Source organism: Trichosurus vulpecula, chromosome 1 (genome assembly GCF_011100635.1).
Source record: "Trichosurus vulpecula isolate mTriVul1 chromosome 1, mTriVul1.pri, whole genome shotgun sequence".
NCBI lineage: Eukaryota > Metazoa > Chordata > Mammalia > Diprotodontia > Phalangeridae > Trichosurus > Trichosurus vulpecula.
In genome coordinates this window covers 81,043,028-81,184,981 of record NC_050573.1, presented here as the reverse complement: position 1 = coordinate 81,184,981, position 141,954 = coordinate 81,043,028, and the positions used below count along the sequence as shown (strand labels likewise).

General features: G+C 49.5%; 1 protein-coding gene across 2 annotated transcripts; it reads left to right on the top strand.

The window, feature by feature from the left end:
- The first annotated feature begins 21,758 nt into the window (after positions 1-21,758).
- PLEC (plectin) lies at positions 21,759-134,177 on the top strand. Of its 2 annotated transcripts, XM_036753484.1 has the most exons (35): positions 21,759-21,916; positions 23,502-23,700; positions 87,164-87,225; positions 87,920-88,009; positions 88,775-88,810; positions 90,718-90,795; positions 91,286-91,378; positions 93,587-93,753; positions 96,794-96,909; positions 97,014-97,120; positions 97,243-97,362; positions 98,812-98,907; positions 100,962-101,089; positions 101,472-101,565; positions 101,995-102,149; positions 104,026-104,329; positions 104,434-104,511; positions 104,608-104,769; positions 104,958-105,062; positions 105,494-105,589; positions 106,207-106,332; positions 111,160-111,312; positions 111,503-111,657; positions 114,068-114,194; positions 114,518-114,701; positions 114,785-114,942; positions 115,630-115,808; positions 115,929-116,067; positions 116,508-116,864; positions 117,102-117,185; positions 118,476-118,580; positions 119,157-119,255; positions 121,001-124,381; positions 125,030-132,611; positions 133,546-134,177. In XM_036753484.1, the coding sequence occupies exons 2-34, from the start codon at positions 23,508-23,510 to the stop codon at positions 131,333-131,335; spliced, it is 13,833 nt and encodes a 4,610-aa protein (XP_036609379.1). In that variant the 5' UTR covers positions 21,759-21,916; positions 23,502-23,507; the 3' UTR covers positions 131,336-132,611; positions 133,546-134,177. The 2 variants fall into 2 exon arrangements, with proteins under 2 accessions (XP_036609379.1, XP_036609390.1); XM_036753495.1 differs by lacking the exons at positions 21,759-21,916; positions 23,502-23,700; positions 88,775-88,810 and adding exons at positions 66,719-66,796; positions 87,601-87,615.
- The last annotated feature ends 7,777 nt before the right edge of the window (positions 134,178-141,954 follow it).

The following is a 141,954-nucleotide window of genomic DNA, read 5'->3' as shown; positions in this document are numbered from 1 at the left end:
ATTCAATTCTTCAACCTTCTCACTTCCCATGACCTATTCCTCTGCCACACCTCATCCACACACAAAGATGGTCATACCCTCAATCTTTCCATCACCCACAAATATACTACTTCTATTTTTTTGAGAATTCTGAAATCTCCTTATCTGAATATAATCTATTGACCTTCTACCTCCCCCTCTGCCTTCCCACACCAAACCCTACTCTTCATCCACACTGCAACTACCAATCCCTTGACCCCTGAGTTCTCTCTGAGGCCATCTTCCCTGCACTAGCCACTCTCTCCTCCTTTCCCCATCTTAACTCCTTGGCAGATCAGTTCAACTCTACACTGTCTTCTTTTTTTTGAGTACCTGGTCCTCTTATCATATTGCTGGTTGGGTAGCCCCACCACCCGCAATCTTCATTCCTATAATACGCTTGGGGAGAAAATTATGAAACCATTCTGACTAGGTCCATTATAAATTTATGTTATATAACCTCAACTGGACTGTCACTGCTGCTAGGCAATCCTTCTATACGTTCCTTATGAGCTCATCATCCTACTCTACACGGCAGCTCTTCTAAACCTTTTCATCCCTCCTCAAACCTCCCATGGCTCTCCCCACCCTCTCAGTTGAGAACCTTGCCTCATATTTTATAGAAAAAAGAGGCCATTCACTATGAGCTCCTTCTTACCCACTCTTCCTTGTCTATTATTCATATGTTCTCTGCCACTATTTCTTCCTTTGCCCCTCTCTCACATTATGAGGTCGCTTTACTTCTTACCAAGGCCCAAACCTCTATCTACATAAGCAATCTCATTTCATCTTGTTTCCTCCAACAGATTGCCCCATCTGTTACCCCACTGTTGTGTTTCTTAAATCTCTCTATGTCTACTGGTTCCTTCCCTATTAACTACAAACATGCCTATGTTTCCCCCATCCTTAGGAGTCCCTCACATGATCCTTCAATCCATGATGACGATTACCATGATATTATATATCACTTCTGCTCTTTGTAGCCAAATGCCTTGAAAAGACTATCTATAACAGGTGCCTCCACTTCCTTTCCATTTACTTCCTTCTTAACACTCCAGTCTGACTTCCAACCTTGTCACAAACTTGTCTCCAAAGTTACCAGTGATCTCCGAATTGTCAAATCCAATGGCCCTTTCTCAGTCTTCACTCTTCTTGATTTCTCTGTAGCCTTTGACAATTTTGATCACCCTCTTTTCCTTGATGCTCTCTTCTCTATAGGTTTACAAGACATCACTCTCATCTGTTCTCCTACCTATCATACTACTCCTTCTGAAGCTTCTTTACTGGATCCTCATCCAAGTCACACCCTCTAACTGTAGGTGTCCCTCAGGGTTCTGTCCCAGGTTCTCTTCTCAGATCTACCTATCCTGCTCTAACCTCTCTGCTGACCTCAAATCTTGTATTTCCAATTACCTTTCAGACAGCTTGAAATGCACGTCCAAAAGACATCTTAAACTCAACAAGTACAAAACTGAACTCATTATCTTTTCTTTTAGACCCTCTTCTAACTTTCCTATTATTATTGAGGACAACACCATCCTCCCAGTGCCTCGGTCTCAAAACCTAGGTGTAATCTTCAACTCTTCGCTATTTCTCTCCCCCACCGCCATTTCCAGTCTATTGCCAAGGCTTGTCAATTTCACCTTTTCAACATCTCTCCAACATGCCCCATTCTCTCTTCTGATACTGCCACCACACTGGTGCAGGCTTTCATCACCTCATATGTGGACTACAAAAATAGCCTCTTGGTGGTTCTAACTGCCTCAAGTCTTTCCCCACTCCACTCCATCCTCCATTCAGCCAACAAAGTGATTTTCCTAAAGCATGGGTCCAACTATGTCACCACCCTGCTCCATCCCATACCCTGTATGAATCATGCTTATTGACTTGACAACTTATTTTACTTGGAAGCTCAGATTTTGGCTGGATGTTTTCAGTTTGATTATTTCATGAGGTTATTGGTATAGTCTCTATTTTAGTTTGGCCTTCTGAATCAGAGATCTGGCCAGTTTTCTTTTATGGTTTCTTGGTGTGGTATCTAGTTTTTCTGTTTGGTCATGGTTTTCACGAAATCTGGTGATTCTTACATGATCTCTCCTCGATCTGTTTTCTAAGTTACTTGATAGCTTACATTCTCTTCTGTTTTTTCAATCTTTTGACTTTGTTTTGATATTTCTTGTTGCCTCATAGGTTCATTTAGTTTTCATTGCTTCTTTCAATTTTAAAGGAATTCTAATACTTGAGTGAAAATTTCCGCCTTATATTCTAAGCTATTTATTCTCCTTCTGGTGTTTTCCTTCATAGCTCTTATTTAAAGTTTAATTTCATTTTTAATCTTTTGCTTAGTTTCTTCCAGCCATTCTGACAGTCCTTGTGACCTGATCATTTTTCCCTTTAAATCTTTGCTTGTACTTGTTGTATAGTTAACTCTTTTCCTCCGGATTTACCTCTGTAGTTTTTCATAACCTATACTATTTATTCATCATGTTTTCTTCTGTCTATATCTATATATATATGTATATTTATTTATATATATAAATATATATATATATATATATATATATATATTTTCCCTGGTGCAGCTGCTTTCCCAGGACTCCTAGGCTTTGGGACTGTTTATAGAGGCTTAGGTGGGCTTGTAACTCCTCTCCCAGGATCCACTGACTTTCAAAAACCCCTTTCTTCCTTTCTAGGCTGGGTGGTGGAGCTTATTTCTGTTTCTTTTTGGTTTGTTGGGAAGGAGGCGAGTGGGAGAGCTGGATCATCTAATGTTTCATATTGTCATAGGGTTGAGGGTGGGCAGTTGGTAGAGGGTGGTAATGAGGAAGAAGATGTTTGGATTCTTTTCTCTCTGTCTGCTAGCTACTCAGTCTGGTTTGAAAGGTGGGAGTAGGAGGGCCTCAAGTGGTTTCTGGCTGGTTGGATCAGGGAGCCAGAAGGGAGGAAAGGCAATCAGCTTCAGCCTCCAATGGTTCCTGGTAGGATAGGTTGGGGAGCCAGAAGAGAGGGAAGGTGTTCACCCCAACCTCTGGCAGTAACTTGTTCTGTGAGATTCTATCAATTTGAGCCTATTTCCCCAAGGGATTTCTGGTAACATCAACCGCTAGAAGGTGTCAGGGTATTGAGATGATTTTTCATGTTCAGAAAGATAAAGGGAATAACTGAAAGTATTAGATCAGTGAGAGGCTGCTGGTCTAAAATTGTGAATTGATAATTGATAATTGCCATTTCTATAGAGCCTTTCATACACACACACACACACACACACACACACACACACACACAAAGTCGTTACTAATCAAAGAGTTAGAACTATCCCCAAGAAAATAGAAAATAAAATGCTAATCACCTGGCCTCATCCAAAGAACTATCATGAGGACATGTGGACATGGAGACATGGGTTCAGGGTATTCCTGAGGAAATTATAAGAGGGTCTAATAAATGATTTTCTCTAATAGATACCATCTTCACAGTCATACAATTCCATCAACCAATCAAGCAAGAAGCACTTATTAAGAACCTACTATGTACCAGATGCATTGCTAGATATATGAAATGAAACAGTCCCTGCCTTAAAGGAACTTACATTCTATAGGGGGAGACAACGTGTATACTTGTTAAGTGTAATGAGCTCCACTTTTAATGGGGCTCATGTGTAGTAATGATAGTCCTGAATATAATAATGGTCCCTATCTGCAAGATCTGATAGGGAACTAAGTTGAGTTCTAGAAATCCTTCTGAGCTTCAATAATCCAAAGTCAAATAGCTTACATATCTGTTAGCAGCAGCTGCCCTGTCTCAGTCCTCACCCTTAATGAAATCTTTCTGTGGCTCACATTTGCTTTAAGAGTTTCTCTTACTAAGTCTAAGAGATAATTTTATATGTGTGTATGAGGGGTGGTGTGTGTGTGTGTGTGTGTGTGTGTGTGTGTGTGTGAGAGAGAGAGAGAGAGAGAGAGACAGAGAGAGAGAGAGAGACAGAGAGACAGAGAGAGAGAGAGAGAGACAGAGAGAGAGAGAGACAGAGAGAGAGAGAGAGACAGATTCATCCTCCCACCCTCTACTTGCACAGCCAGGCTTGGTCCCCTCAGAATGTCTACTAAGCCTCCCCTCAGAGTTCTAGGGAAGCCTTAGTGGTTGAGGGGAGGGAGGTATGTTTTTTCTAGTATGATAAATCACAAACCCCCACCAATGTGATTCTCCCAATGTTTATCAGTTGGCATCGATTAGTTAGCCATGAATTTGCTTAATGAGCTAATGAGTTAGCTTAATGAACTAATTAATTCTAGTTAATTTAATTAGAAAGGAATATTTACTAAGGTGGCATTGTAAGAATAGTTTGGGATACACTTCCACACAATTGTATACAATGTATATGGGAAAGTGGGCTCAAACTTAGAGTAGTAACAGGATAACTCACAACTATTGAAAGTCATTTTGTTGGAAATAATTTTTTCTCACCTTTGTGGGGCCCTTATTATATTCCCCTTAAGCATGATATAGCTTTCTTTGGGGTTCCTCTATAGAGTCCTGAAAATGCCATTCTTCCAAAGCCATTCCCCAATTGATAAATGATCAAAATATATCAATAGTTTTCAGATGAAGTAATCAAAGCCATCTGTATGAAAAAATATGAAAAAATACTCTAACTCACAATTGATTGGAGAAATGCAAATTGAACTAATTCTGAGGTCCTACGTCATACCTATTAGATTGGCTAATAGGATGGAAAAGGAAAATGACAAATGTTGGAGGAGATGTGGGGAAAATGAGACATTAATGCATTGCTGATGGATTGTGAACTGATTCAACCATTCTGTAGAGAAATTTGGAACTATGCCCAAAGGGCTATAAAACCACGCATACCCTTTAACCTAGCAATACCACTACTAGGTCTGTATCTCATAAGAGATAAAAAAAAATGAAAAGGATTTATATGTACAGAATATTTATAGCAGTTCTTTTCTGGTGGAAAGAATTGGAAATTGAGGGGATGCTCATCAGTTGGGGAATGGCTGAACAAATTGTGGTATGTGATTATGAGGGAATACTATTGTGCTATAAGAAATGATCATCTAGCTGTGTGACCTTGGGCAAGTCGCTTAACCCCAATTGCCCTGCCTTCCCCCCTCAAAAAAAAAACTATCAGCAGTATGCTCTCAGAAAAACTTACATGAACCGATGAAAGAGAAATGTACTGGGTACAAAGTAACAGCAGTACTGTAAGATGGTCAGCTGTGAATGGCTTAGCTGTTCTCAGCAATACAATGATCCAAGACAACTCTGAAGGACTTAAGAAGAAAAATGCTCTCCATCCCCAGAGAAAGAACCGATGGTCTCTGAATACAGATTTAAGCCTACTCTTTTTATTTTATTTTTCTTGAGGTTGTGGTTTTATTTTTTTTTGGTCTATGTTTTCTTTCACAACATGACTAATATGGAAATGTTTTACATGACTACATATGCATAACCCATGTCAAATTGCTTGCCTTCTCAAGGAGTGGGGTGGGGAGGGAGGAAAGGAGAGAATTTGGAATTCAAAGTTTTAAAAACGAATGTTAAAAATTGTTTTTGCATGTAACCGGGAAAAATAAAATACTAAAGAATTGGTTAAAAAAAAAAAGAAAAAGAAATGCCATTCTTTAATGTGTCTGGTTTGTTCTCAGGTCCCAGTGCACCTGGTCAGTTGTTTCAGGGACAGTGTTAGGACACCAATGAGAAATTCAATCCTCAGACCTTTCAAAGTTCTGAAGATCTTCCTCTGATCCAAGTGTAGGGAGGAAACAGACTTTTCTCCTCTCCCTTCCCTCAAGGGGAAAGGAGGTTCATTCAGGAGGTTGGTTGAAACTTCTCTCCTGGCTCACTATTGGAACACCTGATTCAGAATTAGTTTGTTTTATCCAAAACCCACAGGGCAAGACTGATTTTCCTTAACAAATCTCAACACAAATCCTATGTTGCATCAATTCATTTAATTCATGCATGGAAGTACTGCACTCCTCTCCAATCTAATTAACTAGATTGTTCAAACTGAGTTGTAATGCCTTTGAGTCATTTTTTCAGTGGATGTCTAGGGGTGGTTCATACCTAGTTCATACTACTGAATGATTGATTTAATAGAGAAGTCCTGGCCCTTTGTAATTATTGATGTGTGGGTATGGAACACTGTTCCTACACATGTACTCTTCTGTGGGGACAGAGGACCTTCACCCCACCCCTGGTTTCTGTTGAGGGGGGACATTGTCTCCCATCTCTTAAAGAAGAAGCCTTTTCTCATTCTCACCTTAAGCCACTGTTATCAAACATACCAGTCAGGATTTTAGTGGTCTCCAGCTCTCCTTTTTATCAATGGGAATAAATTTATAAGCAACAAAAATAGTCAATAATTGGGGAACAGTTTCATTAGGATGCCAGCCACCTGTACTGCCTAAGTTAGAAAACAGAATAAGCTTCTCCCTGATTTTAACACCTTCTCTCTCCAAGATGGAGGACAGCCAAGAAGTGAATAGTTAGATAAGTAACAGAAGGCGGATCCCCCTCCAGGAATGAAAGAAGGGAAAAAGAAGGTGTCAAGGATTCAGTGTGTAGGTGACTCACCAGGCTACTCCATAATTAGATGCTTCTATTGCTGCTACTTACAGCTCCTGATTGCCATCATCCGCAATAGCAACCCACAAAAGTCCCAAGGAGAAGAGAAAGGGGAAGGTGCCCAAGGACAGGGTGCCTTCCTCTGACCCCCCGCACCCTGATCTGGCCCTGCTCCTTCTCATGGCTCAGCAAGGAGGATTCTCTGTGTCCTTTTTCTTCCCAGAGCCATCATCTTCCAATCCCAAATTTAAAATATCCTGGGTCCTGTGAATTCTATGTAAAAATCTGGTAGGTTGTCATGGTTACTTCAGGTATTCTGAATCTCCTTTGCAACGCTCCATGAAGTCGCCAGGTGGGAGGGGCTGCGTTTATAGATATGCATCAGTGACCACTCCAGTCCTCACAACTCTGATATCTTAATGGGGTCATGAGGTATCTAGTCTCTGCCATTGGTGCAAACCCCCACTAATTGGGTTCTCCCAGTTTTTTAAAAGCTGCCCAGCACCCTCGTTCCACTTAATCCCTTAACAGTCAGATTAGCTTTTACAAAGAAATATTCATTTCAATCCCAATCTGGTACATCACCTCTGTCTCTGTTGCAGAGGGAAGGGCATTAGGTTCACAATTTAACCCAATTCCCATATAGCATAGCCCTAAAAAGTTCCAGTTCCAAAGCCCTCCTGGCTTGTGTCCTGTCACTCTGATTCCTCAGGGCTTCTGTGATGGACTGGCAGCAACATCTGGCCCAGGGTTCCTGGCTCCAAGGTCATCATGGCTTAAGCACCTAGGTCTGGGACTCTACTGTCTGTGTGTAGAACTGAAAAGGACAAACCAAACTACCCCAAATGCTAACTAAGCCTGATTCTCAAGGCCACAAAGCCTAAAGGGTGTGTATGTATGTGGCCGGGGGTGGGGGGCGAGACAGACAGACAGACAGACAGACAGGCAGAGAGAGACAGAGACAGAGAGAGAGCGCCCTGGTTTGGTAGATTTAAAGATGAACCAGTTCTGGTTATGCAGCCAATAAGAAAAGGCTGCTTTTACCCATGTGGTAGGAGAACACAGAATGTCTTCTCTGAGAAGCAGGTCCTAGCATTTTCCCCATGTGGGTGCTTCCATAATAGGTGATCTAGGCATGCACAAAGCCACATTCCAGATACATGTAACAAGGTGTGGGGGTGGGGAGGGGGACTGGCCACTGAGAGCCCAGATCCTATAAGTATATGCAGTGTGCTTGGCCTATACAATTCCCCCACGTGGCCAATGTTAACTGGTTAAAGGGAACTGGGTGCTAGTCACTGTGGACTGAGAGTGGAAGGAACACACTGAGAATAGTATTAGAAAATTAGAAAAGAGACACCTGAAGCCCACAGGGTACCTCTAGAACACAAAAGGGAAAATGTAATATATTGGATTCAGGGAGCGAGGGGCCAGAGCATACTAATTACATACAGATGGGTTATGATCCACACTGATGGAAGGAATAATCACATTTATGAGTTCACATTTGAATACTGTGAACGTTTAGAAAGAAAAGCATCACTTTAAGAGCTAGTCATGCCAGACTAACCTCATTTCAATATCTGATAGGAAACACAGACTGGTAGAACAAGAGAAATATTTCAGACAGTTGTATACTTAGTTTTCTGCAAAATATACTACAGAATCTTTTGGGTTAACAAATAGAGACATGATCTAGATGATAGTTCATTCAGGTGGATTTAGAAATGTTTATTAAGGCAGCAGACTCCGTTTCCCACCCCTATCCCACCCCCCAACACATAGAGACAATATTTTGTGAAACTAAGACAAGTAGCTGAGATTGCTACTCAAAGTGCTAAAGCTATGAGTACCACTAGGTGGTGATCTAAGCTCTAGTCGAATCAACTCACTTCCCTTGAGCCTAACCTAGCAATCTCCCCTCCAGACTTCCCCTCCTAATGCTTTTACTCCTGGGTTAAGATTTAGGGGCAAATAAATTATATTTGTTACTATATTTATTCATAATTTGCTTGATTATTTTAGTTCTTATTCCACTTAGATCCTACTGTCTTACTTTCCCTATTCAATGTGTAACCCATGTGACCTAAAGATTTGCTCACTCTCATTAAATGGAATCTTTATTGCATTGAAAACAACTGTAGTAATGTGGGTTTTAAATGCCCAAGCAGTGGAACCTCACCACTCCTGGTAAGATTGGTAATTTCAACTCTCCGCCTTCCTGCCCTCTCCCTCTTCCTGTCACCACACAGACAACCACCCTCAAAGGTTGAGTTGGTAGAAGATGCCCCCCTCACCTAAGTATTCCTTTTGGTCTTAAAGATATAGAAGGAGGATAGTATCCCTTAGCTCACCACTAATCTCCCACCATCTGGTTGTTCCTATAAGGATTGCCACTAAAACCCCGGCTGCCAGTTAGATGAAGTCACTGTTGAATTCCTCACGAGCTGGTCAGCTTCCTTCTCATAGTTTCTCCTAGACATGGCAACCACATGGAATCCCCAGAACTCCCAGGAGTCCCAGTCAGTACCAGAGAATGCCCAGAGTACCTGCTGCCAGTTCAAATCCTAGCAGAGCCAAGGAAATAAAGTATGACTTTTGCCCTTAAAAAAAAATCCTCAGTAGTAAATTATCTTGTGCAACTTTTTACTATTTATTGTAATCTCCTGAGGCCATTTGGCCCCACACTTCCCATGTCTTCAGTGCCTCAAGATGTGTAACGCACTGGGGGAAACCAGTACTACGGGAGGCTATTGCTTCACAGGTTACAGTTGAATGACTGAACACAATGAATAGTCATTATGGATTGAAGTCGACTTCATTTAATCTCTCTGAGCCTTAGATTAGTCATCTGTAAAATGGGGGTGATAACTATAATACTCATAGGATTGTTGTGAAGGTCAAAGAAGATAATGTGTGTAAAGAACTTTGCCAACATTATTACTGTTAACAATATTGTCAATACTATCGTCGATGATGATATTTTTAATAATATTAATATTAATATTGTCAGAGCAGCAATGTGGCTTAGTGGATAGACAGCTGGCTTCATTGTCAGGAAGACCTGGGTTCAAGGTAAGCCTCCGACACAGACTGACTGTGTGACCCTCCCTAGTCACCTAACTCCTCATTGTCTGGAGGCAATCCTTTAAAAAGAGCCAAAAGGAGGACAGGTACTGATCTGCATTGGTTGAGGGCATTCCTCCCTGGAAGCTCCTTAGATTGATGAAATTGTAAATATCGTTTTGCTTCTGTTAAGGTGTTTCCGTCATGTCTGACTCTCTGTGACGCCTTTTGGGGGGTTTTCTTAGCAAAGACACCAGAGTGGCCATTTTCTTCTCCAGCTTATTTTACAGATGAGGAACTGAGGCAAACAGGGTTAAGTGACTTACTTGGGGCCACACAGCTAGTGTCTGAAGCCAGATTTGAACTCAGGTCTTCCTGACTCCAGGGAGTTCTATCCAGTGTGCCACCTAGCTGCAATATAAATAAATATATAGGTATATACGCATATGTATATATGCATATGTGTATATATGTAATTTTTATTTAATTAATCAACAAGAATTTGCAAAATACCTATTGTGCTATGTGTTATGGATACAAAAACAAAAATGAGTCAGACCCTGCCCTTAAGGAGCTTATGTTCTATCTAGAGAGACATCACTGTTTATAAAATGAATACCAGGGAATTCTGGAGATGAGGACCCTAGCAGCTGTATGGAATCAGGAAAGGCTTCATGGAGAAGCTCTCACTCGAGCTGAATTGTAAAGGAAGCAAGAGATTCTAAGAGACAGAGGTGAGGAAGAAGTGCATTCCAAGCATGGGGTCAAGGTTGTTAATAATGTTCTTATAATTCAGAAGAATATTGTTACTATTATTATTTTCTAGAATGCATACTTAAATAGATCTGGGTAACTCCTACACAAGGCCTGTCCTTATTTATCATTCTAGCTGTTAGTGCCCTATTCTCAATTACTTTGTATTTACTTTATTTATACCATGTATGAAAGCTGTCTACCTTCAGGGCCTCCACTTCCTCCCCACTCACTCTTCTAAACTCTCTGCAATCTGGCTTCTAAACCTCATGATTCAACGGAAATGGCTCTCTCCCTCAAGTTACCGGTGCTCTCTTAATTACCAAATCTAATGGCTTTTCCCCAATCCTCATCCATCATGACCTGTCTGCAGCATTTGACAGTGTTGGTCATCTTCTCCATTGGGATCCTCTCTAGGTTTTCATGACACTGCACTCCCCTAGTTCTATCTGTGGGACCTTTCCTTTTCAATCTCCTTTCCTGATTCTTCATCCATGTCATGCTCACTGTGGATATGAGCTCCCAAGGCTCTATTCTGGGCCCTCTTCTCTTCTCCCACCATCCTCTTTCACTTGGTGATCTCATCAGCTCCTTGTGGGGATTAAAATTGTGCAAACCATAATAAAAGAGACTGAGGTAGAGTTCTGAGCCGATGGCACTTTATTTAAGGGTCCTTGGTCCCCTCTAATGAAGTGGACCTCAGCTCTTCCTCACGATCTGAGATGACCCTTTCCTCTGGGACCTTGTATTTATAGAGTTTGATACCTAAATATGCAAAAGAGCCATGATAAAATTCAAAATCTCATTTGGTTAACATATGACGCATAAGCTAAAATAAGCAAAAATTATCTGTCAGCAGGGTCATGAGTTGGATAAAGCAAGGAATATCTCCACTGATTAGGTGATGGTCTCCTCCTTTGGTTAGGCAGGAGGAAATGGTACAAGCTATACATACTCTCCAAGGACATGTCGGGAAGGGGCAGGGGGCAGCCCCCCTGCTTTCCGTTCCATGCCACCACCCATGCTTGGTTTGGTCATGGAATTTGAGCAAAACAGGATGGAGATATCTTTGTCAGCATTCCTATGGTTGCGCAAGTGAGCTCCATAGCTGTTAACCAACTAATGAACACTACATTAAAGTTTGAGGTCTATCATAGGGCCCTTCTATTAGAATCTATATTTCTATGTAACTGTTACAAAGTATGGATTAATACATTGCTTATTCTTCCACCTATTATTAGGTGATTTACTAGATATATATTTCTAGATAAATATATTAAAATAATTAGTAACAGTCATTACCCCTAATAAAATCATAATGAAATGAGTTTGAGTAGGGGTCCTCAACAAATCATTTCTCTCACCCATGGGTTCAGTTATCATCTCTATACTGATGACTCTCAGATCTGTGTACCCTAGTTGGTCTCTTGAGCTACAGTCCTGCCTTACCAGTTGCCTTTTTGACATTTCAAACTCAAGACCCCCTAAGCACCTCAAACTCAGCATGTCCCAAACAGAACTAACTATCTTTTGCAAACCTTCCCCTCTTCCAAACTTCCCCATTAGTGTTAAGAACACTAACATCTTCCTATTCCCCCTTGCCAGAAACCTCTTCATCATCCTCAACTGCTCACTCTCACTTATCCGATGTATCTGATCTGTTGATGAATCTTGTCTTTCTACCTTCTCGTCTACATCCCTTTCTCCCCACTCATACAACCACCATCCTAGCTTGGGCCCTCACTACCTCACATCTAGTCTCCTAATTGGTGTCTCTGCCATAAGTCTTTCCCCATTCCAATCCATCCTCCACACAGCTGCCCATGTGATTTTTCTAAAGTATAGTTTTGCTTGTCTTCTCAATGGTGGGGGGAGGGAGAGAATTTGGAACTGGAATTTTTAAAAAATGAATGTTAAAAATAGGGTGGGTTTTTTTTTTACAAGTAAAAATAAAGTATAAATTTGACCATGTCATCCCCTCCCCCCCACCATGCTCAGTGAACTTCAATTACCTTCTGTTACCTCCAGGATCAAATGCAAATTCTTCTGTTTGTCATTTAAAACTCTTAATAACCTGGCCCCTTCCTAAGTTTCTAGTTGTCTCATAGTTACTCCCCCTTGCAGATAATAATCCAGCTACATTGGCCTATCTGCCATTTCTTAAACACAAGACACCACCTCCCATCTGCTTGTCCTTGCATGGCTGCTCCTCATACCTAGAATATTCTGCCCCCTCTCCTCCAGCCTTTCTTCAAGACTTAATTCAAATCCTACCTTCTACCGGTCGGTTCCCCTTCCCCTCCACCAGCTGCTAATGCCTTCCGTTGCAATATTACTTTCCATTTACTCTCTCTACATCTTATGTGTACCTAGTTATTTACATGTCAGCTCCAACCCCGCATTAGAATGTGAGCACCTTGAGAGCAGGGACTGTGTTTTTTTTCTATTCTTTGTGCTTAGCATAGTGTCTCGAACACAGTAAATTTAATAAACACTAGTTGAGTAACCATGAGTGAAAAAGGTGGACTGGTCTTGTAGCATGGGCAAAGAATGAGCGATAGACAGCTTGCCTATGTGTTCCATTGGTGTCCTCTCAATTTCCAAAGAAACTGAGAAAGTTTCCAAGCATGTTGAGTTACCATGAGTCACCCAGACCTGGCAAACAAAGAGGGGTTCAATCAGCATCACTGGAAAGAATATTAATATTGAGAAGATCACAGATCCATTTTTGAGTATATTTGCAGCGACTTATTTGTATATATGATCTTTGCCTCTAGTAGAACATAAGTGCTTTGAAAGCAAGGACTTAGAAAAAAGGGTTGTTTATGCCTTTTGTGTTTATCTCACAGTCTCTTTTAGATATCTTTTTCCTTTGATATGCCTGAGGAGCAACTCACAGAATCCACCTTAGTTTCTCTAGATTGTTCTGGGAACAATCTAAGAAGGTCTCATTAGCTGTGATAGATGTTCTTAGAAACCACTGCAGGAATTCTTGGTTAATGGCATCATCAGGAGTTCAGTAGCCTGTATGTAACACCTATAGTGGTTGTTATGGAAGAGAAATGGAAAGATATGAATGTGTGTTGACTACCAGACCTTGAACAAGAGAATGCAAATGGACCATTACATATGGTTTAAGATGCTCTGGAATGTCTTAGGCAGCCAGTGGTTTCCAGTGTTTGATTTCCATAGTGGATGCTATCGGATTCCTTTCTCCTGAAAGAGGAAGACAAAGAATGGACAGTTTTTATCTACTCAGCTGGATTTTTAGCAATCTGGGGATATGTCTCAAGGTATTTTGGAGGCACTGTGTGTACCTAATTATTTACATGTCAACTCCAAACCGATTCCTTACTCCTCCCCTCATTAAATGTGAGGATCTTGAGAACAAGGACTGTGTTTTTTGCCTTTCTTTATGACTAGCATAATGCCTTATACAAAGTAAGTGGAGGGGAGGGAGAAAATTTGGAACTCAAAACTTTTTAAAATGAAGTTTAAAAATAGTTTTTACATGTAATTGGGGAAAATAAAATACTATCCAAATTAAAAAAAATACTTGTTGACTGACTAGTCACATGCAAATGGCTGATGACAAAGGTAGCAGGAGGCACAAATTATCTGGAAGTGTTAGTATGCCTAAATGACCTCATTGTCTTTGGAAAGAACATGAGGAGAGACTAATGAAAGAATTAGATCAGCTAGAGAAAGCTGGTCTGGAGCTATCAATTGACAAGTGCAGATTTTGCAGAGCTTTCATCAAGTATGTGGGTCACTCACTTAGCATCACAGCAAGGCATGAGCACCAACCCAGAGGAAAGAGACTTGTCTCCTAATTGGCCACATTCAAAGAACCTGTGAGATCTAAGGACTTGGCTAGGGTTTGGTGGCTGTAACCACAATTTTGTAAAGAATCACACTGCTATTGCTAAGCCAACGAATGACAGATTTATGATTCAAAATATCCTGGAGCAAAAGAGCAAAAAAGGTGAACTTGCTCTAAACCCTATGAAACTATTTGGAAATTATTGGATAGATGAATATGAATAACATTTCAAAGACATGGACCAGGGCCAACTTATATGAATCTAAGCAAATCATTTGTGGTGGGGGGGGGGGCGGGGTGGTGGTGAGAGAGAGAGGTGAAGGGCAAGGGAAGAAAGAAGGAGAGAAGGAAGAGGTGGGAGAAAGAAAGAGAAAGAAAGAAAGAGAGAGAGAGACAGAGACAGACAGAGAGACAGAGACAGGGAGACAGAGGGAAATAGAGAGACAGAGAGACAGAGACAGACAGACAGATAGACAGACAGAGTCATCAGAAACTGATTGAATTTGCCAGCAGAGGAATTAGGAACAGAAAATCTCACTGTCCTACATGCAAATGAATTATTGGCTTTGAAGTGGGGTGTCATTGAAAAATTCAAAGATTACACATATGTAGCTAAATTTCAAGTGTGGACTGGTAAGAATCTCCTGACACATTTTGACCAATGCCAAGTTTAATGCTGTTTGCTTGACCATGAGTTCAATACACACTACTAGCCAGATAAAACTAGTGCGGGCACAGATGCTCTACCCCAAAAGGCTACATGATACCAAAGCTATAGTGAAACCAAAAGAAGGAGTAAATGCTATATGTGATACCCAGGTAGCTGGGCCACAATCAATTGGAAGTGCAGCTGAGGGTATGGGAGGGACTTCTACCAGACACCATGCCAGCAGTGCAGGCAAACCCTCTTTGCCTCACTTGTCCATGAATGTCTAGTAGTGAGAGCACTGTGAAAAGTGCTATAAACCAAAAGGCTTAAAAAGCAGTAAAAGACTCAAGTTCCATCCCTCGGAAGGCATCCATCTGTTGAGACAATGACAGAAATTGGAGCTGTGTAATGAAGTGCTGTAACAGACTGTAACTGATCCCACACGTGGTACCAGAAAGTAGTTGATATCACCCAGGGCATGTTGTCCTGTGACTATGGAAGCACAGCACAATAGCTCCGGACACATGGATCAGGAGAGAACCCTAGTGCAGGTAACAAATGAGTCTTGCTAACCCAAGATGGCACAGATGGCACTAAGAAGTGTGATGTCACTAAGAAATGTGCTCAATGTGTTAAAAAAAAAAAGTGTTATCAACTCTTTTTGGATTCTATAAGTACTAGCAAACCTTTGGAACTTATTTGCATTGATTTTTTTTTTAATTTCAGGGAAAAGATAGAAAAAAATATGCCTTATCTTGGTGATGGCTGATTCATTCACCAGGCATGTATAGACATATCTAAGCAGGAACCAGAAAGCTTCCATACATGCTGATATGTACTAGGAGAAATATTTCTCAGGCTGTAGTTTGTCTACCAGGATCTGTTCAGACCCAGGTAGCAATGTTAAGATTGAGCTATCCAAGGAATATTATTTTAGGCAGGCATAGAGATGTCTTGAACTTCACCTAACCATCCCCAAGGAGACCCATAGCTTGAGGAGTTCAACTGCACCTCGATGATTAGGCAAACTGAGACCCAAATAAAAATCTCAGTGGAATCACTGTAGCATTTCTATAGTACACGCATGCAATTCTACCTGGAGTCATTCTACTGGCTTTATATTCTATTCGTTGATATTTGGGCAAGATTTATGCCTACATTTGTGCATCAGCGTCTCTGAGGATGGAGAGGATGCACATACTCATAACCAGTACACTTCTCTCCTATGAGAGAGGCTAAAGGAAGCCTGCCATCTAGATAATATTTATAATGTGCCTTGCAAACCTTAAAGCACTATATAAATGTTGTTGTTGGTACCACCTATCCATGACCTCAGCTCAGAAGAGTTATGACAGAGACAAACAATAGGGCGATATCTAAATGTGCCGTCAAGAACCTTAACAAAGTGAATTTTTGCTAGCAAATGTTACCATTTAGATTACACACAGCTGAACTGTTTTATGAAAAGTTGTTCAAAAGCAGGGCAGTTGCCTGTTTACAGAATAGTTCTGGGAAGAGGGGTGAGGGTGGGAGGGTGTTCTAAAGATGGCTCAGCACAATCACCTCTTGCCCACAGGAGAGTCTGTTGAATTCCTTGCTGAGTAGGAGGAATGAAAAGATGAGCAATTAAGCAAGCCGACTGTGAGGAGACAATCTGAGCCAAATAGACCAGAAGTGAAATTTCAAGTGGAAACATGGTTTACTAAGTACACTGTAAACCAACAATCTTACATTAGGCTGAGGAGGACCTTACTTTGGGGGGACAGGGTAGGGCTAAACCTAGAGATAGTACCTTTCCTATCCAGAACTTCAGCCATAGAGACAACCCCAGGGTATAGACAATCTATAAAACTTAGAAACACCATTCACCAGCCTGGGCCCTCACTAAGTCTGAAAATGCAGAATTATGGATCTGATGGTGATGATAATGATTAGCCTATATCATGATCAATAATAATTTTTATAATTTTACAATAATATAATAAATATACTTTATTTATAATAATAATTATTATTAGTATTTTATGGTGCTTTGAGATTTGCAAAGCAATTTGCATATGTTAATTTATTTGATCCTCACAACAACCATGTGAGGTAGATGCTATTATTAACCCCATTTTACTGATGAGGAAACTGAGACATAGGGTGGAGTGACTTGCCCAGAGTCACACAGCTAGGGATGACTGAGGCAGAATTCGAATTCAGGTCTTCACAATTCCAAGTTTTCTGTTCTATCCACTTCATTATGTAGCTGCCAGCTCAAGTACAGGGACGGAAAGATCTTTCTGCAGGTCACAAAAGATCTGGAACCATCTGACCTTTGACTAACTTATGATGTTGCAGGAGAAAAAGGAGAGATAGTTATGCACATGTAGCCAAGCGATAATACTAATGCTTGCCCATGTGATGTCTGTCTTACATATAATTGCATAGGCTGGTATATGTGGGTTCACGTGTTAATGATTACCTGCTGCTAATAAATTGCACGGCTGTTGGAAATTTGAGATTGAAGGAGGGGAAGCCATCCTGTGGGAGAAGAGATGTCCACAGTCCTTGTGTCAGGATGGTTCAAAGCCCTGATTAGAGAGAGTTTCTGTAATTTTTGTAATTTCTGAGAGTATTTCAGAACATGCCCTCTAGACTGCCTTTGAACCCAGAGATAAGCCTGTAAGTGGAGAAAAGTGCTGTGATTGACCATGTGTATACCTTTTGGTACTACTGTAGGCACCGAGCCTTGCCTGATATTAGATAACTCCCAACACACACATGTACACACACACACACACACACACACACCTACCTTATGTAGGAACACATCCCTCTGTGCCCCTTCACCCTCACCCCCCACAAATAAGCAAAACCAACTGCAGAATTGCATCTGACAGTGCATGCAGCATTCCGACAACAAGGGGCATTTATGAGGAACTTACTATGTGCCAGGTACTGTACTAAACACTGAAGTATTTTTCAAAAAAAGGCAAAAACGGTTCCTGCCCTCATTGTGCTTGCAATCTAATGAGGGGAACAGCATGCAAACAACTATGTACAAACAAGATAAATACAGAATAAATTAGAGGTGATCTCAGAGGGAAGATTTAACGAACATCAAGTCTTCTTGCAGAAAGTGGGGTGCCAGACCTTAGAAACCAGCATATTTTTGTCTTTGTACCAGCACCTAGCACAGTGCTTTGAACATAGTAAGTGCTTAATAAATGCGTGTTGAATGAAGAGGAAGCTTGAAGTAGTAGGTAGAGTGCTTGTCTTTGAGCCAAGAAGGTCTGGGTTCAAATTTTGCTTCTAATGCTTACTAGCTATGTGTTAAGTGATGCAGTGGGTAGAGCACTAGGCCTGGAGTTAGGAAGACCTGAGTTCAAATCCAACTTCAGATACTAGCTGTGTGACCCTGGGTAAGTCACTTAAGCATTATCTGCCTCAGTTTCCTCAATTGTAAAATGGGGACAAAAACAGCACTTACCTCAGGAGGATCAAATGACATAACATTTGTGAAGTACTTAGTGTAGTGCTTAGTGCATAGTAGGTGCTAAATAAAGGCTTATTCCCTTCCTTTCCCACTTTCACCCTCTTTTGGTAATCTACTTAATGTTTATGGGTCTCATGAAATTCTCTAGTGTGATCCCAGCCTCCCCAAATCCCCATCTCCACATTCCCAGTCCCTCTGACCCCAGCCTCCCTCAAATCCTCTTTCCCAGCCTTCTGAAGTCTTCCTCCCCTCTTTCCCAAATCCCCCATCCTTGACCTCCCCAAACAGCTCACCCCAGCTTCTAAGGGCCCCCTATTCCAGTCTCCCTGAAGCCTTATCAACCTCCCTGTTTTGCTAAAATCACAGGTGGTCTGGGATTCCCTCAATAAGAAAGTCTCTAGTGGAGTACCCTAGGGATATATACCCTTGGCCCTACCCTGTTCAATATTCTTCTTCATTGACTTGGATGGAAGTCATTGGTGAATTTGCAAATGACATGAAATGTCCAGGGATAGCTAAGGACAGATGACAGAGTTGGAATTCGAAAAGAACATGCTAGAATGATGAGCCCCATCTAATAAGCTGAAATGTTATAGTGGTAAGTATAAAATTCTACAGTTGGGTTTCTAAAAAATCAACTTCCCAAATAAAAGACAACACAGACATGGCTATACAACTGTTCATTTGAAAATGAGCTGAAAGTTTGATATGAGTCAATAGTGTGATATAGCAACCAAACAAGATTATCCTATCCACTGCTAAAAGGCACAGTGTCTAGAATAAGGGAGGTGGTAGCCCTGCCGTCCTCTGCCCTGCCCAGAGAATACTGGCATGATGTTGTTTTTCAGTTGTGTCTGACTCTTTGTGACCCCATTTGGGGTTTTCTTGGCAGAGATGCTGGAGTGGTTTGCCATTTCCTTCTCCAGCTCATTTTACAGATGAGGAAACTGAGGCCAACAGGGTTAAGTGACTTGCCCAGGGCACACAGCCAGTAAATGTCTTTGAACTTGGGTTCTCCTGACTTCAGGCACTGTGTCTCCGAGCTGCCCCATATTTGGAGTGACTTCTCCACATTTGAGATAGGACTCTGTCATCCAGAGGAGAGGAACCAGGATGGTAAGACCATGTCATAGACTACTGAGGGTGTTTAACCTAGAGAAGTTTAGATTTAGGGGTAATATTTCAGAGCTGTCTTCAAGTATCTGAAGTGTTTTGTGTGGAAAAGAGAGTAGAGTGATTTTGCTTGGCAGACAACTTGGCAAGTTGCAGAGGTAGTTCGCTTGATGCAAGAAAAACCTTCTGAATAAAAAGGCTGTCCAGAAACTCAGGGCTGAGTGTGGCTGGGATGGGAGGCTGTTCCCTCCTAGGGGAGGTCTTCAAGTGGAGGTTGGAGCTCCACAAAGAAGAGTTTTGCTCAGGTATAGGTTGGCTTACATGTCACCTGAGGCCTCTTTGAATTCTTAGAATCTGGGATTCTATGAGATGGATCTGGGGGAGGCTAGGGTGGGGTCCACAGGGAGGTTGATAAGGCTTCAGGGAGACTGGAATAGGGGGCATTTAGAAGCTAGAAGGAACAGTTTGGGGAGGTCAGGGATGGGGGATTTGGGAAGGCGTGGAGCATTTCAGAAGGCTGGGAAAGAGGGTTTGAGGGAGGCTGGGGTCAGAGGAAGCTGGAGGAAGCTGTTGGGACTAGGAATGTGGAGATGGGGATGGGGAGGCTGGGATCACACTTAGAGGTAGCTGGGACCTGAAACTTGGGAAAATTGGAATGGGGGCTCTAGGGAGCTAATTATTAGGGAGGAGGAGGTGGATGCTTTTTTATTCTCACAGAACTCTTTTCATACTGACACTCATGATTTGACCACAAGACGGCAGCAGAGACCAGAGGCCTGGGATTCAGTTCAGGGGATATTGGAGGCTTTCTCCAAGCCCAGCCTAGCCCTTACCTGTCCCCTACAGGGCTCCACCTACACTCCTCCCCTGCTCTAGCTCCCACAATACCCTTCTGCTCTATTTAGGTTTCTCCTCTGAATATATTTGTAATTGAAACATTCTGGGTGCTTCAAATGGATTGTGAGGCCTGCTTTGACATAATTCCCCCCATTTTCCTCTCTCTTTCTCCCCATTTCCTGGATAGGAGCTGGAAACCCATTATGGTGGTTGTAATTCATGAACAGCAGAACAGCTCCTGCTGTTGGGGGTTGGGGAGACTGGGAGGAAATTGTATTATATTGGGTATAATTATAGAGAGTAAAATGTCCCTGGGTATATGAGGGCCTCATAACAATTGCCACTTTCCCTGAATGTCTTTGAGATAACAGGGCACCCCCTAGGACAAGGAAACTCCCACCACCAAAGTCTGGTTGAGTGCTGAGGTGTGATTCTCCTGGTGTTGAGCAACTATGTCAGCCTATGTATACTGGCTGTTGCTGGGTGTGTGTGACTGTGTCAAGCTGTGCTGGTCACTCTGTGGAGGGGGAGAGGTAGGAAAGGGGATGATGCCAGAGTGAATTACTTGAGCTCAGAGAAAGGCTTAGAGCTCTACTGAAGAAGATACAGAAACTACAGAGTCCATCCCCTCCCTTGAGTCCCCTCCTAGGTGCCAGTAGAGTTATTCACCAACTAGGAGAGGGAGAGGGACAGGCAGATTTACTGATACATAGGATAAACCCATCACAGAAACACAGTCTCACTTCCCAGGGACACAGCATCGACACACTCAAGGAGCCACTGTCACAGACACACCTACACCCACACACCCAGGGAGACATTGTCACAGACAGCAGGCACACACCCAAGGAGACACTATCACACCAATTAGGCGCAAGGACACATACCTAGAGATCTACTCCGAAGCCACACAGAGATACACACCCTGGGATAGGCATCACATGCAAAACACACACCAGAGATACACTATCAGAGAGGACACACACAACTTAGTATACAGTGGCTCACACAGACACATACCTGGGGACATGTCACACACAAGGACATAGTGACAAACAGAAACATGACCCAGGAGCTACTGTCACACCAAAGAAACACGGACATGCACTGAGGAATTCAGACAAAGACCCACTGCTACCGAGGCACTCTCACACACAATCGGTGACACCCGGACCTAGTGACAGACGCACACACAGTGACACTTTCACTTCCTGGCACACACAGGCCCTGGCGTGCACACACACGGACAGTCGGGCGCATCCAGACACTGACTCCCCTCAATGATTCCCCCCACCCCCAACACACACATAGTCACAGACACACACCCGCCCCACGCACCCCCAGGGGCGGGGCTCCGGCCTCACACACACCCTGCGCTTCCCACTCCCCCCGCCCTTGCTCCCTGCTCCCTGCTCACCCGCCCCGAGACTGGGGCTGCAGCGCCCGCGCTGAGCAGAGCCGAGACAGACCGGGCCGAGCCCAAGGGCTGAGCCAAGCCGAGCCTAGCCGAGCCGAGCCAAGCCAGCTGAGTCGAGCATCGGCTGCAGCGGCAGCAGCAGCGGTGGCGGCAGAGCCAGCGGCGAGCCAGGTGCGTAGTGCGTCTACTGCAGGAGGCCAGCTGCAGGGGGTGGCAGGGAGGGAAGGGTGTTACAGGGGCTACAGAAGCATCTTTACTAGGGGGTCAGACTGTGAAGAGTTCGGGACCTGGGGGGACCCCTTCCCCTCCTTTGCCTTCTTCCCCTCTTGCTCTAGCCAGCCCAGGAAGGAGGACCCCCACCCCCACCCTGCTCCCTTTCTCCCAGGCCTTGGGGGTACATCCCCCCAACTCCTCCTTTCCCAAGGCCCCAGCCCCACCGATCCCCTCTCCACCTCCCCGACAGTTGTCCTCGTTGTTCCTTTCCCCCTCCCTATCCCCATCCTCGACCAGCTCCGCTACTGCTGCTGCTACCCCTTTCCCACCCTCTTTCTCTCTCTCCCTCCCTCCTTCCCACCCTCCCTCCCTCCCTGGCTGCTGCTCCTGCTCCTCCCAGAGCTGCGGAGACTGCAGGGGCCGGGGGCGGGACAGGGGAGGGGAGGAGGGACCCTCCAACCGACCTGGACTGAGGGGCAGCGCCTGGGGGATCCCTACAGAATCACAAAGTTCCTTCAGGCCTGCCCAGGGCTTGGGGTGGAGACTGGGGGAGGCACAGTCGGACAGTCCCAGATTCTGCCTCCTGTCCCCGTCTCCCCACAAGTGCTGGGGCAGGCAGTCACATAACACCCATTGTGCCTGCAGAGGTGACCCCGCCCCTGGGCTTGAGCCCGGGGTCTCAGACAGAGCTCCATTCACCCCCTTCTTTCCATCCTTCCCCCCTCCTGACAACTACCCCTCCTTTGGGGAGCAAAACAGGCTTTTGCCACAGCCCAGGCAGCATAGCCTAGCTAGTGATGTGTGAATCCATGAGGGTATATGTATAGGTATGTTTGCGTCTATCTGCTTGCATTCCATTGTGTGAGATTGTGTTTGTGAGGATGCGATAGGGTGGACATTGTGGTGGTGTCTGCGTACATGTGCGCATGTAGTGTGTATATGTAGTTGTGTGCCTGTATGTATTTGCAGGTTGGGGGGTGACACCTTCCGGCACGCATTGCACTGAGGGTGTTTGGGGTGTTGGGGGGCAGGGCTTACTGAGAGGGGGTGGGGCTAGGACCTCACGTGGTGATGCCTATGCAGGCTGTGGGGCTCCCACTCCTGCTCAGAGCACTATTTTTAGGACTTTACTGCAGTCAGAGGCTGAGGCTACAGAGCCCCTCTTTCCTCCTTCCCCACCCCCCACCTCCCCACGTCCGGGTGATGGGGCAGGGTAAACTAGTCAATGTCTTGCAGACAGGTCAGTTTACAGCTGAGAGGATTGGTGTTTAGGTAACGGTGTTGGAGAGCAGTGTCGGAGTGTCTGATGAGAGACAAAGGGTAAGTCCGGATGTGTAGGGGTACCTGCCTAGCTGGTGGTAGTAAGGGAAAGGTGAGTAGTCTCTGGGTGAGAGAGTAAGGATAATCATCCATCTGGGAGAAAGTTTGGGGGATTGAGTGTCTAGCTGGGGTTTGGGGGAGAAAGGAGTGGGGATAGGGATGTTTCTAAGTGACGAGATTACTGTTATTCCCTGAATAATCCTTCCCTTCCACGTTTTGGCAGGTGGCCATGTCTGGGGAAGGCCCAGAACCTCGAGGTTCTGGGGATGACAGCTCCAGTGGAGGCAGCAGCTCTCCCAGCCCTGGAGACACTCTGCCCTGGAACCTTGGGAAAACTCAAAGGAGCCGCCGAAGTGGAGGAGGTTCTGCTGGTAATGGTGGTGTCCTGGATCCTGCTGAGCGGGCAGTCATCAGAATCGCAGGTACAGAGAGAGCTGGGGCCATTGTTACATTTCTTGTGTAGAGGCGTCTGTAGTTACGCTATCATTGGTGTTGGTCTAAAGATCATTTCATTACAGTTATATGAGTGTTTGGGGAGGTATGGAGATGTCTTGGGTCACTCATCAGAAGTACTGGGATGTTGGGTTGTCCTATCAGAAATATAAGGGAATCATTTTGTCTTAGACATATGGGTGCCATCACAGTATATGGGGCAATCTGGGAGACGATCTCATCATAGGTTTAGGGGTCCTTGAGGTCATCCCATCACGGTTTTGGGTATATCTGGGGCTGTCCTGTCATAGGTAGTGATGTGAGATGGTAAGAGGGATGATGGCAGGTATCAACCTATCGATTGTAGGTATGGGGCCAGACGGCAGAACAGTTAGGGGAAGTGACATTGTATAGCACAAAGAGTCCTGGATTTTAAATCAGGACACTTAGGTTCAAACCCTAGCTCTGACACTTATTAGCTTTGTGAACCTTGCATCCCTCAGCCTCAGTCTCTCATCTGAAAAATGGGAGTGTTTTGTTATCTGTATAATAGAGGTAACACTTACCTCATTCATTCAATGCAACAAGCATTTATTAAGTGCCTACTGTATGTATACAAGGTTCCATCTCCTAGGCACCCCAAATTGAACATGTTCAAAATGGAACTCATTCTCTTTATCCCCAAACCTATCCCACTTTTCAACACCCCTGTTACTATTGAGTAATGTTACCTATTACCACCATCCTTTAAGTCATCCATGTTTGGATCTTCAGTGTCATCCTTGGTTCCTCACTCTCACTCATCCCCTCTCCATATCCATTCAAATGCCAGATAATGTAATTTCCACATTTACATCTTTCATATGTATTCTCTCCTCTCACTCACATAGAAACTACCCTATTTCAGGCCCTAATCATTTCTCTTTTTTTGTTTTGTTTTGTTTTTTGGAGGGGGGGAAGGCACTGCAATTGGGGTTAAGTGACATGCCCAAGATCACACAGCTAGTGTGTGGAGTGTCTGAGGGCGTATTTGAACTCAGGTTTCCTGACTCCAGGGCCGGTGCTCTACTCACTGCGCCACCTAGGTGCCCCCATCACTTCTCATTTGGACTATTTCAATGGCCTCCTATTTGGACTCCCTGCCTAAGCTTCTTCCTGCTCCAATCCGTTCTCCACACAGTCACCAAAATGATCTTCCTAAAGCACAGGTTTGATCATGTTACTCCCCTGCCCAACAAACTATAGTAGCTCCCTATTGCCTTTAGGAGCAAATATAAAATCCTCTATTTAACATTTACATCTTTTCTCCACCTAGCCCCTTCCTACCAAACCAGTTTGCTTACACATTACTTTCCTCATACTCTGAGATCCAGCCATATTGGCCTACTGTATTTTCTCCACATACAATGATACTCCATGTCTTTGCATTGGCTGTCCCTCATGGGTAGAACGTACCTTCTCCTCACTTCTGCCTCTTGGAATTCCTGCTTTCCTTCAAGACTCAGCTTGGGCACCCCCTTCTATATGACATCTTTCCTGATCCCTCCAGCTGCAAGGGTGCCCCCTCCACATTGAAGTAATTATATATGTGCAGGACTATGTATTCAACACACACACACACACACAGTCCTGTTGATATATCGGATAGAGCACTGGACCTGGGAGTCAGGAAGACCTGAGTTCAAATCCAGCCTTAGACACTTACTAGCTTTGTGAAGCTGGGTAAGTCACTTAACCTCTGTTTGCCTCAATTTCCTCATTTGTAAAATGTGGATAGTAATAGCAACCTACCTTCTAGAGTTATTGTGAGGATCAAATAAGATAACATTTGTAAAAAGCTTTGCAAAATGTAAAGTCCTCTATACCTCTACAACTGTCCCATTAGAACAGAAGCTCCTCGAGAAGAGGCACTGTTGACCTTTCGTCTTTATATCTACCACACAAAGCCCACGACTTTCCACGTACCAATCCATTGCTTATTGATTGAGTGCTAGGGGCTGAGAGATAGGAAGACAAAAACAACAGAACAATGCTGGCCCTGAAGAAGCTTGCATTCTACTTAGGGGGATTCAACATGTTGTTGTCACATCTGATTCTGTGATCCCATTTTGGGGTTCTCTTGGCAAAGATACTGGAGTGGTTTGCCATTTCTTTCTCCAGTTCATTTTACAGATGAGGAAACTGAGGCAGGCATGGTTGAGTGACTTGCCCAGGGTCACACAGCTAATAAGTTTCTGAGGCCAGATTTGAACTCAGGAAGATGAGTCTTTCTGACTTCAGGTCCAGCACTCTATTCACCGTGCCACCTAGGATTCAACATACATACATACATACATATAAATAAATACAAAATACATACAAAGTAAATACAAAGTCATTTCCCAGGAGTAGGAAAAGTATTAACAACTTGGGGGATCAAGGAAAGCCTCCACTTAGGCACTGACACCTGAGCTGAGACTTTGAGGGAGCTAGGGGTTCCAAGAGACAACGCAGGGCCAGGCTCCTGTATGGAAAAGACCTTGGTAAAACTTTCTAGAGAAATGAGGTATTATAATGGTGTGAGTATGTAGGAGGAATAATTAGGGATACTTTTTGAGGGGGTTGGGACCCCAAATTCTTTCATGGGATTTGTGGGGCCATGTTAGGACTTGGGTTTGTGAGCTAGGCACCTTACCAAGGTCAAGGTCTTGGATTTCATTGGTCTAGGAAGGAGTAGGTCACTGAACTGGTATCAGGGGTCATTCAATCAGCAGGTTTACTGGTAAGGGAGAAGAGAAATGGGGAAAACTCTGTCATCTAAGACTAGATTAGGCAGAGATATAGTCTTAGTCTTTACTTAGCTCGGCCCTATTTCCGCAGAGATTTTAGAGCTTGTATAGACAGATTTGGGTCGTGGCTAAGGGAGTGGCGGGGGTCTCACATAGCTGATGAGGATGAATGGCGGGGTGGGGGGTGTCATGAGGGTAGGAGTCAGTAGGGGAAGGACTGCCAGGAAGTCTGGAAGTCCCCAATCTCTCCCCGCCTACTCCCACCCCCTCCAGGGATAAGAGATCTGCTCTTCACCCTTTCCTTTCTGGAACCCAGGAGTCCTGAGTCCCAACGCAGTCATTCCTGGGCAATGGGGCTAAGGAACTGGGAGCAGGGTGGGCAGAATTCTCTGTCTGGGGGCCCAATCGGTGTTAGGGGCCTGGGTCAGCTTGTCCGGTGTCCGGTATCTGCCCCGCCCCCAGGCTCTGCCTCCCTTCCCCCCCCACCCCCAGCTCGTGGGGCATCCTGGGTGCTGGGGGCGGAGCTCGGGGGCGGAATACCCCCCTCCCCTGGTGACACCAAGTCCCCTCCCTCGCTGCCTCAGGCGGCTCCTTTAAGAGACTGAACAGGCTGTTCTAAGGGACAGAGCCGGGCCGGGTTGGGGCCGAGAGGTGCAGGACAGCGAGATCGTCCTCCTCTTCCACCTCGCTTAGTCCCATCCTGCCATGGCGGACTACGGGCTGCCCCCCCAGCCAGAGGAGCAAGACTTCATCCAGGCCTATGAGGAGGTGCGGGAGAGGTATAAAGGTAGGGCTGGACACTCGGACCCCTCCGGACACGCCCTTTCAAACAGTCTGACTACCCTGGCACACTGACCCTCCTGGACCAACTTGACATCCTGACACTTCCAAACGAACTGACCACCCAGACACCCTGACCTTTCTGGACAGCATGACCACCCAGGCATGCTCAACCTTTAGGACAAACTGATCACGCTGACCCTACTGGACTACCTTGATTCCCTGACCCTTCCGGACAGACTGACCACCCTGGCACACTGACCCTCGTGGACCACACGCAGGGTAGACTGAGGAGCTTGGAATTAGCCCTGTACACTAACCCTCAGGGTGGACTGACCACTTGGGCCATACTGAGTGCCCCAACATGCAGACCGCTCAGGACACACTGACCAAATAGGAAGGGTCACCGTCACGGACACACTGACCAGCGGGGACACTCAGAATAGGCCGACCCTCGTGGACAGTAAGCCCTGTCCCCAGACACGGGGACCGTCCTAGACGTGCTTACTGCTTGGCCACACTGATCAGCCTCCTCTGCCTCTCGAAGTTCCCCAGCTCTAACCAAGAAACCGGGAGCCCGGAGCCTGGCCGCCCTGAGCGCCAGGGAAGGGAAAACAGACGACTAGAGAGGGCTTGGTTCCGCGCAGCAGGTCATTCCCATAATAGGACATAGGAACGCTGCAGCAGGCAGGGGGATGGGAAGGGGGTGCAGTCAGGGCGCGGAGAGAGGGGGGGGCGAGTCGGGGTCCGGACCTGGCAGCTAGGACCTCCTGAGGTCCAGACCAGCGACTCGGGCTCGGGGTTTAGTGCTTGTCTTGCCTGTCCAGCCACGGACACGTGGGACACAGGCCGGGGGGCGGGGTCATGGCCGGACCAAGCAGGGAGCTGGGGGAGGGGGTAGCGGGGGCGGCACCTCTTGCTGGAAACTGGGGGAGTTCCGGGACCCTTAGTCTCTTTGAGGGTCGAGGCTGGGGGAACATTGGTGGGAGGAGGGGGGCGGAGGTCTCTGAGCTGTCCAGTTGCCTGCCTGCTTTAGGCCAGCACTCTGGCGGCGCTCCATTCCCCTCCTTCCCTCCCTCCTACTTTCCCACCCTCCGGGTGTGTGCGCGTTGCTCACATAGTTACTGTCTCTGCTCACCTCCCAAACTAGCTCCTGTCCTTCCCGCCCCCGGCCTGGCCCTGCTCAGTACCCCTTGGCCCCCTTCCCCCACTTCGTGATGACTACCCCCGCCTCCCCCGCACCTGCTCCCTCTTTCCATCCCCCCCACCCCCACCCCCGCGCCTTCTCAGGGGCTTAATACATATTTATTGAATTGCGCTGGCTCCACCACCGCGCTTTTTCCTCTCTTCCAGGCCACCACTCACTCTCCAAGAAGCTGGTCCCCCTCCCTGCCCCCCCCAACCCATTGGGGGTTGTCCGATATTCCCTTCCTCTTGACTTCCCCAAATTCTTCACATTTTAGCTTCTTTGCTGTGGTTAAGCCCAATTTCTTAGATCTAGTTCCTTTCCTGAGATAAGGACCCTTGTTTTAATTCAGTTTAGGTCAAAGAGCATTTATTAAGCTCTTAATATGTACAAGGCTTTTTAGGGAACACCTTGACAAAAAGGAAACGAACCCGGATCTTATGGATCCTACATTCTACTAGAATGGATAGATATAGTAGGGTAGAGGGGCAGACCTTGGAATCAGGAAAACCTGGGTTGAATCCTGCCTCTGACACTTAGCTACCTTGACCAAGGGCAAATAACTTAGCTTCTCAGTGCTCCATAAGAGATAAGATCTCAGGTTCAGAGGAACACAGAGTCATAAATCTCAGAGTTCGGAGAGCTCTAGTTGTGGTATCGTCGATAGAGCTCTGGGCTTGCCATCTGGTAGTACCCATTGGCACGAGTTCAAGTCCTGCCTCAGATACATAATGGCTGTGTGACCCTGGATTGGTCACTTAGCCCTGTTTGCCTCAGTTTCCTCATCTGTAAGATGAAAAGGAAAGGGCAAATGAGCTCACAAAGTGTTGGACTGGACTTAACAAAAGAGACCATCTGGTCTGAGTAGTTCCAGACCTAGTCAAGTATATATAGCCCCTTCTAAAGTAAAACAATTTCACAGTTCTCCATATGATTGTAGTATTATTGGTATTTGTTGACTAAGAAAATACATGAGGGAAAGCTACTGTGAATTTAAGTGTGTTACGAAGTGAATTTATGTTATGCATCGCAGCAAGAACATATACAAGAAAGGTAGTTACACATTCAGGTTATTAGGAACAGCAAGGCAGTGCAGTGGCTAGAGTACTAGGCCTGGAGTCAGGAAGACTTGAGTTCAAATACGGCCTCAGATACTCACCAGCTGTGTAGGTGAGATCCCGGGTAAGTCATTTAACCACTGTTTGCCTCAGTTTCCCCCACTATAAAATGGAGGTGATAACAGCACCTCCATCACAGGGTTGTTGTGGGGATGTAATGAGATGGTAAGTACAACCTGCTTAGCACAGTGCTATATAAGTGTTAGCTGTTATTGTTATAGATTTAGTTATAAAAGGTATGTTTATTGTGCTGAATGACTTAACGTCATAGGCCCCTGCAAATCACTCCATCCCCAAAACCCAGAGGACTGGAATCAGTTGATCAAGTTCCAACCCCTCCATTTTTACAAAGGAGGAAACTAAGCCTCAGAAAGGTTCAGAGACTCACCAAGGGCACACAGGTAGTAAGTGGTAGAGGTAGCACTTAAAACGAAGCTTTCTGGAGCTTGTACTGCGTGTTCCCCTGAAACTGCTGTCTCAAATGATCTATTATTAATTGTCCAGCGCAGTGGCCTTTTCTTGCTCATCCTCCTTGACCTTTCTGCTGTGTTTGACTCTGTTGACCACCCCCTCCTTCTAGATGAGCTGTCTTCTCATTCCCTTTTTTTTGAAATGCCACATCCTTCTGGATTTGGCTCCTTCACTGGTTTCTCCCTCTTCTTTCTCCTGCTCCCCCTCAAGTGAAGGCATTCCTGTAAAGCTGAGTGCTTTATCTTCTCTTTTGTAATACTCCCTCAGAGATCTCCCACAGCTTCAACGACCTACCACCTCTCCAGATGACCCTAAATCCGCCTCTCCAGCCTCCAGCTCTCTTCTGAGCCTTGGATATAAATTTCCAACTGCCTGCTGAACATCTCCGCCGGCTCCTCAAACTCAACATGTACCAGACTGAGTCGGTGTCTCTTTTCCTGAATCTACCCCTCTCCCTGACTTCACTGCCATTGTCTGTGACACCACCATTCATCCAGCCTCCCTTATTCCAAACTTCAGAGTTAATTCTAATTTTTTCCTCGCTCTCACCACTCCTATGAAATCAATGACTAAATCCTGCTAATTCCACCATTGCAGCATCTCCCAAGTCTATCCTCTTCTTATCCCCACTCTACACAGGACTTCTGGACCTCTCATTTGGATGATTTACTGATAAGTTTTTTTGCCTCTGCTTTCTGCATTTTCCAATCCGTCTTTCATATGGCCGCTGGACTTAGCATCATATGATTTAGAACTAGCAAGAACTTCAGAGATTTAGTTTACAGAGAAGAGGAAAAAGTGATCCAAGAATGCTAAATGTCTTGCTGAGGCTCAAACTGTCATAGTGGCAAAATGTAGCCCCTTTGACTCCAAATCCCATGCTATTTTCACCGTAGCACTCTGCAACATAAATCTGGTCCAATGACTGTTTCAAAGTCTTCTTTTTCAGTGGGCCCGTAATGTTCAAGCTTTTCTGCCTGGCATTCAAAGCCCTACCTGACCTGATGTCCGTTTCCTTGTCCAAGCTAATCTACTCCGTGTATTCTATTAATTGTCTAGCTAAACCCAACAACTCTTGGTCCTCCTCCCCTGGTCCTCCCCTCTACCCCGAGAGTGTTCCTGCTTCTGCCTTTGTTTGTATGATTCCTTAGACCTGGAATGTCCTCCCCCTCCCCCTCCTTGCCCAGGATTCCAACCCAGCCTTTAAAGGCCATCTCAAGTGCACCTTCTCCTTGAAGTCTTCCCCGAACCTCCCAGTTATAATGATCTTCTTTCGGTGACCCTCCCATAGCCTTCTGCTTGTATCCCTCTGATGTGCTTATCGGGCAGTGTTGTGTCTCATGCCTCTGAATCCCAGCGGGTCATGGACCCTGGCTCACTGAAACTTTGTAACCTTGCCAGTGCTCCACAGAATGTTCTGTACACAGGAGGCATTTAATAAATGTTTGTTGAACTGAATTGAATGGAATTCACAGTTGAGTAAAAGGGTCACAAGATGTGCACTGATGTAAAATCAATGCAGTACAGCAGGGGCAGTGTGGCATAGTGGATAGAGAACTAGGCTTGAACCTCTGCCCAATACTTGATATGGGACCCTGGGCAAATCCTTGGATTTCTCAGGGCCCCAGGAAAACTAGAACTTTATGCTTTAGAGCAGGTCCACCCTGCATTGGTGGAAGCTCTGGACAAAATCACAGGTCTGGATCCCTGCCCCCTCCCTGCAAGGAAAAGGTGCAGTGTAGAGAAGAGAAGGGGCTTAGTGTTTGGGAAGGTTCATTACAGCCTGCTGGATCCTCCCTGGGCCAAGCCTGCCAGCACTAAGATGCTTGTATTCAGCACTGTGTCTCCAAGGTTTTCTGGCTTTGAGAATGATGGTGTTACTGGCAGAACAGAAGGGAGTCAAGGTCCCTGAGTGGCCCCCTGGCTCTTGCCCATGGACAGAAGCATCTCTTGCCCAGCCACTTTATTATCTCCAGCAGCCCCGTGCAGTGCCTGCTTGGGAGGGAGGGGCCTCGTTCCCAGTCCAGCCCTGAGTGCTCCAGGGATTCTCTTCCCCTTCTCCTACTCCAAACCCCAAAGCCTGTGTTTGGTACCTGCCTCTTGGCTCTCCCTGGATGTGCTGACCATTCCCCAATTGGTCCTCAATCAACTGCCCTTCAGGTAAGGCTGGGACTAGTCTCAGATAATGAAGCGTGAATGGCTCCTGGTCCCTGGTCTCCAGGTCATGATGATGATGATGATAAGCATGTGTAGTTCTGCAAAGCACTTTACAAATATTATCTATCCTCACAGAAACCCAGGATGAGAGGGCTATTATTATCCCCATTTTATAGATAAAAAAACTGAGCTGGGGTGATTTGCCCAGGTTCACATAGCTAGGAACCATCTGAGGCTGCCCTTGAACTCAAGTCTCCCAGAATCCAGGCCCCATGCTCTGTCTACTGTGCCAGGACAGACAGTACCAGGCACAGGTAGAACTGGGGGCCTTGGATGAGGCCTCAACTAAACAACAAATCAATGGAAACTTCCCTTGATGTGTCTAGTCAATGAAGCAAGCTTTTATTAAGCACTTACTGTGTGCCAAGCACTGCTCTAGGCACAAAGGTATACAAAATAAAAGTGGACTATTCTAGGAGCTTAAGTCCTCTGGTGGTGGGGAGACAATATGTACATATATAAGTATATGTAAAGCATATACAGAATAAATTCAAAATAATTTTGTGGGGAAGGTAGCTGGGGTAGGGGTAGGAAAGGTGGGGTGGGAGTGGGAGTGGGGGAAGTAGATCATGAAAGACCTTAGGCAGAAGATGGCTTTAAAGGATACTAGGGGGCCCAAGAGAGGGGTGAAGACAGAGTGCATTCCAGAGATGGAGGACAGCTGATTCAAAGACCCCAAGGTCAGAGAGGCAAGCTAAGCTCAGGCCTGTGGAGAGGAAGGCACAAAAGATCAGGACCCTGCTCTGCCTTGCTCCCCCCCCCCCCCACTGCCCTGCCCTCTAGAGTTCACTGTGTAGTTGGGAAATCTCCATTCAGCTCAATTCACTCAGTGCAGTTCAATTCCTCATTATCAAAGGACTTACTTAGTGCCAAAAGGGACCTCAGAGATCATCTTGGCCAAACCCCTTTATTTTCCACATTAGAAAACTGAGCCCCAGAGGCAGGCAGCTACATGGAATGGAGATAGAGTGCCAGTCCTGGAGTCAGAAAGACCTGAGTTCAAATGCAGCCTCAGGCACTTGCTAGCTGTGTAACCCTGGGCGATTAATTATTTAACCTCTCTGCCTCTGTTTCCTTAACTGTAAAATGGGGATAATAGTAGCTTTCATCTAGGCTTGGATAATATTTGTTAAGTGTTTTTAGCACAGCGCCTGGCATGTAGTTTAATAAATGCTTCTTGCTTGTTTCCTTGAGTTAAGGTCAGAGAAGTAGAAGTAGCAGAAAGTGAATTTGCTCTGCAGTCCAGGATTTTTTCCACTCTATTTCATAGCCTGTTCATTTCAGGTACCCACTATACCCAAGGCACTGTGCTTGACACTGGGGATATAAATATAAAATATTCCACAAACCATCCTCAAGGAGGTTACAATCTGAAAGGAAGATAAGACATGGATACAAATAACTATAGGTTTCAAAGTATTAAGTGTATCAAATGAAATAATATTTGTAAAGTGTTTAGCACAGTGCCTGGCACATAGTAGGCTCTTAATAAAGCTTGTTCCCTTCTCCTCCATTTCTACCCCTCCCCTCTTAGAAATTGGCCCAATGAACAGAGTGCTGAATTTAGAGTCAGGAAGATCTCATGCCTTAACTGCTGCCTGACTCAGTTTCCTCATCTGTAAATAATAGCACCTGCTTCTCAGTGTCGTTGTGAAAATCAAATGAACCATTGGTAAGGTGCTGTATAAATGCTAGGTATTATTATTAGACATTTTCTGTTTGACCTTGGTGTTATAGGGAAAGTACTCCGTTTGGAGCCTAGAAAGGGTTTCAAATCTGGATCGGACTTGATTTCTACTGATGTGAGCGTGGGCAGGCCCTTTCTGGCTGGGGAAGGTTGAGCAAATGCATCAGGGAAGAAATAACACCTGGGCTGGAGTCACTTTCTGTATAGGAAGGCAAGATTTTCCCCCTGCAGGAATAAGAAGGAAGCGCATTCCAGTGAATGTCCTGGGGTGGGGAGAGGGTGGTGCTAGGTCACAGATCATAGAGGGAACTCTGGAGTTGGAAGGCACCTTAGTGGTCACACCCCTCCCTCTCATTTTCTAAATGAGGGGACTTGGGCCCAAGGGTAAGTAACATGCCCGGGGTCACCTAGATAGTAAATGACTGAGCCAGAATTTGAACCCAAGGCCTCTGTCTCCAGTACCCTTGACATTCACCTCACTACCAGGGGCCGATGATTGTCTCTAGTCTGGCTGGAAAATAAGGAATATGAAGAAAGTGGCTATAACAATAATAGCTATCATTTATAGTGTGCCAAGCATTGTGCCAAGTGCTTTATAAATACCGTATTATCTCATTTGTTCTCACAATAACACTGTGAGGGAGTTACTATTATTATCTGTGTTTTATAGGTAAGGAAACAGAGGGAAATAGAGGTTAAGTGACTTGCCCAGGGTCCCACAGCTAATAAGTGTCTAAGGCCAGATTTGAGCTCAGCTCTTCCTGATTCCAGGCCTGGCACTCTATCAACTGTGCCATCTCGCTGCTCCTCCCCTTATATAATGAGTGGTGGTAATAGTAGCCATCGCTTTAAACTTGGCCCAACCCTTTACATGTTAATTTGTTTAATCCTTACATCAACCTTGGAAGATAGGTACTAGTGTTATTTCCGACTTTTCGTGATCCCATTTGTAGTTTTCTTGGTAAAGATACTGGGGTCCTTTGCCATTTTCTTCTCCACCTCATTTTACAGATGAGGCAAACAGGGTTAAGTGACTTGCCCAGGGTCACACAGCTAGTAAGCAGGATTTGAATTCAGTTCCTCCTGACTCCAGGCCCAGAGTTCTATCTATTGTGTCACCTAGCTGCTGGTAGGTGCTATTAGTATCCCAATTTTACAGATGAGGAAACTGAGGCTGAGAGATGTTAGGATGGAGCTTGGTGAGACTGCACTAGCAAGTGTCTGAGGCAGGATTTGAATTCAGGTCTTCCTGACTTCAAGCAAAATGCTGTAGCCACTGCAGAAGTATCAGATAAGGCTAGAAGGGTGGTTTTGAGGCAGATTGTAGAATGATTTAAATGCAGGGTTGAGAGGATTGTATTTTATCTACTTTAGGCAAGAGAGAGAGAGAGAGCCTCTGACAGTATCTGAGTAGGTCAATGCGTTAGAATTTGCACACAAGGCAGAATGAAAGGGGAGAGATTTAGAGTTGGCAAGATCAGTTAGGAGGGTGGTTCAAGCCCAAAAAGGGAGAGCTCAGACTAGGTAGATTGTACCAGGAATTGAGAGAAAGGAAAAGAATGATATTTTGGAGGTAGCATCTATAGGACTTGGCTGATAGGCCAAGAAGATGGGGGTGAGGAGAAAGGAAGAATCAAGGGGACTCCAAGTCTTTGAGTCTGAGTGGCTGGACAGATAGCGAAAAGAAAAAAGGAAGCTGGCAGGACATTCAGGTTAAGGGAGGAAGCTGATGAGTTCATTTGGGGGCAGGCTGAAGTTGAGGTGCCTGTAGGACACCTGAGGGAGATACTGAGAAAGCTCTTGGAGATACAGGACAAGAGCTCTGGTGAAGAATCTAGAGCTGGACACATAGACTTTGATTCAATTCTACAAACATTTATTAAGCACCTACTGCATGCAGAGTGCTAGATAAGGTACTGGGAGAGATGCAAGATTAGATACACAAATATGGATAAAAATCATTCAAAATATTACAAGATGAAGTAGATTTCAGAATTGCAAAACTAAATGCTATGTGAAATCCATGGGGAGTCATCAGGGGAGATCAGGAAAGGCTCCATGAAAAAGGAAGTACTTGAATTTGGTTCTATAGAATGGGTAGGAACTTGATGAGTTTAGAGGGCAGGAAGGATGCCTTTTGGATTGTAATGTCCTCAAGGGCAGGGCTTCTGTACCATTTACCTTTGGGTCCCCAGCACCTAGCTCAATGCTCTGCATGTACAGAGTTTTACCAACTGTTGCTGGAACTTGTATTTTGTTGAATTCCAGCCCAGGAAATAGCTTAAAGGTGTGGACATGAGAGAGTGCCAGGCATTGTAAGAGCAACTGAAATTTGTCCATCAATAGCAGGGCTTTGTCTCCTGTTTTGTATCATTGGCTTTTGGGGCAGTCAGTCTAATGAAGCCTGTGGAACCCTTCTCAGAATCATGTTTTTAAATGCATAAAATATATAGGATTACAAAGGAAACCAATTATATCGAAAACATATTTATCTAAAAATGTTTTAGAAACAAGTCCACAGACCCCAGGTTATACACCACTGGTAAAGGAAGTTAGAAGTTAGAATTAGAGTTAGAAAGGATATTGGCTCTGAGATCAGAAAGGAGGATAGGAGTAGTCGCTCATCCCATGATTTCATTGATATAGGGAACTCCTGGGTAAGGAAACTCCCTTTACAAATATGAGACGGCATTTTCTCTGTAGCTTAGAGTCTTAGGGAACTGCCTAGAGCAGTAGTTTTAAACTCAGATGGAAACAGGGGCTACTAAACTGCACATAAAGATCCCTGGGAGCAGCCTGTTGACAGCTTTAAAATGTAATATTATCTATGTTTTATTGTATTTTTACTGATTTTGTTAAATATTTACCAATTACATTTTAATCTGGTTTGGGCAGTCAGTGTTGTTGGTCATATGTAGCCTGTCACTAGTTGAGTAGTTGACACCTCTAACCTAAAGCACTGAGAGACTACATGACTTGCCCAGAACCAGGATGTCAGGGATGGGACTTGAATGCAGGTCTTCCTGGCTCTACATTTGGCTTTCTATATATTATGTTTATAACTCTATTACCTTCTTATGACCCTAGGCAAGTCCCTGGGCCTCAGTTTCCTTATTTGTAAGGTGAGGCTTTGGACTAGATGACCTCTAGGGTTCTTTCTAGCTCTAGACCCAATCATCTTGTAATGGTGTCATTTTAAAGAGGGCCTTGAATGCCAGACAAAGGCATTTGTACCTTTAGAGCATAGGAGGGATGTGACCAAGTCCTTGCATAAAGAAAATTAATCTGACAGGAGGACAAAGAATAGATTTAAGGGAAGAAGACGTCAATAAGGAGGCTATTGCAATAGTCCAGGGACATGGAACCATGGACCTGTCCTACAGTGGTGGCAGCAGAGGTAGAGAGGACACAGGTATAAGAAATGCCCTGGAAGTGGAATAAGCAAGATTTAGTAATGGATGGATTTGATTGGAGAAGTGAGAGAGAAGAGTCAAAATAAAGCCCAAGGTAATAAACTGAGATGGCTGAATGATGCCACCATTGACACTCACATCAAGTCAAAAGGAGAAATTGTTTTAGGGGGAAAGATAATGAATTTGGTTTGAGACATGTTGAATTGGAGGTGATGGCGAGTGGAATGTCCAGGTAGAAATACTCTACAGGGAGTTGGAGATGTGGGTTTGACGTTCCAAAGAGAAGTCAGTACTAGGGGAAAGGCCAGGGAATCATCTGGATTGAGGTGATATTTGGAGCCATGGAAATGTCATGAAGTGTCTGAAATAGAGAGAGAAGAGGGGCAGGCCAAGGAGAAATTCTTGGGGAGTTGTTGCCGTTTCGTCGTTTCAGTTGTGTCCCTATTTGGCATTTTTTTGGCTAAGATAATGGAATGGTTTATCATTTCCTTCTCCAGTTCATTTTACAGATGAGGAAACCGAGGCAAGCAGGATTTAATGACTTGCCCAGGGTCACCCAGCGAGTAAGTGTTTGATGAACTCAGATTTTCTTGCCTCCAGAGCCAGCACTCTATCTACTACGCTACCTAGCTATTCAGTTTTTGGGGAGCTCCCATATTAAAGGATTAGGAAGAGGCCTAGGAGCCAGTGAGGCTGATCAAAGAGGCAGATAGTGACATGGAGGAGTAGCAAAATGGGGCATCTCAGAAGTGCCTGGAAAAGGGAGTACACAGAAAGAAGGGGGTGGTCCAGTGTCCAATCCTGCAAAAAGGTCAAAGAGGAGGATGAGGACTGAAAAAAGGCCACTGGAAAAGTTGAATAACAATAGGAGGCTGTGTATGGCCAGAGCTCAATATTCTGGTTCAGATCAAGATCATTTGATTCCAAATTCATTCTTATGGATCGGACTTGGAGGACCTGAGGGCAGGGCCCCTACATATACCTCCTGTTTTTCCCAAAAGGCAGAAAAAGAGAGACCACAGTATAGCATCGAAGACTTTCAGAGTTATAATGGATGTCAAAGGTCACCTGGTGCCACTAAACTCAGAACAGCATCACGACGTGCACAGCCTTTGCCTGTAAGTGCTCAGTGATAAAGTTCAGTTCCGTTCAAGAGCCCATGCAACACACAGGCCTTTGTCCTTGGATCTTTGTTGTTCAGTCGTGTCCAACTTTTCGTGACCCCATTTGGGGTTTTCTTGGCAGAGATACTACAGTGGTTTTCCATTTCCTTCTCCAGCTCATTTTACAGATGAGGAAACTGAGGCAAACAGGGTTAAGTGACTTGCCCAGGGTCACACAGCTAGGAAGCATCTGAGGCTGGGATTTGAACAGGAGTATTCCTGACTCCAGGCCTGGCAGTCTATCCACTGCATTGCCACCTAGCTGTCCCTTGGATCCTAGGGCTGCAAATATAAAATGAGCCGTGGACTGTCCTCAAGGAGGTTCTGATCAAATAGGAAGATAAAGTATGGATATAATAACTTTAGTACAAGTTAGAATATGTTAGACTCGTTGTGCTTGGCCTTGGAAAGAGGGCAGAGTAGTGAGAAAAGGGACTGCCCTCCAGAAGCAGCCCATACAATGAAAAAAAAGTTTTATTGTTACTTTTCGTTTTTCACATCGGTTGTTCCACATATTCTCTTCCTCTCCCAGCATTGTACTCTCCTTTGTACGCTCCAGTTTTGGAGAGCTTTAATTATTAGGAAGTTTGATTTTATGCTGAACTGAAATTTGCCTCATGTAACTCACACACACCCATTACTCAATAATAATGACAGCGATAAACAAAAGCTCCCTGAAAGGCCAACCCTCAGGCCATATTTTGAGGGTGGGGGAATCAGCAAAGAAAAGGAAGGCCAGTCAGGGTGATGTACTTTGGTGACATTTGGTACATCATCACCACGACCATCATCATCATTTTCCCATACTTAACACTTATTATTGTTATTTATAATTACAGATGAGCCTTCATGCAAATACTTTTAGAGCTAGATTGTTCAGTGGCTAGAGAGCTGGACTTGGCATCAGGAAGACCTGAGTTCAAATCCTGCTGCAGACATTTATTAGCTTTGTGATCCTAGGCAAGTCTCTTAATCTCCTTTAGCCTCAGTCTTCTCATCTATAAAATGGGGGATAATAATTATAACCTACTTCATGTTATGAGGGTGAAATGATATAATATTTGTAAAGCTACTGTGCTACATAAATGCTTGTTCTTATGAATAAAACATAAATACAAATAACTCCAGTTATAAAAACCAGTCATCTTGTTCAGCTGCCAATAGTCCACAGGTCATTAAACATAAAAGAATTTTAGCAGGAGAGGAACTTGTCCCAGGACCAGTTCTCTCTGAACTCTACTGAAAAGATGAGAAAAATGAGATTAAATATAACAGTAGCAATATATTTATATAGGACTTTATGTACATTACCTCAGTACTGCCCTCCAGAGCCACGCGGCCAGCTATAATCCATCTTCCACAGGACAGATCTTGAGAAAGCTGTTGTCTCCTCCCCAGATCTATTCTTTTCCTTCAACGTCTCCAAGTATTCTCTAGGTCTTCATGTATCCTGGTCTCTGGGCTTTTCAACATCCTGGTTGCCATCTTCTGGGTGTGTTTCAGTTTGTAAATGTCCTGGTTTGGGGTTTGTTTTTTTCCTCTCTTTCTATCTCCACTGCTTAGCACAGTGTCTGCCACATAGCAGGTACCTGATAAATGTTTATTGAGTGATTTCCCCAAATGTGATGCCCAGAACAAAACTCCACATGTGGTCTGGTTCCATATAGAAAACAGGACTATCGATCTCCTTCCTTCTGAAAAAAAACACGTTTCTGTTAAAGCAACCTAAGTTTGCCTGCCATATTATGCTTCTGACTTGTTGGGTTTGCTTGTGCAGCATAATTCTCTAAACCTAAGTGAAGGACTTGTTTCCTTTGCCCCAGCCAAAAGACTCCTTCCCCATTGGCCAACCTCCTGGGGATGGGAGTCTCCTTCTTTGTCAAATTAGTTCTTGCCAGAACACACAGTCCATCACCAGCCCCATTTTCCAGCATGGTAAAATCAACTGAAGCTAGTGCTTTGCCACTCTAGCCTTTACTAGCCCATGGTCACGTCCATGGGGCATCAAGGTAAGACCTTTTTGGAAGACATGGGCTAGAAGAGCACAAGATGAGAATGTATAAGTGGGTTATGATCTACACCTTTTGGAGGTGTATTTCTTATCTACAGGGTAATGAATTTCCTGAAGCATCTAAATGAAGGATTTTATATTGCTCCCTTTGTCTCTGTGTTATACTCAGCCTGTAGTTCTGTCTTACTGGGATCTTTTGTTTTACCCACAAAGTCAGCAAGCGTGCCATCTTATTACGTGAGGTAGCTAGGTGGTGCAATAAATAGAGTGCTGGACCTGTAGTAGAAGACTGAGGCAGACTCAAGTTCAAATATGGCCTTAGTCACTTATTAGCTGTGTTAACTCTGGGCAAGTCACTTAATGTCTGTCTACCTTACTTTCTTCAACTGTAAAAGGCACATAATAATAGCACCTATCTCACAGGGTTGTGGTGAGGATTCAAGGGGATAATATTTGTAAAGTGCTTTCTTAGCGCAGCATCTGGCATGTAGGAGCTGCTTAACAAATACTTATTCTCTTCATTTTCCTTCTTTTCTCTTCTCATTTATGCATCCATCTGACTCAATGATGGAAATATTGACCAGGTCATAGCCATAGACAGAGAAGTCCTTAAAAAAATACAAAATCTCCCCATTTTGTCCAGGCTGGAAGTACAGGGGCTACTAATAGACCCTATAACGCTACTAATTGGCATGGAAGTTTTGATTTGCTCCATTTCTGACCAGGACCAGTGCACCCCTTCTTAGGTGACCTGGTGGTCTCTGGCTCCCAAAGGCTCACCAATACTAAGGCGGCTGAACCTTGTGTGGACACTGACTGGCATAGTCTACTGCCCATCAGAAAAACTCTTGAGCTCAAGAGATACACCAGTCTCAGCCTCCCATGGGATTACACCATGCCCAAGGTATTAGAAATATCTTTCCAGGATGACATCAATCCTTTAATCACTGGGCTTTGGGTCCAGCCATTCAACCAGTTCCAAATTTAGCTAACTGTACTACCATCTAGCCTACATCCCTTCATCTTGTCTCCAAGGATATGTCAAGAGACTTTGTTCAAAGTGTTGCAGAAACCCAGTTATAACCATGCCTATAGAAATCTCCCCTGATCTAACTAGCCTAATAATAACCCAGTTTAAAAAGGAAATCAGGTTACTCTAACAAGACTTATCTGTGATAAACCTATGCTGGCTCTTAGTGATCACTGTTTCCCTTTCTAAATGTCGAGAACTATGCCTTCAAGAATATATTCTCTACATTACAATATGGTAAAATAATATTATAAGCATTTCTTAAGCTCGTGTGTGTATGAAAAATGCAGGGAAAAAAACCAAACCAAATGGATGAAGAATGCTTGTTGTCTGGGCTATAATGTGCAGTAGGACTGGTAGTGCATTGAGTTAGTCCAGAGTCAGAGAGTCATAAACATTTATTAAGTGCCTACTATATTCCAGCCACTGTGTTAAGTGCTGGGGACATGAAGAAAGGCAAAAGTCAGTTTTTACCCTTGAAGAGCTTACAATCTAATGGAGGCGGGGTGGGGGAGAACATGCAAATAACAAGTTATATACAAGACGAATAAGAAATAATCAACAGAGGGAAGGCCCTAGAAATAAGAAGGGTTGGGAAAGGCTTCCTGTAGAAGATGGGATTTGAGCTGGGATTTGAAGGAAGTCAGGGAAGGCAAGAGGCAGGGATGAGGAGGGAGAGCATTCCAGACAAGGGGGACAGTCATCTTGAGTTGGGAGATGGAGTGTTTTTCTTTCTTTTTTGAGGACAGCAGGGAGGCAGGTGCCACTGAATCTGGGTATGTAGTAGGTGTAATGGAAATGAGAAGAGCTTTGAATGCCAGATGATTTTATATTTAATTTTATAGGTGATGAGGTGTTTATTGAGTAGAGTGGTGACATGGTCAGATCTGCACTTAAGGTAAAAACTTTTGTTATTTTGGTAAGTGGAAGATGAACTGGAAGGGAAGCTGAACAGGAATAGGGAGAGACTTGTAGGCATCAGATGATGAGAGCCAGCACCAAGGTGGTAGCAGTATTGCAGTAGAGAAGGGAGTGTATTCAAGAGATGTTGCAAAGGGGAAATCAACATGCCTTGGCAGTAGATTGGATATGGGGAGTGATACATGGTGAGGAGTTGAGGATGAGCCTGGGGAACTGGGAGAATCATGGTGCCCTTAACAGTAAGAGAGAAGTTTGGAAGTAGAGGAGGAGATTTTGGGGGAAAGATTATAAGTTCCATCTTGGCTCTATTGAATTTAACGCATCTACTGGACATCCAGTTCAAGATGTCTGAAAGGCAGTCGAAGATGTGAGACTGGAGGTCAGCAGAGAGGTTAGGGCAAGAGAAGTAGATCTGAGAATCGTAAGCATAAAGATGGTAATTGAATCCATGGGAGCAGATGAGATCACCAAGTGAAGGAGTATTGAGGGAGAAGAGAAGATGTCAAATAGTTGAAGATGCAAGACTGGAGGTCAGGAGAGAGCTAGTAAGTAGATTTGAGAACATATATGTCCTAGGGGCACATATAGTTCAGATGGACACTGCATATGTATGATGAGCTGGGCACAGATTTGAAATAGGAGGAAGATAGTGGGTTTTTAACACATTTGAGATACTATGTGGTGCTTTCAGTGATATTCAGCTACCCCTGGCACAAAATACCCTGTGTTTTTCATACCACTATTTTTCTGGTGCTGCTGTATGGCTGTGAATCATAGGAGATATGAATAGATACAAGTTCTTCCGACTATGATATAGGGGGCTTTAGGGGATTATATACAGTGTGATATGGCAACCAAAAGACAATGTAATCTCCGACTGCATTAAGGGAGAAATGGTGCCCAGAATGAAGGAGGTCCACAGATGAAAAAATTGTGGCCAGAGAGGTTGTGACCCACCCATATTTTGCATATGTCTTTCACCAAATTTGATTCAATAAACTGTTATTAAACACTTTCTGTACTAAATGATACAAAAGATAAACAGCTTAGATAAAATAAGCTCCTTGCTTTCATGGTGCTAATAGTCTAACAAGGGACTATTATGCAACACAGATACCTAAAATAGATAGTATTTCATATGTAGTTCTTGGAAGAAGGCAATCCACCAATGTAGTGGGTGGTGGTCTAATCTTCTTCACCACTTCCCTCCCCTCATCTTTTTTTCCTTCGTGGCTCATTTGTCCTCAACTTGACTCCATGATAGGAAGTTGGAGTTTCTCAGAGGGAAAGTGGCTATTATACTAGATATACTCAGGGTCCTAGGGTAACTTCTGTTGCCAACTATTCTTACCAGCACTGTAGCTCATGATCTTCCATTAATAAATCAGACACTAATAATTAACATTAACCAAAACATTGTCTGAAAATGCAAAATAAGCACATAATATTGCACCCATAAATCTGAATCACTTTCTCACATCAATGCACATGATGTGGAGAGAGTAAATATAGACTTAAAGCCCCAAGGATAGTAAGGGAAAAATACAGGGAATAAATGTGGCCAGAACAACTCACAACTCTAGAAATGTAGACTTTGTTATCCTCTTTCTATCTCAGGACAGAAATATATATGTTCCTTGATGAGCATAGCTTCTTTTTGAACAAGTGCTTCCATTACCAACATAAGCTGATTCATGTTCTGCTGAGCTGACACTTCATTAGGCATGGCATTTCAATTGGACAGGTTGCTTTGCTGGGCTACTTTTATGATGCATTGCTTTCAAGCTGTTCTTCTATTTATCTGGGATTGCTATTCCACAGCAACTGTAGTATCCATCACTTCCAGCTTCAGACTTGGAAGATGTCATCAGCTAAAGTAGTGTTATACTCTTTTAGGAAAAGGTAACAACCTTTATCCTTAGATGGGCAAAAGTCTCTACAATTCTGCTTTCCTCCATTTCTTAGCAAAAACTAGGCATTACTACAAGTATCTTGTCTTCTCTCCTCTTCTTCCTTTTAACAACAGCTGGCGGTAGAGAGCAAAGGATGCTCTATAGTCCTTTTCAACACCAGGTAGCAATAGAGAGCTGAGTATAAACTCTCTACTCTTTCTTCTTTTTCTCCTAGTCTTCCTTCTGCCTCCTTTCAGCAGCAAGTGACCAAAGAGAACAAAATATTTCCTCTCCTCTTCTTTTCAGCAGCCAGGAGCAGTTGAGAGAGCAAAGTATATCCTCTCCAGCCTGTCATAAGCAAATCAACAACTGCTGTCTGCAGACCTTCAGCAACTCCTTTCTTTATAACCCTGAGGCAGCCTTATGCCCTAGATAAGTGAACTGTCAACGGTCACCCTCCTTTTACATGATAAGTGAATCAGAACAGTACAAAATAAAGTATTATGTAAGACTTAAGGGGGAAAAGGATTTTATTGATTGGAAGAGATGAGCACTTGGGTAGATAGAAAGTTGTCTTCATGGAATGCATAGTCTAGCAATGGCTCATGTTTCTATAATGCATCAAGGCTTTACAAAGCACTTATATTGTCCCCATTTTACAGACGAAGAAGTTTATATTCAGAATTGGACTTGTCTTACCCTTATTTTGCAGATGAGGAAACTGAGGCTTCTAGAGGTAAAAATCACATAGCTTAGGGTTACATAGCTAGTAAGTGTTGGACCCAGAATTAGTACCCAGATTTCCTAACTCTAAAAAGAAACTCAGTTTTCTTTTTGTTATAACACAGCATCTTTAGTAGGGGGATATGATGCAGAGATAACAATGATACAAAATAAAGATATGTCTTATGGAGTGTGTGGTAAGGATATCAGTGAAGTGAAAAAAAGTGCTATGCGATATTCAAGGGTGAAGGTTGTTACTGATTAAGGAGATCAAGGAAAGCTTCATGGAGGAAGTGGCATTTCAGTTAAGCCTAGAAGGAAAGGGCACATTTCAGTAAGCTGATTGGGAGGGGCTGTGGAGAACGTTCAAGGAAGACATAGGGAATGATACGGAGGCAGGAAGGCACAACTCTAGAGAGTTAGAATGACTACAGATAGGAAGCGGCGGAGCCACACAACAGTCTTAAGACTCCTTCCACTATGCCACTCATCCCCATATCCTGCACACCATCACCCTTTCTTCCAAAAAAATATAGTAGCAGTTCCCTGTGGGGCAATCGAGAAGCCAAGAATGCTACTCCGTCTTCCTTCATTGGGTCGAGGAGAACAAATAATTTTTGAATAATGACTATTGAATGGTTACAGTCCTTACTGTTTTTATGCCCACAAGAGAAAAACCAGTGTAATGGGCTTGAGCATGAGAAGACATGAACTTGGATAAATTATTTTACTCCTTTGCCTCTCAGTTTCCTTATCTGCGAAATGGGGATAATAACGCCTGTCCTGCTTGCCTCCCTGGTGTTATAATGATCAAATGAGAGAATAGAATCCATAGCACTTTGTAAACTTTAAAGTCCTCTATAAACATACAAAGTAAATAGTATTCACTTTTATAAAGTATAGAGAGAGTTCATAGAATCATAGCATCTAAATTTGGAAAGGACCTCAGGAAGCATCTAAGTTTAAACCCCTCATTTTCAGATGGGACATGGAGGCCCAGGGAGATTAAATGATTTGCCCAAGGTTATTGGGGGCATAAGCATCAGAAGTAGGAGGATTTGAATCTGGGTCTTCTGACTCCAGAGTTCATGTTTTTTCCTGTGTTCCTTGCTGTTTTAAACAGGTGTTATTTTTAAAACATGGGGACATCCTTGTGGGTTGCAATGCTTTAGGCTTCTAGGAGGAGGAGGCAATTGAGTTGGGCAGGATTTAGGATTAGGGGTAGGGAACCTGAGGCCTCGAGGCCACATGTGGCCCTCTATGTCCTCAAGTGTGGCCCTCTAGGGCTTCCAGTGCGGCCCTTTGACTGAATTCAGACTTCACAGAACAAATCCCCTTAATAAAAGGATTTGTTCTGTTAAACTTGGACTCAGTCAAAAGGCTGCATCCAAAGACCTAGAAGGTGACAGTTTCCCCACCCCGATAAAAGGTTAAGAGGGACAGAGAGAGAAGGGACTGGGGACTAGGAGGAAACTGGCAACCGTTATAAATTTCTCTTGGGAAAATTTCGAACATCCTGTGTGATAGGGGAAAAAAAGTCAGCCAATAAGCATTTTTAGGCTGACTATGCATCAGGCAAAGTGTTAAGGGGATCAGGATACAAAGAAAGGCAGACACAGTCTTTGTCTCAAGAAGCTTACAGTGTAATGGGGGGGAGGGAGAACGACAATATGTAAATAACTAGGGCACACAAGATATGTATTTATCAAATGGAAAGTAATTGCGGAGGACTCAGCAACTAACTAGTAGCTGGGAGCCTGGGGAAGGCCTCCTGCAGAGGGTGGTGTTTGAGCTGGGTCTTGAAAGAAGCCTGAGCGACCAAGAGGCAGAGGTAAGGAGGAAGAGCATTGCGAGAAAAGCAAAGGACCACCCCCTCCTCCAGAACACTTGATTTCTTGGGGTGTGGGGCAGGTGTCTGTGCCACCTAGTTTTGTGGGGCTTTGGTTACTGCTTCCCTATGCCACAAAATCTGCCCGGACCCGAAATCCAGTCCAAAGGGGTTCCTGAGTAGTTCTAGAGAGGACTAGGGAGGAGTTGGGAGATTGTGAGCGAGGAGAGAGGGACCACAGGACATATAGGGTACTAGGAGATAATGGGCCTCATCCCTCCCTTCTCTGCATTTGGGCCGAGCTATGCAATACTTCTTGGGAGAAAGCTGGTAGTTTGGGGTGGGTAAGGGCTAGTGTATGAGGTGGCAGGAGGGGGACAGTCTGAGGTAATGGACTCCTAGGACGTCTCCGTTCCGCCCCAATCCCCTAGACGTAGAGCATCAAGGGTCAGAGGGGTCTGGGACTTTGGTGGGATGCGGGGTGGGGTGTGAAGGACCAGGAGGGAGCAGGGCTTAGAGCATGCGCCTTGGATTGGCTGCCCGCAAACCAGCCCCCCTCCCCCCTTTCCCGCATTGATCCTCTGAAGCCCCGCCCTCTGCCTGGGGTCCTGGCCTTGACGCCCCGCCCCTCCCCGCTGTTCTCCTCCCCCTGAGGCTGCGGCGCTCGGACTGAGCCCTTGCGGGCTGGTTCCGTGTGGGTGTGCGGGGCTGAGTGGGTGTGCGGCCTCTGCCTGAGCCGAGCCGCCCCCACTGCCCCCTCCCCCCACCCCCCATCCCAGCGGTACCATGGACCCCTCCCGCGCCATCCAGCACGAGATCAGCTCCCTCAAAGGTGCGGGCCAGGGCCGGCGCGGGGCGGGGGGAGACCTGCCATATGGAGGGGGCGAGGAAGGTCTGGGGGAGACCATGGAGGGCGGTGCGGGAGGGAGGAATGAGGGGCGTTTGGGGGGCGCTGACAGATACTATAGGGTGAGAGATCGAGGAGCGGTGGTCTGGGGGGCCTATAGGTCTGGGGAAGACTAAGGGGGACTCTGTGGGACCTAAGGGGCTGGTGGGTTGGGGACTGGACAAGATATTTGCTCTGCCCGCTCTGACAGAGTTCTGAGTGAGCAGACCTGGTCTGGAGGGGGAAATGTGGGTCGGGGCCCCCACGTGGAGCCCTTACTTTTCAGGGGCGGCTCCATTGCGCAGTGACCCCAGGTAACCCCCAGACTCCTCCCCCCCTCTTCTCTGCTCCGCCCCTTTACCAGCGGTGTGCCTGCAGGTAGTCCCTGGGATCGGTTTTTGTGCAGCTGGGGCTCCCCGAGGTTAGGGTGTTACTGCAGAGAAGGAGAACCTCACTTTTGCTGCGGGACGGATTATTTGAGGTCCCAGGCTTCTTTCCTGGGAGACAGGTAGGGAGAGATGCTGCAAAGGCACCCCAGCTGCTCTCCCCTCCCTTGATTAGGAGCTCTTTCCAGTGGTACTTTCTGGTAAGGAGCCTGTGAGAGAAAGAGTAGAGAACATCCTCCCTCTCCACAGGGGATATGAGCTAAGTAGACCTTACTGCAGAGTTGTTACTGTCCCCACCCAGGCAGAGAGGGGGAGGGGATGACTGAGCCCAGTCCGTGTAGGAAAAGAGGTGGAGACGAGGATGTAGGAGTGGTCCCCTGATGGATGGGCAAATGGACTGAGGAAGACTCGCTTTTCTTTTCCTCCCCTCCCCTGGGTCTTCCTTTAGGCCGTAACTGAATTCAGACCCTTTATTCAGCAGCCCTAACATCGCACACAAAATTCTCCCTGCTCCCATCACTATGTAGGAGTTCTGAATGAGAGGGTTGGGGAGAGCTCCTCCCATCTTTTAGTCTTTCAGGGACTCCCCGTGGCTTTGGTGGGGAGGGGTCTCTTTGCTCCACTGCAGCAGGGACTGGAGCCAAGCTTGGCAATCCAATTGTCTGTGGCATATTTTCCTCCTCCTCCCTTCAGGGTGTCTCTCAGCTCAGCCAGGAGACCCTGGTATACTCAAGCTCCTGATTGACCTCCCTTGAAGGAGGGTCCCCAAGGGAATGAGTGCTTGAGGCGCCACTTAGACTGGGGAAGGGCCCCCTATGGGTCACTCTACACAGTGGCTTCTTGTCTGGCTGGGGATGGGGCTAGCTGCCCCATCAGCTTGAGTAAGTCACCCTGGAGACCTGGTTGCCAATCCCTTCTGCCCTCCCTGAGGGTTGGGCAGCCCTATTCATTCTGCTCTGGGTAGGTGGATGTGGGGGCTGGGGTGAGGCCAGGTCTGGCCCAAGGCTGGGGGAGTTTGTGCTGTTGCTGGAGCTGATTCTTGGTCCCAGCTTGAGCCTCCAGAGCTGAGTCAGCAGAGGTGGCTGCTGTCTGCAGTGACCTGGTTTAGGATTGAGGGGAGGAGGGAGAGGGTGGCCTTGGTGCAAGGCTCTCCTCCCTGCCAAGCACCCATGTCATCCCCCTTCCCCTAACCTGAGCTCCCCTGCACCCTAGGAACAAACCCAAGGGACCACAATTTGGAGGAAGGGGCCCAGTTAGATGGGGGTCTCCGAGGTGTTTCCACCCTCTGTCTCCTTAGGCAGTGGTGCTGCTGCCCTCTGCTGCACACTGGAAGCACTGCATCATATCCCAGGTGTGCCAAGGACCTACAGTCCTTTGGAGGGAGGAACTGAATGGAGGAGCTGTGCGGAATAATGTGTCCTACCATTGTCTCAGTGGTAGGACCTGGTGTTGGGGGATAGTTTGTAGGACGTGGCTTGAATAGAGAGATTGAGTTTGGGGAATGACAAAGGATATTGGGAGACATTAAAGGAAATTGCATTTGTAAAGTGCTTTGTCAGTGTTAGAGCACCATAAATGCTAGCTGTTGTCATCATCACCATCATCATCATGGAACTTTTAGAGGAATTGATGAAGACGCATGGAAGATGTGGGGGGGGGGGAAGCATTGCATGGAGACATCCTGTGTCAAAGGATAATAAAGGAAGGTCTGGGGTGGGGCATGGCATAAGAACAGGGTCCCTATTGAAAGACCATGTAGAACTGTTCCATTGGGAAAGACAGTGTGAAATGACAGTGGAAGACTGGGGAATGGTGTGGGGGAGTGTATGCATATTCTAGATCTGGTGGGGGGATATCATCCAGAATGTTTTTGGACAAAGGATGGGTGCAGAAGGTATATCAATGAGGGTCCCCATGAGTGTGTCAGGAGACTTCGATTTTAGCTGTCTAAAGTGAGGGGGTAGTCCGTTTTCTGCTGTCCTGGTTAAACCTCATCTCAAATATTGTGTCCATTTTGGGGAATCACACTTTAGGAAGGACATTGATAAGCTGAGGTGTGTCCAGAGGAAGGCAATCAAACTGATAAGGAGACTGGAAATTGTCGTCTGACTATTAGTCAAAGGACCATTTGGCCTGAATAAAAGAAGACAGTGGGCACAGGTTCAGTGAGAGAACTGGAAGGAATCTGAGCTAGCCCAACTCTTTCATTTTACAAATGAGGAAAATGAAGCCCAGAGGGGCTATGATTTTCCTAAGGTCATACAGCTGCTTAGTGATAGAGCAGAGATTAAAGCCCAGGTCTCTTGACTCCTAAGCCAGTATTCTTTCTTCTACACTGAATAACATGATTTCTGTCTTCAAATATCTTGGGTGCCCTCCTTCAGAAGAGAGAGAGGGTGTGGTCCAGTGGAAAGGGTGCTGAATTTGGAGCTGGAGAGCTGGGTTCAAATCCTAGCTCTGATACTTACTACCTTCGTGACAAGTCATTTCTTCCTGGGCTCATTTTTTTTATTTATAAAGTGAAGATGTTAGAGTAGATGACTCCTGAGGATCCTTTCAGCTCTAAATCTACGCTCCTGTGATTAAATGTGTTCTGTCTGATCCCAGAAAGCAGAACCAGGAGTAGTGGACCCAAGAAGGCCCCTTTTGAGCAAGAAAAGGAAGAACTTTCTAACAGGTAGAGTTGTTCAAAAATGAAATGGAGACAGTGGGCTTCTTAGTTGTTGGGAGTGAATAAAGTTTGAATGTTGCAGTCAGACCTGTTTCAGAGAGGCCCCTTGGATTGAGTAGGAGGCTGGACCAGGTGATTTCTAAAGTTCTGCCATTCTAACACTCCTACTAGGTTATGTTCCATTAGCAAAACACTTATCCTTTCTCAGTGTCTGTATCTATATGTGTCAATTGGTGAGAATTTTCAGAGGGGAAGATTTAGGTTTGATAGAAGGAAAAAACTTTGGTTAACATAGTCATCTAAACATCAAATGGATTCCCTCTAGAGGTGATGGGTTTACTCTTTACAAAAGCATTTCAAGAATAAGGCTGGCTGGCTGGATTTCATTGACTACTTATTCAGACACATGCATCAGGTGTGTTGTAAAGGTTATTCTGGTTCAGATATCAGTTGGACTAGTTGACCCAGTGACTTTCTTGCCAACTCTGATGAGTCTGTTAAATAGGAACAGTATAGTAATTCTTTTCTTCCCTCCTGCTCAGGGTTGGTCTCAGTCTTGGGTAGTTGGTCCATATGAGTGGACAGATGCTGGGGAGCTCTGGAATACAAATAAACGTGCTTCTGGAATATAAGGGGAGGACTGGGAGCTTCCCCCCCCCCATTCCCAGGACAGTTTGATTAACTTTGTTGGGGGGTGGAGGAGAAGCAGAAGTGGGCAGTTTCCTCTTGGTAGCCAAGAGACCAGCTTTTGGATTGGTCGGAGTGGAAATTTCTCCCTTTACTTTGAGTAAATATGAATCAACAGCTGGATATGACAGCCAAGAAAGCTAATGATTTTAGGCTGCCTGTAGAGAAGTGTCCAGACCTAGATGTGAGAGTTTTGTTGTCCTCTGTCCTGCTCAGGCCACATCTGGAGTATGGTGTTCAGGTCAGCATGCCACATTTCAGGAAGGATGCTGATAAGCTGGAGAGCATGGTGGCGGTGGTGGTAGGGATGGGGGTGATGAGGATGGTGAAGGCCTTGGGCTTATGCCATTTGAAGGTTGATTGAAAGAACTGGGAATATTTCATTTGGAGAAGAGATGACTTGGGGCTGACTGATATTTGTCTTCAACTATTTAAGGGGTTGTCAAATAGTCTTCCCCTCAGGTAGGATGTAAGTATTCGGAGGCAGAGACTATTTTGGTTTTATTTGTCTTGGTATCCCCAGCCAGTGCCTTGCATATAGTGGATGAATTATTGTCAAACTGAATAAAATCAAATTGAAGAGGCATTAGATTTAAAGTTTTGCAAGACATGGTCTCTCATTTGAGCCTTCCAACAACCCCATGAAATAGGTGCTAAAGGCATTCTTTAGTCCCATTTTATTATTAGGGAAACTGAGACTTAGGTTGAGGGACTTGTCACGAAGTTTGGTCACTCAGATTGTAGGTGTGGGAAGCAGAAGTGAGCCTTGAAGTCTGGTCTTCCTTCCTTTTATTAACCTTCAGAAACAAAAGGGTGAATTTGTGAATTTGTCTTTGTTGAAACCCACAGCCCTTGAGCCATGAGGAATGGGGAAGAGAAGATTCTGGGGGAACTTGATAGCTGTCTTTAACTATTTGAAGCTCTGTCACATGGGGAGGGATTAGGTGTGTTCTCTTTGGCCCCAGAGGGCAGAATTAGCAACACTGGGTGGGGAATCTCAGAGAGACAAATTTAGGATTGATGTAAAGAAAAACTTCCTCACAATTAGAGCTGTCCAAGAGTGGAATGAGTGGCTCAGTGGAGCCCTCGACCACTTGTTGGATATGTCATAGTGGGGATTCCTTAGTGGGTGGAGGTTGGAACAGTCCTTTTCCAAGCCTATCATTCTGTGGTTTCCTGCTTCTTCTTGGACCCAGAGAACTGAACGAAAAGCACGACGTACACGTTTCAGAGAGCTTTGGCTCGATGGCCCATTCAGATAGAAAACTTTCTGTTGATTAGAGCTTTCTCAAAGTCAAACGAGCCGACTTGAGAAGCATCTAAGCAGGTGAAGACTGGATGATCCACATGTTGGACTGGATACTTCTGAGGTTGTGTCCTTCCCAGCAGTGACATTTTGTGATTCTCTCTGATTGGGGGCTGGGGGGTTCTAGAGCAGCGATTCTTAACCTTGGTTCCAGGGAGACTGGGTAGATTTTGGAGGGTCCGTGAACTTGGGAAATTTTAATATTTTGATAACTTCATTTCACTCTAATTGTATTCCTTCGTATTTTATTTTAAGCATTTAAAAAACCACTATTCTGAGAGGAGGGGTTCATGGTTTTCACTAGACTGCCAAAGGGGGTCCACGATAAAGCACCCCTGCAGTAGAGGGTTTTGAGGAGAAATGGGGAGGGAGAGTTCTGAATCCCTGAACCTTAGGGAGGCCACTGTCTCATTGAACAGCTGACCTGGAGTCTGTCTCTTTCTTTCCCGGGAGCTGGTCTTTTCTGCACCCCCTGCCCTGCTTTATCTCCCTGACTGGGCATTTGGGGAAGGATGCCAACAGCCAAGATGGTTTAGAACGTGTTCCCCCAGACTGTGCCTCCCCCTGTGCCCTGTGGTGCCAGGGCCTCTCTCCCTCCTTCCCTCCCTCCTTCTCTCCTATGCCTCTGTGGTCTGTGGGAACTGGCCAGACTCAGCTCTGACTTCAAAGTTTCCACGTCAGGGGGTGGGGGATGCTCTGTTTGCCTGTGTGCTCCTTGCTGCCATGGTGACCGCCCCATTAAACCCGCCCCCCACGCCTACTGCCTATTCCTCCTCCCATTCTGGATCTTCCCCCTCCCCTTTCTCCCAGCTGCCCTATTTATCACTGGGCTCCGAGATTTTGCGTGTGTGAATGAATGGGAGGGTGTTTGATTGGAGGTGAGGGCGCCTATCTGCCCACACCAGTCTCCCTCAGTTATCTTCCACTTATTGCCCCGCCCCATTCCACCCACACCTATCTCACCCGCTCTAAGTATCTCCCGCTCATCCTCATTTTGTCCCCTACATCCCTCCACTTCCCAACCTGTCTCCTTCTGCCCCTCTTCACTCACTTAGCCATGTCTCCCCCACCCCCCACTGGCCGCACACACCTGTCTTCTCCTTTCTTGCCTCCACTCACCCACCTCTAATCCTCTTTCTACCTCCTTCAACCCTCCCCCTCTCTGCCCACTCCCCTGCCCCTCCGGTGCCCCTCTCCCCCTGTGTTCACTTCAGCCTATAGGGGAATCTGAGGCCCCTAGGAAGAAGTATGTGCTCAGCATCACCCACCCCATCCAGGGCCTGTTCTTTCCCCTCCCTCCCCCCTGGAATGTATAGCAACGTGGGCGGGGCAGAGCGAAACTAAGCCTCGGGGTGACTTTGATTTCCTCCTGGCAGCTGGAAAGGCAGATTCTTCTTCTGGGCCAGGCTGCCCAGTTCTGATTGCTGGGGGTCACAGAGACAGCCCTGCCCAGCCTCCTGAGGCGCCTGCTGATTCTGGCTCTCGGATCCAGGTGGAAGTTATTTGGCACCTTGGGGAACAAAGTGTTCAGTGCTGCCCCTAATCGGGCCTGACACAGAAAAGGTTAAGAGGAGGGATTTGGATCTGAATGAGGAATGTTTCCTCGGCGTAGGGGCAGGTGCCCCTCTTGAGAATGCCCAGGAAAAGCAAAGAGGGTGGGTGCCCAGGACCTGGGGTGGCTGCCCTTCTGGCCAGACTGACCTATTCTGTCTGGCCTCTCAGGTTCTGGGGATACTGCTTCCTTTCCCAAAGGGTTGGGGGGCGAGGAGCAGTGAGAATCCTCTTTCCTACTTTCCAACACTAATGTTTCTTCCTCTGAGCTCCATCACATCCCCTCCCCTGCTTAGCTGTGGCCCCCTCCCAGGTTCTTCACTTAACTCATTCTCCTGGCACCCTTTAGGCCTCAGACCTGCAGCTCATTCATCCCCAACCCAATAGCCACAGACTACCCCCATCTCACCCTGCCCCCCAGGCCTCCCAGTGTTGGTGCCTCCCCCATCTTCTGTGCCAATGACTTCCATCTGGCCTCTGCCTCAGGACCCCCACTTAAGATCACTGAAGGAAGTGTTTCCAAAATGAAGTAATTTCTGATAGAGAAGGGGCATATTGGGGGAGCTGAACCCCCTCCCACTCCTCCTCCTTTCTCTACCCCCAAAGCACCCTCCCCACCCAAGTGGCGGCAGTCTGGCCGGGAGGGGCAGCAGGCCCATTGGCTGCTGAGTCAGAGGGGGCTGGGACTGAGCTGCCTGGCAGGCAGTGCTGAGGGGGTGGGGCCCGGGGCCCAGGCTGGGCCAGGGAGATCCTCAGGGCTCAGTGCGGGGCATGTGCTAAGTTCTGTCCCTCCCTGCGTCTCAGTGAGGAGTCCTCTGCCGCTGCACTACCGGCCGGCTGCTCCCCTTGCTGCCCTGCTGTTCATTCCTGTGCCCCGCCTGCCTGCCTGTCAGCTGTCTGCCCAGCCCTGGGGAGAGGAAGCCGCCTTCCCAGCTTGCTGCTGCCTCCTTCTTCTCCCTGGGCTCCGCCCGCAGCCCCAGCCTGATCACTGATCCCGGGTTCCCCATTTGCCTGTCCTCACCATGGTGGCTGGCATGCTTATGCCCCTGGACCAGCTCCGGGCCATTTATGAGCTGCTCTTCAGGGAAGGTGTGATGGTGGCCAAGAAGGACCTGCGGCCCCAAAGCTTGCACCCCCATGTGCCTGGTGGGGTCACCAACCTGCAGGTCATTCGGGCCATGGGCTCACTGAGGGCACGAGGCCTGGTGCGGGAAACTTTTGCCTGGCGCCACTTTTATTGGTACCTCACCAATGAGGGCATTGCCCACCTGCGCCAGTACCTGCACCTTCCCCCCGAGATTGTGCCTGCATCCCTGCAGCGGGTCCGCCGTCCTGTGGCCATGGTGGCTCCTGCCCGTCGGGCGCCCACTCGGGTACAGACGGTGCAGGGACCCCTGAGCTGCCCTCCCAAGCGGCCTGACAGTGCCCGGGAAGAGCGGCAGGCCTATCGCCGGAAGGAGGATGAGGAGGTGCCTGAGCCAACGGTGGTGCCCACTTCCCGGGGGGCCCTGGCACGGACTGCCCCGGAGCCCACCCCTGCCCCAGGTCAGCAGCCCCCTGTCTGGGAGGGAATTGGGAGTGGGATAGCTGGGATCCTATGGAGCTTGAGGGACCCTATAGGGGGCCTTGGGGATCTCTGTCACTTTTCTTGGATGGGGGGCACCTCATAGAGACCAGCAGGTGTCACCCTCTCTCTCCTGGCTGGATCCTGAGGCATTGCCTGGGGTTCCTTGTTGGCATGAGGTGGGACATGGGCAGGTCTGGTGGTATGCTTCCCTCTCCTCCTCTTCCTCGTCAGTGGGCAGAGCCCTGGGCACTGAGGTTGAGCTGCAAGCAGGGTGCAAGAGGCCCAGTTCAGGGCCTGAGTATTGGGGGTGCTGGAGGCACACATGCTTCTTAGGGCCCTGGACAGGCATGGACAGCTGCTCCTAGCTGGCTCCGCCCCTGGCCCAGTACTAATGCTCCTCCCCAGCCTCATCCTCACTCCCTTGGGACCAGGCTCAGGAGGGTGCTTGAAGCTAGAGCGTTGGGGTCTCCTCTTCTGCTCAGCATCAATCTAGGCTTGTCCTCCCCTCAGGAGGCCTGCCTAAGGGCTCATGGGGAGGAGGACCCAGGGGAAGGAGCGGGGCTGGACTTGGAGCCAGGGAACGATGGTTTGTATCCTGGCGCCCACACTTACCAGCTTGCGTCACCGTGAGTCATTTACTACATCTCATTAGGCCTTAGTTTCCTCGTCTATAAGATGGGGATAATAATACCTGTATTACTTACCTCAAAGAGTTATCCCCAGGGAAGTAAGTGCTTTCTCAATGCTTTTCTTTTCCCCAGCTGCCTTCTTTGCCATCCTCCCCCATCCCTCCTCCGCTCTCCTCTTTCTCCCCTTGCCCCCTCCTCCCACCCCAGCTCCCTCCCTGCAGTGTCCAGTGCTGGATCTGGTGCCAAAGGGTGTGGAATCGAATTCCCAGACCTGCTGCTTACTACCTCTGTGACCTTGGGAGAGTCACTTACTCTCGTAGGACTACAACATGAGGATTTGGGCTAGGTGACCTCCAGATCCCCTTCCAGCTCTAAACCTCATCCTGCCCTCCCTTCTGTGCCCAACCCCGTTTCTCTGACCACCTCTTATCTCTCTCCTCTCCCTTCTGCTCTGACCTGGCCAATGGGCAGGCTGTCTAGGGCTAGACTTCTCCCCGCCTCCTCCCTTGTTCTGTGCTCTGATTGGGTAGATGGGTTACTGCCTCCAGTGACCCTACCTTCCCCCCCCCCACTCCCCCACTACCACCTCTTGCAGATTAGGGAGTTTCAATGAGGGGAGCAGGAAATTAGAAGTGAGCCTGGGAGATGATGGGGAGGTACCTAGAATATCAGGCCTGAAGGGGGAGAGATCCACTTCCTACCTCCCAGGGCAGCCCGGTTGACTTTAGGGCATATTTTTAGGAAGCTGTTCCTTATGTCAAACCTAAATCTTGATGTATTTTTAGAGAGGAAGTATGGTACAGTGGATAGACAGAGACAGTCAGGGAAGACTTGTGGTCAGGCGCCACCTCTAACACATGCTAGTGGTGTGACCTTGGCCAAGTCATTTAACTTCAGACTACAGGAAGTCGGCTCTTTGTAAACTGCCAGTCTTTGTTGTCAGAGGGAGTCCTTATACAGATGGAATCAACAGATGGAATAACAAGTGTGCATTCCCTATCTCTATCCCCCCCCATTTCTGTGATTTCCCACCCATTGTTCTTAGCTTTGCCCTCTTAGATAAAGCAAAATGACCCTAATCACTCTTCTAGGGATGGCCCTTCAAATACTTGAAGAAAGCTGTCATGCCCACCCCACTTCCCACCCCTAAGTTTTCCTTTCTTTAGCCTAGATATTCCCAGGTCCTTCGATCCATCCGTGTATCTAGAGCTTAACTTCCAGTTCATTCACTGTCCTGGTTGTCACCCTCAGCACAAGAGGCAGAGGGTTCCCACATCGACCCAAGGGGTTTCTCTGAAGAGAAAGAGGGCTGTATGAAAGGTGGGTCCCCGGTTGGAGATGTGTAGCACGGTTCTTGGAACTGCACAGGATGGAACCTGGGGCATCATGTTTCAGTGGAAAAAGGAACCCAGAGGACCTGGGTTAAAATCCCACCTTTGCTACTCACCACCTGCGTGACCTTTGGCAAGTCACTTAACCTCACTAGGAGATGAGTGGGGAGGGTGTTAGGCGAAAGACCTCTGGGAGGTGAAGTGGAATTGGGGTTAGGAAGTCCTGAGTTCAAGTCCAACCTCAGACATTTACTAGCTAGGTGACCCTGGGTAAGTCACTTCACTTCTGTGTGCCTTAATTTCCTCACCTGTAAAATGGGAGCGGTAATAGCCCCTATCTCCCAGGGTTGTTAGGAGGACAAAAGTGAGATAATATTTATAAAGCGTTTTGCAGTGCTATATAAGATGCTATATAACTGCCAGCTGTTATTATTAGATGGCCTTGAAGGTCCTTTCTAGTCTCAGCTGTGACACTATAGCTGGGTATAGGAGACTAGGTGTTCCTGATGATCCTGGAGGCAGGGTAGTATAGTTTAAAGATCTCTGGCTTTGGGGGGTCAGAAGACACCCCCATTCTAATCCCACCTCTGACACTAGCTATGTTACTAAGGGAAAATCCTTTAACTTCTCTGCGCCTCAGTTTCTTCGTCTGTGAAATGGGGGTAACAGTGACCTGCAGTACTTCCCTCAAAGGGTTGGGTATCGCCAAGGATCCCGTAAGATGATGTTTGTAAAGGCTTTGCAGACCTCCAGATGCTTGACGCAGGGCTCACTGAGTCAGAGTGCCGGGTCTTCTTTCCATCTTTCTGTTTGGCCACGGTTATGACCCCTTTTGGAGGAAGGGAATAAGCATCTATTAAGCACCTACTATATGCCACGAACTCTATAAATATTATCTTTTTTGTTTCTTGGAAGTTTGTGGCAGCCCAGGGATTTGGGATCTCCCCTCAGCCAGGATGTCTAGGCGCCTGTCCTCTGCCTTATTCCATCTGCTTCTCTTCTTCTCCCTCCCTTCTCTGTCCCTGATAGCAGGACACTTTGTACAGTCCGACTCCTGGGTCCCTGTGGACCCCTGCTCACTGTGAGTGTGATGGGAGGCCAGGTATTTCCTCGGCTCCCCCCTTTTGTGTTTGTAGATGTGGTGATCCTGTAACTCCTCCCTCTCCCATTCCTTTCCTTTCTTCTTTCTCCTGCTTCTCCCCATTCTCTATCTCCCTCCTTCCCAGAAGCCTTCCGGGCTTCTCTTGGGTAACACTGCCTCTGGGGAGTGGAATTGGGGTTGGTGAGCCTGGACCCCAAAGGGGAGCTTTGCTCTTCTGCCTCAGTGTTGAGGCCTACCCCACTTCTGCCCCTCAGCCTCGCCCCAAGCACTGCTGGTGACTCAGCCCTGTGGCTGCCACTGGAGCATTCTGTCAGCTCAGAGTTTCCAACAGGAAACAGGGCAGATGGGGCTGTAGCTCCAGGCTTAGTCAGCCAAGGACCCCAGCCTCCTGGCTCCCTTTGATGGCCCCACCCTACTGTTCCTGGCTCCCAGCAGGCATCTGCTCTTTCAGGAGGGGCCTGCCCTGCAGCCCCCTTGCCGTTCTGTGGTCTTGGCTTCCATCTGAGTTACCCACTCTTCCATCTTTAGCTACCCACGTATCTCCCCCTCTCCATTTCCTGCCCCATGTACCTTCCCTCTCCATCCCCCTCCTTTCCCCAGGTATTCCCCCTCTCTATCCCCTCCCCATGTATCTCCCCCTCTCCCTCCTCCTCCCCATATATCTCCCCTTTTTGTCACCCTCCCCATGTATCTCCCTTCTCCATCCCTCTCCTCATATCTCCCCTCTTCCCCCCAGCCCCAGCCCTTTCCTGGGATCCCTGCACTGGGGGGTGAGGCAGAAATGGGGATCTTCAGTTAACCCCATGTGATCTATCCTTAAGTCCAGTCTAGGGTGCTCTCTTCTTGCCCTGGCCTTTCTATGTCTGTCACTCCCTCTTGGTCACACTTTCCCTAGAGCTGTGAGTAAGGCTGGACTGGTTCTTGGCTTTAGTTGAAGTGCTGGTTCCTTTAGCTGAAACAATCCCCCCCCTCCCCCGAAGTGAAGGCTATGGCATATCTTCCCCCCTTGCCTCTCCCCAAAAGCCAGGTTCAGACCTGACTCTTTCCAGAGTTCAGGATCAGGCCCTCCCTTTTCTGCTTTGAGATCTGGTCTTCTCTCCCACCAAATCCCTAGCCCAAGAAGGCGTCTGAACCAGAGTGCCTATACCTGCCCAATCTATGTAATGAGCATTTAGGCTTGCCAAGCTTACTTCCTTGGGTTCTTTTGCTGATGCTTCCAGGGGAATGGTGACCATACCGTCCTGCAGTTTTCCAGAATTCACATTCCTTGCCCATTCGCTAATAGACACTTTTCATTTTCAAGAAGAGAAAGGCAGTTCCGCTGCAGAGGCTGGACCATGGCTGTGGGACATGGGAGAAGTTGGGGTGGTTGTACGGGTTCTGGGGTTACTGTAGAGGTCAGGCTGTGAGTACGTTGAGATGGGAGTGGCTTGATCATGCCAGGGACTAGTTGAGGTGAACCAGCTGGTCTTCCAGCTGCTGCCCTGAGGAAAGGGGTAGGGAACAAGCATTTATTAAGTGCCTACTATGTGCCAGGCACTGTGCTGATCCCTTAACAAATATCATTTCATTTGATTCTCACAACAGACTTGGGAGGCGGATGCTAGTGTTTTTGTGAGGCAATGGGGGTTAAGTGACTTGTTCAGGGTCACACAGCTAGTAAGTATCAAGTGTGTGAGGTTGGACTTGAACTCTGGTCCTCTTGACTCCAGCGCTGGTGCTCTGTCCACTGTACCACGTAACTGCCCCCCATTTTACAGTTGAGAAAATAGGCTGGCTTTGAACTTGGGTCTTCCTGACTCCAGAGCTCCGTCCACTGTACCACCCAGGTGAGAAAGAGGAAGAGGGCAGGAGACAAGGCTTTGAAGACTCGGGGACAGACTCTGTGGGGAACCTGACCTGCAGGGGCTGAGCTTTGAAGCACCTGTGGGATTGAGGCAGGGTTAGGGCTGTCCCATGGGTGTGGGGAGGACTCTGGGTGCCTCTTCTTTGTGGTAGGGCAGGCAGGCAGGCGGGAGGAAGAGGCCTTTAGGCCAGAAGTTGTTGGGGCTAGTCTGACTTGTCTTGTCTCTGGCCTTGTGTGACTAAAGAGGGGCTGAGCTGGGTGGCAGTGAGGGCTGTGAGGAGGAGCTGCTGCTGCTCCCTGCTCCCCACTCACTTGCTTGCTCACTCACAGCCTGTGGCTGGCTTCCCTCCCTCCCGCCCTCCTTCCTGCTCTTCCCCTCTGCTCTGCCTGTCGGTTCATTCTGAGCCACTCTCATTTCGCTGCTCGCTCCTGGCCTGGGACTCGAGGGCCATGGAGATGTACTGCATGGAAGAACTCATCCAGCGGGGCCAAGGTATGTGACGGTGCTTGAGGATCCAGCCCCTGGCTGTGCATGTGTGTGTACCTGCCTGGATGCTGGGGCCACCACATCTGGGAGCTCTGAGAACCCCGGAACACCTGATATGCAGGAGTTTCCTCTGGGGCTTCAGTCTCCCTTTCTGGGGAGCTAACATAGTTAGGCCATGACGTGTCCCAATGTGCATATCCCCCTCTTGGGAATGTGAGGGTCAAGGGGAGCCATTGAGTCTGGCCCTAGGAACAGTGTGTGCTTTTGCTATATCCCAGAGAAATCCCTGAATATGAATATAGCAGGGGAAAGAATTTGGTGGGGAAGGGTGTGGGGGAGGGGGTGCTGCTGACTGTAGGAGTGGGAAAAGTAGGGTGGGGCAGCCTGGGATTTTTTGCCTTTGCCCCATGCTAATGCAACACTGAATAGCAGCATGCCAAGGGGAAGGGGCATGGCTGTTTCCCTATAGGACTTTCATTGTTCCCGAGATATTGCGTGTGCGTGTATTTGGTGGTGGTGGTGGGGTCCTTTGTAGGAAAGCCTCTTGTTTGAGTTGGGAATGGCTCTCTGTCCTCCATGTACTGCCTTTCTCCCTACAGTGATTATACCCCATGGGTCCTGTTGATCCTCTCTGATATGGGTCTTGTGGCCTTGGGTCAGGGGCCCCCAGAGAGCAGGAGCCAGGATCCACATCAGACTGCACATGGTACAGGTGTCATTCATGCTGTTGACAGGGCAGTACCAGGAATTTCCTGGAGGCTTTCTCACGACTCCCAGTTGAGTCAGCAGCTCTCTCTAGACTCGACCGGAGCACATGATGGGGGTGAGAGGGCAGAGGAAATCTGTATCCTCTGGTTCTCTCTGCACCCACTAGACAGTTTATAGTTGTTTTTGGTCCCTCCCTCCTTGTGTCCCCTCCCCCCCCAGCCCAGCTTTCCTGGCCTGGGTCCCATCCCCCCTGAATCTCTGGGAGCTGCTTTCTTGGAGATCCTTGTGGAAGGATCTTAAAGGGCCGCCAGGCCCTTCCCTTTTAGGTCTCTCTGATTGCCATGCCCAGCATGGCCTGCTCCAGATGTCTTCTTCACCAGAGTGAGCAGGGGCACCATCCTTTTTCAGAGTCCTTGTTAGCTTCCTTGGCACAGGCTGCCTCTGGCTGGGAAGGGACATTTGGCCCCAGCTTCACATGAGCTCTGAGCTGATTGCTGGCCCTGAGCACATTTCCTGGCCTTTGCCATTCGTGGACAACAGGAGGTTGTGGGAACATCTTTCCCTGCTGAGTGGGTAGGAACAGGCGTACTCAAGATGGTCACTGTCTCAGCCAGTCGTGTACTTCTCTCTTCTCATCTTCCTTCCCCTCAGTGGTCAGAGTTGCTTGAAAGTATGGAAATGTTGTAGGCCAAGGTATATGCATGGAGTCTGAGGGGAGGAGAAGAAGTCTGTCTCTCCTTCCTCTGGTGAAGTGGATGCTTGCTCACTTCAGGTTTTAGGGTCCTGAGTCCACAACCTTCCATACCCATGCAGAATGACAATTGGGTCAGGGTGCCCTCTGACATCTTGATGAAGGAGAGAGGCCAGGGACTTTTAGAGAACATCGTAAAAACATAAGATGACCATGGTGGCTTTCTGGCCAAACCGGGACTCTCTGCTGGAGACACTTAGAGGCCACCTCAAAGGTTAAGAGGCATTCTTCAATCCATTCCAAATCAACAAACTATTATTAAGTGTCTATTATATGCCAGGGTGGCATATGGCACGGTGTGTAGAGAGCTGACCTCAGAATTAGGAAGACCTTTATTCAGGTCTTGTTTCTAACGCCCACTGGCTCTGCAGCTGACCCTGGGCAAATTACTTCTCAGGGCCCTGGGCAGCTCACTAGGACTGTAAGTTTCAGAAAACATGTTGGCCTGTATTGATATAGGGCTACACCGGTGAATTCACAGGATCAAAGATCATAGGTCTGCTAAAAGAAAAAAATTGTCAAGGTACTATTCTAGGAACTGGTAATGCAAAGACTAAATGGGGAAAATCCTTACCCTTGAGGCGATTACGTTCTAGCCCATGTCCTAGTGGCCGCCTCCAGGCAGAAATACAGGACCCTTGGAGCAATGCTATGTGGACTCATCAAGCATGAGACATCAGAATGGATGCTGTGTCACTGATGCTGCCTCCCCACCTGACTTCTCCACCTGGTCCCCCCATCCTCCTGCCCCTCCAAGGTGGTGATTTTGTATGTCTTTTCCCCCTTTGGACTCTCTCATGAGAACCTAAAGCCTGCTGTTTAAAAACGAGTTAGTTTGCCTTTCTTAGTTTTGAACATTTGTTAAATTGTGTTAACCTCGGGGATTGTTTGTTTGGGTGCCTTTTGGGGAAAATAGTTGGGAGGAGGGGAATGAAGGGAGCCCTCCCAAGAGAAAAGAGAAAGATTTAAAATTTTAAAGTTTGTAGAGTACTGTCTCTGATTCAAGGGGCTCAGACCTGGAGGGGGGAGGAGGAAAGAATTATAATTTTATTTGTTATAATTTCCCAGAGCAGGGAAAGATTATTTATTCTGAGAAACCCATCTAGGCAGTGAGTCAGTGGGAGGGTGGGGACGAATAAAAGTGACGGAGCAGCCCTTTTCACTACACCACCCCATCCATCCTAGCTTCCGATCAGTTAGCTATCTTATGACACCCCCTTAGCCTTCCTGTGCCTTCCTAGAGCAAAACTGTCTTTTCCACTCTTGATTCTCTCCTTGCCCCTTTCCTCCATGTATGTTGTTTTTAACTATCAGAATGTAATCTCTTTGAGGGCAAACTTTTTGTTTGCTTTGTATTTCTATCCCTAAGGACTTTGCATGGGTAAAGTTAGCATACACTAAGTGCTTAATAAACACTTTTTAATCCATTGACTTACCTTCATATAATGGCATTCTGGATGAGGTTTTCTGTGGACTTACTTCCATGCTTTTGGAAGTAATTTCCCTTCTTATTGTGTATGGCTCATTCCGATGACTTCTTATTGCAGGGAAATAAGATTCTCTTATTCTAAAATCGATCCTTTCTGGCATCCATTCAGAATTGAGTGACCATGAGCAAGCCGCTTAAACTTTCTGAGTTTCTGTTCCCTGTGCGATGACCGTAACAGTACCTATATCCCAGGGCTGTTGTGAGATGAGTTAGGTAGGTAAAGTGCTATCTAGAAAGGTCAGCTTTTTTTTAAATTGTCTGGGCTTTGGCAGCTGAGCCTAGGCACTCCCCTTGCCATCTCCATACCATCCCATGGATGGAATTCCATGTGCACCCTGTGTCTTCAAAAGACCTGGATAGGGCTTGAGGAGAATGGGGGAAAGCTGCCTCTTACAGCAAAGATGAGTGCATGCATTGCTTGAGGTGCCCCTCCAAGGGGATTCATTTATATTCTTCAGTATTCCAAGCAGCTTGCTAAGACCAAGTTGCAGAGAAGGTGCTGACCTGAGTCTTCCTTATATCAATGAAATCAGAGGTCCAGTTCCAATTCCTATCCCAAGCCCCCTCTGTTTATCTCTCAATACTTTTCCCAGAATGCTTCCCTCCTGCCTTGCTTGACTGTTTACTAATCTGCATCCAGAGAAAGAACTGATAAATAGAAATATGTATAGAATGTATAGTATATATAGAATGTATGGAATAATTGTGTATGTGTGTGTGTGTCTAATGGTAGCCATCTCTGGGGCAGGGAGGGAGAAAAAAAAGAAATGTATATGATAATTTTATTATATATTTAAAAAGAAAAGCAAGTTGTACATAATAGATTTGCAGTTTCACGTGAAACCATCTTTTCTATTATATACTGTTTTATGGAAATACTTGTTTTATTCCATGAATTAAAAATAAATTTAAAAAAAAAAAGATTCCTCCAGGAAGAGCAGAAGTGAATGGGCTTATGATAGCCCTTTCCTTGGGGGTAGGGGAGGCTAAGAATTCTGCTCCCTGGCAGGTGGGGCAGAGGGAGCTAGCCTGGGATGGGAGGAGGGATTGGGAATAGGGCAGTCAGCCCTTTGTATTTGTCCTTCCCTTTACTATGGCCCGATGTGGGTGTTCTCTGGACCCTGGGGTTCGAGGGGTGCAAGTCCCCAGAAACTCCATGTTCTTCTTCATCTTTAGGGGATCTCCTCCTCTCTCTCCCCCTCTGTATGTAGAGAGCAATTCATGGGTCCTGGAGCTTTTTGTCTACTAACGAATTGTTGGGTCCTGTCTCACTAATCCTGTGATGTCGGTTGGGTAGGTGGTAGTATTTCCCTCTTGAGGAAGCTGGCTCAGAAAAAAAGAAAGTAATTTGTTTCGGGTCATAGGGCTAATAAGTGGTATTGTTGAGCTTAGTACTATGACTATTTTTTTGGGGGGGGAGGCAAACTAGTGTCAAGTGTCTGAGGTCATATTTGAACTCAGGTCCCCAGGTCCTCCTGACTCCAGGCCCAGTTCTCCATCCACTGTGCCACCTAGCTGTACTTTTGAAGTCACCTGGAGGAAACATCCTGGAACTGTGGGAAGATCACTTAGTCTGGAGTCAGAAGGCCTGGGTTCGAATCTAAACTCTGCCATTTACTACTGGTGTGATGTTGGGCTTTAGTTTCCTCATATGTGAAATTGGGGAGTTGCACCCCTCCTCTAAGGTGCCTTCGAGTCACAAGTTTATGATCTTGTCTTTCAAACAGATAGCTTTTGGTTAGCTCATCTTGTGAACTCTTGAGGAAAGAAAGGGAGGTTTGACCAGGGTTCTGCCCAGGAGCAGGGGCTGTTCTCTGCCTGCCTGGAATTGAGTTCCATCTCTGAACCTGACTTGCTGCAAGATCTTGGGAAAGCCGTGTATTCTCCGTAGGCCTCAGTTTTTCTGTCTGTACGTTGGAGATATTTCCTGCTGCCAGCCTCATATCATGTGGGGGAGAGGATAAAAATGTACTCTGAGCTTTGGGGGAGGGAAGTGCCGTAGAAACTCTAGAAATCCTGGCCTTAACTGTAGAAACGGTGTGATCAGCCCCTGGGATGGGAGGGGTGGGGGGGGGAGTGGGCATGTAGCACAGAGCCACCACCCCCTCCTCCCACCTCCTCTGTCCCTGGCTGCTTGTGTTGGGGGAGTGTCCGAGGGGCTTAGTGCCCTCGCTGCCCCAGGGACCCTGTCATGTTCTAACTTGGGAGGCATGACGGTGGCGTAGATGTGGCAGACTCTCCTCTCTCCGTCTGATATTTATATCTTGCAAATACCCCCCTTCCCCCCTCCCCAATGGACTCAGGGGAAGGTGGTGCTGACATTTCACTGGAACCCTCTGAACTCTCCTGAAGAGCTCTGTGCCTCCAGCCCTGTCGCTGCTCCTCGGCTCTCTCCTGCTTGGTGGGGTGTGGGGTGTAGGGACTTCCCTGGCCTGCTGCTGTCCCCTCGAACTTAGTGATCCCCAATGAAGATTGTGCCGGGTAGGTGGGGCTGAGCCAAAGGGGGCTGAGGCCTTTTGGTAGAGGCGGTGGCAGTGATGGTGGATGGGTTTGGGGGGGGGGTTGGGGAGGAGGCAAAGGGAGTGGCTGTCTCCTGCCTTAACTTTGGATTGGAAAGGGACATTCTTAAAGTTGACTTGGCTATTTTCACCAAAGGACGAAGGTTATATAAAAAGCCTGGCCTGTTGCTCTAAGGGAAGTCTGACATCCTGGATGTCCATGACCAGGCTTCTTCTTTGTTCCCTGGAAGCTCTGTGTAGCTAGCCCCAGCCTGGCCCATCTCTTGCTTTGGCCCTGTCGGATGGGGCTTGTTGGGTCTTGATCTGAGTCTGGGTTCTCTACAAGGGCAAAGAGGGAGAGAGAAATACACTTCTGTCTCCTAATCCTCTCCTGGTTAGCAGCAGGTGGGGGCTGCCTGGGGGGGGAGGGGAGGGGAGAAGGCTGGCCTTAGATCCTAGATGCAGTGTGGGTTGGGTTGACCCTGGGGCTGTTGGCAGATTCTAGGCTGCTGTCCAGCAGAGACTTGATGACTGGCACTTGAGGGAAATCTCTGGGGGTAGTTGGAGGGGGAGTGGGGGCTCTTCACTGGTGGGGTGATCCGATGCCCGGATGTGGCTGGGTTCCCCATGAAGGTGTTTTCTGCTTCCATAGCTGCCTTTTTCTTACCCCACTTGGTTCCCACTTCCCATGGGAAGTAAGGGCCAGGGGTTCTGAGATACTTCCTCTGAGGGGGCAGCTTCAGGTGGTCTGGGGTTTGACTCAGAGAGGAAGGAATATCTGAACCCCACCTCTGCCCCACATCCTTTTCCCTCAGCTGGTTTTGTGGTATGATAGAATGCAGAGGACATGGTGTAAAGAGCCTGTGTTGAATCCTAACTCTCCTCTTTACCACCCTTGTGGCGTCAGGCGGATCTCTTCCTTGGGGCTCAGTTACCTCATCTCTAAACTAAGGGGCTTGGATTCAGTGACCCTTAAGGAAATCCCTTCCAGATCTAAGTCCTTGATCCTATAAAGACAGCACAGAGCTAAGTTCCAGTCCCAGCTTTGCCACTGATTAGCTGTGTGTCCTTGGGCTAGTCCCTCTCTCTGTCTAGATCTGTTTTCCCTTTTCTAAAATGAGGAGGTTGGACTAGATAACCCCCCAGGCTCCTTCTGGATAAACATTGTGGGATGTCTAGGCACAGGGACTCTCTGTGCCCTGGCTTGGCCTCAAAGCTCTGTGTGGGGGTGGGGGGACACAGGCCATTGGGAGGCAGAAGCCAGAGCAGGAACAGTCCCTCCCCCACAGGGTGTGTCTCTGGGCAGGCAGGAGTTAAGACCAAGGCTAACCTTGAGTCCACCCTGTATCTGCCAGAGAGATATCTGAGCCCAGACTGAGCTAAGGCAGGGAGAGGAGCTGAGAGAGGGAGGGAGGGGGAGAAAGGCAGTTATACGGCCAAGGACCCGTTGTTCTACACCCTGAACCCCCTAGAAAGTCCTCAGGGACTCCCCTTTTCCTCCTTTGGGGCAGCTGAGCAGGGGGGCCAGAGGCAGGAGAGTCCAGTGGGCAGCGCCTCCATCTGCATTGCAGGCTGCTCCTGGGGGCAGAAGGGGCTGGGTCTGGCAAGTTGAGGAGGAACTTCCTCCCTGCTTGCTGGCTTCAATCAGCTGGCTCCCTCCCTCCCTCCCTCCCTCCCTCCCTCTCCCTCCCTCCTTTCAGAGCAGGGAGGGGGCCGGGCCTTTGCCCAGCCTCTCTGCGCCAGCCCCAGGCATAGGCTCCAGCTAGCACCGGCATTGCCTGCCTGGGCTTAGCCCTCAGGGGCTGCCCACTCTGCACCCAGAGGCCCCATGGACCCCTCTGGTAATCTCTTCCCCTCCCTGGTTGTGGTAGGGCATGTTGTCACCTTAGTGGCTGTGTGGCACTGGCGGAGGTGGTGCCGACAGGCACAGGACACCCAAGGTAAGAACTGCTGTCTCTGTTGCCACTAAGGCTGCTGGCAGCAGAGACCGAAAGCCGTGGGGCGGGTGCTGGGAGGCGGGCCTGGGGCTTGGGGGCAGAATCTTCATTGGTGAGGGCAGACTGCACCCCTCCCTCTCCTCTTCAGTCCAACTTTCCCTTCCTCTGTCCTCCCTCCCCTCCCTTTCTCAGCCTTGAGCTAAGCTAAACACAACCACATGTGTGGGAAGCTTAACCCCTCCCTTCCCTGCGAGGTGAGAGTGCAGATGCCTGGGGAATCCTGGCAGGAAGTGGAGCCTGGCCGTAGACCATAGGGTCCCAGGTGCCAGCTTGCAGACCCTCTGGACTTGCTGCTAATTTGGGGATGTCTTCTTTGGCCCTGGCTTGCTGGGTTTTATATTAGGGTTGGGAAGATGATTCAGGCTGGGGCTGACAGTCCTTATCTGTCTCTTTTATTGAATTTTCCTGCCTGGAAGTTGCATAGTAGGGAGCTTGGGGCTGCCCTGAGCATAGATCAGATAGAACCTGGACCTGGAGGTGGGAGGACTAGTTCTGTTTAAATAGGGAAATGGGATGAATTAGGTCTGGTGCCAGGTCAGATAAATAAATGCAGACGGCAGGCTGGGTGTGGGAGGGCCTATTTTGAAGCCTTCTTATGGGCAGTTCATCCTCAGCCCAGGCCAGCTGCTGTCCCTGAGATTGATGCTCAGAGAGTAAGATGTCAGACTTCAGAGTAGAACAGCTGGCTCCAGCCAGCTCTGCCACTAAGAGCAGTGGACTGAGGCCCTTGTCTGCACTTGACAATGGCCAGGGTTGGGCCTGGTGGTAAGATTGGCCAGAGGTGCTGTCCCAGGTATTCAGGGAGCAGTGATGAGCAGAAAACCAGCCCTCTGGGTCTACGGAGCTGGGAAGTAGCTGAGCTCAGCTGAGCTGCTTCGTGTTCTAGTCAAGGCCTTTTCGCCTGGTGTCCTGGTCAGCTCCTCAGCCTTACTACCTTCATCAGCTCGGCCCTCCCTTTGCCCTAGGCCTCCTTCACTCTCCTCACTGGCAGGCGCAGCTGCTTTCTTGGCATGGTCTCACGTCTCCATGCCTGCTTGTGGTACCCAAACAGCTGAGCTGGCCTTTGCCTGCTCTTTCCACAAAGTCACCCTGGTCCCATAGGGCAGCCATGTCAGCAAGGAGCCCCCTCCTTCATCCCCAGAGCTCCAGCCCTCCCCACCCTTGAGTTCCACTCTTTTTGGTACTCTGGAGCCCTCCTGGAGTATGTGAGCCTGCCTTCCCAGGAATGGGCCATTTGAGTGTCTATCATATCGGGGGGAACTCCACTGAGCAGCAGCAGTGTGTCAGGTTCCTCTGGACAGGTGTGTCCTAAGAGAAAGGGCAGCGCTGTCCCTGGTCTGGAGCCCTGCCACCTCCAGTTCCTTTCTGATACGGATTGGGCCTCCACTCTCAGCTTCACTTCTCCTTAGTTTCCTGGGGGTAGGAGGCTTGACCATCTGAAATTGCCTCTTTACTAGGAAAAGAAAGCCACAGAACCAAGGCTTCCCCTCTTTCCCTGAGGTCCCAAGGCAGATAGCAAGACTTAATTTCCTTTACTGGAGTTGGGGGGGAGTGGGGGAAGGAAGGGATATTGATGGGTACTTGCTCTAACTGGGCAGATTCTACAGTTAAGCCCAGAGACTTGACCTTGGGAAGACAACAGAGGGATAATGGATCCAGTGTAGCTCTGCTATTGGTCGTAGCTTTTAGGAGAAGGGAATTGGAAGATAGCCTCTGTGTCCTTAGCTGGCTGGTGGGAGTGGGACAGGAGATTGGTTGGAGAAGATGGAATCAGGCAAGTTTTAGAGGTGATTGGCAGAGCTGTGCCATGGGCTTGGGGCAGGAAAATTAGGTGCAGCTGCTTTGGTTGGCTTTATCTAGGGGACTGAAGAGAGGACAGGCCCCTTTTGATTTGGGTCAATGAAGGGGACTTCAGAGGCCATTCTCCAGCCCAAGCCCAGGAAGTTATGCTCCTTGGATCAGGGATTAAATCTGACCACACCCTTCTCTTCCCGCCTTGGCCGCTTTCCTTTGCTTGTTGGCCAGCTACTGCTTCTTTGGCCTGGACGGTCCCACATCCTACTGTTTGGGGGGAGAAGGTCTGTCCCTGTCCTCCTCAGCCTGTCTTCCACTTCTCAAGCAAAATCCTGGGGCAAGGCTACCACACAAAGGGTAGGACATAAACTTAGGAAAGCCAGACTTCTCCCAGATTGCCTGCTATTTAACAAGAAGAGCCTGGACAAAGCTCTTGGTCAGGGCAGAAGATGGTGTGCTCACTCATTTGGGTGCAGGGAGGGTCAGGGTAGTGATGCCTGGGAGCAGTGGAGGTCAGGGTTGCTAGGAGACATGGGACAAAAAAGCCTGGGAGAGTCATGAACTAGGATGCTTGAATGAGGACTTGTCTATGCCTGATTGGTCCACTATCCTCTCCCAGCTTACCCACCCATCTTTCCCACCCCAGAAATCTGGTGGACCCCAAGAGGGCTCCTTGCTGCCACCTGGTGGGGCTTTCTTGGTGGGAGGGTGGGTGTGGTCAATTCCGAAGACTCATGTATAGGTCCTCAGGACTCTTAGAACAGTGGATCTTGGTGAGCTGAGGTAGGGAAGCATCCTTGTGGAGGATGGAGATACCCTCGGTTGAGGAGTTGGGGCTCCCTGAATGTGGTGCAGCTGTCAATCTAGGGCAAAGGATTCTTAATCCTTTTTTTGTGTCTTGGATACTTTTGGCCGTCTGCTAAAGCCTATGCCTTCCTCAGGATGATTTATTAAAAAATTCGTAATTGAAGGAAATGCTAAATTTCAGTTAGAGGTTAGTGAAAACAAAGATGTGCTATTTTTCCCATCCTAGTTCCTTCATCTCCAGGTCAAGGGGCTTGCTGGGTGTGGTCGCCTGGACCCTTTGAGAAGCCTTGGGAAAGGGCACTGTGACTCTGCATTGTGACTCAGCTTTTTGCCTTGGGACTGGCCTTTTGATGAGTCTCCATTGGCATGGAGTTTAGTTTTTGTTTTTTCCTGTAGAATTTTTAGCTTTGGTTAAAAAAAAAAAGCGCCAAGCATGCCCATCCAACCTCGCTCTCTCTAGCCTGGCTTCTCATCTCAGACAGTCTCCTCTGCCCCACCCTAACCTTCCTTCCTCTTTGGTGGTCCCTCTCCCTGCATTGGGTTGGCCTGTGTCTGCTCCCCCCTCCTCTCCCCTGCTGATCTGATTCTCCTGCCACGCCCTGTACTCTCTTCCTAAGCCCATCTCCCCCTCTTCTGGCTTGTGGTTTCCCTGAAATCTGTGTGGGCACTGGACTGCTGTTAACTCTCTCCTTCCTGCTTAGCCTACCCCACGCCTTCCCTCTCTTTCCCAGCCTCGGAGGCCTCTAATCTCTCGTTTAGTGGACTTCCCAACAGAGAAGCGGCTGTGGTTGTCACTTGCTGCTTTGCTCCTTCTCTATCTAGTATTGTCCATGTGTGGGACAATAGTACCTGACTCTGAACTGGGAGAGTCTAAGATGTACCTCAGGGCTCATTATTCCTGCCTGCCCTTGGGAGAGTCCCAGGGTAGTTATTCATCAGTCCCAGAGAGAGCTCTGAGGGGCTGGGGCCAGTGCCCAGGCAGTGCGGGCTGGTCAGCCCTGGAGTGTGTCTGGGACCTGGCTGTCGGCCACGGATCCTGGCTTCAGCCTGTGTGTAATAGCACTGTCCCTCTGCATTGTCTGATGTCCCAGGGAATTTCCCCGGTTGTGTGGGCGGGCTGCGTGTGCAGCTCCCCCCACCCCAACCCTCCGGGGACTCCCCTCTTCAGAAAAAGTCCTAGGACCCAGTTGAGTGCTGAGTTCTCAGGCCCGGGAGCCAGCTGCTGCTTGGAATCCCACAGAATCAGGCTTTGTTCTCACCCTCCTTGGGGAAGCCTGTCGCCTGGCGGTGTGGGTGTGGTCACCATCAGGGATGTGTGGGCCTCATGTGGGGTGTGGGCAGCCTGCCCACCCTAGTGGGCCTGCTCTTGTGTGCTGGGAAGGAGGCCCCTCTGTATTGCCCTCATCCATAGCTTGTCCGTGGGATGAGAATCAGAAGGCCTGATCTAAGGTGGAGCAAGAGGGCTCCAATTTTCCCTTGCCCCTCCCTTCAATGGGGTAGACTCAGAGGGAACTCCCACTTCGCCCTTCCCAGCCCACCTCTCATCAGCAGGGTGAGGCAGGCTGCCCCACTCTTCCCAGCTTTGATGTGGCAAGGTTGCCCTTGGGACGAAGGCAGGGATGCACCCCGTAGGTGCTCTGGGCAGGATTGGCTGAACTCTGGGCCCTTATTTTCCACTCCCGTGTACAGGGTAGGGCTGGGTAGGAGAGGGCTAGCAATGGCCAAAGGCTGGAGCAGCAGGGCCTGGCTGTTCTGGTCCGGGCAGTTTGCCTGGTTGCCTGACTGGGAGGGCGGGGAAATGAGAGGGAGGGAGGGAGGGAGGAGGAGGATGTGGTGAGCAGGAACAGGGCTGTCTCCCCACACGCAGCAGGGGAAGGCACTACCCACCCTATAGACCTCTGAGCCTGGCTCTCTGGCATAGCCGAGCCCCCCGGGAGGGAGGGAGCCTCTGTGGGCACTTCCAAGCCATGGCCGGAGCCCAGGTACCAGGGGCTACTACTGTCTTGGCCCCCTACACGTTCCAAAGAGAGATCCTGCTGGATCGGTCTTGCTGGCTGGACGGTGGCTCGGAGCAGGACAGGAAAGGCTACCTGTACCAGCAGCTCTGCTGTGTAGGTGGGTGCCCAGGGAGGGAGTGGGAAGAGACGAGGGGTGGGGCAGCCTCCTCTCTGAGCTATGGGGACCCTTCCTGCCACCTTGGGACCCCTGTTCTCTGGCTCACTTGAGGACCTGAGTCTGGGGACACTACTGTTTCTGTTTGGGTCCCCAGGGAGCCTATCGGGGAGCTTCGGGTGAAGCATTGCTATCAGGGCTATAGGAGTTAAAGGGGCGGGTAGTGGGAGGGGCTGCAGGCCAGGCACACCTCATCCCTGCGTGTTTTCCCGGAACACACACACACCGTGGAAAATGGAAACTTTGCCCAATCTCCCTCCACCTCCTGCCTTCTGCTCTTCTCCCCTGTGGTCCCCCCTGCCCCTCCCCCAGCTCTGCTCCCTGCTTTCCCTGTGACACACTAGGAGGCCCCTGTCTTTTCTGTTTGCTTGTTTCCATGGCCATAGTTTTTGTGTACAGTACACACTAGCGGTGCTAATGGGGGAGGAGGAGGGGGGTTTTGGGGACAATGAGGCCAGGCTGGGGGGTGGGGGTGGCAGGGGGATTTAGAGGACTCTGTGGTTTCTGGCTCAGGTACCTCAATACCAAGATCAATGCCTTCTCTCCCCATCACATGGTGGATGACGTGGCCCCAAGCGTTTTCACTTGAGGGCTGGTACCAGGTTTTCTCTTCCAGCCCGTATGTCCATGGTCAGGTCCAGGAGCCAGCCTCTTTGATGTTCTCTGGGTAACCCTTGTGAATCACTGGTAACCAATATGTGTGCCTGAGACAGAGAAGATCAAACCATCACCTACATGGAGCTTGACACTTCGTGGGCGAGGACAGGGCTGAAGCCAAGTGGTGCTCCATAGCCAAAGGACTGGAGAGTGCCGACCCTCCAGAGACGTTATAGGGCTTTCCCCATATTCCTTCCTTCCCTGTGGTGTTCCACGGTCTCAGCTGTGGGGGTCTAGGGCAGGAACAGAGAAATAGAGAAAATGTCCCAAAGCACAGATAAATAAATCAGGAGTGGTTCTTGCCCTGTCCAGTTCGGTGGAACATCTCACTTGGTTTAGCTGAAGTTTTGATGTTCATTAGGACCAAGGGACGAGGGCGTTTTTAAGGGTCCAGGATAGTCTTTGGATGAAGAAATGACTTTTGAGTTGCTTGTCTCCAAACAAATTGAAACCTTTGATGTATAAAGTGTCCTCAGAAAGTGATTGTAGGAACCAGTTCTCCAACTCCAATTATCCATCTTCTCTGTGACTTTGAGCGCCTCTTCCCTATTTCTAGTCCTTGGTTCCCAGGAGGCTGGGGTTGGGCTTGGTGGGGAGAGGGATAGGAAGGGGAGGAAAAACTTGGATTAAGATTTGAGGATGACCATTGCCCCCAACTACAGCAGACAGGGTTAGACTTGGACAAAGGTAGTTTGCTCATCAGCTTCTCTCCTCATTCTGTGGTGGATAAGGTAGCCCCAACATTGTCTGAGTTTGGCATTAAAAAAAGCTAGGACAGCAAGCAAGCTGCTCCCCTGACAAATTGGGGGTCCAAAGAAGGTCCTGCCAGGCTTAAACAATGGGCTAAACCTAACCAAATAAAACAGTAGGAATCAATGTTAAGTCTGCCTCTTGAGTTAAAAAAAAATCAACTATGAATAGAGAATGAAGAAGATAAGACTAGAAAGCAGACTGCAAGCTTGATGTGAGTCAAAAATGTGAGAAGACAGCCAAAAAACAAACAAACAAACCCCGATGTAGTTTGTTCTGTGGAATTAAGTGCGGGGTATAGTTTAGACCTGTGATTTCATCTGTGGGGAGTTTTCCTGGTATGAAAACCCCCTCCACTGACCCAAATCTGCAACTCATCTATAAATTATGGGGGATTATAGACTTAGGGCGTTGCCCAGGGGGTGCTGGGAGTTCTAAGTGACTAGCCCACGCTACCCAGTAACTTTGTGGCTGGAACAGTACTGAAACCCAAGTCTTTTGAATCCAAAGCTGGCCTCTTACCAACTACTCTATGATGCCTCTTTAGGTTACAGCAATGGAAGGGGCGCCTCATTCTGAGAGAGGTGATAATCGCACTGTTCTTTCTCCTGTTCAGACTCACTTGGAGTATTTTGTCTGGCGCTGGGCATTCAGGTTCTAGGAATGACACTGACAAACTAGAACACATCCAAAGGAAGGTGGCCGGGGTGGAGAGGGCCGGTTAGGTGGCTCAGTTGATTGAGCGCTGTGCCCAGTCAGGAAGACCTGACTTCAGATATCTGGCCTCAGATGCTTACCAGCTGGTTTACTCTGGGCAAGTCACTTAACCTCTGTTTGCCTCAGTCTTCTCATCTGCAGAATGGAGGTCATACTACCTCCCAAGACTGTGAGGCTCAAAGGAGATAAATTGTGCCTGTCACTTGACTCAATAAATGTTAGCTATCATTATTTTTGTTAATTGAAACTATGACACAGGAAGATCAACTGTAGGAACTCAGAATGTTCAGCTCAAGATGAGATGCTTGGGTGGGGTAGGGAAGAGGGGGAATGGAGCCTAGAATTGCATCCTCAGTCAGATATTTGAAGTTTGTCGTGTATAAGAAGGAATAGATTATTCTGCTTGGCACTTTTGTTGTCCAGTCACTTTCAGTCGTGTCCGACTCCCCGTGACCCCATTTGGGGTTTTCTTGGCAAAGATACTGGAGTGGTTTGCCATTTCCTTCTCCTGCTCATTTTACACATGAGGAAACTGAGGCAAACAGGGTTACACAGCTAGTAAGTGTCTGAGGCAGGATTTGAACTCTGCTCTTCTGGACTCTAGGCCTGGCACTCTATCCATCACACCATCCTGCTTAGCCCTAGTGGGGAAAATTACCATCAATGAGTGGAAATTACAGGGAGGCAGACTTTGACTCAGGAGGAACATCCTACAAATTAGAGCTGCCCAAAAAATCCATTAGACTGTCTTGGAGGTGGGAGCCATTAGTGAGTGCTGGGTGATCCCTTGATGAAGACGTGGTTGATGGGATCCGTGCCCTAGGAGTTGGTCAGACTGGTTGATCTTTGAGTCCCTTTCATGCTGTATCCTGGAATACAGACTTCCAACTCTATACTTTGCAAGCTCAGTCGTCTGAGCTTTGTGCCTCATTTGTGTTATGTTAGATCTTCCTCTAATTATTTAGTTAAATCATATTCTTTAACCTGAACATGGCTTAGTTATTTCAAAAGAAGGTTTTTTTCTTTGACAGTGGGAGAACTGGGAGAATCTAGGTACCCCAGGGGCCAGGGAGGGACTGGTGGCAGCCCCCACAAAGAGCCTGACATCCCAAAGGGTGGGGGAGTTTGTGAGAGGGTGGATCTGCTAGACAATAGCCTTTTAAAGTTTTATTGAGGCTCTTTTCTTCCTCTGTCACTTTCCTGTAACTCCCTCCCATCTCGACCCCCAGCCCTCCTTAGTAACAAAAAAGTACAGTCGAACAAAACAAATCAACACGTTGTTGGTGTCTAAAAATATATGTCTCATTCTACAAAATAGTCTTATAGCCATGAGGCCTTGACTTTTACCTCCTTGGGGATTTCTCCCTTTTTAATAGTTTATATATATATGTTCTTATTTTTTTAAATTTTTAAATTTTATTTTTAAATTTTAAATTTTAAAAATTCTGAATTTACAAACACCGGAAAGGAGAGAGAACATTTCCATATACAAAAGAGAACAGAAAGAGACTGTGTGAAACTGTGAAATCCCTGTTACATACAGCTTGCTTCCTGCAGTGCTTCTTTCTATAGCATAGGGGTACTCTTCTTTGTCTAGGCCTTTTTTATAGCTGGGTCCTGGGATAAGGCTGAGAATGTAGAATGGGGGAGGGAGTTCGAGCTCACTCAAGTTCTGGCACCTGGGATGGCGTCTTGCTGAAGAAATAACCCTTTTAAGTTTGGAAACAGCGTCTTCAGTTGAATTAGAAGCCTCTTCACCCAAAGTGTTTGATCCTTCATAGAATCGTAGATTTAGAGCAGGAAGGAGCCTTAGAAACCATTGAGCCCAACCCCTGTATTTTACAGATGAGGAAACTCACCCATCTAGTGAGTCTTGGGGGCAGGATTTGAACTCTGATCTTCCTGACTCAGAGTTCCAGGCTCTCCCAGCTGAGGACACAGCTCTTGGTCAGAGATGGATGTGACAGGTAGGAGGTAGGGCATTTGGAAGTGGTAAAATGAGGCTCTCTGGCCATATGATCAGTAAGAACCTTACAGCTCTAAATTCTGAGAGTTTTCTTAATGAAAAGATCAATTTGGGCACAACTTAAAGAGAATCTTGGTAACAATGAGAGCTCTCGGGATAGGCAACCTGGGGAGGCATTCCCCCCTCCCCCCCACCCCCAACACACACATGGCTAGAGGTCTTTGAGTAGGATCTGAAGGACAACTTTCCGTTGTCAGGGATACCATAGAGTGAATTCCTGCTCATTCAAGGGTTTTCTCCAACTCTGGGACTCTGTGATCTCAAAGTCTGTCTTCCCCACGTAGCACACAGCCTAAAAGTGCTGGACAGGGTGTCAGAACTTTTTTCTTTTAGGTCGTTGGAAACACATTGGAAGAATTTAGAAACTTTACTAAGGCATTAAAGGGGAAAGGACATTAAAATAAAATAATGTTCTTAAGCCTAGGATTTCCAGGTTACAACGTGAGCTTCTCTTCTCACCAAAGAACTGGCTACAAGTCCACCCGATCTAATTCATCCCCAGTCCCTTCCTGTGGGGAACAGTGGGCAGGCTCAATTATCTCCTGGGATGTAAAGGCAAGGATGAATTTATATTCTGACTTGTGGGGCCCCCTCTCCCTTTTGGCTAGGAGGAGTAGGGAAGAAAGGAAGAGGGGAACCCCTAGTTTGTTGGGTTTTTAAAAAAAATTGATGAAGATTCCTGAGTACCCAACAGTAGGCCAGATCATGTGGGAGGTGGAGTGATGCTAAGTGAGTGGTGCCATCTTCGCTTGGTAGGAATTTACCATCTTCAGCAAGTTAGGAGACATCAGTAATTTGAGTACTAGGTAATAGCAGTGCCTGGGAGGGGTTCAGAGGAGGGAAAGCTCAATCCCTGCTGGGGTGGGGTTGGTCTGAGAAGCTGATTAAGATGGGAAAATTGGAGCTGGGCCTTGTGGGATGTTCGAGGAGGGGTGGTGGTGAAAGGTCTTACAGTTGTAGTGTGGAGCCACTGGGGCAGACACAGGGAATAGTCAGGTGAGCCTTTGTTTTTTGAACAGTAACTGAGGACCATGATGGTTTAGTGGGGCTTGGGGGCAGGAAGACTTGGATTTAGATCTAGCTTCTTATAGTAGCCCTGTTCTCCTGGGCAAATTATGAAACCTCTCTGTGTCTCTTTTAACTCCCCAGCCCTTGAATTTCCTAAATCCCATATGGATAGGTAGAGGGGATTCCCTACTGTGAGGATATCGCAGCTCCTCATTTCCCTAAACAAGAGCATTTGCAGAGAGGCACCATAGCATAGCATAGAGGTTGAAGGGCTGGCCTTAGAAGATCAGGAGTAGCTGAGCCGAGTCTCACCTCAGACACAGGCTGGCTGTGTGACCTGGGGTGAGCCATTTAACCTTTCTGTGCTCCAAGAAACTCTTAAGACTGTACATCCACATTGGTGGAGATAGTTTCTCCTCTCTGTAGCTCCCTGTGTGAACTGGATTTTCAACAAGTACATTTTTGTATCGCTCTGCTAAGGATGGCCCCAGAGACCCTCGATCAGTGAGGATAGGGCAAGCGTGTCATAGACACTATCATAGAGCTAGTAAAATTTGCAAAGCAGCTTGGGAAGAGCAAGGGAGGAAAGCTAGTGAATGGAGAGGAAGGGGGCGATGCTGGAGAGGGAACCTGACCCCTTCTCATCTCATCCCTAAGCAGGGCATGAGGATGATGGGAATCGGGCTTTCTGCTCTCATGAAGCCCCTGGTGTTCCTGAGCTCATATCTTCTGCCATGGGGCTGGTGACTGCTCAGGAGAGCCTGCCAGGGGCTCTCCACCCTGGCCTTCTCTCCTCTGCTCCTTCTCCCCTCCCATCTCCCTCTTCAGGTTCCTCATAGAATGTCAGTAGATGGAAATCATCCAGTCTCGTCTCCCGCCTCTATTTTCTTGTCTATGACATGCTCCTCCCCTTATCTCCTGTCTCTCTCTTTCATCTGCCTTCGTTTCTAGCTTCTGCTTTGAAGAGAGGAGCTCTCTGGGAGGAGCTGCCTTTTCTCCATCCCTTCTTCTTCTCCTCTCTCCTGTGCCACCTTAGGGCTTTGAACTCATCGGATGTCACCTGCTGTCACCTGTGGGGCTCTGGTGCCCCCCTCTGGTTGATATTCGTAATAGCTGGAACCAAACCTCATCCAGAAATCAGGATCTACTCAGACGCAGCTTGGTACAATGACCCTGGGCTGTGGGGTCAGAGGGCCTGGGTTCAGATCCTACCTCTGATGCTTACTACTTGTGACTTTGAGCAAGTTTCCTCTCAGGGACTCACCTTTCTCATTTGTAAAATAAGGGTTGGGGGTTGGGGGGGATGGTTAATTTGGAATCCATGACCTCTCAGGAGCCTTCCAGTTCCACATCTATGAGAAGCTGATCTGCCAGTCCCGAAAAGGTCATGATTGGGGGGCTAGCTCTATGGTCATGACTAGGAGGCAGCTTTCTGGCCCCCTCCTTGTTTGGGGGGGTTGGAGGAGAGTCCTGGGCTTGAGTCTCTGGAGCTTTAGCAGGGGTGGGATGGAAGTGGATCTATTTCTGGGTCTGGTGACACCCGGGTGCATCATGCAGCCCTACAGCTGGATCTCATCACTCCAGATGTGCCAGGGAATGGAAAATACTTGTGGTTCTGAGACGGCTGCATTCTTTTCCGTGGCTGGCTCCGTGCAGGGCTTGGGGGTTGGGGGTAGAGCTCTATTTAATATATTCCTGGATGCCAAAGCTGGCTAGCTTGGGGTTTCAGACCTTGAAGCTGCAGCCAGGATTCCCCAAGCCCCTATTCTCCCCCTGGTGATTGTATCCTGCCTGTTTTACCCTTGCCCTCCCCTAGCCTGGCATTGGGCTGCCAGCGATCTCTTGAGGCCCCTGTTGTCCAGAGTCCTGGCCAGCACAAAATGTCCCTGCCCAGGTTGGAGGCTGGGAGGAACCTCATCAGGGTTTCCATCTCTATCCCTTTGTCCCTTTGCACTGTTATTATGGCCTGTTATCTGGAAGAGCCCCACCCAAAAAGCAAACACAGCCCCTCTAGGCCCTCCCCTTAGCTCACAGGTGCGGCTTCCTTCCCTACTGACTCACTGGTACTTCCCCACAGACCCTCTCCTCTCTGCATATAGCTCTTCCTTCTCCCCACTCCCCACTGGGCTCTGACTCACTGGCACTCTGCCCCAGCTGGCTCATCTCTACCACTTCTCCTGGGCCCCTCTGAATCTGACTCTGCTTCTGCAGAGGGAAGCCCTCTGTGAGTCACCACTGCCCTCCCCCAAGCCACACTTTCTCCCCCTGGCTCTTCTCGGGTTTGGCCTCTGACACTCTCTGTGGTAGCTGGGGCCTGGTAGCTAAATGGGTAGAGAAGGGAGTGGCCTGAGGCATTCTGCTAGAGGTGCTGACTCAAGGTGGAGATCTGACCCCTGCATATCTGGGCCTAGAAATCAGTTGAGGAGGAAAAGAGGGAAGGGCCCTTGACCCTCAGGAAGTACCCTATCCCCCCAAATGCTACCTGGGGTATGTGGAGGGGGTGGAGAATGGGGGAATGGGTGTCTCCCCTGGTGCTATATGACTCATCACACAGCTATGTAGCACAGGCTCCTGCAACCCCTCTGTGTGGAAAGGGGCAAGGTCCTTGATCCCAGGCAGAGCTAGGGCAAAAGACCACAGACACGAATACATGCTTAGAGCTGAATTAAATAGAAGGCCTGCCATGAAGTGGGGAGAAGGACCTAGCCTCGATCCTTTCTTTGGGTTCTTAATATCATCTGAAGCGGAGTACCAGAGGAGAGACTCTTAGTTTACCTCCCTGTTGCCTCAGAGATCATGGAAGTTTGCCTGCCATATCCCTTCCTTGGTAGGCCCTGGGGAGGGCATTCTGACCAGTGACTAAGGGTTGGGACTTGCGAACTTGCCATCTGAGAGGGAGGCATTTTCTGTCTTTAAATTCCATTCCCCAATTGTATGCATTTGGGAATCAAGGAAGTTTTGGGGTGTTTGGCTGATTTTAAGTGGCATTACTACCTTTGTGCCTTGGGCAAGTTACCCTTCCTGGGCTTTGGTTTGCTCATCTGTAAAATGAGGTGGTTGAACAAGGGCATAGGTTCCCGAAGTGGACGATACCGGCCGGGGGTGGTGGTAGTAGTAGTTTGAAATGACACAAATTTAAAACAGCAACAACACCAACAAACCATTAAAGAGTTAAAGAAAGTAGATTTCCAGGGGGGCACTGAGTAATTTTTTTTAAAGGCCAAATAAGTTTGGGAACCTCTGGACTAGGTGATGACCTCTGAGGTTCTATCCAGCTCTGTCTCCAAACCTATTACTTGCCTTTCTTCTCTGTGCATGTTACAACTTTCCCAGAATATAAATTCCCTGAGGTCAGGGATTCTTTCTTTTCTTTCTTCCTTCCTCCCTCCCCCCCCCCCCATATTTGTATTGCCACTACCAAGTACAATGATTTGCGTGTAGTAGGCACTTTGAGGTTGAGTTGAAATGGGTTGGAGTGGCCTAGTGTAGACAGAAGCCATGGACAGAGCTGAGAGCAGGGGAGCTTACCATCTGGATCTCTAACTGGAGCTGGAGGTGGGCAGAGACAATGGCTGGAAAGGTGGACATCGAGAATTGGGGAGAGGAATCGGAAGAGACAGACCTGAGTGTCTGCAGGTAGTGTTAGTGATAAGAGCAACAGTAATAATTGTTATAAGGTTTTCAAAGCACTTTACAGGTATTATTTTATCCTCACAACAACCCTGGGAAGTAGGTGTTCTTATGATCTCCCCATTTAACAAATAAAGAAACTGAGGCAGAGGGCAAGAGACTTGCCCAGGGTCATGTTACTGGTAAGCATCTGAGGCCAGATTTTGAGTTTTCTTGGATCCCAGTCCAGCACCTGAGAAGAGACTCTTAGAATAGGGAGGGACAGCCACTTTTAGTAGAACAAAAAGAATTCATTTTAACTAATGGGGGTGGGGAGGGGTGGTTGTCTGCAAGAAGGGATGGGAGCTGAGAATTGACTTTGCCTTCTGTAAGATACCAGGACCTGAAATGGAGGCAGAGTGGAATGTGGGTTTTGTATTGATTTTCTGTCACTGTCAAATAGGGCTTTAGCCAGGCGGCTTATACTGAGTGACTGCTTTGTTTAAAAAAAAAAAAAAAAAAGCCTGTCTCTGATAGAGACAGGGCAAGAGGACCTAATTTTGGTGCCCTTGGACAGCTCCTGGCCTAGTTGTGTATGAGGATCTAGGCCTGGCTTGGAGTTGTGGATTTCAGTTAAAGAACAGTAAGAGACAAGACTGCTTAGCTAGGATGGGACCAGGTAGAGACAGGCCCTTGAAGGCTAGCATGAACCGTTTGGACATGATTCTGCAGGCTTTACCTGTAGGGAACCGCTGACCAGAGGTCTCTGTGAGCAGGGATGGCATTCAGGCAGATGTAACTTCTTTAAAAAGACGATAGGGCCTTAGTGAAATGACCCATGGGCCGAATCTGGTGAAGAGAAACTAATGAGAATGCTGTTGTATTAACTAAGCCAGCTGTGAAGGAATAATAATAAATCAGCTCATGTCCACCCACCCATTTAAGTCTTGCAAAACCATTTTGCTGAATTTTTCCCTCAAAACGGCTCTATGAGGTGGCTGCTATTATAGCCACCACTGATTCACAGATGAGGCAGCTGAGCCTTAGAGAGCTGGGTGATTTGCCTGGTAGCGAAGGTGGAATTTGCACCCAGGGTTTTCCTGACTCCGTGCTCCAGTGCTTGGTCCATTAATCCTCACCACCTTCCTTAGTGCCTTTTCCACATCCTCATAGAGCTTTGCTCTTTAGGGACTTTCAGTTCTGAAATAACTGTTGGGGCGGAATTCAGAGCGGAGTAGGACCTATAGACCGCCAGCCTCTCTTGTGACTCATTGTGGTACTGTTCCTAAGAATTTACTCCACAAGCGTTTACTCACTCTGTACTTAGACTTTATCAAATTTTAGTATCAGTGATGAGAGGTGGTAGAAATGGTCATAGACTTTGGAGCTTGAACGACATGATGGGGGTCCCAAGGAGGCAAAGAAATGGGGCCAGTTTCAAAGCCAAAGGCTGCCTGGCTATTCTGGTCCTTGTCTAGTTTGGGCTCCCCAGGGTAGGATCAGGGCTGCCCCTCCCTGGTGAACTCTGGGCCTTTTGAAGGAGAGAGGACCATCCTGGGCTTGGGGCTTCTCTGGTGCAGTGCAGTAAATGGGAAGGGGCTTACAGATCAGACGGCTGCTAGGAAGGAGGAGTGTGTGGTGTGAGTCCCCCTGTCCCTCTCTCCTAGACCTTGGCCTGGCTTGCAGGGCCATTGGGCCTCCCTGCATCCCTGGACACTGATGGCTGGGCTTTGGACAGGAGAGGAAATGGTTAATGCTTGCCATCTCTGCCTGCCTGCCCTCCCGTGCTGTGGCTTGGCTTGCCCAGCTCGGGCTGTGGTCGTGGTTAGGAAACTATATGGTGGTTTCCTGTTTCTGGCTAGCAAGCAGTGCCTTACAATGTGCAGATGCAGAGAGAGGAGTTCCCGCCTCCTGGGGGCCTGCCCCGCCCCACCCCGCCCAACCCAGCCGGCCCAGCCTGGGGCACACCTAGTCCTGAGAGCAGTCCCATACCTCTGGGTGGGAGGGAGGCAGGGGGCTGGGCCAGGCTGGGGAGAAAGAGGAGGAGCAGGCAACAGGGCCAGCAGCCCCACTGGTGGCAGCAGCAGCAGCAGCAGCAGCAGCAGCCACTCTGGGAGTGGAGCTGGAGCCTGGGGAGTGGCCACACTAACTTCTGTACTTCAGAGTGTTAGGGAAGGCAGAGGAAGTGTCTGCTGTTGCTTCGTAGCCCAGCCCAGTGCCCGCTGCTGGCCTCCTTCCTCCCTTCGTCAGTGGGATCCTGGTGGGTCAGTTGGGTGGGAGCCCTGCAGATCAGGCCAGGCCAGGAGCCCCATCTAGAGCCTGCCTCCCCTCGGTTCCTCGGGCAAGGGGACCATGTCGCGGCAGAGACTGAAGAGCCAGGAGCCCCAGAACCCTGTGCAGAAGAGAACCAACTCTGAGGATAACCTCTACTTGGCTGTCCTCAGGGCTTCAGAGGGCAAGAAAGGTAGTGAGACCCATTGCCCCTTCCCTGGGGGAGAGACTGCTGGCCGGCTGGCTGGCCACAGGTAGAGGGAGGGAGGGAGGCGGGAAAGGGAGCCGAGCTCTGGGACTGTCCCAGGTGAGATCCACTTCTAGGGGACCAGTTGGCTTTGGGGAGCTGTCTGGGAAGCTAGAAGTGGTTATGCAGCTCTGGTGGTGAACTTCCTGAAACATCTGGGGGCTCTGAAACTAAGAGGACTTGGGGGGGGGGTGTCTGGAGAGCTGGGCCACTCACTGGTGTGCCTGGCCAATGCAGGGTTCTGATACTCTGAAGAGGTGGGAGCCTTGTAGATTCTATGGGGCATGGGGGCCCCGTGGGGCTGAGCAGGCAAGGGGTAAAGCTGCTGAGTTGTGGTCAGTGGCTGGCTGAAGGCCCTGGGCTGCCCATTCAGAATGGGCTCAGTGCCACCACAGAGCCCCAGGGCCCCATAGAATTGGTGGACATGCTTGCCTCCCTCACCTTGGCCAGGTGTGTGTGTATGTGTGTAGGGGCAGGGGGTCCTAAGAACCTACTTGGCCAGAGGCCAGCACCTCATAACAGGGCAGGTGGGCCACCAGAGGCCCTGATACAGGGAGACAGGGCCAGCGGGGCTGGGGGAGGCCCGACATGGATAGTGTGGGGGGGGGGGGCGTGTTCTGGCTCAGGCAGGTGAAGGTGGACACTGTTGATTTCTCTAGGGGAAGGCACTAGGCCCTCCCTCCTGTGCCGCCTGCCCCTCTTCCATCTCTCCCAGGAGGGGCCAGGCTTTGGGGCCTGGCTCTACCCTCCTCACTAAGCCGATTTGGGGCTCTTTGGAGCCTTTCTTCACTGACCCCAGCTCTTACCCCCGGGCTGTGTGTGTATGCCTGTTGTTGTGGTGGGAATGAGATTGGAGAAGGGAGAAAGAGTAAAAGCTTATGGGTGGGTTCCTAGCTGGGGAATGTGGGTGGGGAAAAGGGGACGTTCGAAGTTGGGCTCCTCCCCCCTGCCCTGCTGCAGGCCTGGCTTAGCCCCTTTCCCCTGGTGGAACCTGGACCTTCACCTCCTCCCCCTTCTTTCTTGGGAGCTGGCAGTCTGGTATGTTGTGTCTGATTGTCCTATCTCAGGTGCTCTGTGTGTGTGTGTGTGTGTGTGTGTGTGTGTGTGTGTGTGTAACAGTGATTCCCTTTGCTGTTTTGTGAGGGGGTGGGGTGAGTGGGAAGCTGAAGCCCAGAGAGGCCAAAGGCCTAGGTGCTCCAGCCTGGGCCCAGGCCATACTCAGAACAGGGAAGGGCCCAAGACTGGGCATCAGGCATGGCATCAAGAGGAAGCCTAGCTGGGAGGGGCCATCCTAAGCCTGGCTTGTTGTGGGGGTGGGGGACGGGCCGGGACATGCTCCGTGGGCTCTGGGGTGCGGCTGCCAGCTCAGGGCTGGACGGGTGGGAGCCTTCCCGTCTTGGGGAGAAGAGACAATGGGGGAATTGAGCAGGAGGCGCCTGGCCCTCCTTGGCTCCCCTGCCTTCTTCTCCTAGTTCTGTTTCCTGGGAGATCACCTGCCTGACCTGCCTGCGTTCGGGAAGCCTGAGAGAGCTCTACAATTTGATCCTCATTTCTCTCTTCCCTGCCTAGTCCATCCCTAGCCCCCTTTGAGATGGGTCTGAGTCTGGGCCCCAACCTTCTCCTCCTCTTGACCCACTGGGTCTGGTCATTTAAATGGGCATGGGGAGGCCTAGGCTACAACTTGGCTTTCCAGGAGATGGAGGGAGTAGGAGGAGGGTCCTTCACAAGGAGATATTCCTGGGAATTCTTGTGTCTAGGGGTTTCTCCTGGTTATGGTTTATGGATTAGAATCTGTGGATAGATACTTTAGAAGTTAGAGTATTTCTACATCATCGAAGCACTGCCATTGGTCCTGGTCCCAGCAAATAGGTCTACCACTATTTAATAACTGCACAACTTTGAACAAATCACTTTACCTTGCCGAGCCTCAATCCCTCATCTGTAAAATGGGAACATGAAGCTTTATTTTTCTCTCTCAGGGTTGCTATAAGGATCAAATGTATGTGAAAGTGTCTTTTAGGCATAAAGGGTAAGAAACATGGGAACTGCTACCATTAGTCATCATTCTTGGCCCCTGGTGGGCAATGGAATAGATGGGAATGGCTCCCTCCACTCACATGGCCCATTGGGGTTCCTCTGTCCTCACACCCCTTCCCTGGATTACCCACTTCCTGTGATTCGCTCAGTCAGAGTGTGAGTGACTCACACTGTCTCAGGGCTATCTCTCTGCCTAGACTGATCGCCAGTTCTGTCCTCCCCAGCCTCAGACTAACCTTGACCTTTCTCTCTGACCAGATGAGCGGGACCGGGTGCAGAAGAAAACCTTCACCAAGTGGGTCAACAAGCACCTCATCAAGGTAAGGAGGGGCCGGGGTAGTCTAGGGTTCTGGGTGGCTCCCTGGCCTCTAGCCCCTTGGCTGAGCTGGGGAGGAAGAGGAGGAGAGAAGCAGAAGCCCCAGGAACCAAGCAGAGGGGTGGGGATGGGGTTAGGAAAGCCTGTGGCCCCAGGCTGGCTCAATCCTGGGCTCCTCTGCTGACCTTGCCAGGCATCTTCTAGGCCATTCATGGCGATTCCCAGCATCTTGCAAGTCTGTTCATTTTCCTTCATCTCTCTGAAATATTGCTCTCTTTTCTGTCTTCCTTCCATTGTTCCCCTTCCTTCCCTTTCTTTCTCTCTGTTCCTGTCCACTGCCTCTCTTCTTCTTCCCTCCCTCCTGATTGGTTCCTTGTAGCACTGGAGAGCAGAGGTAGGTAGTTGACTTGCTACCTTGTGGGTGGGGGGGAGTTGGCATCCTACCTTATACTTTCACTCTCTTTCCCTCTCTTCCCATTTGGCAGGACCACTCATCCTACCCAGATGATGAGTGCTGGGCCACCCTACTCTCCATAGCCCAGACTGCCCTGGGGAGGGGAAGGAAGGGTCTTATGGTTCAATGGCCTTGGGCCTCAGGGCCTTTCCCCTTCTGTCTTTGGCTTGAGAACCCTGTTGCCACCCCTCTGCCGCCAGTCACACATAGCACGCCTGGCTAACTGTCAGACCTCTTCCCATAGGCGCAGCGACACATCAGTGACCTATATGAAGACCTCCGAGATGGCCACAACCTCATCTCCCTCCTGGAGGTGCTCTCAGGGGATAGCCTGGTATGTGACCCCCGGGGCCTTGGGGGACTGCCTGCTTTGCTCGCTTGCTTTCCCCTGGGTGACTGCTTTTCCTTTTGGGACCCTTCCCTCTGGCCCAGCTCATCCTGCCTAGCCCTCACTCCTGAGCTTCCCAGCCAGCTTTACCTTGTCCCACTGTGTTCTTCCTTCTGTGTTCCAGGGAGATGTTTCTTCTCCTGGCAGTAGCTGGGAGCCAGGGCTCCCCTCTGGCCCTGGCTGTCCCAGAAAGATTCTGGGATCTTACTTCCCTCCCTCCTACCCAGGGATAGCCCCAGCCAGGTATCCATGTCCTGCTTGCCATCAGGACTAAGGCTGTTCTGGTCTGCCCTGCTTCTGGGTCCTCAGTACAGTCGTGACCTTAAGGGTCTCCCCCGCAGAAGTGGGGTCCATCCCACTTGCTTGTCTGTCCTGTGGTGGCCCCAGACCTTTGTCCTGCCCTGCCAGGACCTACTGTCCAATAACCTTTGGCCTGGCCCCTTGACATGCTATGTACTCCTACAGCCCTCCCTTGTCCTCTGAGTTGTCCTCATGGGTCCTCTAAGTTACTTGCCTGCTCTTCTTTCCCCTCCCCTCTCCTTCCCCTTAGGGCTGGGAACCCTGGCCCTGCTACCTGGGCTGACCTAGCCAGGCCCTAACATATTAACCTCATTGTACACTCTGCTTTGACTTCTCTGCGGCTTTGGACTCTGACCCCTGACCTCTGCCCTTTACCCTTTGCCTACTGCCCGCCCTGCTCCGGCCGGGCAGCCGAGGGAACGTGACGTAATCAGGAACTTGCGCCTGGTGAGTGATTCTGTCCTGTTTGCCCTCGGCGGGGCGGCCCGAGTGTGGCATGTCCCAGGACACGTGGCTCTGCCATTGGCTGCTGCGGCCATGATGTCAGCCCTGACCCCCCAGGGGGATGTATGCGGGATCTTTGCGGGAGAGCAGCTGAAGAAGATTGTCTATAAATGACATCATGCCCCAAGCAGCCAATCATAGCTCCGCTACTACCTCTGCTAACTAACAGCGGGCATGGGTGTGTGGCCTTGAGGGGTTGTGTGTGCATGCACCTGGATGATGTGCATACAGGGAACCTGGGGCCTTGGGTTTCCCCTTCACTTGCCTCTGGTTCCAGAGGGTGCAGGACTAGACACACTGGGTAGAGTTCCCGATTGATTTCACTTTGATACGAGAAAATCTTACTAATAATTAGAGCTCTCCAAAAGTGGAATGGATTACCTTAAGAGGTAGTGAGCTGCCATCATCAGGGGTCTTCAAACGGACGCTAAAAGACTGTTTCTCAGGGAGATGCTAAAGGGGATTCTTGCTCTGGTAGAGGCAAGAATGTCTTCTGAGCGTCCAGGATTCTGGGATTGGGTGCCTTACTATGGATAGGGGCTGGGGGAGAAGAGGGGGCAGGGATGGGAGGAAGGGAAACAAACTCTTCAGTATCCTCAGAGTCGTTGCAGTGTGGCCATCCCTGTTCCCCTGGAGAAGTGAGGGGGAGGGGTGGGGATGGAGAGGAGAATTGGAAGGCCCTGCCCCTCAGGGAACTCTTATTTGAGGAGACAGGGCTCTCATGTGGTAATGGTGAGCACCATGGGAGAGGATTAGAGATGAAGCTCCCACCAGGCCTCTTAACTCTTCTGGACTTAGTGGGCAGGTAAGGCCCAGGCTGGCCCCTAGGCCTCTACTCACCAGGGCTACAGGGCCCTGTTCCAGAAGGGGCTGTATTTCCATAATGGGGGTTGAGCTCGGGCTTGTGGGTGTTGGAGACCTTAGCTGTCAGGGCCTGTGGTGGGAGAGAAGGGCCTGGGACCTTGGATCATGAGTCCTGCTCTGGCCCTGGTTGCTGAGGAGGAAGCAGAGTCCAGTTGTCATTGGGGGATTGGAGGAGGGGCTGCTCGGCCAGACTAGGGTTTCCTTGCTATTGTTTCCTTACAGACCCTTTCCTTCCCTCAGCTTAAGACCAACATAAGCAGCAGGATTTCCCGGGGAAACTCTGTGCCTTTCCCTTGACTGGGCAGAGCCAGGACTCCTGTCCTCTCCTCTAAAGGAGTAAAGGTGGCTCCGTGGTAGTTGGGTCCTTCCTGTTCCCCCATCTTGTGCTATGAGGTGGCTTCCCTCTGTGTTCCTTCTCCTTCCCTAGAACCTCCCCCCTTTCCTGCTCCTTCCCCACCTCCCAACTTACCCCACTGGATGACGAATGAAGGGAGGGCAGGGCAGCTGCCTGCAGAGAACTAAGGGCCTAGGTGGCCCAGAGTCCTGACTTACCTGCTTTAGTTCTGTGGGCAGTGGGGACACTGTGGCAGCTGAGTCCAGCTGGTTGCATTTGAGTATAACCAGCCCTTGGCTCTAGCCTGGGGGATTCTGAACCTTGCTCAGAGCAGGGCAGCTTCTGTGAGGAGTGTCCCGTGGACACACCCTCCCTCTAATTCAGATGAGCTGCATGTAGAGGCTGAGAGGTTGGGAGGGGAGTGGGCTGGGGGGAGGGTCAGTGGGTGAGCTACGCTGTTCTGAGCATCCCCAGGGCGTGGGAGTAGAGGAACCTTTGGAAATATGTGTGTGTGTGTGTGTGTGTGTGTGTGTGTGTGTGTGTGTGTGTGTGTAGAAAATAAAGAGATCTTAGGGCCAGAGAGGTCCTGGTCCCTTTCCACCCACAGAAGAAATTCTGATCTAGCTTGCCTTCCTTCTTTCCTCCCTCTTAGCCACGGGAGAAAGGGAGAATGCGCTTCCATAAGCTGCAGAATGTCCAGATTGCCCTGGACTACCTCAGACATCGCCAGGTGAGACACACTATCTGCTTTGAGTATTTTGGAGGCTGGATCCAGAGCCCCTCTGTTCTGAACACTTCCAAGGCCTTGACTCCTCTTGATACCTGGCCTTCCCTGGGTAGGGTTGTCACATGATTCTGCCCTGGAATTTGGAGACTAGCCCATCCCAGTGGGGACTGGAGCGTCATTCCCAGTCCTGGGATCTCAGAACTACTGAGGGGTGTCACATATGGAGATGGAGTTGTAGATGAAACCACACTCTCAGGTCTGATCCTGACCCATCCCTGGGGTCTAACTCTGACCAAAAGGGCTTTTCTCTCTAAGTATCCCTGGGACCCAACTCCTATCCTCTATTCTCTGAACATTCAGGGCCTGATCCTGACCACTGGGGCTTTCTGTCCTGAGAATCCACAGGTGCCTAGCCCCTCTGAGTACTTGGCTTGGTCAGGGTCCAGAGCTGGGTCTGGGGTTGTAAGTGACACAATTGGAAATTTGGTTGCAGGTGAAACTGGTGAACATCAGGAATGATGATATTGCTGATGGCAACCCCAAGCTCACCCTGGGTTTGATATGGACCATCATCTTGCATTTCCAGGTCAGGAGGCTGCCTTGTCTGCACCCTGCTTCTAGACCCTCTGCTGATGTTCAAGGATGAAGCTGTCCAGGCAGCTGAGGGGGCAGGAGGGTGTGGGGTCTTGGGGGTGGGGGGAAGGCCTTGGACTCCTGTTATACTAAGAGGAGCTAGAAAACCTGATGGTGTAGTTACCGTCACAAAACCCGCCTTGGGGAGGCAAGCAGTGGGGTATAGTGGAAAAGAACCCTGACTTGAAATTCAAACCCCACCTCTAGCTGTTTAACCTTGGCCAAATCATTTAGCCTTTCTCGACTTCAGTTCCCTCGTCTTTGAAATAAGGTTGAACTAGACAGCCCCTGAGATCCCTTCCAGCTCTAGGGTTCTGGTCTGTGGAAGGAGGCTCTCTTTGGGATTGAAGGCAGCTAGGAAGAAATAGACACCAGGAAGGAAGATCTAGAGGACTGTAAGAAAGTGAAAGGCCATGTCAGGTGATACCCAGAAATGTACACAGTCCTAGGGGCTTTCTGATGTGTAGTAGGTGGACTATAGCAGGGGCCATTGGCTCCGAGGGAATGAAGGAGGCTTCCTGTTAAACAATTCAAGAATCATTAAGTCTTTCTTGAGCAGGGACTGCGTGCTTTGTGCTGTGGGGGACATAAAGAAGAATGACATTGCTCCCGCCCTCAAGAGGCTTATGTTCTAGTCGAGAGATAGCATACCCGCATGGAACAACTGGGAAATGCTAGACTGTGTAGGTGCTCTCCTCCCTGGGATGGCAGTTAACACAAGTGTTTTTTAAGGTCCCACCTTGTGCCGGGCACCAAATTAGGTTCCAGGGATACAGGGACAGAAGTACAGTGGTCCCAGCTCTCAGGGAGCCTTTCATCTATCTAGGCATGGAGTTGACTAGGCTGCAGGGAATGGGAACAACACATGATTCTGCCCTGGAATTTGGAGACTAGCCCATCCCAGTGGGGAGTGGAGCCAGGAAGAGCTAAGCTTTGTGGAGGTCTCTTCGTCTGAAGTATGACTGTTTTCAGGGTATTCAGAGTACCCTGTGTCCCTATGCTCCAGGGGCTGAGGTGGGAGCCTTCCTCCCTCAACATCCATGTTCTTGGGCAGTACCCTCTGGCCTTTCCTATGAATGGCAGTGCCTATCCATCCAGGAATGTGCTCAGAGAGGGAAAACAGCTGCCACCCCCGGAGGGGAAATGCTTTGGAGAAGTGAAGGCTCAGAGGTTGGGCTGACTCATTGCTATCCGGTGCCAACCACTACCAAAAGCACAGGAAACACATCTGATTCCTGTATGGGGTGGAGTTTGGTTGGCACAGTGGCCTGAGTCAACGAGAGACAGACAGACAGAAGAATGGGGCCGCTGGGCACCCAGGAGGAATAGCTATGCTATTGTGGCCGTTATGGCAGAGTCACTAGAGATGGGTTCCCAGACATGTGTGTGCACGTATGGATAGACAGACATTCCAAAAGAGAGGTCACTAGCCAGATGGAGAGACAAGTAGACAGACTTTAGAGTAAGAAACAGATACAGATAGACAGAGCCACTCAGATAGGGGATAGGGAGAGAAGGAGGCCCTACAGGGTGCACTTAGCATCCCCCCAGGGAGAAATCTGCATCCCCTAAAGAAACTGCCCTTTTCTGGCCCCTTCTTCTGCCTCAGGAGGCTTGGAAGAGCTGTCTGACCCTAAGATGATGCACTTTGCCCCCTCTCTTCTTTGTGATAGGGCTTGGACGCACTCGTGAATAGGCAGTGCTAACCTGGGCCTTCTGGTCTAGTGCCTGGCCCATGTGCCTCCTCGTGCCCAGTTTGGGAAGAAGCGGGTGGCCTGTGAGTTAGAGGTCTTACTATAGGGTGTGGCTCTGCTCAGGGATCCCCAATTCACTTTTAAGGCTTGAGTTTCAATGGCTGACCCTTGGTCTTGACCCTTTGGGGAAGGGAGGGGAGGGCAGGGATAGATAGGATAGCCAGAGCTGCTAAAGTTTGTGCTGAGGAAAAGGACTATGCCTAGTCCAACATCAGAAGCTGGGTCGAGTGACTTTCTGTTCCTGAGCCCTAAGTGGGCCTGGATTAGGGGAGGGTCTGGCTTCTTCTCTCTTCTGGGCTAAGGTATGCTTGCTCCTCATTTGCTTCCTACTGGGGACAACCTTAGGGCTGGGCCCAGTAGCTTCTTACTTGGGCCTCACACTTCTCCTTCACACTCCCTCCTTTCAGATCTCAGACATCCAGGTGAGTGGCCAGTCCGAGGATATGACGGCCAAGGAGAAGCTGCTGTTGTGGTCTCAGCGAATGGTGGAAGGCTACCAGGGCCTGCACTGTGACAACTTCACTGTTAGCTGGCGGGATGGACGCCTCTTCAATGCCATCATTCACCGGCACAAGTAAGGGCAGGGCAGACCCTGGGCAATCTCACCCACCTCTTGAGTCCTCCTAAGGTGACCAGTAGGGGAGGACCATGTGGCAGGTGCTGGAGCTGCATGGAAAACTATGTGGAGGCATGAGACTCAGCCCTTGGACTCATAGTCTAGAGGGACAGACAGGACACACTCCTGTGGAAAGTTAAATGATACCTAGACAATAGATGGTAAGGGGGCATGGGGTAAGTTTGGGATCTGGTGAGTTCTCAGCGTGGCTGGAGCAGAAGACGCATGAGGCTGGAGAAATTGATTGAAGCTAGAATTCAGAGGGCCTTGAATGTTAGCTTAAGGGCATTGGAGCAGCTTGGAGTAATGATAGCACTTACATTGTGCTAAGCGCTTTACAATCGTTGCCTCATCTGATCCTCACAACAGCTCTGGGAGGTGGGTGTTATCATGATCCCCATTGACAGATGAGAAAAATGAGGCAAACACAGTTAAGTGACTTGCCGAGGGTCACACAGCTAGTAAGTGTCCAAGGTCAGATTTGAACTTGACTCTGGGTCTGGTGCTCAAAGAGTCAAGAAGATCTGTTTGATTCCTGCCTCATACTTAGGAGCAGTGTGACCCTGAGCAAGCTGCTTAATCTCTGAGCCTCAGATCCCTCATTTGTCAAATGAAGGGATGACCCTCAGAGACCCCTTCCACCTTGAAACCTGTTTCTTCGGTCTTAGGACAAGCCTGCAAGCAATAGGGAAGCCTTTCCAGGGTTGAGGAGGTGGGAGAGAAGAGGAATCAGTTTTTTCCTGGGCTCTTGATCAGAAATCGATCAATAAACATTATTAAGCACTTCCTATGGGCCAAGTACTGTGCTACGTGCCTGCCATGGCCATTACTCTTATCACTGCACTGTTACCCTTACGGGCACAGGTACTGACTTTTGGCCTACTCCATGTCAAACTGTGGGGAGGCCCTGGCCCTGTGGGGACCTATAGTAGCCCAGTTCTTGAGTCTCTCCTTTCCTCAGGATCATAGAGGTTGAGCTTGGACCTTAAAGTCCCTCCAGTCCAACCTCTCCCCCCTCATCTTATGGAGGATACTGCCTGAGGTCACCCAGGTAGTTAAGTGACAGAGGCACATTCTGATAGCAGAACTTTGACTCTAAAAACAATGCTCTTTCTACTACGCCACAGGATCTGTCCCTTCCTGTGGGTCCCTCCTTCCCTGTCTTCCCTTTTCTCTCCCTTGCTTCTGGCCCCAGCCTTAGCCCCAGGCTCTGCATTCCCTTTGGAAGGAGCGTGTTGGGACACCTAGCTGGTGGCTACCCACACCTGGCCCGCCCTGCTAATTATCTTTCCCTAGGGAGTCCCAGCCCAGGTCCCCTGCTTTGGAGGGCTCCGGATTTCCAGGACATAGGGCAGCCCCCTTTCCTACCGAGATATGTCCTCCAGCCTTGGCTCTGCCCCATAAATAAGGTTTGCACTTACTAGGACCCTCAGAGGTACCCATGGTGTTGATTCTCCCCTTAAAACCTGACCAGGAAAGGGATCATGGGAGTGGCTGACCCCATAACCTGTACCCTTATCTATCTGTACCTCTTACAGCCTACCTATTTTCTCCCTGTATTCAGGGGATTGAGTGTTGGACTTAGAATCAGTAAGATATGAGTTCAAATCCTGCCCAAGACACTTAATAGTTGTGTGACTCTGGACAAGTAAGCCTTTTCGCACCCCAGTTTCCTCTTATGTAAAATGAGAGTAAAGGATTAAATGAGATAATACATGTGAGTTTCTTTGTAAACCTTAAAGTGCTATATGAATGCTAGCTATTACTGTGATAGAACCTGGTAAGGAAGGGGGTCTTCTATCCTGGTCTCCCCAGTTCTCCAGCTCAGGCTCCTAGGATGACAAGCCTCATTCCCTTGCTAGAACAGACAGGCCACGCTAGAGGGAAGGGATGGAGACGTGTGACTGCTATTCTCATGCTTCCCACGTGGGGTGCGTGGCTGGGTGGGCTACCTGAGACTCCTTTATTGCAAAGTCGACAAAATTGTAGGCAAGTTGTGGCGTCTTACGCTGCCTGTCCCTGACTGGGCAGGCTGGGCCAGGCCCGGCCCTGCAGTGGGGGAACCCCTGAGGGGAGGGACAGATCCTGCCTGCTGCCAGGCTGGTGGTGGGATGGGTGGGGTGGAGTGGGAGCAGGCTGCTCCAGGCTATGACATGCTGTATGGCTTCTTCTGGATGGGAGGGAGGGACTGGGGAACGGAGCGAGCGAGTCTGTGCAGGGTTTGGGCAGGCTTCTCTCTGCCTCCTCCCAGCCCCAGCCTTAAACCTGAGCTAAGCAGGAGGAGCTAACCACCTCTCCCCCTCCCAGCGCCCAGAGTGGAGCTAGTTGAGTGGTGCCTCAGGACTGCTTGGGCACTGGGACCAGAGCTGCTGTTCTGGGAGAGGGGCAGGGGACAGGAGAGGGGAAATGAGTGCCCTCGTGAAGGGGAAGCAGAAGAAGGGACCCTGGAGGAGGGGGCCCCGGCCCCGGCCCGCTGGTGGCAGGGAAGAACGGGTGCTGATGTTGTGTGAGGATGGTCTCCCGTCTGGAGCCCAGGACCTGCCGCTCAATGGCCTCCAGGATGGGGGAGAGAGTTACCTGAGTGGTGAACTGTACTCGGTACACTCGACTCTGCGCTGCCGAGAGCTGTAGGCATCCTCTGCCCTTCCTGAGCTCCCTCCCTGGGCCCCTTCTCCGCTCCTTTTCTTCTGCCCTTTGTCCCTCCCCTCGTCCCTTTCTGTGCCATTATTTCCTTCCATTCTTTTTGTCTTCCTCTCTCCCACCTCCTCCCCTCCCCTTCTTCTCTCGTATCCTCCCTGTCCCTCACTTCTTCCATTCCTCCCCCCCGACCTCCACCTCTTCTCCCCCTCATTTGCTTGGGTAGGGGGTGAGAGTCCAGGCAGTCTTAGAGGGAGGACTCCCTAAGGGGTCCCAGACCACCTAACCCCTGTGAGGGGACTGAGGCTCCCTGTGAGTTGTGGCCTCTGGGCCCCGTCCCATTGCTCCTTTCATCCTACAGGCCCATGCTCATCGACATGAACAAAGTCTACCAGCAGAGCAACCTGGAGAACCTGGACCAAGCGTTCAATGTGGCTGAACGAGAGCTGGGCGTCACCCGGCTGCTGGACCCCGAGGGTATGTGGTCCTTTTAAGGCGGCCCAGGTCTGCTCGTTTCCCCCTTCTGCCCTGAGGTGGGCCTGCACCCCTTTAAGTTCCCAACCTCATCTCTTCCCTGGCAGATGTGGATGTCCCTCAGCCAGATGAAAAGTCCATCATCACCTACGTGTCATCTCTGTATGATGCCATGCCCCGGGTACCTGATGTACAAGATGGGGTAAAGGCCAACGTAAGTGATGAGGAGGGGAGGGAGCCGGCCCTGGTGAGGGGGGAGGGTTTGGGGTGTCGCCCTCCTCCCTGTGGACACCTGGGCCAGGTCTTTCCATCTGTAAGACCTGCCTCCTGGGACAGGAGCTGCAGCTTCGCTGGCAGGAGTACCGGGAGCTGGTTATGCTGCTGCTGCAGTGGATCCGCCAGCACATCATCGCCTTTGAGGAGCGCAAGTTTGCCACAAGCTACGAGGAGACAGAGGTGGGCAGCTTCCCCTGTGCCCCGGGGCCCCTCCCTGGAGCCTGACCCTCAGGGTTCTCCCAGAGGTACCCAGCTCTCCGGCAGGCCTAGGCTTGCTGCTTCTGCTTCCTCTCTAGGCCAGGCCCCACTGGGGTAGCACAAAGACCAAGGAACACTGAAATAGTAAAAACAAACAGGTACACGAAGGGAGGAAGCATAGGGTCCAGGAAGAAAAAGGAATGGGCTTTTGCAAGGTAGAGAGGGGTTAGTGCTTTGGCCAAGGTGCTGCCATGGTGCTTTCCTGTCCCCTGCCTTTGCCCAGCCCCAGCAGAGGGACTCAGTGGACAGGCCGCTGGGCCTGGAGTCTGGGCTCAGACAGTGTGACCCTGGGGAAGTCACTTCAATTTCCTCCTCTGTAAAATGGGGATGATCATAGCACCTGCCTCATAGAGCTGTCTTGAGGATCAATTGAGATAATAATTTTTAAGTTTTTAGCACAGTGACTGGCCCAGAATGAGTGCTGTGTAAACACTAACTAGAGAGTCATCTCGGTGGCTGGTGAAGGGTGAGCCTGCTGCTACTGCTACTATCAGACCGCCTCCCCCCTTCCACAGGTGCTGAGTTCTCAGTTGGGAAGTGGGATCAGGATGCTTCCATCCCTGGTCTCCTATTTCCTCTTTCCAACCTCTTGGCACTTTTCAGGCCCGGTAGCCTCCCTCGAGGTCCCCACATTGGGCTCTGGTGTTTGGGTTTCTGTTGAGCATCTGGCCCCTCAGGTCAATTGGATAAACACTTAAAACCATTCCCAGCTCCTCCTCCTTCCCTTCCTGGCAGCCAGGACGGTGGAGGGCTGTGAGATCGTGCCACGTGAGGATTATTGGGAGGAAGCGTAGACTGGAGAAGAAGAGATTTAGAAAGAACATGGCAGCCGTCTTCAAGTGTTTGAAGGGCTGTCACATGGAAGAGAGATTAGACTTTGCTTGGCATAACCCCAGATTTGAGAGCAGTGGATGAAAGCAGCAATGAGACAGAGTTAGTCTTCATGTAAGGAAGAAGTTCCTGATAGTGAGAACGATTCCCAGTGGAATGGGCTGCCTTGGGAAGGATTCCCCCAAGAGGGAATCCACATCCCCTGAGCCTGGAGGTCACTGTGAGGCTGTTCTCCCAGCAGTATCACCCACCCCGGGTGCTCTTCCAAGACCCTTCCCTGGGCCTGGCCCTGGGCCTAGCCCTGACCCTGACCAAGGCTTTCTAGTGGTAGCATGTAGGCCTTTCCCATCAGAAGGGCTCAGAGTGTCAGCTTCATTGGCTGCAGGATTACAGGCTTAGAGTTGGGAAGGAACCTTAGAGAACCCTTAGGGCAGCTCTTTCCTTTTAGAGTTAAAGGCTAGCCCTTACTTTGAGACCTACAGGCCCTTTCTCAGGTGGCTGGACCTCGGGAAGCCTCCTCATGGCAACATCTCTTCACAGATCCTCTGGTGTCAGTTCCTCAAATTTAAGGAGACCGAGCTGCCCGCCAAGGAGGCTGACAAGAACCGATCCAAGAACATTTACCAGTCACTGGAGGTAAGAGGCCCCCTTTCCTCAGAGAGGCCCAAGGATCCCATCTGCTCCTCTGTTTGCTGGGCCCTGCATTCCTCCCTAGGCCAATTTTCGGTCTTCTTTTCCTTTTGTGTTGTCAATCCCTTCCTTAGGCTGGCTTCTTAATAGTTTAAGCTTAGCCTCATCTTTCACAGCCATCTTCCAGAGGAGGAGTGAGACAGTACTCAGGGCCATGCACATTCAGGGCTGCCCTATGACTGTCCTGGGGGACCAGGGTTTGGGGGTAGGCCCCATGTGGATACCTCTGGACCCCTGACATGGAAGCCATCAGCTCAGAATTGGGGGGTGGGGTGGTTCTGTAAACGTAAACTTGAACTCAGGGTCTTTAGAAGCAACTTGACCTAGTCAAAAAAAAAGCTGGATTTGGACTCAAGGGACCTGGGATGGAATCTGGGCTCCCTTCCTCACTGAGTATTCCCTGTTTAAATGTCTATTCCTCGGCTCTGCTGAAATACTCGAGGGTCTGTGGTGAAGGGAACCTCTTAGGTGTGGGAAGTCCTTCCGCCTATGACTTACTAAGTCCTGGGGGATCCTAGTGATGAGTCTGATTTCAGGGAAGAGCATTTTCTAAATATGAGCTAACAAACACAGAAAGGAATGAGATAATTTGGGGCGTCTGGGGAAGGGTTGCTGCATCTCCCTGCCTGTATAACTGGCTCTGATACGTTATATCCTTTGAGCCAGAGGACATAGTGTTGGAGGAGTGGAAATCCCAGACCAGCTGGAGGCACCTATAGAGTGTGTATACTTCCCTGTCCTCTTCCATATCCCTAACACAGAAAGTAACTGACCTAAGAGAGGCAGCTTGGTGTAGTGGACAGAGCATCGTATTTGTAGTCTGCAAGATGTGAGTTCAGATCCCATTTCAAGGGCTTGCTGGGCGTCATCTAACCTCTCGGTTTCCTCGTCTATGTCCCCCCACCCAGCCCTCCTTCCCCCGAGTTATTGTGTGGATTAAATGAGATAAGTTATATAAAGCACTTTCCAAACCTTCTAATCCTATGTATCTGTTCGAGATACTGTCAGGAGTCACATAGCTAATGTATCAGAGGCAAGATTTGAACCTCGCTCTTTCTGTCTTCAGGCTTAGTTCTCTACTCACCTAACTTGGCTACCTCTCAAATGGGGACAATGATATTTAGTGCCATCTGCCTTCCAAGATTGTTGTGGAGAACTCTGAGGCAGGATTTAAGGATCCGTCATTTTGATAGTTAAACTCACTCAACAGACCTTTATTAAACATCTACTATTAAGCTACAGGAGACAGATAAAGAAAGAAAACTTTCTTGCTCTCAAGGGACTTATATTCTCCTGGGGGGGGATACATAAGCACCTACAGGAAAAGTAACCAGGTTCTGGCTTAGTTCACTGATGCAAATTGTAAGCCCTTTGTTACTTCAAAGATATTCTCTGAGCTGCTGTGGCTCACAGGTTCGTTGGTTTGCAGCCAACCTAGTCATGGATCTTGGATTTCAGGGGAGAGTGTTCTATAAACCTTAAAGCGTTATGTGAATGGGAGCTGAAACTTTTTTATTATTTTAAACATAGGAAATACAAGGTAGCCTTGGGGCCAGAGAAGGTTTAGTGCTAACTGTCCTTGGTGTGTGATCACTCTTTAATTATTATTATTATTATAACCATCACAACTCATAATTGTCATTCGCATGTATCTAATGCTTAGTGAGATCCAAGTACTTTTCATATATTATCTCCCTGGACTTTGAGTTTGAGCCAGAAGACATAGTTCCTGGAGGCAGGCAAGCCTCAGACTCAGGAATGAGCCAAGGAGTGTGAACACCAGCCCATCCTCTTCCAAGTTATTTGTTAGCACACTGGTAGCTCAGAGCCTGTGGCCCTGAGCACACATACATCCACTCTTCTCCTTGCCCCACCTACCTGCCACCTTCCTGAAACATACCCTGTGTGGGGGCCTCACCTTGCTGGACAGGCAGGGCACTCTCCACCTGGTTAATGTTGGGCATTCCTGAACCTGTTCTCTATTCCCTGTACCCATGCAGGGGGCTGTACAGGCTGGGCAGCTGAAGGTACCACCCGGCTTTCACCCTCTGGATGTAGAGAAGGAATGGGGGAAACTGCATGTGGCCATCCTGGAGCGGGAGAAGCAGCTGAGAACGGAGTTTGAGAGGTGGGTGTGGACAGGATGGGGGAAGGGAGATCTGACACTGTAGATTTTCCATGGGGCAGGAGGAGGGGGTCCCCAGGAAGGCCAGGGAGGTGGGGAGCAGAAGGCTGGAGGGAGGTGCCCGTGGTGGGGCTAATAGGAACCACACGCTGGTGACTCATCACCCGAGAGAGGAAACAGTTTGCCACTAAAAATCTTGTGCTCTACTCAGAGTTTGGGCAGTGGAGCCTTGAAAGGAGACAGAAAACCACTTCAGGGAAGGTTGGAGGGGTTGGTCCTAGCCCTGGGCCATCTTGTGCTTTCTGCTGGTGGGCTCCCAGGATGGACAGAAGGAGCCCGGCCTCTGAAGTGAAGCTTTCTGGTTTGGGGTGGGTGTGTCCTGCAGGCAGGAGTGTCTCCAGAGAATTGTGAGCAAACTACAGATGGAATCAGGCCTGTGTGAGGAGCAGCTGAATCAGGCTGATGCCCTGCTGCAATTGGTGAGGCCTGGTGCGGAAGGGTGGGGCAACAGGCCTTCGGGGAGGAGCAACCTGGCCCAGGGGCTGGGCCATCTGGGGAGGGAGGTGCCTGGTGAGAGTTTGGGTGGGGCTGGACCTGGGATTTCATTTCTCATCCAAGCCTGAGGCTGCTTTGGCTCATGGGTGGAGCCTGCCTGACTAAAAAGCCAGAGCCGCCAGAAGTGTGGAGCTCAATAGATTTCACTCACAGGTTGGGTGCTGAACTCTGCCCTAGGCTGGGGAACATGCAGTGTTTAAGATTTAGTTTAAGGGCTTACATAGCTAAGTAATGTGTTGAGGTTTTGGGAGAGCTGTGACCCTGTCACCTCCTGGGAGGTGGGTGTGGCTGAGCAGCCCCGTCTTCACGCACACTCTTAGGGGACCACTTTGACCCAGTTTGTGCCATTGTAGGACATCCGGCTGCTGACCTCAGGCAAAGCCCCTCAGCATGCCGGGGAAGTGGAAAGGGACCTGGACAAGGCTGATGGCATGATCCGGCTGCTCTTCAATGATGTGCAAACCCTCAAAGATGGGCGACACCCACAGGGCGAGCAGATGTACCGAAGGTAACAGGCGTAGAGGAGGCGTCTGGGCCCTCAGTAGGCAAAGCTCTGTGGGCTGGAGATAGCTGCTATACCCGAAGAGATGCTGGCCTAAAGATCAGGAGGCCCAGTCTATAGACCAGGCTCCACCATTCACACTGACATGTTCTGGTGAAAGACACATAAACCCCTTGGACCTCAGTTTCCTTGGCTTTAACACGGGGCTGATGGTCAGTGCTGCTACCTTCAACCTAGAGCTGCAGGGCAAAGTACAAAGTACTATCGGGAGGAGTCAGGGAGGAGAGGGAAGGAGGGCCAGATTCTGGGCGGGGTCTGCCGCTAGTACTATCTCATCATTCATTCATTCAGCAAACATTTTTTAAGCTGTGTGCTGAGTAGTCTTAATCATGAATGTAGAGCTGGAAGAGACCTCAGAAACTTTCTAGTCCAACCTCCTCTTTTTACAGGTGAGGAAACTGAGGTCCACAGAGGGAAAGGATCATGGAATCATAGATTTAGAGCCAGAAAAGACCTTGGAGGCCATTTATTTAGCTATAGCTAAGGATGCTGGGGTTAAATGATATTGCCACACTTACATGAATAGTTCAGGTCAGAGGCAGGATTTGAACCCAGGTCCTCTGTATTGGGCATAGTGTTAGAGGGGATAGGGACCTTAGATAAGACAGGGCCCCTGGCCTCATGGAGCTTGCAGTTTCCACCTGTATAGGGATACAGTCCCTGTCTGCTTGCCTGCCTTCTGTAACAGATGAGAGCATGTCTTGGCAGTTCCAGGCAGCTCTGCTGTCTTGGCCGGATCTCCTCCCTGGTGTCTCCCTCACTCACAGCCTTTCTGCCTTTGCCGTCTAACCATGGATCCTGCTGCCTTCTGTTCTTCCTTGTAACTGGGTGCATCAGTGCATGGGACTCTCCGTTTACTAAAAACCAAATCCTCCAAGCCAGCTGCCCGGCTCTGACCTTGTTTCTTGTTAGTATTTTTTCTTTTTGGAGGGGAGAAGGCAGGGCAATTGGGGTTAAGTGACTTGCCCAAGGTCACACAGCTAGTAAGTGTGTCAAGTGTCTGAGGTCAGATTTGAACTGAGGTCCTCCTGACTCCAGGGCTGGTGCTGTACTCACTGCACCACCTAGCTGCCCCTTTTTTTGTTAGTTTTAACAAGCATTTATTAAACACCAACTAAGTGCCATGATCTGTGCTAAGTGCTTTAACAAATATTATCTCATTTGATCCTTACAACAAACCTGGGAGGGAGGTGCTGTTATGAGCTTCATTTTGTAGGGAGGGGAACTGAGTCAGGCAGAATGACTTGTACAGGGTCACACAGCTTCATCTGAGGTCAGATTTGAATTCAGGTCTTCCTGACTCCCAGTCCAAGGCTCTATCCGCTGCACCACCTGGCTGCCTCTTTGGCCAAGTCTGGTGCTTTACACTAGGCTTGTGGCCCAAATGTCTCTGTGTGTGGGGAGCTGAGGGCTGGGTCAGGCTGGAGAAACTGAGAAGCCTTTCCTTCCTTCCCCAAGATTACATCCCAGAGGGCTTCAGGCCTTGGTTTGGAGTTGATTCCAGATCATTAGACATTCACGAATTTGTATGTAAGCTTAATTTCATTAGGTTCAGCAAACATTTCTAAAGTAGTTTCTATGTGCCAGTCACTGTTCTAGTCCCTGGGGATACAGAAACAAGATAGTGCCTGCCCTCAAGGAGCTCACTTTCCACTAGATAGTACAGCTAGTGGGGAGTTGGCTATTATAAAAGAAACAATTTCCCTCTTCCTTCCACCTTGCCTACTGACTTCCTTTGGGATGCCACCCAGGATTCTTGCAGTTCTCCCTCTCCCCCTAGGTCCTCGGACCAAAGCTGATGGCCTCCTCATCTCTCTCCTAGGGTGTACCGCCTGCATGAGCGACTCGTGGCCATCCGCACTGAGTACAACCTGCGGCTCAAGGCTGGCGTGCCTGTGACTCAGGTGAGCCCAGTGGCCTCCCAGAGGCGGCCTGAGCTGGAGGATGTCACACTACGCTACCTGCAAGACCTCCTGGCCTGGGTGGAGGAGAACCAGCGGCGGCTGGATGGGGCAGAGTGGGGCGTGGACCTCCCCAGTGTGGAGTCCCAGCTGGGCAGCCATCGGGGCCTGCACCAGTCCATCGAGGAATTCCGGGCCAAGATTGAGCGAGCACGGGCAGACGAGGTGAGCTGAAGCCAAGCATGTACTTTGGACTACTACTCTGCTCCTCCACCTTAGGCTTGTTTTCCAGGCTGTCATGGGCTTCATTCTCTCTTCCCTCCCCACAGAGCCAGCTCTCTCCAGCCACCAGAGGGGCCTACAGGGACTGCCTGGGCAAATTGGACCTACAGTATGCCAAGCTGCTGGTAAGAAAAGTGGGGCCATGGTGGAGATGGTGGTTGGGCTAAAGAGGGACTTTCTGTCTGACCTCTGCCCTCTATCCTTCCTCCTTGGGTCTGTAGAACACCTCTAAGGCCCGGCTGCGGGGTCTGGAGAGCCTGCATGGCTTCGTGGCAGCTGCCACCAAAGAGCTGATGTGGCTGAATGAAAAGGAAGAGGAAGAAGTCAACTATGACTGGAGTGAACGCAACAGTAACATGGCGGCCAAGAAGGACAGCTATTCGGTAAGGAGTAGGACTGGGCCCCCAGGATCCTTGGAGTTCTCCCTCTTCTTCTGGGGCTTGGCTTCTTCTTGGGCCAAGGCTGACAGGGCATCTCCAAACCAGCCAAGGGAAAGTAGGGAGGGGGAAGAAGGCTGGCTGAGTTTCCCCATCAGAGTGGCTCTCTGAGGCCACCTGCTGCAACCCTCCAGGGCTTGATGCGGGAGCTAGAGCTGAAGGAGAAGAAAGTCAAGGAGATCCAGAGTACGGCGGAGCGCCTCCTTCGGGAAGATCACCCTGGGAAGTCCACTGTGGAGGTAGGCAGGGAGACGGTAGAGACAAAGGGAGGGCAGCCGGCAGAACTGGCGAGAGCAGGGAGAGGGGTCAAAGGGAAGGAGACCTTGCTGGCAGCAGGTAAATGCCTCTGCTCTCAGCTTTAGGTAGGGTGTACCAAATGGGAGAGCCATATCAATCCATCAGCAAGCATTTATTAAGCATCTGCTATGTGCCTGGCACTGTGCGAGGCGCCGGAGATGCAGAGACAAAAACGAAACGGGTGGAGGGGGGAAGGCAAGGTGCTTGCTGAACTCCAGGGAGGCCGACACTGTCCTCCCCTGCCTTGGCCCGTCCCAGCTCCCTTCCTGCCCACCCACCCGCCAAAGGGGCCCAACAGGATGACATAGTGGAGGGATTGCAAGGGGAGGCCGTATGTGCCCCTTGCGACCTTGACCTTGGCCTGCCATTGTAGGCATTCCAGGCTGCCCTACAGACCCAGTGGAGTTGGATGCTACAATTGTGCTGCTGCCTTGAGGCGCATCTGAAGGAAAATACAGCCTATTTCCAGGTACCTGCCAGTCCCCCTTCTGCCCCTAATCCAGGCTCCAGTTACCCCCTGAGGGCAGGGCTAGCTGCCTGCAGTTGGGAGTTCTCAGGGTCTCCTCCTTTAAGGGGTAGGAGATTTAGAGCTGGAAGGATACCTCAGGAGTCATCTAGTCCAACGCCCTCCTTGTACAGATGAGGACACGGAGGCTCATTTTGCTGTATCTGAGATAGGATTTAATGCAGGTTTTCCTGACTCCCAAGCCCAGCAGTCTGACCCCTTGACCACATTTCCTCTCCTTGCCCTTAAGGGGCCATAGCTATAAGTAGCCCTGGCCAGTGGGGCCTGGCCGTACCTCATGACGATCATAATTTAGAGTTGAATGGGGCCTCACTTCCTCCATTTTACAGAAGAAACAGGCCGGAGGCACATAGGTAGTCATTGAGAGCCATGATTTTGAGTCAGCTCCTCTTGAATCCAAATCCAAAACTCTTTTCCACTGCCCAGATATTTATTGGGTAACTATTCTGTGCTAGGAAGGCGCTATCCTAGGTGCTAGGGATGAAAAAATTGGGAAAAACCGGGGAGACACTGCCTGAGCAAAGGGCTGCCGGGCCTGAGACCTCTCTTTCTCGCTCTAGTTTTTCTCTGATGTGCGAGAGGCCGAGGAGCAGCTGCAGAAGCTGCAAGAGACGATGCGAAGGAAGTATACTTGTGACCGCTCCATCACCGTCACTCGCCTAGAGGACTTGCTGCAAGATGCCCAGGTAAGCCTGCCTGCCTGGAGCAGCCCTTCTCCATTCCCTATGGGGGGGTCGGCCCTTGACCTCCCATGAGAGGCCAGGAAAAGTCCTGTTGGCTCACATAGGGTGATGGCTCTGTCTTACCATAGCCTAAAACTGGATTGGCATCATACTTTTGACTCCTTTTACACTTCCAGTACATTGAAATCCCTAGATTTTTTCAGATAAGCTGCTTCCTAGTCCTACCTTCCTCCCCTTATACTTGTGAAGCTGATTGTTTTTTGAACCAAAGCATAAGTCTTTTACAAATTCATTCCTCAATTGTCTCTTATTAGTCACCAGTGTTCTTGTCTGTTGGGTACTTTAAAATCCTCACCTTCTCACTGAGTATGTTGGTCATCCCTGCCAGTCTGGTATTATCTACACATTTGATGATCATGTCATCTGTGTATCTAAGACTTCGATACAATTGTTAAAGTGTAGAGGAAAAAACAGAAACTCAGAAACTCCTGGGGCCCTCCACTGGAGACCTTCCCCTAAATGATACTTAATGGCTACCCTTGCCTCTGACCATTCGATTGGTTCTTATCTACCCAACTATACTGTCATGGAGTCCATGTTGGGCACCATCTTTTCTATAAGAAAAACATGAGAGACTTTCTCAAATGCTTTGCTAAAACTGAGATAAATCGTGTTTACTGTATTCAGCCAATCAACTAATCTAGTGAGCCTGTCAGAAAAGGAAATGAGGTTGGCCTGGCAGGACCTATTTTAATTTTAAATAAGGGTCATTATTACCTTTTATTTTGATGTCACATTTCATTCTGGAAATAGCTCCCCCTCTATCCTTCTCCACCTCGAACAAAAAAGCAAACAATTCAGCAAAGATGTCCAGGACAGTGACCACATCGGACAATATGTAAAACATTCTGCATTAGTAGTAAAACAAGGTTACCTACTGAAAGCACTCACAGCCCTATAGAAATGATAATTGTTATTTGTATTTCTTCCCCCGCCCCCCCCAAGCCCAATGCCTCTGCAGAGAGGAGGAAGGGAGGCATATTTCATCTGTTCTGGGACCATTATTCCTTTTTCAGTTGCTGAGAGTTTAGCATCTCTCTCTCTCTCTCTCTCTCTCTCTCTCTCACCCCCTCTCTCTCACCCCATCTCTTTCTCTCTCTGTTTATCTCTGCCTATCTATCTCTTCTGGAGTGAGCTCTGCACTTGGCATCAGGAAGCCCTGAGCTCACATCCTGCGTCAGATACTTACTTAGCTGTGTGATCATGGCCAAGTCATTTGATCTTTCTTAGCCTCTTTTTTCTTGTCTGTAAAATGCAGATAATAATAGCAGTGACCTCACAGAGTTGTTGTAAGGATAAAATGAGATATTTTTAAGTGCCTTGCAAACCTTAAATCCCTATATCAATGCTATTAGTATTGTTGCTATCGATTTAAGGTACTTTGGTATTCCAGTCTCTCCTGTTATTATTATATCAGTGCAGTATTCCCTCTAGCAGCACAAATAGCAGTCCAACCCTGTTTGGCTTTATTTTAGCATGACTTGCTCTTTTGGCTTCTTTTTCTAGATGTTCACTAACCATCTCAAGTATCTTAGAATTTTCCCAGAAATCAAAGACAAGTTCATTGACCTAGAATTTATAGGGTTGATCCTTTTCCTGTTTTTGAAATTCAGTTACATTTGTCCTCTTCTAGTCCTGTGGTATCTCTCACCTTCTCTCCAGTCTTTCAGAGTTTGCTAACAGTGGAGGATAATCACACCCAGGTCTTTCAGGACCTTGGAATGTAATTCATCTGGGCCTGGTGATCTGAAGTCTTTTGAGTCATCTGGGAAATTTCTTACCATCTACCTTCTTATCTTAGGTATCAACTTCTTATCAGCCATTTTCATTCCATCCTTTTCAGTTCAAAGATCATTCTCCTTCGCAGAGGAAACAGAAGCAGAACAAAGGTTAAACGGCATTTCCTTCTCTCCATCCAGTTGTCATCATTGTATCTGCCCTCAGCAGCCATCCTCTCCCTTCTTCCTTCCTTCTCTTCTCCCTGAAGTTTGTTCCTCTTAGCTTTCTTTGCTGGCCTCAGCTCAGCAGTGGGCTATAGACCTATCTAGAAGTGGTTCTGTATCTCATCTGAAATTCAAGGTGAAGGAAAGGTTTTCCTACCCATTGGTTAAGGTAGAAAGGGGATCAGAATGCAGCAACAACTGGACCAGCTCTGAAAACCTGAAGCACCCACTGGGTTGGGACAGAGTGTGGGAGACCAGGAAGGGAGAGAGCAGGGGTCCACTGGGGGTACTGGAGGGCCACTTTACCCAAGTGATCCATAGAACAGCTTCTCCTCTTCCCAAGTAGGAAGGGATCATCAATTAACACTCAACTTCAGTATTTCTGTCTTTTGTTTTCACCTCTGAATCTGTCTCTGTTTAATTACTCTACCTGGGGCCCTCCCCATAACCACTCTTGAGACACTGATCCCCATCAGATCCCTATCACTTAACTGGCTAAGATGTAGACAGATATTTTCCCCCATTGGATTAGCTAAGACAATTTGGGGAAATTTCATAAGGATTTTTTATTAAAAAAAGAGTGAGGAAAAAATAAAACAAAATGTAAAAGCATAGAAATGAGGAGTTTATTGGTCTGAGGCCTCATTCTAGCCTATGCAACTTATGCTGGCCAAAGCTTCTGAGATTCCTGGTCCTGCTTCTTTTTTCCATTCCCTCAGCACTATCCAGACTTAGATGCTAGACTGAGCTCATCTGGCTTGTAGCCTGAAGTCAATTCTGGCTGGCTCCATTATACAGCCTGGTAGGAGCTGTAGCCCTTCCTGGAACCACCATCCCAAGCTCCTGCCTGGGCAGCTGTCCCCTCCAGCCCAAAGCTGTGCTGCAGTTAGTCTCTGCAGGTGCCTTGACCTCTGGGTGGACAGGGCGCTTCCCTAGCAGTTTGCAGATAGGCAGGCATCCTGCACTAATGTTAAAGCCCCCTTCAGTCCCTTCCTTGTCAGCTAGATTGTCTCTCTGCCTCCAGCCCCGGTGAGTTCTACCTATCTGACCTATTTCCCTTTGACTAGTTAAGTTGCCTAAAGTGTAATTCATCATTTAGATGTTGAGGTTAAACCCTTGCCTTAAGTGGAGCTCATTTTTTCACTGATTATTCTATATGCCCTTGTCTAGATGGCAAGTGCCGTCATTGAAATCATAAGATTTAAGGCTGGAAGAGACCTTTGAGGTTATCTAGTCCATCCTAGAGTAGATAGGTGGCACAGTGGAAAGGGTGCCAGACCCGGAGTCAGGAAGACCTGAGTTCAAATCTGGCCTCAGACACTTACTAGCTGTGTGACCTTGGGCAAGCCACTTATCCCTGTTTGCCTCAGTTTCCTTATCTGTAAAATGAACTGGAGAAGGAAATGACAAATCACTCCAGTATCTTTGCCAAGAAAACCCCAAATGGTGTCCCAAAGAGTCAGACATGGCTGAAATAATTGAACGAGTCCATCCTTTTCCTTTTATTTTATTTTTCTTTCAATAAAAACATTTTTATTTTATTTTTTGTTGCTTTATTGATGTTTTTCCTCTGATTCCCCTGAGGGGGCCCCCCCCACATTCTCCCTTGTAACAAATAATTTAAGTAAAACAAAATGATTCATTGGCTTTTTCTGCACGTGTGTCCTTTCTTCTGCTTCTGTAGTCCATCACCTCTGTTCCAAAAGGCAGGACACTTCCTTCATTGTCATTCCTCTGAAGTCACAGCCAGTTCCCACCTCGGTTACAGCCGTGAAGTCTTTCAGCATTACTTTCCTTTATATTACCATTGACATCTTGGTAGTCATGTAAATTTTTCTCCTGGTTCTGCTTACTTCACTCTGCATCAATTCATACAAGTCTTCCCAAGCTTCTCGTATTCCTCATTTCTCACAGTGCCCTTCATTTTACAGAGGAGGGAAGTAAGGCCCAGAAAAGTTAAGTAACTTGCCATGGTTACATGGGTAGTTAGTAATCACTGGAATCTCAGGTCCTCTGACTCTGGGTCTAACCAACACTGCATCTCTACCTTACTTTTGACTTTGTCACCTCCAAGAGGAAGCCTCTGTCTTTCAAAGACTTGGGCCCCCTCCTAGACTTTCTATGCCATTTCTGCTTTCCTTTGAGGGATGCCCCTCAAAGGCGTTGGCCCGTCTGGGGAACAGAGGCCACATTCCTGGCTCAGGGTCCCCATGGCACTCACCTCCTCTCTTGGGTGGTTCCTGGGGCCCATCCCTCAGGGAGTCACTTTCCAGAATCTTGTCATAGTGATTTTAAAAGAACCAACCTGCTTTGTACTGGCCGTAGGTAGTTCACAGTGAAAGTAAGCGGAGGGTCATTGCCTCCCTAATCAACCAACCAGCTGATCCACAAGTGATTGTTAATGTGTTAGGGGCTGGGGAATACAAATACAGAGTGACTTAGTCCCTTTTTGCAAAGCGTTTATGTCCCTGAGTGGGGAGCTAGGCCTACAAGAAGACCCCTTGAACCTTTACCTCCATCCTGCTCCTACAATGCTGATTCAGCCTGAATCCTTCTTCTGAAGTCTCCTTGATCCGTAGCCTGTATAGACCTCTCCCCTTAGAATGGGGATAGGTTGGGACTGGGGAATCTCAGGAAGGTCACAGTGGCATTAGGCTCTGCTCCATAGACTCTCTTCACCTTCCTCAGGGCTAGTGGAGTGTGCTCTGCTTGTTATCGGCTAAGGGTGGACAAATTTTAAGGATCTGGCCTTATGTTCCCTGAGTGCTGGTGCCATCCTCAAAACTATCCCCTCCTTTCTCATTCTCTATCTCTTTCTTTTACCCAGGATGAAAAGGAACAGCTCTCTGAGTACAAGGGACATCTTTTGGGCTTGGCCAAACGTGCCAAGGCCATAGTACAATTAAAGCCCCGTAATCCATCCTATCCAATTCGGGGCCGGCTACCTCTGCAAGCTGTGTGTGACTACAAGCAGATGGAGGTGAGCTGGGCCCCAGGGCAGATTGTGGGGGAGGGAGGGCCTCTAGGGGTTACTGTAAATTGGGAGGGCCCCAAGGCTGACTGTGGGAAGTGGGCAGGGAGAAGAACAGTAAGGGCATCATTTGGGCTCAGCTCTGACAAGTTGGCATCCTGTTGTTCCTCTCTCTTGGCCTCTGGCCTGTGCCCTGCAGATGACCGTCCACAAAGGGGACACCTGTCAGCTGGTGAGTCATGCCCAGCCGTCCAAATGGAAGGTGGTACACAGTAGTGGCAGTGAAGCCGTCCTGCCCTCCGTCTGCTTTCTTGTGCCCCCACCCAATAAAGAGGCCCAGGATGCTGTCAGCAGGTGAGGCTGTGTGGTAGCCCACAGTGGGATCCACCAAAAGGGTGGGAAGGTCACTTATGCATTTGTTAGGAGTTTACTGCATGTCAAGAACTGTACTAAGCTCTGGGAGCACAGAGAGGCAAAAACACGGTCGCTGCCCTCCAGGAACTCACAGTCTAATGAAAGAGACAATCATGAAAATAATGTGTATTATTTTTAATGTGCATTATATATGTATGCAGAGAGACAGAGAGAAAGAAGGTGGTACATGATACCAGAAGGAAAGCAGTCAGAGATCAGGAAAGACCTCCTCCAGAAGGTGGGCTTTGAGCTGAGTCCTGAAGGAAGCCAGGGAGGCTAAGAGGCAGGGTGAGGGGGGCAGCCAATGCCAATGGGTAGAGACAAGAAATGGAGCGAAGAACAATAAAGACAGTGTCACTGAATCATAAAGTATGTGAAGGAAAATAAGTCTAAGAAGACTAGAAAGGTAAAAAAGGGACCGAGTTATGAAGACCTTTAAATGCTAACCAGAGGAATTTCTGTTTGATCCTTGAAGTAAATGGGAAGCCACTGGAGTTCATTAGGGGAATGGATTGAGGAGGTCGGGAGTGCCATGACCAGACCTACATTTTAGAATGAAGGGTAGAAATTGAATGAAGGGTAGAAGAATGAAGAGGAAAGGAGCTTGAGGCAGCAATAGCCTATTGCAATGGTGAAGGCCAGAAGAGGGAAGGGGACACATGAGGTGAAGTTCAGAGGACTGGAGGGTTTTGGGAGAAAGATAATGAGCTCTGTTTGGAAATGTTGGGTTTGAGATATCTATAAGAAATCCGGGTCAAGATTTTCAAGAGGCAATTGGATCAGCAGGACTATAACTCGGGAGAGGAAGTAGGGCTGGATATAGATTTGGGAATCATATTTATGAATATGATAAGGGAAACCATGGGATAGTAGACAGAGAAGAGCAGAGGGCCCAGGACAGGTCCTTGAGCGCCCATGAGTAGAGAACCAGCAAAGGAGAGTTAGACAAGGAGGAGGAGAACTAGGAAAGAGCAGTGTCACAAAAACTCAAAGAGAGAGAAGATCCTGGAAGAGGTGAGCGATAGTGTCACATGCTACGGAAAGACCAAGAAGGACAAGGATCAAGAAAATGCCATTAGATTTGGTAACTAAGGCATCACTGGTTACTTTCAAAAAGAGAAGTTTCAGTTGGATGATTGAGTGAGGAGGATGTAAACCAGATTGCAAGGGGTTTAGAAGAAAGTGAGAGGAGAAGACATCTAGGCACTGATTGTAGCCTGCTTTCTCAGGAAATCTAGTTTTGAAGGGGAGGAGAGATAGCCAGTGGGGCTGGTAGGGCCCAGTGGAGGACTTTTAAGGATGGGTAGAAACCTAAGTGTTTTTGTAGACCTTAGGGAAACATTGGTAGATAGGGAGAATCTGAAGATTAGTGAGAATAGGGATGATAGTGGGGTTAGTCTACAAGAAAAGGAAGGGTCAAAGGTGTATGTAGTGTGTTGGCTTTAACAAAGAAAGGAATGAAGGAGGGAAGTGGGAGTTGTCAGAGTGATGTGAGATGAGAAGGAGGGAAAAAGAGGGAGCTCTCAGCAAATGGCCTTCAATTTTGGTGAAACATGAGGCAAAATCCACAATTGAGAGGGTTGGGTCAATGGGGTGCCATCGTAAGCTTGAGGAGAAATGAAAAAGTTTGGAGCAGCCACTGTGGAAAGGAAAGGAACAGTGGTTTGAGTAAGGAGGAGTAGAGTATTTGTCTTGCTGCATTGAGGTCCAAGTGAGATTAGGGATTGGAGATTAGGAATGTAAATCTATACAGTTATCTCTTACACATTGTGACTTTCCCCATCACAGTTTTGTTATATTGCGGGTCAGCTTAAGAAATTAAATGAGAGTTTTTGGGGAGTTTTGCAGAAGCCTCAGATGACACATGAGGGCCAGCAAACAACAGAAAAAGTTTAAAAATTCAAATACATAAAATATATGTATAGTATTGTATAATATAAATGTGTTTTACCTTTTAATACCATAATAATTCAGACTTCTTCTCTGGTCTGAAGGGAGGGCCAACAGATTTTACATAGATTTTCCAGATTGTGCAGGTGCTGCACCCTGACCCACGCGATGTGGAAGGGATAACTGCTATAATGGACCCAGTCAATGGGGTTCAGCAGCACATGAATAGGCGCAAAGCAGGTGGATGCTGGGGACAATCCAGGTTTGGGATCTGGCAAGATGTGATGGACAGTAGGACAAGGGACTAAAAGATTCAAGGGAGGTGCACTTGTGAAGAAGAGAGAGGGGAGGGATCTGAAAAAGGAAAGGAGGGCTCCCCAGGAAATGAGATGCCAATCTCATTTGCCCTCATGCCCTGTCCATTCTTCTCCTCCATTCCACCCCACTCTATCCCTGGCAGGCTGGAGGGACTACACCAGACCCTGGTGAACCTTTGGCACCAGCTGCATGTGGACATGAAGAGTCTTTTGGCTTGGCAGTGCCTAACCCGAGAAATCCAGCTCATTCGCTCTTGGTCCCTGGTAACGGTGAGTCCTCAAACTGGGGGTGCTGCTGCCTCTTCACCACCCTCCACCCCGAGATGTTCCCAGCATCTCCCTTACCACCTTTTCCATATTTTCCTAGCCCTTTCCCTGAATACTTGCTTCTCATCTACTGCTTACCTTCAGTGTCCCCTCCCATCCTTATTCCTCCCCCCACTGTCTCCCCCACCCTCGGCATCTCCTGCTGCTCCCCTCACTTTCATCATCCCTTCCCATCTTCTTCCCCTACTATTCTCACCCTCAGTGCCCCCTCCCCCCCCCCCACTTTCTGCCCTCACCTGTTACTCTCACTGCCCCTTTCTCACCAGTTCCGCACACTGAAACCAGAGGAGCAACGCCAGGCCTTACGCAACCTGGAGATGCATTACCAGGCCTTCCTTCGGGATAGCCAGGATGCTGGTGGCTTTGGACCTGAGGACCGACTGCAGGTAGAGCGGGACTATAGCACCTGTACTCGCCATTATCAGCAGCTGCTGCAGAACCTGGAGCAAGGTAACTAGGCTGGGGCCACCACAGGAGCCTGGGGCAGTCAGTGAGGGGCCCTTTTGGTGTGACACCAGCTTTTCTATTCATAGGGGAACAGGAAGAGTCTCTGTGCCAACGCTATATCTCTGAGCTGAAGGACATCCGTCTCCAACTAGAGACCTGTGAGGGCCGTATTGTCCATCGGCTTCGTATGCCACTGGACAAGGAGCCTGCCCGCGAATGTGCTCAGCGTATCACGGAGCAGCAGGTAATGTCCCTGCTTCTCTTTCCTAGCCAGTCTGCCTTCCTCTCTCCCTCTTCCCCCCTTTGTCTCTTTTTTCCTCCTTCTTCTCTGCCTCTTCCTTTTCCCTCTATCTCTTTGTCCTCCCTCTCTGCTTCTTCCCCTTCCCTCTCTCTCTTTGTCCTCCTTCCTCTTTCCCTCTTCCCCTGCCCTCTGTCTTTGTCTTCCTTCCTCTCTCTCTTGCCCTTCTGTCTCTTCCTTCTCCCTCTGTCCCTCTTCCTCTCTCCCCACTGTCTCCTCGGTCCTTAGCCTGGTACTCTCCTTCCTAGCTTATCTTCTGATAGGTAACCCTTCTCCCCAAGCTATCCTGGGTCCTATGCCAGTGATCCTGGATCTCCCCAGGCACTGACTCAGCCATTAACATTTTTTCTGTTCTTCTCTGTGTCTTTCTCTCTTTTGGTCTTTGTCTGTCTCTCCATTTCTCCCTCTGTCCTTCTGTCTCTCTATCTCTGCCCTCCCCTGGCTCCCTTGCTGGTACATCTCCCTCTGTCCTTCTGTCTCTCTATCTCTGCCTTCCCCTGCCTCCCTTGCTGGTACACCTCCCTCTGTCTCTGGGTCTGCCTCCCTCCTTTTTCCTCATGTTTCCATTTCAATCTCTCTTCCCACTTTCTCACCATTCCCATCTCCATGTGTCTTTCTCTGTGTCCCCTGCAGAAGGTACAGGCAGAAGTGGAGGGCCTGGGCCAAGGAGTCACCAAACTCTCTGCCAAGGCAGAGAAGGTGCTTGCCCAGCCTGAGCCCTCACCTGGAGCCCCTGCCCTTCGCTCTGAACTGGACCTGACTCTGGGCAAGCTGGACCAGGTGCGCAGCCTGTCTGCCATCTACCTGGAGAAGTGAGTACCCTGCTTCTTACCCTGCCTTCTGGGAGGGGGCGGGGCACTGGAGTCCTCCCTCCCTGTGCCCAGGTACCTGGGACTGGCCCTTGGTCTTACCTAGGCCTCCATCACTCACAGGCTCAAGACCATCAGCCTCGTGATCCGTAGCACGCAGGGAGCGGAGGAGGTGCTGCGTACTTATGAGGAGCAGCTCAAGGATGTGCAGAACGTCCCTGCCGACCTCTCGGAGCTGGAGGCCACCAAAGCAGAGCTGAAGGTAATGGGTCAGAGTGGGTCTGGTGCTGCAGGGTTCTCTGCCCTTGGCCATAGTTAAAGAACCTTTGAAGGGGAAGGGAGATCATCTAGAAATCCTGCCCCTCTCCCCTGTGCTGTCTCAGACATGCAATGGAGCAGCCATTGCATTCCATTACTGGCCAGCTCTTGGTCCATTGAAAGGAAATAAATGGGCTTCTGTCATTGCTCTTAATTCTGCCGTTGAGTAGATCAAATCCAATCCCTGTCCCTGCTACAGACCTTCAGGTATTTGAAGACAGCACTTATGTCCCCGCTCTGGGAGTCCTGGCCTCTTCTTCTGTGGCAGTTCCATTGGGCCCTAATGTATGAAGGGGGAGTAGGCCGGGTTGGAAGATGGGGAGGGAGGGGAGTGGGTGCCAAGGTGACCTGGGCCATACTCATGGTCACTTCTCCCTGGAGCAGAAGTTACGCACCCAGGTGGAGGCCCAGCAACCTCTCTTTGCGGGGCTGAATGAGGAGCTGAGGGCGGCGCAGGAGGTGGGTGAGCGGATGCAGCAGAAGCATGGGGAGCGGGATGCAGAACTGGAGCGCTGGCGGGAGCGGGTCACACAGTTGTTGGAGCGCTGGCAGGCCGTGCTGGCCCAGATTGACCTGCGTCAGCGAGAATTGGATCAGCTGGGTCGCCAGCTGCGCTACTACCGTGAGAGTGCAGAGCCCCTGAACGCCTGGCTTGTAAGCGCCAAGCAACGGCAGGAGCAGATTCAGGCTGTGCCCTTGGCTGATAGCCAGGTGGTCCGTGAGCAGCTCCAGCAGGAAAAGGTCAGCACTGGGGTCTGAGACTGGCGGGGGCGGCGGGGGGGAAGGCTTGGGGAGGGCTGTGCTTGGCAATCACAAGCTCAGGAGGTGCTTCTCCTGCCAAGGTAAGGAATTCCATAGAGACTTTGGGGGGACGGTTCCATGTTAGAAAGGGGGTGGGGAAAGGTTCAGAGTTAGGGGAAAACTATGTGGTCACCTCACTCCTAGAAGAACTGAACCCAATGGGCTTTGGTTTCTCAGAAACTCCTGGAAGAAATTGAAAGACATGGAGAGAAAGTTACTGAGTGTCAGAAGTATGCCAAGCAATACATTAACGCCATCAAGGTGAGGATGCTAAGATGCCTGCCTCTGAGCTTGGGGCACCCCTCTATTCCCTTTCCAGACACTGAGAAGGAGACCACCTATGACAGATGCTCATTCCTTGTAGGCTCTTGGGTTACTCCCACTGGCTCCTTACAGTTTCCAGGTCCCTCCCTCCTTTGAGCGGTAGGGCAAGCATGGTGTAGTGGATAGGACCCTGGACTTGGAGTTAGGAAGACCGAGGTTTAAATAAATCCTGCATCAGTCACTAGCTGTCTGACTGTTGGGTGCCTCAGTTTCCTCATCTGTATGGTTCGTGGGTTTGGACTCTGACCTTCAAAAATCCCCTCCGGCTCTAAATCTATAGCCCTGTGATCCTCAGGAGAGAAGGAGGCTGGAAGTAAACTGATTCAGCGTTTGACCTGATCAGTAGGGAGATTAAAATCCTTTGGAGATTTGGGGTCATGTGAGAGAGCTAATCTAAAAAGCTGGACTTGGGAGGAGATGTCACTGCAGGGACTACAAGGAGAGAAGGAATTAAGCGTTTATTAAGTACCTACTGTGTGCCAGGCGCTTTGCTGCATACTTTGTAAATATTTCATTTCATTTTCACAACACCTCTGGGAGGGAGTGGCTATTATTATCCCCATTTTACAGATGAGGAAACTGAGGCAGGCAGAGATTATGTGACTTGCTTAAGCTCACACAGCTAGTAAGTACCTGAGGCTGGATTCGAACTAAGGTCTTCCTGGTTCCAAGTCCGGCACTCTGTCCACTGGACCACTTAGCTGTCTCAGACAAGGACTAAGACCAGAAGAAAAGAAAAATAAAAGGCTGGTTTGGGGCCATGCATGTGGGATGTGGTGTGCCTGGAGCCCTTGTCGATGGCCTAGGACAGGGACTGGGTTGTCACTGTATCGTCCTCCATCCTTTTCTGATCTTTTTGAACAAAAGCAGAGCCACAGAAATGCTTCCCTCCTTATACATATGACTCAAGGGGTGTCTGTACCTGGGAGCCTGGGGCACAGTGGCCAGAGGTCTGCAGGATGGGTGTGTAGGGATCCTAAGGACAGATGGGAAGAGTCCAGCCTGAAACAGATTGAGAGGGACAAAGGGACAGAGATCTCAGGCTGTCTAAGCACAAAGGATATGGACGGCAGAAGCAGACCTGAGGCCACTTTAGAGACAAATCCCTGACACACCTAAGGAAGCCCCGCTTTCCACAATGGGGAGGGAGCAAACAGAAGCTCTAGATGGGCACCTCCTCACCAGAACTAGCCATCCTGATGGTTACAATCTTTCTTCCTTCTGCAGGACTATGAGCTGCAGCTGGTGACGTACAAGGCTCAAGTGGAACCTGTGGCCTCCCCTGCTAAGAAACCCAAGGTTCAGTCCGTGTCAGATAGTGTCATCCAGGAGGTGAGGCCCAGTGTGGCAAGGCATGGGGGCCGCCCAAAGTTCAGCTGAGCGTTTGGGGGTGGGAATGGACAGGCAGAGGCCAGATGGGCAGGCTCGGAGAACCCTGGCTTTCCTGAGGCCTGGGGGGAAGGGTAGGCGAAGAAGGGAGACCTTGGTGGCCCCTTCTGCCAAGCAGTCAGCCACCCTTACCCCAGGGTGAAGGTGGAATCAGAAGGACCCAAGCTTGACCCCTGACTCTTGATTCTTACTCCCTGTATGACCTTGGGCAGATCATGTAAACCCCTCTGGGCTTCAGTTTTCTGATCTGTGGCTTGAAGGGCTGGGACTAAATGCCAGCTCCAATTCTATGATGCAGTGAATTGAGTGACCCTCATGCTATAACTGGCCTGAGCCCCCCACCCCCATCCCCCAGGTATCCAGCCTGGGTTACTGAGGACCAGGTGTACATGCATGGCATCTGTGTGCATATGCACACTGTGTGTGTGTTTGGGGAGGTGGCAGTAAGGGGGGCCATATCTGGACACAGCTGCCCTTCAGACACTGAGCAAGGTGACCGGGTTCTCCATTCTCTTCTAGTATGTGGATCTTCGTACCCGCTACAGTGAGCTGACCACCCTTACAAGCCAGTACATTAAGTTCATCAGTGAGACCCTTCGGCGCCTGGAGGAGGAGGAGGTATGGGCTTAGGGGAAGGGACTTTCCCAGGATGGGAGGGAGCAGCTAGCTTTCCTTCCTAGCAGTCAGCAACCTTGTCCCGCCCTGAGAATTATGTGCTATTGCTAACTTGGACCCCAGCTCCCCTGCCCTTCTGGCCTTGAGATGTAGCCAAGAGATGAGAGGAGCACCACCCCCAGTTGGGGCCTTTTGCTCTTCAGATGTTCCCCCTACCCTGAACCCCCCAGCCTGGCTGTGGTGGGAAGAGTGGGAAGCACTTCTCAGACACACTTAGTACAGCCCCTTTCTTCAGCCTGTCCCATGCTCAGATGCTGCCTTCCGCCATCTCTTCCTCTCTCACCCAGGCCGCAGTGCTCCCTAGGCCCCTTTCCCTGCTGGAGCTTGTCGGGTCTCTCCCTTCTCTCTTCTTTTTCAGCATCCCCCTTCCCCTTCTCCTCCTCCTCCTCCCTCCCCGTGTGCTCCCTTTTCTCTAACTCTTGGGTTTTGCTCTTGGACTCGCCGCTTGGCAGCTTTGTCTGGGGGAATGTTTGTGTTGTTTGGGATCTAATGGAGGGTAAAAACCCAGGAGGACTCTGGCCTTTCTGCAGCAGGTACTGCCCTGGACGCATGACTCCTCCCCTCGGTGTCTCCCCACGGGGGCCTCCAGTGCCCTCTCCTTCCCCTTCTCCCATCAGCACCTCCTTGGTACCATCAATGATCCTTCCTCCCTTGCTCCATCAGCACACGTCATACAGTCACAGGTCCTTCCCTACTCTCCCTCGCTACCACCTAGACTGCTGTTTCTCAGCTCAAAACCCCTTGTTCCATCTGTAGCCACCAGGGTGGCCCGGGCTCCTGTCACCTGGGCAGCATACCTACCTTGCCCTGAACTTGGGAAAAGGAAAGGGGCTGTTGGGCAGAGCCACACGTTGGAGGAAATGGGGAGGGGGGCATCCCTACCCTGTTCTCCTCTGCTCTGAGGTCCTTAGGAGGCTGTGCTTGTGTCTATGAGGGCTTAAGGAAGCCCTTGTGTGATTCCAAAGCCACCACCCAAGACCCTTTGCAGATAGATGATGACCTTCGCTTCCCCCAGAGAAAGTAGAGAGTAGAAGACAGAGGAGACCAGCCCACATGCCCAGTGTCACTTTTCCAACAGAGCTTAGGAGAAAGGGAAAAAGAGGAAGAAAATTCCCAGGATGTGCATGCACACGCATGCACACACACACACACACACACACTCTCATGCACTCACGCTTACTCATGCTCACACACGCGTGGTGTCGGTGCTTTGCTTTCTGTCTGTCTGTGTCTGTCCATCCTGTGGCCAGGGCTCCCGCCGGGCCAGGGAGCATGGAGAGAGGGTGCAGGCTGCTCTCATGCTGTTCCCATCTGCCTTGGGCTTGGTGCATGTTTCATCCGTGGGTTGTTTCCTCTGATGATGGGGAGTCCTGTCTTGTCAATCCCCAGAGCTGTCCTCCCGTGTCTGGAGCCCCGTCCATTCATCTCATTCTCTCCCATCTCCCATCCCATTACCTCGCTGTACTAAGTGGACTGTTGCAGTGCTGTGTCCTCTGTGTGTGGCCCCAAGCATGGGGCTCGGTCTCCCCTGCCCTGCCTCCCCCATTGTCTGCCTTCCAGTCCCTTTCCCCATTTGATTTGCTCGTTGAGCGGCAGATTTCCCTGCTGTCTGTTCACTTTGGTTTCTTTGTGGTTCTTTCCCTCTCTCCCCACCCCACACTGCCTTGCCCTGCCCACCTCCCTCTCAGAGGGCAGCAGAGAAGCTGAAGGCGGAGGAGAGGCAGCGGCTGGCAGAGGTGGAGGCTCAGCTGGAGAAGCAGAGGCAGCTGGCCGAGGCCCATGCCCAGGCCAAGGCCCAGGCAGAGCGTGAGGCCCAGGAGCTTCAGCGGCGCATGCAGGAGGAGGTGGCTCGGCGGGAGGTGGTCGCCGTGGATGCCCAGCACCAAAAGCTCAACATCCAGCAGGAGCTGCAGCAGCTGCGGCAGAACTCGGACCTGGAGATCAAGGCCAAGGCCCAGCAGGTGGAGGAAGCCGAGAGGAACCGTCTGCGGATTGAGGAAGAGATCCGCGTGATTCGCCTGCAGCTGGAGACGACTGAGCGTCAGAAGAGCGGGGCTGAGTCGGAGCTGCAGGCTCTGCGGGCCCGGGCCGAGGAGGCCGAGCTGCAGAAGAAGCAGGCACAGGAGGAAGCCGAACGCCTGCGGCGGCAGGTGAAGGAGGAGAGCCAGAAGAAACGCCAGGCAGAGGAGGAGCTGCGGCTGAAGATCCAGGCGGAGCAGGAGGCTGCCAGAGAGAAGCAGAGGGCCCTGCAGGCCCTGGAAGAGCTGCGCCTGCAGGCCGAGGAGGCTGAGCGGCGCATGAAGCAGGCGGAGGCTGAGAAGGAGCGGCAGGTGCAGGTGGCCCTGGAGACAGCCCAGCGGAGTGCGGAGGTGGAGCTCCAGAGCAAGCGCATGTCCTTCGCGGAGAAGACGGCCCAGCTCGAGCTGAGCCTGAAGCAAGAGCACATCACCGTCACCCACCTGCAGGAGGAGGCCGAGCGCCTGAAGAAGCAACAGGCAGAGGCCGAACGCTTCCGTGAGGAGGCTGAGCGGGAGCTGGAAAAGTGGCGGGCAAAGGCCAATGATGCCCTGCGCATGAGGCTCCAGGCAGAAGAGATCGCCCACCAGAAGACTCTTGCTCAGGAGGAGGCCGAGAAGCAGAAAGAAGATGCGGAGCGGGAGGCCCGCAAGAGGAGTAAGGCGGAGGAGTCAGCCTTGCGGCAGAAGGAGCTGGCGGAGCAGGAGCTGGAGAAGCAGCGGAAGCTGGCGGAGGGCACGGCCCAGCAGAAGCTCTCCGCTGAGCAGGAGCTGATCCGGCTGAAGGCAGAGACGGAGAATGGGGAGCAGCAGCGGCTGCTCCTGGAGGAGGAGCTCTTCCGCCTCAAGAATGAGGTGAGCGAGGCCATTCAGAAGCGCAAAGAGGTAGAGGAAGAGCTGGCAAAGGTACGAGCAGAAATGGAGATCCTCCTGGAGAGCAAGGCGAAGACTGAGGAGGAGTCACGCTCCACCAGTGAGAAGTCCAAGCAGCGCCTGGAGGCCGAAGCCAGCAAGTTCCGGGAGCTGGCAGAGGAGGCTGCTCGGCTGCGGGCCCTGTCAGAAGAGGCCAAGCGGCAGCGACAGCTGGCAGAGGAGGATGTGGCCCGCCAGCGGGCAGAGGCCGAACGCATCCTCAAGGAGAAACTGGCCGCTATCAGCGAGGCCACGAGGCTTAAGACGGAGGCAGAGATTGCGCTGAAGGAGAAGGAAGCGGAGAACGAACGTCTCCGGCGGCTGGCAGAGGATGAGGCGTATCAGCGGCGTTTGCTGGAGGAGCAGGCAGCCCAGCACAAGGCTGACATTGAGGAGAAGATCGCCCTGTTAAAGAAGTCCTCAGAGAGTGAGCTGGAGCGCCAGAAGGGACTGGTGGACGATACTCTGAAGCAGCGGCGCATCATCGAAGAAGAGATCCGCATCCTCAAGATCAACTTTGAGAAGGCCTCAGCCGGCAAGACAGACCTGGAGCTGGAGCTGGGGCGCATCAAGAGCAGTGCGGAGGAAATCCAGAAGAGCAAGGAGCAGGCCGAGCGTGAAGCTGAGAAGCAGCGGCAGCTTGCTCTGGAGGAGGAGCAGCGGCGACGGGAGGCTGAGGACAAGGTCAAGAAGATCCTGGCTGCCGAGCAGGAGGCCGCACGGCAGAGGAAGGCAGCTCTGGAGGAGGTGGAGCGCCTCAAAGCCAAGGTTGAGGAAGCCAAACGCCAAAAGGAACTGGCGGAGAAAGAGTCAGAACGGCAGATCCAGCTGGCTGAGGAGGCTGCCCAAAAGCGGCTGCAGGCCGAGGAGAAGGCCCACGTGTTTGCCGTGCAGCAGAAGGAGCAGGAGCTGCTGCAGACCCGTCGGCAGGAGCAGAGCATGTTGGACAAGCTGCGGGAGGAGGCCGAGAAGGCCAAGCGAGCTGCCGAGGAAGCCGAGGAGGCCCGGCTTCGGGCGGAGCAAGAGGCCACGCTATCCCGCCAGCAGGTAGAAGAAGCTGAGCGCCTGAAGCAGCAGGCAGAGGAGCAAGCTCAGGCCCAGGCTCAGGCCCAGGCCTCCGCAGAGAAGCTGCGCAAGGAGGCAGAGCTGGAGGCCGCCAAGCGGGCCCAGGCGGAGCAGGCTGCGCTGCGGCAGAAACAGGCTGCGGACGCAGAGATGGAGAAGCACAAGAAGTTTGCAGAGCAGACCTTGAGGCAGAAGGCTCAGGTGGAACAGGAGCTGACCAAGGTGAAGCTTCAGCTGGAGGAGACCGACCACCAGAAGGACATCCTGGACGAGGAGCTGCAGCGCCTGAAGGAGGAGGTGACCGATGCCATGAAGCAGAAGACGCAGGTGGAGGAGGAGCTCTTCAAAGTGAAGATCCAGATGGAGGAGCTGGTGAAGCTGAAGGCCCGCATTGAGGAGGAGAACAAGATGCTGATCCTGAAGGACAAAGACAACACCCAGAAATTCCTGGTGGAGGAGGCGGAAAAGATGAAGCAGGTGGCCGAAGAGGCCGCCCGCCTGAGCGTGGAGGCCCAGGAAGCCGCGCGGCTCCGCAAGCTGGCTGAGGAGGACCTGGCCCAGCAGCGGGCGCTGGCCGAGAAGATGCTGAAGGAGAAGATGCAGGCTGTGCAGGAGGCCACGAGGCTGAAGGCAGAGGCAGAGATGCTGCAGAAACAGAAGGACCTAGCCCAGGAACACGCCAAGAAGCTCCAGGAGGACAAGGATCAGATGGAGCAGCGCCTTGCGCAGGAGACTGAAGGCTTCCAGAAGACTCTGGAAGCCGAGCGTCGCCGCCAGCTGGAGATGAGTGCTGAGGCTGAGCGGCTGAAGCTGCATGTGACCGAGATGAGCCTGGCGCAGGCCAAGGCGGAGGAGGATGCCCGGAAGTTTAAGAAACAGGCTGAAGAGATTGGCGAGAAGCTCCATCGCACGGAATTGGCCACCAGGGAGAAGATGACACTGGTCCATACCCTGGAGATCCAGAGGCAGCAGAGTGACAAAGATGCCGATAAGCTGAAAGAGGCCATTGCAGAGCTGGAGAGGGAGAAGGAGAAGTTAAAGCGTGAGGCCGAGATGCTCCAGCACAAGTCGGAAGAGGTACCTTTGCTTCTCTCCTTTCTTCTGGGGTTAAAGTCTTGCTGGCAAGGCCCTCAGCAGGCTGAGGACTAGGCTTTGGGTTTCCATAAGGGAGACGCTTCCCAAGAGAAGACTCAGATCAACCCCCCTTTTTTTTAATTTCCCCCTCCCTCTCCCACTTCCCCTCCCCCTTCCCTGTCTGACCGTACAGGAACAGTTAACTTCCAGCAGGGTAAGTGTCTCTCATTTGGCCCCTGGGTACAGCCATTAGCCCCCTCAAACTATCCCCTACCATTCATAGTTATCACTTTCATTGTTCTTAGTACAGCTCAGTCCTTAAAGGCACTCCACGTGACCAGTACGACTGCACTGCTGTAGAGGTGACGTTGGACAGTTGGCCAAGTATCTGGTTTTTCCTGACTAAATTTGTCCTTTTCCACCCGACTGGGGGGGCCTACTTCCTTCTAATATACTAAGACATGTGTTTTAGAAGGAGATTTCTTTCTTTCTAACATGTGCCCATGGTGCAGGCCACTAATGCTATGGTCTGTCCTTTGCCTATGTTCCCTCAGTCAGTTGCTGAGCCAAGCCAAGCCGTGCTCTGTTGTCTGATGGGTGGGGAGCAGGCTTGGTCTGACCTGAAAGCTCTCTCATCTCTGCCTCTTGCAGATGCAGATGGCCCAGAAGGAGCAGCTGTTGCATGAGACACAGATGCTGCAGCAGACCTTCCTCACCGAGAAGGACAGCCTGCTGCAGAGAGAACGGTTCATTGAGGAGGAGAAAGCCAAGCTGGAGAAGCTGTTCCAGGAGGAGGTGAACAAGGCCCAGAACCTGAAGGCTGAACAAGAACGCCAGCAGAAGCAGATGGAGCAGGAGAAACAGCAGCTGATCACCAGCATGGATGAGGCCAAGAGGAGGCAGAAAGAGGCAGAGGACAATGTCCGGCGCAAGCAGGAGGAGCTGCAGCAGCTGGAGCAGCGAAGACAGCAGCAGGAGAAGCTCCTGGCTGATGAGAACCAGAAGCTGCGTGAGAAGCTGGAGAGGTTGGAGGAGGAGCACCGGGCAGCCCTGGCTCAGACCCGTGCTGTCATGATCCAGACGGAGGAGAGGGTAACCCAAGTCAAGGCCTTGCCCAACGGGCGAGAAGCTGTCGATGGCCTGGCACAAAATGGGGAGCCTGAGTTTGCGTTCGACGGCCTGCGTCAGAAGGTCTCAGCCAAGAAGCTGGAGGAGGCTGGTATCCTGAGCCGGGAGCAGCTGGACAAACTTGTGGAGGGCACAGCCACAGTGACCGAGCTGTCGCAGAGAGAAGATATCAGGAGGTACCTTCAGGGCAGGAGCAGCATTGCTGGGCTGCTGCTCAAGCCAACCAACGAGAAGATCAGCATCTACAAGGCCATGAAGAAACAGCTGCTGAGCCCAGGCACCGCCCTCATCCTTCTTGAGGCCCAAGCCGCCTCTGGCTTCATCATTGACCCTGTCAGGAACAAGAGGCTGTCTGTCAATGAGGCAGTAAAGGAGAGTGTCATCGGGCCTGAGCTGCACAACAAGCTGCTGTCAGCAGAGAGGGCTGTCACTGGTTACAAGGACCCCTACACTGGAGACAAGATCTCCCTCTTCCAGGCCATGAAGAAGGACCTCATCATCAAGGACCATGGGGTGAGGCTGCTGGAGGCCCAGATCGCCACAGGCGGCATCATCGACCCCGTGCACAGCCACCGAGTCCCCGTGGAGGTGGCCTACAAACGTGGCTATTTGGATGAGGAGATGACAAAGACTCTGTCTGACCCCTCTGATGACACCAAGGGCTTCTTTGACCCCAACACTCATGAGAACCTCACCTACCTGCAGCTGCTGGAGCGCTGTGTCACTGACCCGGAGACTGGCCTTTGCCTCCTACCACTTACAGACAAAGCAGCCAAGGGGGGAGAACTGGTCTACACTGACAATGAAGCCAGAGACGTGTTCAAGAAGGCAACCGTGTCTGCCCCATTCGGCAGGTTCCACGGGAAAACTGTCACCATCTGGGAAATCATCAACTCAGAGTACTTCACAGAGGACCAGCGGCGAGACCTCCTCCGACAATACAGGACAGGCAAGATCACCGTGGAGAAAATCATCAAGATCGTCATCACTGTTGTCGAGGAGCATGAGAAGAAAAGCCAGCTGTGCTTCGAGGGCCTCCGCGCCCCTGTCCCAGCCGTTGAGCTGCTGGAGAGCAAGGTCATAGACAAGGATCTCTACAATCAGCTGAGCCAGGGCAAGAAGACAGTGCAGGAGGTGGCTGAAGTGGAGACTGTGAAGAAGTATTTGCGTGGAGCTAATGCCATTGCCGGGGTGTGGGTGGAGGAGACTGGTCAAAAACTGAGCCCCTATGAAGCCCTGAGAAAGAACCTGCTGAAGCCTGAAGTGGCCCTCTCACTCTTAGAGGCCCAAGCTGGCACTGGGCACATCATTGACCCTCTCAAGAATGCCAGGCTATCAGTGGATGAGGCTGTGAAATCTGGCCTGGTGGGCCCAGAGCTGCATGAGAAGTTACTCTCTGCAGAGAAAGCCGTAACCGGGTATAAGGACCCCTACACTGGGCAGATTGTCTCTCTGTTCCAGGCACTGAAGAAGGGTCTCATTCCCAGTGACCATGGCCTACGTTTGCTAGATGCTCAGCTCTCCACTGGTGGCATCATTGATCCTGGCAAGAGTCACCGTGTCCCCTTGGATGTTGCCTATGAGCGGGGTTATTTAGATGAAGAGATGACCAAGGCCCTGTCAACTCCTAAAGACAGTGCCAAGGCTTTCTATGACCCCAACACCCAAGAACACCTCACTTATAGCCAGTTGCAGAAGAAGTGTCGAACAGACAAACAGACAGGTCTATATCTACTGCCTCTCTCAGAGAAAGCCATTCGTGCTCAACAGGAAGAGATCTACACTGACCTCCAAGCCAAGGAATCATTTGAAAAAGCCACAGTCGAGGTCCCAGTTGGCAGCTTCAAGGGAAGGACAATCACCATCTGGGAGCTGATCAATTCTGAGTACTTCACTGAGGAGCAGAGGAGGGAGCTTATCCGTCAATACAAGACAGGCAAAGTCACTATTGAGAAAATCATCAAGATCATGGTTACCATCATTGAAGAGACAGAGACCAAGAGACAGGAGAAACTCACATTCAGTGGCCTGCGGACACCAGTGGCAGCCAGTGAGCTCCTTGAATCCAGGGTCATCAGCAGAGCCCAGTTTGAACAACTGAAGGATGGCAAGAAGTCAGTGAAAGATATCTCTGAGACAGACTCTGTGAAGAGGTTTCTCCAGGGAACTGACTGTATTGCTGGCATCTATGTGGAGGAGACCAAAGAGAAATTGACCATCTACCAGGCAATGAAAAGGAACTTGCTGAGGCCCAGCACAGCCATCATTCTCTTGGAGGCCCAGGCTGCCACTGGCTTCATGATTGACCCCATAAAAAACCAGCGTCTGTATGTTAATGAAGCAGTGAAAGCTGGTGTTGTGGGGCCTGAGCTACATGAGAAGCTGCTCTCTGCTGAGAAGGCAGTCACTGGTTATAAAGACCCCTACTCAGGCAATACCATCTCCCTCTTTGAGGCCATGAAGAAGGGTCTGATTCTTAGGGACCATGGCATCCGCCTCCTAGAGGCCCAGATTGCCACAGGTGGTATCATTGATCCTGTCAACAGTCACCGTGTCCCTGTGGAGGTGGCCTACAAGCGTGGCTACTTTGATGAGGAGATGAATAGGATTCTCTCTGACCCTTCAGATGACACCAAAGGCTTCTTTGATCCCAACACCCAAGAGAATCTCACCTACTTGCAGCTGAAGCACCGATGTGTGGAAGACCCTGAGACTGGCCTTTACCTTCTGTCTCTCAAGAAGCCTGAAAAGCCAGAAGTGGTGGAGACAACGCAGGTGTACACAGAGGAAGAGACCCGCAAGGCATTTGAAGAAACCCAGATTGACATCCCTGGTGGTAGCGAGGGAAGCACTTCCATGTCTCTCTGGGAGGTAATGCAGTCAGACATGATACCCGAAGAGCAGCGCACGCGACTGATGGAGGACTTCCGTGCAGGGAAGGTCACAAAGGAACGAATGATTATCATCATCATTGAGATTATTGAGAAGACTGAGATCATCCGTCAGCAGAACCTCAACTCCTATGATTACGTCCGGCGCCGTATCACTGCTGAGGATCTTTATGAGGCCCGCATCATTTCCTTGGAGACCTACAACCTCCTACGAGAGGGGACCAAGACTATCCGTGAGATCTTAGAGGTGGAGACCACCTGGCGCTACCTGTATGGGAGTGGCTGTGTAGCAGGCATCTATCTACCTGCTTCTAAGCAGAAACTGACCATCTATCAGGCTTTGAAGAAAGGGCTTATTAGCTCCGAGATTGCCCGCACCCTGCTGGAGGCACAGGCAGCCACTGGCTTCATGATTGACCCGATAAAGAACGAACGGCTCACCGTAGATGAAGCTGTGAGGAAAGGGTTGGTGGGCCCAGAGATTCACGACCGGCTTCTTTCAGCAGAGAGAGCAGTGACTGGCTACCGGGACCCATACACCGAGCAGACCATTTCCCTCTTCCAGGCAATGAAGAAGGATCTGATCTCCTCTGAGGAAGCTCTGAGGCTCTTGGATGCACAGCTGGCCACTGGTGGCATCATCGACCCCCGCCTGGGCTTCCATCTCCCACTGGAAATTGCTTACCAGCGAGGTTACCTGAACAAAGACACATATGACCAGTTGTCAGAGCCCAGTGAGGTCAGGAGCTACGTGGACCCATCTACGGAGGAGAAACTCAGCTACACACAACTGCTGAAACGGTGTCGCCGAGATGAGAACAGTGGTCAGTTACTCCTCCCCCTCTCAGACACCCGAAAACTGACATTCCGGGGCCTGCGGAAACAAATCACAGTGGAGGAGCTGGTCCGATCCCAGGTCATGGATGAGGCAACGGCCCTCCAGCTGCAGGAGGGGCTGACTTCCATCGAAGAAGTCTCCAAGACTCTAAAGAAGTACTTAGAGGGTACTAGCTGCATTGCCGGTGTCTTTGTAGACTCTACAAAGGAGCGGCTCTCAGTCTACCAGGCCATGAAAAAAGGCATCATCCGTCCTGGCACTGCCTTTGAGCTCCTGGAAGCCCAGGCAGCCACAGGCTATGTTATCGATCCCATTAAAGGGCTTAAGCTCACAGTGGAAGAGGCTGTCCGCATGGGCATTGTGGGCCCCGAGTTCAAAGACAAATTGATCTCTGCTGAGCGGGCTGTGATTGGGTACAAAGACCCCTACTCTGGGAAGCTCATCTCCCTCTTTCAGGCCATGAAGAAGGGCTTGATACTGAAGGACCATGGCATCCGCCTGCTGGAGGCCCAGATTGCAACAGGCGGCATTATTGATCCTGAAGAGAGCCACCGGCTCCCGGTAGAAGTAGCTTATAAGCGTGGCCTGTTTGATGAGGAGATGAATGAGATCCTGACTGACCCCTCAGATGACACCAAGGGCTTCTTTGATCCCAACACAGAGGAGAATCTCACCTACCTGCAGCTGATGGAGCGGTGCATCACTGACCCGGAGACTGGCCTCTGCCTATTGCCTCTGAAGGAGAAAAAGCGGGAGAGAAAGACCTCCTCCAAGTCATCTGTCCGTAAGCGGCGGGTGGTGATCGTGGATCCTGAGACGGGCAAGGAGATGTCGGTGTATGAGGCTTATCGCAAGGGGCTCATCGACCATCAGACATACCTTGAGCTGTCTGAACAAGAGTGTGAGTGGGAGGAGATCACCATCTCCTCCTCAGATGGTGTGGTCAAGTCTATGATCATTGACCGGCGATCTGGCCGGCAGTATGATATTGATGATGCCATTTCAAAGAGCTTAATTGACCAGTCAGCACTTGACCAGTACCGTGCTGGCACGCTCTCCATCACTGAATTCGCTGACATGCTTTCAGGTAACATGAGTGGTTTCCGCTCGAGGTCATCTTCTGTGGGCTCCTCTTCCTCTTATCCCATCAGCCCAGCTGTCTCCAGGACTCAGCTAACTTCCTGGACGGACCCCACTGAGGAAACGGGGCCAGTGGCTGGAATTCTAGACACAGACACCCTGGAGAAGGTGTCTATCACTGAAGCCATGCACCGAAACCTAGTGGACAACATCACTGGCCAGCGACTATTGGAGGCCCAGGCCTGCACTGGGGGCATCATTGACCCCAACACTGGAGAGAAGTTCCCAGTCACTGATGCTGTCAACAAGGGGCTAGTGGATAAGATCATGGTGGACAGGATCAACTTGGCCCAGAAGGCTTTCTATGGTTTCGAGGACCCACGGACCAAGACGAAAATGTCCGCAGCCCAAGCCCTGAAAAAGGGCTGGCTCTATTATGAGGCAGGGCAGCGCTTCCTAGAGGTACAGTACTTGACAGGGGGACTGATTGAGCCCGACACACCAACCCGGGTGTCCCTGGAGGAGGCCCTGCAGAAGGGAACCATCGATGCCCGAACAGCCCAGAAACTTCGTGATGTCAACACCTACTCCAAGTACCTCACCTGCCCCAAGACCAAGCTCAAGATCTCCTATAAGGATGCCATGGATCGGAGCATGACAGAAGAGGGCACGGGGCTGAGGTTGCTGGAAGCCTCTTCCCAGTCCAGCAAAGGATACTACAGCCCCTACAGTGTCAGCGGCTCCGGCTCCACTTCAGGCTCCCGGACGGGCTCCCGCACTGGTTCCCGTGCTGGCTCTCGGCGGGGAAGCTTTGACGCCACTGGCTCTGGTTTCTCCATGACCTTCTCTTCCTCCTCCTACTCTTCATCGGGCTATGGCCGCCGATATACTTCAGGGCCCCACGAAGCCTCTGAGGCCACCCAGCTTTCCGTGGATTGGGGCAGCCTGAGTGGGAGCTGTGGGTGGGAAGTGGGAGAGGAATGGGCAGCCCTGGGGGGGCCACGGCCTGCTGTGGCATAACCACCCTGGCCCTGCCCTTCTCCCTCTGCTCCCCTCCCCTGCCCCTTCTTACTCTGCATGTGGTCGATCTGCCAGCTAAGTGCCCTGGGTTTATTTTTTGTTTTGTTTTGTTTTTTTGTTTTTGTTTTTTTAATTTTTAAAAAGACTCTTCTTCCAAAGCGGTGCCTAAAGTTTAACCAAAAAGACTAGACTAATATATTAATATATATTTGCTGTTCTGACATAGTTTGTATATTGAGGGGAGCAGGTGGGCCCTTTCTCTCTGCCTGCCTTGCCACCCACCTCTAGGACTCTCCTGACCATCTATGCTGGCAGCCACTTCACCATAGCCTGATGCCTTGGACTCGGTCCGAGCCAGCTCTCTCCTTCCCCAAACGTTGGGCCTCTTGGCTCCTCCACTTCTTGCCTGCTGCCCCTGGTCCTGCCCCTTTTCCCCTCTTGGGCTCCTCCGTTTTGCAGGAGGAGAACTGGGCCAAGCCACAGCCTGTCCTTTTTTCACTGCCCTAAGCAACATGTCCTCCGCCTAGCCTCAGGTCATGCGTGGTTCCATCCCAAGGACCCTGCCTGGATTCCCAGCTCGTCCTCTGCAGCTGCTGCCTGGACCTTCCTCCCTGTCCATGGGTCAGGTGAGGGGCAGCCCGCCTCTACCTGGGGCCCCTCAGCCCTTTCCTGATGCTGAGGGCCTCACCGCCAAGATGCCGCCAGAATGGGACAGGAGCCACGGTGCATGTTGGACTTACTCCTCTGCCTACTCTCTTGCCTGCCTCTCAGCCCTACCCCAACCCTGCAGTGGGCTCTACCTGTCTGGCTTTCTGTGGGGGCTGGATTTGTATGTGGGGAGGGAGGGAAAGGGAATGGTGATGGCCAGCCACCCGGTCAGCCTTTTTGGTGTGTCTGGGAAGTGCCCTGCCTCAGGTGGGGTGGGGAGAATCCTCTCGGGTCAGTGTCAGGCAGATTGGGAGCTGGATGCTGGCCCAGGGGGACAAAGACTGCTGACCTGCAGTTATGGATGGGATAGAGGGAGAGGACCTCTCTGGCCACCCCTCAAGTCCACGTGAAGGACTGAGAAAGCGTCTCCACCTTTCACTTCCTCTCCTCCTCCTCCTACCTGGAGGCTTGGAGATAACCTATTCTCCTTCTGTGTCAGCTGTCTCTCTCCAGCCTGCCCAGAGAAGCCCCTTCCCCATGGGAAGACGAGAACTGGGGCTCCACCATCAACCCACCAGGGCCAGGCCCAGGCTCACGGGAGGCTCCTCTGCTGGGCCATCCCACCCAGGTAATGCTCCTCCACCCCCATCTCCATTTGTGCCCTGGGACTGACTGCTCTGCCGCTGGAGCTGTTGGGGGTGGGAGTGAGGAGCCCCAGGGCCAAGGGCAGAGAGAGGAAAGGGAAGTTTGCTCTTCATTCTAGTCTCCCTAGATACATGTGCCCTTTTGTGCTAGGCTCTCTAAGGCTATCCTGGCTGTCCTTCAGGTTCTGTAGTTGGGACTGCTGTCCTGCTTCCCTACCGCCTACTTTATTTTACTCATTTTCCAGGGCACCCCCTCATTCCACCCCACCACTTCCCCAGGCTCTGTTCTTTCTGTCTCTATCCCTCTCCAGGATGTGTTTTCTTCTCTTTATACCTCTTTCTCAGATTCTTTCTCCACCCCCACAGCTTAACTTTTTTTCCCTCCCTTCCCTGGGCCTTATAATTGCTGCACCCCCCCCCCCCACCCCAGACCTTCCCCTGCTCCCTGCTCCTTACACGCACACCTTCCCCAGGTCTTGGCTTCTGCATCCCCATTCCTTCTTCTCCAGGCCCTCTCCCTTTCCCTGGATTCTGACCTTCCCTTCCTCCCTGCCACCATCTTTCCTGGGCCTTGTCTCCCCCTTGCCCCCTTCCTCAGGTCTCATTGCCTTCTCCAAGCCCTCCCCACTTATGCTGAGGTCCTTAAACAAGGGGATGGGGGGACAGACCCCATTTGGGGAGAAGCTGTGTCACTTCAGGAAATGAGGGTTTTCTGCCCTTTGCTGCCCTGAGGGTCTCAGCTGGGCTTGCCTTAGCATAGAGCAGGAGGGACCCTGACTGGCTCAGCAGATTGGGCTAGGAGGGTGGAGGGGACTGGGGAAGCTCCTGAGCTGTGGTGCTGTGTCATCTGTGTTCTCATACAGTCCCCTCCCACTCACTTCTCATTTCACACCATCTCTGTGTCTGCCTCTGTTGTAGTGTGATCCAGTGTCCACCTGGCCCCTCTTCCCTCCCGTGGAGCCTGCAGCCCTGTGACCCTGGGGGACACCCTGAGGAATCAGACTCGGCCTTGTCCCTTGGTCCAAATCTTCCAGCTGCTGCCTGTGGCAGCATCTCCAACTCTGGGCCCCCCACCCCAAGCAACGCCAACCCCTCGAAGCAACTTCCTTTGGCCTGGAGCCAGAGCTGCCACTGACTTGAGGGTTTGGGAGTCCTGTGCTAGGGTCCCTCTCCTGGCCCTGAAAACAGGGCTCCAGGCTGCTGGGCTTCCCTCCCCAATCATTTCATTTTCCATCGACCTCCTTTCACCTCCTCAGAGCCAAGAGCACCAACGCTCCCCTGCCCACACCCCTTCCCTAGAGCTGCTATGTCCGGCCTGCCTGGGTCTCAGGCTTTTTACTGTTTCTCCTCCTTCTCCCTCCCAAGCTGTTGGCTGGGACTTTGCATGCTCTACTAACCTTGGGGTGTCATTGCCACCCCAGCTCCTGCCTTGGTCTCCCATCAGGAGGAGTGCTGTGGGCTCTGGGGGGCAGAACACTAAACAGACTGTACAGAAAGTGTTGGTCCCCGTGTCCCCTGCCTGCCCCCAGTAAAGGAGATTCCTTGCTAGGCCTGCTGCCTCATTCTTCATTCACACTGGTGTAGCATTGGGGTGGCAGGGTGGCTGCCTCCAGGAGGAGGAGGAACAGTCTTCTGGCTGGAAAATAATCCATTTGTTCATTCATTTATTCATTCATATTCATTCAGCAAACACTTGGTGCTCCTGCTTCCAGAGGGCCCAAGTCCAAGGCCTTAGCCCAGGTGGGAGGGGTACCTGCTGCCTTTGCCTTAGTTGCTACATGCTAGTTGAAGAATCTCAGTGATGGTTCAGGCTCAAGAGAAATCAGTAGGGCCTACTGGCTAGAGTGTGTGAGGACAGCAAAGAGTTGGACACAGTTGGAAGGGAAGTGTGGTATTGAGCAAGAGGGAGAGCATGGAGCCCAGATCCAAAAATGGAGCATGAGGACAGGCCAGAGACAGGAGTTCCCTTCCTCTCGGGGACCCAGAGCCGGGAGTCCTATGCACATAAATAACTGAGCTGGGCACTCAAAGCCACGGTGAGGGGACAGTGCTGGGAGCTGAGCAATTGAGGGCAAGGAGAGCAGAGCTGGGAAAGTCTCGGATCCCAAAGAAGAGCTGAGACTAAGTACAGGTTTCCTGGAAGATCATCAGAGGAAGAGGGTGGGATAACACTGAGGCCTTCATTTGAGTGAAGCAGCGCTGAGCCATGGGTGAGGACACAGGTGCATGACGTCAGCCAGCCTGTAGTCCCCAAGGGAAGAGAACCCAGTTAGAGGCCTGGCAGACATGGCTCTGTATGTGGAAGCTCCCTGCTTGATATCTTCATGACAGTGTCCATCATGCATCTAGAATAGGAGAGGGGATGGAGTTGGACACATCTGCTGAAAGACAACCCATCAGGCAAAAGTTGTCATCCACATTGGAACCACTCTCCATTAGCATCTCTCACTTCTTGGACCCAGCCCCAACACCTTCCCAATGGTCCCTTCCTTTAGACTGATCACACCTCCCTTCCAGTGGCTCCTCCTTTCCTCATCTCAAACCCATCCATTTGATACTCCAGTCATTGGTCTCCATTGGCCTCATCTAAATCCCATCACTGGTCTCCATGAAGCTAACCCTCAACTGCTTCTCATAGGTCTCACAACCTGGGATGGTTAAGGAGAGAGGTAGTGAGTGTTAGAGAACACTAGGCCAGGACATTGTAAAGATGTCAGAGAGAGAGAGACAAAAGAAATGGATGACCCAGTCACAACCCAGGGAACCCACAACAGAGCTGGGGAGACGAGACACATGAAAGAATGAACCTGAACCTCAGGCTGTGTTCTAAGTGCCCCAAGAGAGGTATAGACAGACGTGTCAGGACTGGAAGGTTAACCAAGCTTGGCAGGAGTGAGAAGTCTTTGTGGAGGATGAGGGTCTTGAGTGATGGGTGGAAAGTGATGGTGGATAGAAAAAGGAGAGGGTGTTCTAGGGTTTAAGGACTGGACTGATAACTCACCTTTCTAGAACATTCAAGGGTTGAAAGGGCCTTTTCTCACAAACACCAATGACATAGGGTAGTGCAAGCATTGCTTCCCTTTGTATGGATGAGGAAACTGGGCTTAGGGAGGTTAAAAGAATTGCCTGGGGTTATTCAGCAAGTAATAGTAGTAGTAATAATAGCTAACATTTATACAGTGCTATGTGCCAGCCACTGTGCCAAGCACATTACCATTATTATCTCTTATCCTCTCACCCCTGGGAGGTAGGTGCTAGTATTACCTCCATTTTACAGATGAAGAAACCGAGGCCAACGGGGTTAAGTGACTAGCCTAGGGTCGCACAGCTCTTAAGTGCTTGATGTCAAATTTGAACTCGTGATTCCAGGTTCAGTGTTTGATATACTGCACCACCAGCTGCCCCTGAGTGTCAGAATTAGGATTTGAACCCAGGTCTTCAGATTCCAAGGCCACTGTTCTTTCTACTTACACACCATGTGCGGGTATGAGGAAGGAAATTGTCCTGGCTGGAATGGAGGGTGCCTCAGCAAGAGACTAGGTTGGAGTGGCAGTCTATGAGCATTTATTAAGTGCCTACTATGTTCCAGGCCTTGTGCTAAGCACTGGGGATACAAAGAAAGGTAAAACTAAAAACAAACAGACAATACCAGTCCCTGCTCTCTAGGAGTGCACAGACTAATGGGGGAGACAATACACAACAGCCATGTAGGATTCGTCATATACAGAATAAACTGAAAATGGCCAACGGAGCAAAGTCTCTAGAATTGAAGGGGCTGAGAATAGGCTTCTTAGAGAAGGAGGGATTTTAGCTGGGATTTGAAGGAAGCCAGGAGGTGAGATAAGAAGGGAGAGCATTCCTGCTAGTCCTGGGGGACAGCCAGGACAGTGTAGTCAGGTAGGGGGCTTTGAATGCTGAAGCCAGTGAGTTTGGACCTTAGAAGCACTGGGAAATCCTGGAAGGTTTTGAACAATCCCGGCCTTCCAGGCTCTAAAGAGTCATTTTGAATGCTAGTCTCCTCTCCATCCCATGTGTACCACAGTGCCCAAGTATGAAAAAACCACTGAGGCCTTCTCTAGAAGGCTCCCTGACCTCACTGCCAGGAAATGCCCCCACCAATGGGATTGAGCTTCATCCACGGCTTGACCCTTTTTTTCTCTCCCCAAGCCCACTTCCCCACTGGTTCATTTTAATGCCACACCCTCAGCCAGCTATGTGGAGGACTATCTTTTGTGTACTACAGAAATGGAGGTGATCCAGGTAATAAGTATTTAAAGGCAGGTTAATTCATAGGTGTGCAGCTCAGTAATAATAAGCATTGGTATGCTTTGTATATATAGCATTTGCTGTTAGAGAATCTGCATCTTTTTTCTTATTGGATCTTTATAAAAAAAATCCATGGAGATAGGCCAAAGGACATCTCTATTTAAGGAAAAATGACTTGCCCAGGGTCACACAGTGTCAGGACTCAAAAACCCGGTTCCACAGCCAAACCCCCTCTTCCCTTTTCATCAAACAATTCATCCGATTCAGTAAACAATTTATTAGTGCATTCAGAGGATTGTATCAGCCCTGGGGGTGTTAAGATAACACATTGTCTCTAAGTCTCTTGGAGCTTTTGATCTAGTAGGGGATAAGATACCAACATGCTCAGTTGATTGTAAAGGTATGGGAATGTGGTGAAACAAGAGGGAGGTCTTCCCTGACCTACAGTATCAGAGAAGGCTTTGTGGAGGAGGTGGCATCTTAGTTGGGCTTTAAAGAATCATAGATTTGGAGCTAGAAAGAAACAGGGCCCCACCCCTCCACCCCATTTTACAGATGTGGAAACGGGAGCCCCAAACAGGGCTACTAGGCCAAGGTCACACAGAGAGTAAAATTTGAACCCAGCTTCTCTGCCTAAAAAGGCACAGAGGGAGAAGAATGCTAGATCAGAACTTGGCATGCATGGCTTAACACTTAAGTTTGTCTTCTGTTTTATGGTTAGGCCCAGTTAGATATAAGATAATGGTGAGAAAAGTGATAACATTCATTGGGGTTTTCAGAGGCTAAATCCCTTCTAGCTAGACCTCCAAGCACTGGCTCTACCTTCTCCCTGTGGGCCTCAGCCAAGCTCCCTTTCCTGAATCCCAAGAATGACCACAATCCCTTGGAAAGAGCATTTCCCAAGTGAACGTTTTCTGCTCTGGAGTCCTCTCCCTGGTCCCCGAGTGGCCCTGAATCTCCACCCATCTCTCTCCTGCCATGACTACATCACCACCAACAAACACGGGCACTGTAGGAATAAACTACAAAGAAATATAAAATATACATCCTGCCCTCATGAGGCTTCCAGTTTTAGAGCAGGGAAATAGAACAGCTTCTCGGTCACTAAAATTAATATTTGCATCAAACATACATGGAAGAACTTTTTATCACAAAAGAGATATGATTACAATACACATGAAAGGGCTCCTGTGGAATACTTCTAAATGTGTCTCCTATCTGCTCTCTTCCTCAGCCCACCCCATTCCTGGTCCTGTTCTCCACCCCCACCTATCCATTCTGTACAGGCTACATGCAATGCACTCTGCACACAAGGAATAATGCAGAGCTCTGACTGCATCATCCCTTCCATTGCCTACCCTTGCCCCCAGTGCCTAGAGATCAAATTATAGGATCATAGATTTAGAGCCTGAATGGCACTTGGAAATCATACAGTTCAACCCCATGCTGTCCAGATTTCCCAGTCTGTTATGCCTCAATGTGGGACCTGCCTTCCTTTCTATCCAAATTCTGTTTCCTTTTCATGTTGCCTACCCTAGCCAGACTGGTCTCCTGAGTTGGCCATGCTCAGTTCTGCCTTCAAACCTTTTCCCGTGCTGTTCCCTCTGCTGGAAATCCCCTTCCCCTCCAAGCCCCACTTTTTTGCCAGTCCAGATCTATGTAGGAAGATATTGAAGAACTGGGGAGGAAAGGAGAGGCAGCCCTCAAGGTCAAACTGAAATACCACTTCCTCCAAGAAGTCTTCTCAGATTACTCCAGTCAACAGAGTTCTCCCTTCCCCTTCCCTGAACAGCAGTCTTTGTCGTTTTGGCCTTTGTAACCTGACTGTATTGTTACTTGACTGTTTCTATTATGAGGGTCTTGTCCTCCTCAAAAGAATGTAAGCTCCTCGAGGGCAGGGATCTTGTATTTCTCAGCATCCTCCACAGCTCCTAGCTCAGGGCCAGGTTTAATAAACATTTACTAACTGAATGGAAGACTGATCTGAGCTGAGCCCAGCCGGGCTGTGTGTCTGCTCCTAAGTCTTGTCATTTCAGCCAGTGCCACCTCTTCCCACCTTACACTCCAACACTCTCTTGACACCCAGCCTGAAGGCATAGCTATTGGTAACTGAACATTTGGGGGAGCACAGTGGGGATGTAAGAAACCTGGAAACCCCAAGCCTTTAAGCAGCAGATACGATGAAAAAGAAGCGTGTAAGCTCTGGTCGGGTGCCTTACCCTCCAAGGGTCTTGGATCCTCTTTCCCTAGACCAGAGCTGGATGTCATGGAGCCCAAGGCAGGGAAGGAAGGAAAGATCACCAAATCCTAGATCTCAGAGTTGGAAATAACCTCATAGGCCAACTAGTCCAACCCCTCCAAAAATCCCCTCTCTGATGTCCTTGGCAAGTGGCTGTCTGATCTTCATTTTAAAGCCTCTGATGAGGGGGTCGCCCACCCAGTGACCTCAGTTCTGCCCTCTGGGACCAAGCAGAACAAGCCTGTTCTCTCTCTTCCACATGACAACCTTTCAGATACTTGAGCACGGCTACCTCCCAGCTCTGGAAAAATCTTCCCTTCTCCACAATTAACACCCTCTCCCCACTTCTTCAGGTGATCCTCAGATGGCATAATATCTCCTGGTCACCAACCTCTGCAAATTCTTCAGCTTCTCTATCAATGATGCCCCTACTAAATTGTGATGTCCAGAACTGAAGAGAGTAACACAGTATGACCAGTACGGAATACAGCCAAGATGAGTTCTCATCTCTAGGCCTCTTTAATACCCTCTAATACTACATTAACTTTTTTGGACTGCCCTATTAACACTAAATGACTCATACTGAGCTTTTAATGAGCTAAACCTCCCAGATCTTTTTCAGATGAAAAATTAGATCTATCCCCAGATCTAACCCAACCTCCTCTATCCTACAGTGGAGGAAGATCATTTTTTTTTTAACCCAAGCATTGGACTCTATAGTCCCAGGTAAATGTTATGCAGATTGGCCCAATGTTTTTCACCTCTCAAGATACTGTGTGTAATGGTGAAAAGAGTGCTGTATTTGAAGTCAGAGGACCTGGGTACAAAGCCTGTCTTTCCTGCTTGTGTGACCTCAGACAATTTTAACCTCTCTGGGCTTCAGTTTCTTCTAAAATAAGAGAGAATGGATTAAATGGCCTTTAAGGTACTTTCCAGCTTTTTTATCCAGTGTAAAGGCATATCATCCAAGGGAGGTGAGCAAGAAGTGTCCATGGCAGAGAATTTGGCTCCCATGGAGTAGAGAAGTGAGAACCACAGCAGACTGGAGAAGGAAGGGGAACCACCTTACTCAAAGTGACCTGTGGAGAGATAGAGCTGACAGGGTCTTTAGGGAGGAAACATGCTCTGGCCCCAGTAAGGGAGAGTGTTTGGGGTCTCAGTATGGATCCCTACATAGCATTTTACTCATCCAGCTCCCTCCATACAGTAGCAGGTTGTATGAAGCCAAAAAGAGTGCGTAATCTTCATTGGCTGCTCTTGTAAGGAAGTAATGGGTGTACAGCACAGGGTAGTGGATAGAGGAATGGACCTCCCTGTAGTCTGAAAGATCTGGGTTCCAATCCCACCTCAAGCACTTACTAGCTGAGCAAGTCACTTAACCCCTTTAGGCCTCAGTTTCCTCATCTGTCAAAGGAGGAAGTCTAAGCCCCATAGGTCTAAATCTATGATCCTACCCCATCTTGACTTAAACTTTATATGCAGAGCCAAAGCTAGGTCCTTTTTGTGCCTGGGCCAAAGGTGATGAAATATGTCCTCAGTTAAGTCGGAGGTGGGGGTGGAGAAGCTGGACCAACTTCATAGCTATTGCCCCTAGTGGCAGGTGGAGCAAGCAGGGTGGAGTCAGGTCAGGGAAGAGCTCACCTGCGTAAGGGTGAGGAAGCAGGCTAACCAGAAGCTTCAAATTTTAAGTAATTATTCTTGCTAAGCTCATTTAAAAAAATTCTCCAGGAGAATTGCTAATGTCATTTAATTTTCAGCACCTCCAAAATTCACCGCCTTGGGCCAAAGTCCCAATCATCCTATCATAGTTATCATGGCTCTAAGTTTAAAGGGCTTCCACACCCAAAGGTGTATGCCATTCAACCATAAATCAGTGGTTCTTAGAGGGAGAGTGTCAAAGAGCTAGGGAGAAAGGAAGGAAGCCCAGAATGAGGAGTCATATAATCAAGGCAAAGCAAGCAGTGAGAGGTAAGTAAAAGGTAATCGGAGTCATGAAGAAGGAGAGAATGCTGATGAGGTAGAGGAGGAGGCAGGGAGGAAGGAAAGGAGAGAGGGGAATGAGTGAAGAGGAAGGGAAAGAGCAGGAGCTGGGCAAGTGGAGGAGGAGAGACAAGAATGAAAAAGTAAACAGAACTAGAAAAAGATGAGCAGATGAAGTAGAAGAAGAATGCAGATTAAGGACCTATAAAGCACCCTGGCAATTCTCTCTCAGTTGGCCATTCCACCTTGAATGGGTCCTATCTCTGTCCATCTCAGAATCAGAGTCTAAGCAAGGTCCTTTCTGATTACTGCTTGAATGGGAGACCACTTGGAAATAGTGAGTGCTATAGGTTTTTGCTTGAGAGGCAAGGTAGGGTTGTAGAAAGAGTGCAAACTTGAGGTCACTAGCTTCAAGTTCAGATCCTTGCTATGGCGTTTATTACCTGTGTGACTTTGAGTTGTAAAATTAGTGATTAGACTTTATCACCTCTTCGGTCCCTCCCAGGTCTAGAGCTACGATCCTGTGATCTTCCCAGGCCCTTCCTGGTTCCTCCTAATCTATCCATCCAGTAATCAGTAAACATTTATTGGCACCATGCCAAGCTCTGGGGATACAAAAAGAGGCAAAAGACTGTCCCCGTCCTCAAGGGGCTTACCATCTAATGGAGTCATGCCCTTCCTTTCTTTTTACACCTGGAAAGCACTTGTTATTCTTCAAAATGTTCTCATGGCCATACAACCCTAATGTCAGATCAGGAAGGATACCATGAGCTCCTCTAGTCCAGCATCCTAATTTTAACAGATGAAGGAACTAAAACCCAGAGAGGAAAAGTGATTCGCTT

Bases quoted from the DNA above. Each gene is read 5' to 3' on its own strand.
- PLEC (XM_036753484.1), top strand. From the start codon at position 23,508: ATGTCTGGGGAAGGCCCAGAACCTCGAGGTTCTGGGGATGACAGCTCC. The intron at 88,811-90,717 runs GTGAGTGATTCT...CCTCCCTCTTAG, and splicing joins TAATCAGGAACTTGCGCCTG to CCACGGGAGAAAGGGAGAAT. The intron at 98,908-100,961 runs GTAAGAGGCCCC...GTACCCATGCAG, and splicing joins ACATTTACCAGTCACTGGAG to GGGGCTGTACAGGCTGGGCA.